Source organism: Podarcis raffonei, chromosome 13 (assembly GCF_027172205.1).
Source record: "Podarcis raffonei isolate rPodRaf1 chromosome 13, rPodRaf1.pri, whole genome shotgun sequence".
NCBI lineage: Eukaryota > Metazoa > Chordata > Lepidosauria > Squamata > Lacertidae > Podarcis > Podarcis raffonei.
Window position 1 is genome coordinate 20761373 of NC_070614.1, and position 142193 is coordinate 20903565.

At 46.6% G+C, this 142193-nt stretch overlaps 3 protein-coding genes across 6 annotated transcripts; 2 read left to right on the plus strand and 1 right to left on the minus strand.

Annotated features, from left to right (window-relative positions):
* Nucleotides 1-20558: 20558 nt before the first annotated feature.
* On the minus strand, nucleotides 20559-48536 carry KAT7 (lysine acetyltransferase 7). Of its 3 annotated transcripts, none has more exons than XM_053363169.1 (15): nucleotides 48000-48536; nucleotides 44357-44504; nucleotides 43415-43591; nucleotides 42343-42582; nucleotides 42143-42225; nucleotides 40865-40954; nucleotides 39322-39420; nucleotides 37823-37951; nucleotides 31636-31827; nucleotides 31354-31443; nucleotides 29087-29227; nucleotides 26358-26451; nucleotides 25125-25271; nucleotides 23888-23994; nucleotides 20559-21986 (listed from the first exon to the last, which is right to left on the minus strand). In XM_053363169.1, exons 1-15 carry the CDS (start codon nucleotides 48012-48014, stop codon nucleotides 21885-21887), a joined length of 1854 nt encoding a protein of 617 aa, XP_053219144.1. In that variant the 5' UTR covers nucleotides 48015-48536; the 3' UTR covers nucleotides 20559-21884. The 3 variants fall into 3 exon arrangements, with proteins under 3 accessions (XP_053219144.1, XP_053219146.1, XP_053219147.1); XM_053363171.1 differs by having other exon boundaries at nucleotides 37841-37951; nucleotides 48000-48521; XM_053363172.1 differs by lacking the exons at nucleotides 20559-21986; nucleotides 23888-23994; nucleotides 25125-25271; nucleotides 26358-26451 and adding an exon at nucleotides 26458-26558 and having other exon boundaries at nucleotides 48000-48531.
* An 8051-nt stretch (nucleotides 48537-56587) lies between these two features.
* On the plus strand, nucleotides 56588-97579 carry FAM117A (family with sequence similarity 117 member A). 2 transcript variants are annotated; one of them, XM_053363173.1, is made up of 8 exons: nucleotides 56588-56820; nucleotides 78274-78446; nucleotides 88072-88161; nucleotides 89791-89904; nucleotides 91997-92131; nucleotides 93143-93371; nucleotides 95020-95140; nucleotides 95842-97579. In XM_053363173.1, exons 1-8 carry the CDS (start codon nucleotides 56715-56717, stop codon nucleotides 96182-96184), a joined length of 1311 nt encoding a protein of 436 aa, XP_053219148.1. In that variant the 5' UTR covers nucleotides 56588-56714; the 3' UTR covers nucleotides 96185-97579. The 2 variants fall into 2 exon arrangements, with proteins under 2 accessions (XP_053219148.1, XP_053219149.1); XM_053363174.1 differs by lacking the exon at nucleotides 56588-56820 and adding an exon at nucleotides 62918-62984.
* A 1466-nt stretch (nucleotides 97580-99045) lies between these two features.
* On the plus strand, nucleotides 99046-117752 carry SLC35B1 (solute carrier family 35 member B1). The gene is made up of 9 exons (XM_053363175.1): nucleotides 99046-99310; nucleotides 100909-101012; nucleotides 102265-102395; nucleotides 103941-103971; nucleotides 105867-106027; nucleotides 108780-108906; nucleotides 112957-113063; nucleotides 114603-114756; nucleotides 117347-117752. The coding sequence occupies exons 1-9, from the start codon at nucleotides 99084-99086 to the stop codon at nucleotides 117397-117399; spliced, it is 1095 nt and encodes a 364-aa protein (XP_053219150.1). The 5' UTR covers nucleotides 99046-99083; the 3' UTR covers nucleotides 117400-117752.
* The last annotated feature ends 24441 nt before the right edge of the window (nucleotides 117753-142193 follow it).

Here is a 142193-nt window from a genome sequence, read left to right on the forward strand (position 1 = left end):
AAAATTATATAAATCCTTATATTATCTATCTACCATGTTATCAATCAATAAATTTGTGGCTGTTTATTCAAAACCTGCCAAGGAGTCCAGTTCATTTTGTTGTCTTTTTAAATACTTTTAATACTTTGTAAAAAGTTCCCACTCTTCTTTGAAGTCACAGTTGTCCTAATCTCGCAGTTTGTATGTCAGTTTAGCCAATTCTGCATAGTTCATCAATTTCTCTTGCCATTGTTCCTTTGTCGGGGTTTCCTCATTCTTCCATCCTTGTGCTTTCAAGACTCTTGCCGCTGTTGTAGCATACATAAATAAATTCTTTGTTTTCCTTGGCAGGTCTTGTCCTACAATCCCTAACAGAAATGCTTCTGGGTTTTTTTTTACAAATGTCATTTTAAACATTTTCTTCAATTCATTATATATCATTTCCCAAAATTTTTTAATTTCTCTACATTCCCACCACATATGATAAAAGGTCCCTTCCTTTTCTTTACATTTCCAACATATGTTTGACCCAGTTTTGTACATTTTGATGGGGAGTGGGGGGGAAAGGGGGGGAAATAATGAATATGATATGTTTTGAGATATTGTTGTGTTGAAATTGTTAATAAAAAACTTTATGAAAAAAGAAGTTCAGAAGGACGGATGGTTTGGGGTGGTGCAATTTCTTCCATGCATCCTGTCGCCACCCCAGATTTTGCACAGCTGTTGGTCAAAGTAGTCCCTTACATTTGGATGGAGGGCAAACACTGTTTCCCTGTTGTTTTCTATTCCACATACAAACACACACACACACACACAGAGAGAGAGAGAGAGAGAGAGAGAGAGAGAGAGAGAGAGAGAGAGAGCCACAACCAGTTCACAGCTTTTGCAGGGAGGGTCTTTCCATACTTTTTTTTTAAAATAACATTTTATTGATTTTCCAAAAATAACAAAAAAATAAATAAATCATAACCAAATTTTTAAACCACAGTTTTTTTGGTCAATTTCCCTCCACTCCCCTCTCTTGGTTCCATTGTAATATGCTTGTTCATGCACGTCCATAAAACCTTATATCCTTAATGATCCAAATTTTAAAACCTTCTCCATTTTATTACAAGTGACTTTTAAAAGTTATACTAATGTAAAAAAATCTATACCCAAAGCTTTTTAAAAATATGCATTAAACATTTCCCCTTTTTTGTAATAATTTTTCCTGGATAATTCAATAATTTATTGTGCCAATCTTCTTCTTTATCTTCTTCCTTCTTTACATACAAAAAGTGGTCATATTGATTCATTGCCTGCCAAATCCACAGTAAAACAAAAACCTCTGTTAAGATCAGCTCAACGGCTTCGCCAAATAAGTGAGTGAGCTTTTCAAGTTCTCCAGAACTCCCCATCGGACAGGGTGCTAAAAATAACAGGATGTGGGGGGGGGAGAAAAAAAATTGGGCAATTGTGCAAACTCCCCAGATCTATCTATAGAACCATAGAATTGTAGAGTTGGAAGGGACCTTGAGGGTCATCTAGCCCAACCCCATGCAATGCAGGAATCTTTTGACCATCAAAGAGTCTCATACTTAACTGAATTGGTGGTTTGAGCCCAACCAGCGACAGCCCTGGACAAGATTCCTGTGTTGCAAGGAGTTGGCCTAGATGCCCTCAGGGTTCCTTCCGACTCTACCGATTCTATGATCTTTAATAATGCTTTCCAGCAGTGTTCCCAGAACAGGTGTTAAGCTAATGTACCTGTAGTTCCCCTTCTGGACCTCTTATTTAGGAACTGGTGTTACCTGGTCCACTTTCCAGCCTTCATGTCTGAAGGCTGATTCTGTGGGACAAGTTACATACAGTGGTACCTCGGGTTACATACGCTTCAGGTTACAGACACTTCAGGTTACAGACTCCGCTAACCCAGAAATATTACCTCGGGTTAAGAACTGAACTTTGCTTCAGGATGAGAACAGAAATCGTGCTCCGGCAGCCCGGCGGCAGCAGGAGGCCCCATTAGCTAAAGTGGTGCTTCGGGTTAAGAACAGTTTCAGGTTAAGTACAGACCTCCGGAAGGAATTAAGTACTTAACTCGAGGTACCACTGTATTTTTTCCAAGAAGACCAGCAATTTCACATTTGAGTTCTTTAAGAACTCTCTGGTGGGTGCTATCCAGACCTGGCAATTTGTCCTTGTTTTTATGTTCCCTACCCTTGGGTTCCCCTCCGGGTGGGAATGTTAGTCTGGGAACAAAGAATGGCAAGCATTTCCAAAATGTGCATAACACACTTGAATCTAGATAGATAGATAGATGATAGATAGATAGATAGATAGATAGATAGATAGATAGACAGATTCTTAGTACTTGACAGGAGTGGAACTGGGATTCAGGAGTCCCTAGCTTGCGCTGTCCAAGGCTATTTCACTTCATCCATCACAACAATACACACATTAAAAAAGGATCTTTGATGTTCAGGAGAAATGAAAGAAAACCATAAAGCGTTTCTGACAGGTGGGTATTGACATGCCGGTGCCACTAGGGGGCAGAGCACAAAGGGGACAAAGGTGTTGTGTCCTCCTATCTGCAAACAGAAACAGGCAAGTGGGGCTTGCAACAAGGAGGAATGCTCCTGTTCAGGTTTCCAGACTGTTCATTCCCATCACCAGCACTCCTCTGTTCCTCCAGCACCACAAGAGTCAGGCTTCATCTGCACTCTGCATTTAAAGCAATAATACCATACCACTGTAAATAGTTGTGGCTTCCCCCAAAAATCTAGGGCAACCCAATCAGATGGGGAGGGTAGAAATAATAAAATTAATGTTGTTGCTGCTGCTGCTGCTGCTGGTGCTGAGAGTTAAGAGGAGACCGCTATATCATTCGCAGAGCTACGGCTCCCGGGGGACTCTGAGAATTATAGCTCTGTGAGGGCCTCCTTGCAACTCTCTGCCCCCTTAGCAAACTACGGGATTCTTTGGGAGGAAGCTTTGGCTGTTTAAAGTGGTATGATTCTGCTCTAAATGTACAGTGCAGATGGGGCCTCAGTCATGCTTGCGGAGCATACTCTGTCCTCATAGAGTTAGGATTGTTTTTTTTATAAAATACCATATTTTTTGCTCTATAAGACGCACCAGACCACAAGACGCACCTAGTTTTTAGAGGAGGAAAACAAGACAAAAAATATTCTGAATCTCAGAAGCCAGAACAGCAAGAGGGATCGCTGCGCAGTGAAAGCAGCAAGCCAATTCTGGCTTCTGGGATAGCTGTGCAGCCTACATTCGCTCCATAAGACGTACACACATTTCCCCTTACTTTTTAGGAGGGGAAAAGTGAGTCTTATAGAGCAATAAATACGGTATATTTTGTACTTCTGTAAACCTCGCAGTTGCCCCAAGCCCTGCTGTTACACCTTGTGTGTGAGAAAATGAGATCTGCCTCTTCCTAGCTGTCTCTTTCACACACACACACACACACACACACACACACACACACACACACACTTGCATTTCTTAGACGACAATTCAAGGCCATTTAAAATCCCCTAAAATAGCAAAGCGGGCCATTTATAACGAAGTAGCAATCAATACATTGCACAAACGCACACACTTTGCCAAGCAGTGAGAAGCTCAAAGGATGCTGATCTGAGTTCCTTTCGGATGGGAGAGCACTGGAGACGGCGGGTGCCTTTGAAATATTTGCTTTATTTACCGCAGAGGGAGAAGTGGAGGCATTTGTACAATGCAGGCAGAAGATCCTCACTCCAGGAGCAAGCAGGGCGATGTAGCCCGTCTTCCAGAGCCTTCTAAATTCCCGGACAAGATCAGAAGCAGAACTGAGAGTTCAGATTTTAGGGATTAGTGCCTGTACAGTAACCGTTTTGCGGAGATTAAGGGCAACTCCGAATGACCAGCTTATGGAGCGTTCATCCTGATTTGCTTGCACACAGTTCTCAAAGAAATTGCATCATGCCTGTTCTTTATTGAGAAAACATGTTTGCAGGGAGGCTATAAGATACTGAGCATTCATCCTGATCTGTTTGCGCAGAGGCAATATGTCTTTGCACTCCTCAGTCATTACCCCACACTTTTCAGTTCATCTCCCCACTTTCCTAACCACAAATAGGCTGGTGCAGATGGGGGGGTGTAACTGGATTTGTTGTGCCAGAACAACTAACACTTACCCCCATATATGCCCATTCAACCACTTCGATCTGTGGAACCACAGGTGCCACAAAATGCTTATTCCACACTTGTAAGCAATCCATCTTTTAGTGTGGCAGCAGCTAGACTTTGGAACTCCCTGCCACTTGACACCAGGCAGCCGCCTTCACCGTAACCTTTTCAGCTCCTGCTTAAAACATTTTTCCTTAGACAAGCCTATGCAGATATGCAGAAGTTACATAGCTGTGTTTCTTTTTAGCCACTGTTGGTTTTAATCACCTTCAGAATATTTTCAAATACTTGTTTTTAACTGTTCCTTTTAAAAAAGTATTTTTTATTGTACAATACAGTCACTGCAAAGAAAAGAACAGACCCTCCAGGTGCCCCCTTTGTTCCAGGGACAGTACTGGATTTACAGAAGCCATCCTCGTTTCTGATCTGAGCCTGCTTTTCCTTAAAGGTAAAGGGACCCCTGACCGTTAGGTCCAGTCATGGCTCTGGGGTTGCGCCGCTCATCTCGCTTTACTGGCCAAGGGAGCCGGCATTTGTCCACAGACAGCTTCTGGGTCATGTGGCCAGCAGGACTAAGCCGATTCTGATGAACCAGAGCAGTGCACAGAAATGCCGTTTACGTTCCTGCCAGAGTGATACCTATTTATCTACTTGCACTTTGACTGCTTTTGAACTGCTAGGTTGGCAGGAGCAGGGACCGAGTAAAGGGAGCTCACCCTGTCACGGGGAATCTCACCGCCGACCTTCTAATCGTCAAGCCCTAGGCTCTGTGGTTTAGACCACAGCGCCACCCGCATCCCTGCTTTTCCTTAGGATGTTTTTATTTAACTGTTCTTACCTTACAGTTTTATTTTATACATTTTATATATATTTTCTAAAGCCTTCTGAGGTTTTTCTTGCAATCAAGTAGTATATGCATTTCACTAAATAAATAAAAGAAATCACACAGACCTAAATATCTGGTATGCGATTGGAACCCCTCCTGCAAAACAAAGTTTTCGAGGCAAGACAACCAGAAAGCACTAGATGGCGCCATTGGCAAATGCTTTCGTTGAGACAGAATGTTTTTTTTAACAACAACAATAACAAAAAACCAGGTGCATCCTAACAACTGCTTTGAATGTGCCTAATTTAGCTGCCGCAGTGCAAACAGATCGATGCTCTGCTGATTTTGAGCAATGCCATGTCTGGGGCTGTGAGCAAGCGATGCCTTTTGGAAATGCACTGATATACGAAAGGTAGCAAAAGAAACATGACGATCCCTTGGGTCAGCTGTTTCTATTTCCCCAAAGACTCCCGCCCCCCCCCAGTAAACATAACCTTCAGTAAACATAACCCTCAAACCAAGGGCTGCTGTGGCCCAGTATACCTGAAGGAGCGTCTCCACCCCCATCGTTCAGCCCACACACTGAGGTCCAGCTCCGAGGGCCTTCTGGTGGTTCCCTCGCTGCAAGAAGCCAAGTTACAGGGAACCAGGCAGAGGGCCTTCTCAGTAGTGGCACCCACCCTGTGGATGGCCCTCCCATTAGATATCAAAGAAATAAACAACTATCTGACTTTTAGAAGACATCTGAAGACAGCCCTGATTAGGGAAGTTTTTAATGTTTGATGTTTTATCATGTTATTAATATTCTGTTGGGAGCTGCCCAGAGTGACTGGGGAAACCCAGCCAGACGAGTGGCATATACAGTAAATAATAAATTATTATTATTATTATTATTAGACCATGTACAAGCAAACCTCAGTTGTTGCTTTTGCTGTCGCAGAGTATTCCGAGTTCTTTCCTTGATGCTTATTCGTTCATCTCTGTACCCTGGGACTCTATTCTGTGCCCCACACAAGAAGGGACTGTGTGCTCAGATACCTGACTGGCCTCAAAACAGAATTCAGCCTGAGTTTCAGAAGACCAAAACAACAACAGTGTTAAACGGGGTAAATGCCTGCCCCCAGGAAAACGAGTATCCACAGTGCACTCGAGGACATATCTAAGTGGAAAAAAATCAAGGAGGTAAGTGACAAGTCAACCAGATGATCATCGCTTTAACCAGCGTCCCACAGTCTCAAAAAGGCAGCTGAGACGTGCAGCTTCCATTTCTGCATCTCAATTGTAGTCCATGAACGGCTTCCAGTTGGCAAAAAAAAAAAAGTCCATTGATTTTGCTTTGCCTTTGGCCAATTTTTATGCTGAACGTCAGTTTTTCCTCCCAGAGCAAAATGATTTAATAGTCTGTGAAGCCATAACTCAAAAGTCCATTTGTCTACTGGTTTCCAACGTTTTGCAATTTCCAGGCATGCTGCTAATAACAAAAAAGGGTATTAATGCTTTATATACCAGGTCTTCATTTCCTCCCTTCTCTTTTCTCACTAGGAAAAAACAAAAAACAAAACAGGGTGCAGCTGGTTAAGTTTTACTCCGAGTCGACCCATCGAAATCAATGTACCTCCTAGTGGTTCAGCAATAAAGTTGCTGGCACATTTGCAAAGCTAAGGAGGGTCCGGTATGGTTTCAAATTGGATGGGGCACCATGTGCTGAGATTTCCTGCATTGCAGAGGGTTGGACCATATGGTGCTCAGGGTCCCTTCCAATTCTATGATTCTATGACTTGGCAGCCCATTGGCTTGCTCCAACTGGCTCTTCTTGCATTCTGGAACTGGGTTGTCTCACATTCACGCTACCTGCACATTTGAGCCGCTTCCTGGCTTCCTTCCTGTCCTCTGAAGCAGAGAACCAGTCTGTTCTGGGCTGAAGCCACACCATACAAGGATCTCTCCATAGCAGCATCCCAAGCAGACACATTCCAAAGGAGTGATGCATCATTTTGACCCAGAAGCTGTGATTTCATTTCTAAAAAGAGATGCTGAAACCCACCGGCTCCATTAAACCCCGAAAGCTCTGCATAAATACAATGCGGTTCTTAGTAAAAACAAGATCTCTTTCGGCAGCGTGTGGACCACAGAGGCAGGTTTATTAGGGCAAACGGGACCCTGCCCTACCAACGTCTGTCGGTCCTCATTCTTGCCTTACCTGCCTGCCTTCTTCCTGGAGAGATGCCACCTGCCCTACTCAGCTAGAAAGAACAATATTGTGCTCCTCCTGGAGTAGCTTGTCCACCTTTGGCTCCCCGTCCCAGACTCAGCTCTCACCTGTGGCTCCTAGCATGCGACAGCAGCCACACCGTGGGAAACGGCTTTGGCTGGCTGGCTAAACCAGGAGAGGGTAGCCAATGGGTCTCCAACCCTCAATGAGAGGGATTTCTCCTGCATGCAAGGACAGGCTCCAGCAGATTGAGCCGACAAGACCAATAGAGCCAGTGTGGTGTAGTGGTTAAGAGCGGTAGACTCGTAATCTGGTGAACCGGGTTCGCTTCCCTGCTCCTCCACATGCAGCTGCTGGGTGACCTTGGGCTAGTCACACTTCTTTGAAGTCTCTCAGCCCCACTCACCTCACAGAGTGTTTGTTGTGGGGGAGGAAGGGAAAGGAGAATGTTAGCCGCTTTGAGACTCCTTCGGGTAGCGATAAAGCGGGATATCAAATCCAAACTCCTCCTCTTCTTCTTCTTCAATAGTGGGTCCAGTGGTCAAGAAGGCAGTTTCTGCGCATGCTGCAGAAGGAAGTGAGGTGCAAGTGGGGCTCGTCCACCTGGGAAGGGAGCCCATCTAGGAAAGGAAAAGCTCTGATCCTCAACCTCCTCTGCCTTGTGGGATATCTTCGGGAGGAGAAACGGCTCAGGAGTAAACCCTACACAAATCTAGAGTGGAGTCCCTAAGACAGTTGGATGGCGCCTTGTACGCTTCCTTCTGGCAACTCCTGCAGCCCAACTGGTCCCAAACGTCTTGCTCTGCTTTCCTTTGGACCACATCAGTGAGGCCGAGAGGGAGGTCTTGTCATCTGAGAAGCCCAGGGCTGCCATACACACTTGCCCAGGTTTGTGCACCAGGGATGTCACCCTGGTGCTCCTAACACAGTGGTTTGACTTTACCGCTCATTGTCTCTCAAGACCAGGGGTCAGCAAACTTTTTCAGCAGGGGGCCGGTCCACTGTCCCTCAGACCTTGTGGGGGGCCAAATTATATTGGGGGGGGGGAATGAACGAATTTCTATGCCCCACAAAAAACCCAGAGATGCATTTAAAATAAAAGCACACATTCTACTCATGTAAAAACATGCTGATTCCCAGACCGTCTGTGGGCCAGATTTAGTAGGCGATTGGGCCAGATCCGGCCCCCGGGCCCTAGTTTGCCTATCCATGCTCAAGACAGATGGATCCCAACAACTGCAAGTTAAATTATTGACCAGTCTAAGGATGTTCAGCATCTTGAAAAGTAGAGACATCACCTTGCCAACAAAGGTACGTATAGTTAAAGCTATGGTTTTCCCAGTAGTGATGTATGGAAGTGAGAGCTGGACCATAAAGAAGGCTGATCGCTGAAGAATTTGAATTATGGTGCTGGAGGAGACTCTGGAGAGTCCCATGGACTGCAAGAAGATCAAACCTCTCCATTCTTAAGGAAATCAGCCCTGAGTGCTCACTGGAAGGACAGATCCTGAAGCTGAGGCTTCAATACTTTGGCAACCTCATGAGAAGAGAAGACTCCCTGGAAAAGACCCTGATGCTGGGAAAGATGGAGGGCACAAGGAGAAGGGGACAACAGAGAACGAGATGGCTGGACAGTGTTCTCGAAACTACCAGCATGAGTTTGACCAAACCGCAGGAGGCAGTGGAAGACAGGAGTGCCTGGCGTGCTCTGGTCCATGGGGTCACGAAGAGTCGGACACGACTAAACAACTAAACAACAACAAAGAAAGGATGTTCACAATGCAGCATGCAGGCTTTGGCGTTATACAGAACTCTTCTTTCCGGCCAAGATCTGTGTAACCTGGTCACATCGGAGTCATTGATGGAGACCACCTGTGTAATGCAGGGTTGGGCAAACTTTTGTCAATCTCTTAGGGATATGTGCTGGTGGTGGATGGGATTGAACCCAGCGGTGGGTTAGGCCAGAACTAAAAGGGACCAAGGCCATTTCTCACCCTCTTTCTGCCACTTCTCTTTCTCTCCGGCCCCCTTCTCTCTCTCTCTTTCCCTGCCCAGTTCCCTTTTCTTGATGCCAAGCAAAGCGTGGGAAGAGGAACAGAACACACTTGCCAGAGGTCTGACTGAGAACATAAAGAGTGCTTTAGAAATTAGTCCACCAGCCGCTTGAAACTAGTCCAAGAGCCACAGGCCGCCCACCTCCTGGTCTAATGGCAGGCAGCTGCTGTAAAATCCTAGAAGTGCAGCGATGGGGTCTCAAGGGTCATCTAGACCAACCCCCTGCAAGGCAGGAATTGCAGCTAATCACTTGGCCGTTTCCTGAGTCCTGCCACCTGCCACCACTTCAGATCCGGTTATCAGGCAGCTTCATATGCTCGGCTTGGATCAGGATCCTAGAATCACAGAACTGTAGAGTTGGAAGGCTCATCTCGTCCAGGCTGGAATCTCAGCTAAAGAATCCCTGACAACCGGTGACCCAACCTTTGCTTAAAAATCTCCAGGGAAGGAGAGTCCATCACCTTACAAGGGCTTCGAAGAGCTCTTACGTGTCAACCTCCTTCTTAAATTGTGGTGCCCAGAATTGGACACTGTATTCCTTTTTTTATATATAATAATTTTTATTACTTTTTCATTTTTATCATAATCACAGTTTCAATACACAATACAATACAATAATTTCAAGCATTGTTCTAGCAGAGCATTGACCTCCCCCTGCCCCTCTTTCTGACTTCCATACATAATTACTTATTTCACGGACACAGCTGGAGTAAAAGGTAAAGGCAAAGGACCCCCAGACAGTTAAGTCCAGTCAAAGGCGACTATGAGGTTGAGGTGCTCATCTCGCTTTCAGGCCGAGGGAGTCGGCATTTGTCCACAGACAGCTTTCTGGGTCATGTGGCCAGCATGACTAAACCGCTTCTGCCGCAACGGGACACCTTGACGGAAGCCAGAGCGCACGGAAACACAGTTTGCCTTCCCGCTGCAGCAATACCTATTTATCTACTTGCGCTGGTATGCTTTCAAACTGCTAGGTTGGCAGGAGCTCACCACATCGTGGGGATTTGAACCGCTGACCTTCCCAATCGGCAAGCCCAAGAGGCTCAGTGGTTTAAACCACAGCAGCCACAATCACTGTCTGGGTGGAAATCGCTGAAGTGTCCTGGAAAGTCCTGACGTACGGCAACCCATGTCAGAAGTGTAGATTTTGGTGAATTTCTTTAAGAACAGCTCAAAAGCTTCAAAGGCTTAAGAACGTTTGTGTCTGGATTTTCACTTCTTGAAATATGGCAAACCTACCCCTGGATTCAACGGGGCTCTGCCTTGCTCTTGTTTGGGGGGTTAGGGCTTGGGGATTCCACACCAGAGCTTGAGTTCAGTCGGGGGGGGGGATAGAGGTCTGGGAGGTCTGGGAAGGGGGAAGTCTTCTGGACAGGGTTAAATAACTAACCAGAAGATGGGGAAAGGGGGTGGGCTCAGAGCAGGGGACACTGACAAGACTGGGAGGAGCAAAGAAGAGAGCAGGAGACATAAATTGATGCACTTGTAGCTTCTGCAATGAGAGAGAGAGAGAGAGAGAGAGAGAGAGAGAGAGAGAGAGAGAGAGAGAGAGAGGAGACTGTGGGAGAAGCAGCAGCTTTCTCCCTCTTTTAAAACTCCCTTGCTTTTCTGATTACTGGCAAAAGACAGTGTCGAAGGAGGGATCATCGGCCAGGCAAGATGGGCACTCTCAAACTACTCTTGGCTCTGATCTTCCTATCTTTGCAGATGTTTCGTTTCGAAGGGGAAGCAGTGGTTGTGCCAGCATCGCAAGAAGAGGAGGCCTCTTTGAGAGACCTAGCCCCCAAGGTAACTTTGGGTTACTCCTGGATTTGGGCACGGGAGGTATTTCGTGAGAGCACGGGCTTAACTGTGTCAACTTTTCTCTTTTCTTTTTTGCCTTGTATCGCTTTGTTCCTTTACGATCGAAATTCTTTCGATAAAACATTAATGCCAGCTCAGGGTCAAGTCCTACTGAAATCAGTGGGGCTCCCTTTCTCAAGCGAGTGGGGTTCGGATCGCAGCCCCGGGGTTTGTGGTTTTAAAGACTGAGAGACTGAAGGAATGAAAGTAGCAGTGAATTTTTTGATGGGTGTATTTTACTGCAAATGTGGGGAACCAGAACATCAGGACTGCTAACATTCTCCCCTCCCCCCAACCACCCCAGGATGATTTTTAAGTATTTAAATAGATTAATACATTAATCGATTCACTGGACAAATCAACACTCTGTGCAATAAATTCTACACCTGCTAATATGCAAAAAAAGAGAGAGAGATACAAGGTCAAATAATGATATATTTATGCTCCACTGTCTAGCATAATAGCTGGCAAGGTGACTTACCAAAATTTCAAATTATTATTTTCGGGCAGCCAGGAGTGTGTAAATTATAAATAGGATGCTTTGCACAGTCAGTTATGACAAGATAGACCTTTGTGCATGTGCTTTAAACCACTGGTGATGTTTCGTGTTGTTGTTGTTTAATTGTAAGCTGCAGTGAAAGTCCTCTGAGCGAAACTGGGGATAGACAGTGGGACCTCGGGTTACAGATGCTTCAGGTTACAGACTCTGCTAACCCAGAAATAGTACCTCGGGTTAAGAACTTTGCTTCAGGATAAGAACAGAAATCGTGCTCCGGCAGTACGGCAGCAGCGGGAGGCCCCATTCGCTAAAGTGGTGCTTCAGGTTAAGAACAGTTTCAGGTTAAGAACGGACCTCCGGAACGAATTAAGTTCTTAACCCGAGGTATCACTGTATGACTGTTTGAAAGAAATCGGTCGCTGTGTTTCACTTTGGCTGTGGTGTGCAAGGAGCTCTCCTGTTGACAGTCATGTAGGAAATAATCTTACATGCTAGGCAGCTGTGAAACACAAAAGAGGTCAACCAAGAGGTTGCCTTAAACCGTTGTCATCAATACAGAAGGTGGGACACTTTTGAGTTACAAAGAACGCCTGATCAGATGGATCAGGTGTGCTGTGGTGTTCGGAAGGTTACATACTTTGAACCCGGAACCAGTACCTAACCATGCCTGGCACAAAACACAAGGCACAGAGGTACTGTGTACATTCCCACATTGATAAACATTGCATTTTCATGCCCCAGGCTCTTTTGTACAAAATCCTCCTGACTCAGGGCTGGAGAACCTGTTATGCGCCATTTGCACCACCCGTTAGAAACACTCCTGCACCACTTTAACAGCCATGGATCAGCATCCTGGGAACTGCAGTTTGTTCCGGGTGCAGGCCTCACAGAGCTACAACTCCCAGCACCCCTCAAGAGTTCCCAGGATTTGCCTTGCCTTCTAAACATAGCTGTCAACTTACAGGTTTGAAAATAAGGGACCAGCAGCCTTGAAAATAAGGGATCAGCAGCCAAAATAAGGGATCAACAATTACCGGTACTTTGATAAAATACATATTTTGTTGCGTGCAAATGGCTTTAGATACCTATTAGGTTCATAAATTACCATATAGCATATATTCAACACAAAAAAAGCAACAATTTGTTGTTGACAAAGGACAGCTGGACATAGAAAGGGCCCCATTACCTTCAGTAGCTTATTTAAGGGACATCATCAATAAGGGACAGCAGCAGGACATGGCGCTGGGATAAGGGACTGTCCCGCCAAATAAGGGACGCTTAACACCTATGCTTCTAAAGTGGTCCAAGAGTGTGTGCGTCCAAATGCAGCTGGACTCCCAGCTCTTACCAGCTCCAGCCAGCACAGCCAATGGTCAGATATAATAGGAGCTGACGTCCAGCCGTATCTCACGGGAGGCACAAATTTAGCATCCATGTCCCACGGGGTCCTGTTTCTCAGATATGTACTTGCCCTAGCTTAGACAGCTAGAAGAGGCTGTGAGCACACAATTGTTCTGGCTTCCACTTGGCAGTGGCAACCCTGGATATCTTGTGTGTGTTACCAGAATGGCTAGATGCCTGTGCTTCCAGCTTTGCTGTGCCTTGAGCAGCAGCTCCACCTACAGAGATCAGCTTCCCTGGATCAGGTATGATGGCACGTTCGTGCCTTGAGGTCTAGCAACTTGCTTCTTGAAAACATGGAGAACCTGCGTCTGCTGTGCGGATTCCAAGAAATAATCAGGAGGTGTGATCCTGGCCTCATTCCTTGGGGTGCTTCTCGAGAATGAGTTCTTGCTTGCCTTTCAAGCCACTCCTCAGTCAAAAAACCCTCTGGCCTTTTCCAGGATGACCGTCTGCAGAGGAGAGCCTTCCAGGACTTTGCTGACTTGGTGAAGAGGGGAAAACTCCAGCAGTTCTACGGCTTGATGGGGAAACGGGCCAGAGGTGAGTAAGGAGTCCTTGCCTCAAGCCCAGAGGGCAACCTTGACCCTCCAGGTCTTGCTATGTGTCCCTCTGGATTCTCTTCCACCCCACCCCTTCTACCCAGGCCATACCCCTCACGAGACCTGCCCTGCACCCTCTTTGAGCGAAGACTCTCCAAGTGTCCCTGTTTTTCAGGGACAGTCCCAGATTTGCAGAAGCCGTCGCGGTTTCTGATTTGATCCCGGAAGGTGGAAGTCCCTGTTTTCATCAGAGAAATGTTGGAGGGTATGGAGCGTTGTTTACAGTGGTACTTCAGAAGTTGAACGGAATCCATTCCAGAAGTGCGTCCGACTTCCAAAACGTTCAGAAATCAAGGTGTGGCTTCCAATTGGCTGCAGGAAGCTCCTGCAGCCAATCGGAAGCCGCGGAAGCCATGTCGGACGTTCAGGTTCCAAAGAATGTTCACAAACCGGAACACTCACTTCTGGGTTTGCAGCGTTCGGGAGCCAAAATGTTAGTCTCACAAGGTGTTCTGGATCCAAGGTACGACTGTATTATTATTATTATTATTATTATTATTATTATTATTATTATTTCATTGCTGTTTGCTTGTTTCTTTACTTGCTTGCTTTTCTGTTATATCTCGCCGTCGACACATACTACTTTACAGTAATACTTACAAATAATAAGAAAAAGCTAGCGTGGATATAAAACATAAACATATGATAGTAATAATAACATATTTACATTCTTCCAATATTATTTAAATCCTCTGTATCTTGAGTTAAACTTCCCTTTCACTCTTTCCATGGTTTCCTATCTGCTATCCTTTTAACTGTTTTTTTTTACTCTGCCAAATTATTTTCATTACCTTGCATAATCTCCCGTTGTAACATCCACTGCCGAGTATTTTTTTAACCTGTTATTATTTTCTTGCTATAATATTTTTCCATATAATCCGTATTGAGTGTTTCTATTATTGATTGATTGATTTGTATACCACCCTTTATCCATAGATCTGAGGGTGGTTCGCAACAGAAAAATACAATATTTGAAAAAAACAACCCAATACCTCAAGCTCGCCAAGATGGAGGGGTTTGTTTGTGTGTGGAAACTAGCCTAAAAATATAATATTTCCATTCATTGCCCTGCACACTTTTGCCTCTGGGCTCTAACCACTGCTGACCTGTGGCCCTCGGAAGGCGATGCAGCCCTTGGGTTGCAAAAGACACACACACACACACACACACACACACACACACACACACCGGTTTCATGCCTACACTGGTACCTTTAACAGCCAGCGGTTATAAATGAACCAAACCTTTCTTTTCTCGGCATCTCTGTGCTGGGAACAGCTGTGCCAAATGAATCCCTGTCTTTTCCTTCAGAAAGGGGTGGGAAGGTGGCAAGGCAACCTTTTCTTCATCTAAGATGAGCTCCATGATCTCGCTAGAGGCAGAATGCATTTTCCCCTCTCTGGAAAAGTGTTGCAGAGAGGTAGGAAGGAACATAGGTCCCTATTTTCCAGGGACAGTCCCACATTTACAGAAGCCGTCCCAGTTTCTGATTGGATCCTGGAAAGTCCTGCCTCAGACTCAGTGTGGTGTAGTGGTTAAGAGCGGTAGACTCATAATCTGGGGAACCAGGTTCGCGTCTCCGCTCCTCCACATGCAGCTGCTGGGTGACCTTGGGCCAGTCACACTTCTCTGAAGTCTCTCAGCCCCACTCACCTCACAGAGTGTTTGTTGTGAGGGAGGAAGGGAAAGGAGAATGTGAGCCGCTTTGAGACTCCTTCGGGTAGTGATAAAGCGGGATATCAAATCCAAACTCTTCTTCTCCATTCACTAAGCCCTGTCACCTCTCCTGCTTCTGACACCTCCTCTTCCCAGTCTTCTACACCAGGGGCGTAGGAAGGGTGGGTGTGGGGAGGTCTGCCCCAGGTGTCACCCTGAGGGGGAGTGTGACAAGATGGCGGGTGGCACTCACTGCAGGGCGTCTCCGGCACCCACAGGCTCCATGCTGTGCGCCCACTGCCTCCCCCCCAGCCGTAGGGCAGCTGAGGCCCTTTGGCGCACTCCGTCCCTATGGGCACCGTGCGCTCCTCCCTATGGGTGCCACGTCGCCCCTGGGTGCGCCACACCAGGTGCCTGAGAGGCTTCCTCTGCAGCTGCCTCCCTCCACTCCCCAGCCTCTAAGCCTTCTTCTCTTGGGGGTTCCCTAGATGGTTCCTCCAGCCACTCCTCTGCAGCCAACCAGTCCATGACATGCAGCCCTAACGGGAGATGATCAAATCTGAGAACTTCTGCATGCAAAGTCAGATGCTCAGCCACTTGTCCAGGACTCATTCTGCATGCCAAGGCGCTCTTCCACTCTGCTTTATATGTATTTTAGGTTTGTGACATGTAAAGTGGCCCTCTCCACTTTTTCTGATATCCATAATTTTGAGGAGAGATGTCCAGCTTTCACAGGAACAGTCAAGGTATAGTATATCCAGCAGAAGCACACCCAAAGGGGTGTCCCAAATACATTGCTAACCGTCTTCCTCCCCAAATGCATCTGAGAGCCCTCAGAAAGTGCCTAATCTCTTTGCCAACCTGTGCCCCTCTCTTTGCCACCCTAGGGCAACAAGGAGAGATGTTTAGAGGGCTGATGGGATGATGATGCTCCTCTTGAGGTGGGTTGAGACTGAGGGTCTCATTTCCCTACATTTCTTATCGTTTCCACCCCACCCAACCCCTTAATGCACATGCATATATATATATATATATATATATATATATATATATATATATACTGCCCTTTCCATTGATAATTTCCAGGGAGTTTGCAATAAGCAATAAAAAGACAATAGTAACAGAAATTTCTGCTATGTGACAAAGAAATTCAATAATCACAAGTGTTAATCTGCTCAAACAAATAACTTAATTTGTTTGCTTGTATTTGGGTTAGTAGTGATGTTATTGGGATGTGGGTTGCACTGTGGGTTAAACCACAGAGCCTAGGGCTTGCTGATCAGAAGGCCGGCAGTTCAAATCCCCGCGACGGGGTGAGCTCCCGTTGCTCGGTCCCTGCTCCTGCCAACCTAGCAGTTTGAAAGCATGTCAAAGTGCAAGTAGATAAATAGGTACCGCTCTGGTGGGAAGGTAGAACGGCGTTTCCGTGCGCTGCTCCGGTTCTCCAGAAGTAGCTTAGTCATGCTGGCCACATGACCCGGAAGCTGTACGCTGGCTCCCTCAGCCAGTAAAGCAAGATGAGCGCTGCAAGCCCAGAGTCGTCCACGACTGGACCTAATGGTCAGGGGTCCCTTTACCTTTACCTTTACCGGTGTTATTATCAGAGGCTGATTTAGGGGCGCGTGACTGATTCTCCTGCACTGGGCACCGTAACAATGACTTACAACGTCAGGAGAGAGGCAGGGGACGGGAGGTGCCAAAATTTGGTGTTGCACAGGACCCTGCTAAAATTTGAAAGCACAAGGTCTGCCACTGGTTATTATGCTCCTAGTGATTAGATTGAATTTGTCTAAATAGGTCAAGCATTGTTGTTGTTATGGAATTTTATTGAGAGCAACATCTTTGCCTCAGGCAAGACAAAAAATTACGTATTTTGTGTTTTATTTTTTTGCTGATCCCCAATTTCTTCTCTTCTCCCAGAGCCAACACAGGAACGGGCAAGCAGAGAGCTACTTCCACCCTGGGCATCTTAAGCGAGATCTAATACTTGGTACCATTTCCTCCGCTGCTCTACAGCCCCTGTGGATATTACGTCGCCTGTTTCTCGAGTAGCCAAGAATGGCAAACATTTTGCGTGTTTTACAGTTCCCATTATATCTCCTTCCGTTGTTAAGCACCAGCCTGGTAGCATAAATGTGTTTGCGAATCTGTGGGCTGTCTTCGCTTTCTCTGCACCACGTTCTTGTGAAATAAAGCCAAGATGGAGAGATGGCAGGTGTTTTTTTTTTTTTTAAAAAAAAAAGTCCATCGTAGAGTTTGTGGCTTTAAATGGGGTTGGCAGTGGCGACTGGCGTTCATTGGGACTGGTCAGGTGACGAGCGGGTCAAGCCAGAGCCAGTGACAGGTACAGTCAACTAATTCCAAGTCTTGTCTGCCGCCTGTTCCTTGCTGAGTTTTGCAAGGACTTGACTCAAAATTCAGAAGTTGGCAGATAATAGCCTTTGTCCCGCAGAACTAGTTGTCAGGTGGCAGATAGGTGGGAACAGATTGAGCTACTGGTAGGTGCTCCATTGTTTCCATTAGACCAGCCACCACTGGGGTTGAGAGTAGTAGTAATTATTATTATTATTATTACCCTGCCCATCTGACCAGGCTTCCACAGCCACTCTTGGCGGCTTCCAACAGGATATTAAAAACACGATAAAACATCAAACATTAAAAACTTCCTAAAACAGGGCTGCCTTCAGATGTCTTCTATTAGTCAGATACAGTGGTACCTCGGGTTACATATGCTTCAGGTTACATACGCTTCAGGTTACACACTCCGCTAACCCAGAAATAGTACCTCGGGTTAAAAACTTTGCTTCAGGATGAGAACAGAAATTGTGCTCCAGCGGCGCGGCAGCAGCAGGAGGCCCCATTAGCTAAAATGGTGCTTCAGGTTAAGAACAGTTTCAGGTTAAGAATGGACCTCCAGAATGAATTAAGTACTTAACCTGAGGTACCACTATATTCCCGGAACTTGGAAGAATGTGAGCGAAAACAGGAAAGAAACACATGCCAGAAACCGATACAAGCAAATGGCTTCACCTGCATAGTTTATAGGGGATCAGTTTTGTTTGTTGCAAAACGGGCGATGGCAGGGAAGTCTCCAAAAGTCCAAAGCTCAGATCGACACATTGCACAGACATTTCCCCCCAGGAATGATCGTGCTTGGAATACTAGAGCAGAGAACATGCTTTATTGAGAAGTAGATACACTGGTAGCATATTCTAACATATCCAGGAAACAGAGATTCACTTCTGTACAAGAATGGCCAACCTCCCCTCCCCACCTGAGAGGGCGCCACCTCACCATTTGCTAAAAACTAGAAGCTGAGGGTGCTGGATGACACTTGCCAGTAATGTGCACAGAAATCTAAACTTTGGCAGATTTAGGATGGCAATGAAAAGACAAAACCAAACACGAGAGCCAGCCACAGGAGTGCTTGCGGAAAGATCTGTGCTAGAGGGATCGGCTTTCAACTGGAATCCATTTTGTCCCAAGATGGGAGACAAGGAGAGGAGTTTCTTTTTTTGGGGGGGGGGGGGAGACAGAAGTTCAGCTAGAAACAAAGAGGTTGTGTTCCACACACGCAGACTAGAGGCCAAAGACATGGCGAAAGGATGGCTATTTATGCCCTCAGGGTGTTTTGCTTCAAGTTGGAAGGGTTTTGTTTTGTTTGCCAAACCTTACAATCGAAAACCAGACTTTCTGGAAATGGATCGTAACACATCCATCCGACTGACGGCAGTCTGAAAGACAGGTGAAAACACACTGCGCTCTCTGGCCAGGCATCCCCAAGGTCCAAAGGCTTGTGCCAAGGTAATTTCTAGGAAGGAAAGAAAATTATGTTCTAGGGATGACAAACAGTACTAAGATGCAACCCGGAGTGAGGTGGTGCAGGGGGGCAAATATGTGACTTGCACACACACACCCCCACACACACCCCAGTCTCCTTTGTGGCCTCTTTGGTTGCGCTGCATGTGACACACACACAGCCCAGCTTGGTCTGTGGCTCGTGACATGTGCCCTCGGACCCTGGGCTTTGTGCAAAAGCACCTCAGCGTTCAAGGGAGTGGGCTTTTGGCCCCCCCAAATGCTGGGGTGTCACCAGGGGACTCTGCCCTGCACAAAAGGTTGCCGGAAGAACCGCAGGGCAAATGCCACCAGACGATTCGCAATTCTGAAAGCACGCGAATGGCGTGTGAGGGGCACAGACCTTCAAAGAGCGAACCTGTCAAGAGGTTTCTGACTCTGTAAGGAAAGGGACCTCTCTGGCTGCAGCTTTTCAATGGGTTGTCCTCTCTGTGAATAGCAAGGTTAGGCAAAGTGTGCTCGGCGGAGGCTTCCCTTTGGTCTCTGAACACTTAAGGCAAATTTGTGAGCTTAATACCTAGAGCAGGGATGGGGAACCTGTGGCTCATCCCATCATCCCCTAAACTGGGGTTGATGGGAGCTGAAGTCCCCATCTCTGACTTCACAAGACATTTTAAAACAGCCAAGCACTCTCCCCCTTAACAGATAGCCCATCAGGTCCACCTACCGCACAAGCTTCCTGCCTTTCCCCTCCCAGTCCTTGGGAACAAGTGCCACACAGCTCAGGCAAGGATTTCCGTCCCAAGCCGGGGAGTGATGATCGCTTAAAAGATGGGAGGGCTCCCCTTGAAAAGGGGCACACCTATTATTTGTGACAAACTGGGGCTATGTGTGCTTGCACACACACTTTCCAGGCTCTTGGAACTATTTTCACAATTTTTCTAAGGGCGAATTTGTCTTGGGGCGAGGACCCGCATGCAGCCAGGTATGGCATCCCAGAAGTGTGGGAGAAACCCAGCCTTTCTTGGGGAACTCATGCTTCTGCGAGACCATCAAACAAAACCAGTAGAGGTCAGAAATGACTGGGGTAAGCTGCCTGGCCGTGGCGGCCTTTAGGGGCTCTCGTAATCTATGGGTGAAATAAGCACACGTTCTGGAAAATGGAAGCTGATTTTCCCCCTGGCAATCCTTTAAAAACAATGGCTGTTTGCCTCGGCCAGAATGGAGGTGGGAAAAGGTCCAGGATGGTCCCCGGCTGAGCACAGAGGGTTAAAGAGATGCAGGAGCGTGGACTGCAAAAGGAGCCAAAATGATCGGGGGGAACTAAACTACTACCGCATGAAGGCAAGCCAGGCGACTGCAGCTAACTCCTGCCTAGATCTGGCACTATCAGACCACCGCTGCAATTCAAAGTAGCGCCAAAGCTGGGTGGCAAAAGCTACTGTGCAGGAACAGGCTGGCAAAAAGAGCGGCGTCCAGCTGGCAGTGCTCTCTGAGCAGCCGCAGCGGTGTGGCTGAATGCACGCTCCTTGGCCTGTTAGGTGCGGGTTTCTTTCGGAGCGGGCGGAAGCTCAAAGGACAAAAAAGGCCGGAAGCGGTGAGGAGGCACCAGGACAAGGGGGATGGTAAGGGCTGCTGGTCCTGCCATTTCTCCTCCTGCAAAGGAACAGTTATAGCTGGCTCTTCAGAAGGGTTTGTGGTCAGAGCACTCAAAAGCAGCTGTGAGGAGGAGCAAGGAGTTCCATGTTAGGCGACACTGGGCAAGGGCACAACTACTGCAGGAATGAGGGAAGTGGTGCTTTTTTTCCGTTAGGCCGCTTTCCCCCACCGGGGACTCAGCTGTGTGGCCCACAGAGATAGCAGCAGGGCCTTAACGTTCAAACTTTTGGAGGGAAGGGAAGGGGAAGCAGCCAAAGGGCGTCCCCACATTCAGTCAGAGCCTCCCGGAGATTTCCTGGCCTGCTGGGAAGGAAGAAACAACTGCTGTTTGCACACGCTTGGTGGGCAATATCCAGTTAGCGCTCAGACTTGCAAACGGGTATGAGAAATGGTCTCGAAGGAGCCCAAGGGGGTGTCTGATCATTTCCACTTGCAGCGTGATGGGGAGGGGGATGGTCCTGCAAACCCACCTTTAGGCCGGATCCAAAGGTGCAGGAGAATAAGAGGGGGGTGGGAACGTCGGGTAGAATGGACTGGGCCAAAATTTCATATGACTGATGGGAGATAATTGATTTCGAACGCTCTCCTTTGTATAAAAAACCCCCCTGTGGTTAGAAAACTAGGACAGGAGATAGAGAGCCTGCTAGAATCTTTATCCCTGTCACTGCTGGTTTTCTACTGAAAGGGAATTCTTTGAATGGGGAATCGCGGTACTCCACACTTGCAATCTGAAACAGTACAGCCCTCCGTATCATGCAGTACCTTTACCACCTCACAGCAGGTGCCGACCAGGCCCTTCAAGGCTGCATGGAAGCAGGAGGCTGAAACAACTAAGAAATTACAAGTTACGACACCATCTTATGGACTAGGGCCTTGTGGTTCACGGAGCGGCAAGTTGCAACGGTGCGCTGGAAGATCTTACTGCCCCTTCCCGGGGCCACATTAACACTGTATCCGTTCTGATCTTTCCGACCTTGCCGTGCGGAGGAAGGACCTGGTTCAAAACGGTCCCGGGGAGAAGAGAAACATCCTGAAGGCATGTGAAAGAGGGGCGGGGAGGGTTGGTACCAACAGCAAGTCACAAATCTGCGATCCCAAAGGCAGTTCCTAATGCTGGAAAAGGAAAGGGGGCTATGGTGGTGGTGGTGGTGGTCGGCGGCGAGGAGGTGTCCACACTTCTCAGAGAGGTTGGTCAAATTAAGTGCCCTTAGGAGGGGTCCATTTCAAACAGCTGGGATCCATGCTTTTATTGCTGTTAGACCGCTTGGCCTCTTTGGCTATCCATTCGTCGATAAGATCCTGAAGGGAGAGGGGGAGAAAAAGGGAAGGCGCAGGTTAAAAGTCTGGGGGAAGCTGCTAACAAGGTAGAGCTACGTCAAGCATTGATAAGGATGCCCCTAAATTCAAGGAAACAAACACAGTAGTAGTTTTGTGCTGCAAAATGACCCAGCTTAATCAGCCAGGGCTTCCATACTAGGGAAACTCTCTTTCTATGTAACTGCCGTGTAGTAACTTCAGTTTCCATCCTGCAAACGTGGAACTCCATTTTTGAGAATCTGCTGGACCTTTCCTGCTTGTGTATTGCGTTTTCTGCAGGTCAAATCTCGTCACTGGGGGGTTTCAGGCTTAATGTTTTAGAGGGGATTGCAGGAGCCTGAAATATCTGGGTGTTTTAATGCTATGCTAGAGAGACTAGAGATGGAAGGAGAAGAAGATAGAGAAGACTTAACGAAGGAAGAAGGCTGATTTCGTTGATCTCTCCACATTCTGGTTATCGTCTTAACCCGATGTTTGCCGAGCCCCATCACGAATGTAGCAAGGAGGTGATTTTGCTTAGCAGACAGGATTTCTGTGTGCTAGCTAAGGAGCAATTAAACATTTGAGGCTGCAACCCTAGCCACAGTTACTGGGGAGTAAGCCTTGCACTGAACAAGTGAGGCTTACAAATACTAACTACGTCTACTCAGCAGTAGGTCCCACTGGAATTCAGGGAGCCTTACTCCTAAGTAGACAGGGTTAGGTTTGCAGCCTAAGCCCACAAAACTCGCCAGCTTGCCCAAAAAATATTAGTAGCCTCCTGGAGGGTGACAAAGGAGTGAAAGGGCCCCGTGTCTTCTCTAGTATCCTGCTTGGTGCAGAAAAAGGATGTAGTGTTGCACCTCCCATTCTGCAGGCTCATCACTCATCGACATGCAATTCCTTATCACCTGTGGCTACCAGGTGAGTTGACTCTAGTCTAAGGCACTTCAAGTGACACTGTAGACAAGAGACTGATGGGTGAAACAACCTGAACGTCTCCTGAAAGGTAAATGAGAGACGCAGTGCAGAGGGAGCATGCAACGGGAGCCACAAGAGGGTTCCCTTAATACAGTGTTTCTCAAATTTGGGTCCCCAGCTCTTGTTGGACTACAACTCCCATCATCCCTGACCACTTGTCCTGCTAGCTGGGGGATGATGGGAATTGTAGTCCAGCAATAGCTGGGGACCCAAGCTGGAGAAACACTGGCTCACTGGAACCTCATTCCTGCGGTCTGTCTGTACTTTGTTCTTTTAAACTGCCCTGGCTTTTCTACTCCATAAAAGCAGCTTTGTTGTGACCAACTGGGCGCATGTCTGACGTTGTCAAGAACCACGGCAGCTGGAACTGGAGCAGTAGCAACCATCATGAGTAGAAATACAGAGGCAGGAAAGGAAAGAGAGACTCTGTGGGTGGGGTGTCAAGAAACAGGGAAGCTACACACATCCACTTTTCCTGGTAGCCATCCCTAGCCTTAAACCAGGCATGTCCAAAGTCTGTTTCAGGGGCCTAATCCGGCCCGCTGGTCGGTTTAATCCGGCCCCTGTGGCAGTTTATTTCCTGGGGTAAAATCCTACAAAAACCTCAACAACTTAAACCCTAAAAAAGTCAACAACTTTAGTTGGCCCTATGGTGGGCCTCACGGCCCTTCACTTCATCAAATCTGGCCCTCTTGGAAAAAAGTTTGGACACCACTGTAAACATAGCAATTTCTCGCCACAGACTGGTTACATGCACAAAACAATCCTGCCATAGGTTTCTGCGCTAAGCTGGACTCTCTGCTTTTCGTTCACAGCAAATCTCGGGCGGAAGAGTCATGCTTTTCTTAGAAATCTCTTGAGAGAAACACAGCGACCCAAGAGAGGTAGATACCTCTCTCGCAGGTATTAGCCCCACAACTTACCTGCCTCTTTAAGACTAGGTGTTTGCCCTTCCAATACTTGAGCATCTGAAGCGCTTGCAGAGTGCTAACAATGTCAACAGGGTTGACGGCTGTCTCCTGGCTGATTTCTGAAACAGAGAAGAAAGTGTGTTTTACTGAGGGGCTTGGGGGCAAGGGGGATATATGGGACAAACCACCAAGAGAGCTCTCGCTGTCTCCTGCCAACTCCAGCTTTAAATGCAAGGAAGCATCAGGACTGAATGTCTTCCACGACTCCAGACAAGATCCCAGAGAATGATGGCTGAGAAAGGTAGGTAGGAAGCAGAAGAGCAAGGCTAGCAGAATCTCAGTATACAGGGGAATGTAAACAGGGGTTCAGCACCCCACATTGCTCCTTTGGCATTCGAGGAGCAAAGGTGGGAGAAATTACATTTCAGTTTGGGGGAAGAAAGACTAGAACAGGGGTCGGCAAGGCTTACCGGCCATGGGCCAGATCACTCCCACAGAGATCGCCTGTGGGCTGGACCGGCACAGTGCGGTGCTGGAAATTGCATCTGCACATGTCTGTGGTGCCAGAAATCTTTTCTGCGCATGCCCAGTCGCCGAAAATCGCTTCTGCGCAGAAGCGATTTTCGGCGTCTGGGCATACGCAGAAGCAACTTCCGGTATGAAGGAGCGTCTCCACCCCAATCGTTCTGCCCAGATGCTGAGGTCCAGCGCCGAGGGCCTTCTGGCGGTTCCCTCATTGCGAGAAGCAAAGCTACAGGGAACCAGGCAGAGGGCCTTCTCAGTAGTGGCGCCCGCCCTGTGGAACGCCCTCCCATCAGATATCAAAGCGATAAACAACTACCTGACATTCAGAAGACATCTTAAAGCAGCCCTGTTCAGGGAAGTTTTTAATGTGTGTCATTTTAGTGTATTTTTGGTCTCTGTGGAAGACGCCCAGAGTGGCTGGGGAAACCCAGCCAGATGGGCGGGGTACAAATAAATTATTATTATTATTATTATTATTATTATTATTATTATTATTATGTGTGTGTGTGTGTGTGCGCGCGCGCAGACGCAATTTCCTGCGCCGCTCAGCAAGTCCCTGCACCACACTGCGTGTGGGGAACTTGCTGAGCAGGCGGCTTGGTTCAGGAGTGGCTCGTGGGCCAGTAAAACTTCCGACCCCTGGACTAGAAGGGTTGTTGCTGTTGTCGTTTTAAAAAGGTGCTGTTTGCTACTGATGCACTGGGGAGGAACATCTAGAACCCACCTTTAATGGAGATCTCTTTGCCTTGAAAGTTATGCAGATAGCGGAGAAGAACTTCCTTCCAGTAACTACGGTAGCTAATAAGGCCCAGGTCTGAGAGGGGCCTTTCTGGGGAGCCAACCTTTTCTTCCACTTTGGAGAGTAAATAGCCTGTTGAAAGAGAACAAAGCAGACTGTCTGGAACCTGAATCAAGTGGTCAACCATCCCCTAGCTGCTGTCAAAAGCTCTTGGCTCCCTGTCAGGCAGTTTCGTTTTAAAGTCTTTTTTAAAAAGTTATTTTCTTTTAACATCACAAAAGCTTGTGCTACTGCAAAGATGAAGCACCTCTGAAACATGCAGAAGCGACCTTATTTTGGAGGTGGCCAAATTTTACTTCCAAGCTAACAGGCCCTCGACCAAAAGGGTTTGTTATGGAAAGATGGTGATTGCTAAGAAAGCAGCTACCACGTTTATTTACCTCTTAACAGCCCTGAGACCCTGATCATACAGCCACTAGGGTAATAACTTTTTTACAACCTCATGTTCCATTAAGATTAGTTAGATGAACTTTTACCTAAAAACAAAGGAATGAACTTTCATTTCCAAAACTCTTGAAAAAAGGTCCCCCCAAAATCAATAAATTGATTTTTGTATATGCAACTTTATAATGCATTATGTAATATGCATAGCATATATTATAATACAGTGGTACCTCAGGTTAAGAACTTAATTCGTTCTGGAGGTCTGTTCTTAACCTGAAACTGTTCTTAACCTGAAGCACCACTTTAGCTAATGGGGCCTCCTGCTGCTGCTGCGCCACATAATGTACATTATGCATTACTTCTTATTGCTTAGAATAAACCAAGGTTGCAGTTTGTTTTGTTTCTGCCGCAAGCACCGTAAAGTTTCCGCATCGCTTTGATTGCGCATTGATTACTTCTTGGTATCTGGAGTACGGATGGCTCCTGCTTCCAGTGATTCTCCAATACAGTTTCAGGAAGTTCCAGACAGCTGTAAAAGTCCTAAACAGTTCCATAAGGTTTTTAAAAGTGCTAATACTTATGAGTAGTAACATTACATATACAGCGATTCCAACTTTCATTTCGGGGTGACCTTTTTTTCACAATTGAGAAGAATGTTGCGTTAAAAAACCCCTCAACTGCTCTGTGTCACATTTGAGGCTATGAAACCATCTGATTTGTGGCAGTATGTAAGCATTGGATTAAGAACAAAATCATGTGTCCGTCCACACTTACTGAAGTCGATGAGCATTTTGCCGTAACCCTGCCTCATGTACTGAGGCATCGTCAGGATACAGGAAACGTTGTAGTTGAGGAATGAGTTCTTCTCCTGGAAGTAAACAGTATAGCCGCGAAGGGTCATGTTTGACAAGAACTGATCACATCGTGGCAAAAGTTCAAATGCATGGCTTTTGCAAGCTGATCAAAACAGAATGGCTGCAATGCAAAGAATCACAAAGCTAGTCCTGGACACCCAAGGAGCCTTGAGACCAGGGATGGGGAACCTCGGGACCAGGAGTTCAATGTGACCTTCAAGGCCTCTCTATGGGGTCTTCAAGACTCTTCCCAGGCCACACTCCTCACTGGTCCTGCTCTGCACCCTCTCTGAACGGTTTTGTTTGACTGGAATGCGTCCTTGAATGGTGACAATGTCTCTTGCTTGCCTAGATCAGGCATCCCCAAACTCGGCCCTCCAGCTATTTGGGGACTACAATTCCCATCATCCCTGACTACTGGTCCTGTTAGCTAGGGATGATGGGAGTTGTAGTCCGAAAACAGCTGGAGCGCTGAGTTTGGGGATGCCCGACCTAGATGGACAGGTGTGGGTGAAGAAAGCGGTCTTCTGTATGGTCTGGATGCAGTCTACTATACAAAAGCAACATCTTTGGCTCCACCCTCTTGTCCTACCTGCTAGGGAATGTGACCCACGGGCTGAAACAGATTCTCTACCCCGGCTTTGGGCCTGCATTTCTCAAACATCAATTCCCCTCAGGTCTTGGAAATGCCAGCGAAAGCTCTTTTGATATTAGCTCATTCAGAGACAACTTGAATTGGCCTTGTTTGGCTGTGGCGGCTGTTTCTCCCAAATGTCTGCCTGGGCGATGAGTAGATTCCAAACTATTTGTGAGGGGAAATGCCAAACTGGAAAAGGAAGTGAGTGATCGTAACATTCAACTTCATCCTTAATACCTGTAACAGGATGCACAAAAGACTACTGAGCTAGGTTCGAGGTGCTTCTACAAAGCCCTGTACAGCTTGGGACCAGGATACAGTGGTACCTCGGGTTAAGAACTTAATTCGTTCCAGAGGTCCATACTTAACTTGAAACTGTTCTTAACCTGAAGCACCACTTTAGCTAATGGGGCCTCCTGCTGCTGCCACACCGCGGGAGCACAATTTCTGTTCTCATCCTGAAGCAAAGTTCTTAACCTGAAGAACTATTTCTGGGTTAGCAGAGTCTGTAACCTGAAGCGTATGTAACCCGAAGCGTATGTAACCCGAGGTACCACTGTACCTAAAAGACTGTCTTACCCCTTCTTATGCCCAATCTATCACTGCACACTTTATGAGAGGGCATCCTGCAGATACCATCTTATTAGGAGGTCTGTTCCATAGGATATACAAATTGGGACTTTAGTGTGGTGGCCTCTACTCTTTCGAACTCCCTCCCCTTGAATTTTAGACAAGCATCGTCTCTATTGCTCAGGGTGCTGTGTTCAAAACCTGCACAAATTGAGAGTTGGGCAAAACAGTCCATTTCTCTTACAGATTTTGTTTGTTTAATCCTTTACTAAAACTGTACCAAAATGGTGATTTTACCAACCTATCATGTAAAAATGCACGAGGCAAAAACTTGAAAGTGCTGCACTTCTAATGGCAAACTATTAAAGTTTTTTGATTTAGCACTCCTAGTGGCCATGCTGCACGTGTCAGAGACCAAAGTATTAACAGAATCAATAGTTCTAACTGCCGTTTTGGAAAATGGCCTCTCACACTGCCAGAGAAAGTGAAATTCAAATTGTTCCTGTGCTCTATTTTGATCAGCATGACAAAGCACTATATCTGGGAATTCAGGTCAAATGTAAAGTAACCAACAGAGCCCACACCAGGCCTTCATTTATCCTCACATCACACCTAGACTTACAATATTCCTCTGTCAACAAACAGAGACTAAGATTGAGATGGAGTTTGGCTGCCTGGGCTAACAAGCCCTTACTGAGGAGCAGGCTAGAAGTCACCTTCTCTGTTTAAAAGAGTGGTGGCCAAACTTGGCCCTCCAGCTGTTTTTGGACTACAACTCCCATCATCCCTAGCTAACAGGACCAGTGGTCAGGGATGATGGGAACTGTGGTCCCAAAACAGCTGGAGGGCCAAGTTTGGCCACCACTGGTTTAAAAGATGAAGATTCAGTCCACAAACCTGATGTTGATCCAATTCTAAGCCAGCAAACCAATGAGCAGAACCACCACCCACCCAACAGTCTTTTCAAGAAATCTCAGCAGATTTATAGTCAGAACTGATCCCACTGTGGATCTAAGACGGGGTGTGTGTGTGGTGCTCCCTGCCACACAATGCAAGAGCACATTCAAAGCCCTGATTTCTGAGTAATATACCACCGAAACCCAACTCTTATGAATGTTACTGGAAGCAGGTGTTTGCACATGCAACTATAAGTGGGGTGGAGGAGCCTCATGAATACCAAGAATAACTGGCTCTGTTTGGCACCAGAAGTTTGCACTTGTAACAAAGCCTGAATAAGATTCCAGGAAGCAGCCTGGCTTTGATTTGTCTTTGGACTATAAGCTTGCTTTCCACTGTTAACTATATTTCACGAACCAACTCTTACAGATTCAGTGCCCAGCCTTTGAACCCCCTCTCCAGAGCAGGCCCGTCGTTCTGATTTAATGCCTAAGTCGTGGCCAGTGCCCTGGTTGTGGAGCAGAGCTCGAGAAGCTGCCACCGACCTTGGAGAAATAGCCTATCAGGTGACAGCCGGTGTTGTCGGCTTCCGTCATGACGTAGAAGAGGAAGGGCTCCACATCGTAATACAGGGTCTTGTGGTCCAAAAAGAGCTTTGCCAGAAGGCAGAGGTTCTGACAGTAGATCTGGAAGAATCAGAAGGCATGTCAAGGATGTGTTGGGAAGAGGTGGCCAATTCTAGGCACCACTCTCACTGCCCCCAAATCCTGAAAAATCTCTTTGGCCAAATCTACTTCTCTGAAGCTGTGAGTGGCCCCTCTCTGGTTTTCTGGCACTGGTCCCAGTATGCTTCCAAGCACAATTCAAAGTGTTGGTGCTGACCTTTGAAGCCCTAAGCAGCCTCTGACCTGCAGACCTGAAGAAGCATCTCCACCCCCATCATTCAGCCCAGACACTGAGGTGCAGCTCTGAGGGCCTTCTGCCGGTTCCCTCATTGTGAGAAGTGAGGTTGCAGTGAACCAGACAGAGGGGCTTCTCGGTAGTGGTGACTGCCCTGTGGAACGCCCTCCCATCAGATGTCAAGGAGTAACTATATAACCTTTAGAAGATAACTGAAGGCTGCCCTGTAAAGGGATGTTTGTAATGTTTGATGTTTGTGTTTTTAATATTCTGTTGGGAGTCATCCAGAGTGCCTGGGGCAACCTAGTCAATGGGTGGCATATAATTATTTAAAGAAACTGTGGTAGTCTGAGAGAACGTCTGCTTCAAGCATGCACAAGCATATACATTTAGTAAATAAAATAAATAAATAAATAAATAAATAAATAAATAAATAAATAAATAAATAAATAATAATAATAATAAATAATGCTGGAGTTCTGTGGACACTAGTAAGCCAGGCAAGACTACCTGTCTAATACCCTCAAAGGCAATGGAGTTAGACCAATATACCGTATTTTTTGCACCATAACACTCACTTTTTTCCTCCTAGAAAGGAAGGGGAAATGTCTGTGCGTGTTATGGAGCGAATGCCTGCGGGCGGCAGGGGGGATCTGCTGCAGTCGTGAGCAGAGGATCCATGGTTCCCCTTCCTTCCCTCCTCTGTGGTTACAAAGCATGGATCCACATGGATCCTCAGGATTTTTGACCTGGGCTACTCCAAACTCACTGTCAGATCACATGTCTGTGGCCACAGCATGAACCACAAAAATAATATATCCACTATTTCGTTTAGAATATTTTTTTTCTTGTTTTCCTCCTCTAAAAACTACGTGCGTGTTATGGTCTGGTGCGTGTTATAGAGCGAAAAATACGGTAATGACCGGTACCATATCCAGGTTTTGGAAGGTCTTAGGGCAAGACATCCTCTATAGGACACCCTCCTGCAGCAGGTCCCAGGGCTCTTGTCAATGGGCCCCTGCTAGGGTATGACCTCTTGCCAGATGCCCAGTAATGCCAACCCTTGGCACTGGTCCTAATGAGAGCCTTAGCATTTTTCAAAGAGAGCTGGGACAGGTTGGGGCAACAGACTTCAAGGGGAGCCAGCTGGGCAGCCTGCCTATCCTCCTCCTCCGAAACCAACTCCAGTTACCGTATTTTTCGCTCTATAGGACACACTTTTCCCCCTCCAAAAATGAAGGGGAAATGTTTGTGCGTCCTATGGAGCGAATGCAGGCTCCTTGGCTTCAGCGAAAGCAACGCAAAGCCTCCAAAGTGCAGAAGGAGCACTCCCTCCATGCTTCGGAGGCTACACGTTGCTTTCGCTGAAGCCTGGAGAGTGAGAGGGGTCGGTGCGCACCGACTCCTCTCACTCTCCAGGCTTCAGAGATAGCCGCCTGAAGCCTTTGGAGCACAGCAGTACCTCGCGCTGTGCTCCAAAGGCTTCGGGTTCCTTTCGCTGAAGCCGCGAAAGCAAGACTCTCCTGGCTTCAGCGAAAGGAACCCGAAGCCTTTGGAGCACAGCGCGAGGTCCCGCTGCACTCCAAAGGCTTCAGGTGGCTATCCCTGAAGCCTTTGGAGCACAGCGGGACCTTGTGCTGCGCTCCAAAGGCTTCGGGGTCAGCTGCGCAAAGCCTCCGCAGGCTTGAAAGGCTGTCCCTGAAGCCAGAACAGAGAGACGGAGCGCTGCGCAGCGTCTCGCTCTTCTAGCTTGGTGATGCCGGGGCTTTATGGGGAAACCCCGGGCTTCCCCCTTCAGCCCTGACACTGATTTGATTCAAAATATTTTTTACTTGTTTTCCTCCTCTAAAAACTAGGTGCGTCCTTTGCTCAGGTGCGCCCTATAGAGCGAAAAATACGGTAAGTATGTTACCTTGTTCTTTTTCCCATCGACTTCAAACACCGAAATGGAGCCTTTACGGTAAATTTCGTCGCCCGGAGGATGCTTCCAGACACATTTCGCCTACGGAGAGCATTGCACAAGCATTAGCACGGTCGCCTAGTGTGGCCAACGGCATCAGAAGCACAAAGAGGCGGAAGAGAGAATCGCGAGGGGAAGAACGAGATACTTACTAGGGGGCACAATAACATAGCAGCAGAAGCAGCTACACATTTTCTGCTCAGCCAATAAAAAGGCGGTGTGCCCAACGCTTACCATGTGCCTGCGTAGTATCGTCTGGCTCTTCATGTATTTGAGGCAGAACTCGCACATGTAGAGGCGCCCCAGTCGCGCATACTCCTCTGGGTAGGGAGAATGGTACCATGTGTCCAGCTCATAGCGGCCAAAAGCAATCGTCTTGATCATGTTGCTCCCTTCTGTGATCTGGCCCTGAAGTCGCAGCTTTTCCTATTGAGAGAAAAGGGGAATCAAAATTATTTTAAAAAAGAAACAGTTCACCATGCTATTTATTCGTACGATCTATGCTAGGCCCATGTGAAAAGAGAAAACATTCCCACCCACCCCAAAAACTCCTCTGCAATCAAAACAAACTCCAGTATCGGGAAGAACTGAGTTTTGTATAAGTGATAGCACAGATTAAGGAAATTTATGCAGAGTTGCTTATTTTGCAGTTTGTTTCACTAATCGCAGGGAGCGGCAGAGCTATAAAAAGCATCAAAGCCCCACTCCGATCTTTGGAAATGCAAATTGCCCCACCCACATTCAAGTCTCTCTTTATTTAGCCTTAAGGTCTACAAACTTGCTGCAAACAGAAAACTGAAACTGTTAGGAAACTGAACTCTGCAGCTTGTGAAATACTGTACGGAATTGGCCAACTACGGTCTGGATGCTTCCCAAGTTAACTGCGCTTTCAAATCCATGGAACTTAAAAGTCAAGACTAGCTGGATCCAATGATTTGAAAGGCATTCAAGTTCACACCCTGGCCATGTCTATTCAGCCCCAATGATTTCAATGGGAATTAACCCCAGTTTAGTGCACATAGGACGGCAAGCTAATTTAGGCTGGATCAAGCCCATGTGTGTAAATTCAATGTGAAGGTGTCTAGTAGAGGACAGCAGCCGCAGCCTCTGTCTCCTCTTCCTCACCATGGTGCCTTGAGAACAGCTGTGGAGGGAATTGTCTTCAGCCTGAGGGCAACATTCATAGAATGCTGGAAGGGACCCAAGGGTCATCTAGTCCAACCCCCTGTTAATCTCAGCTAAAGCATCCATGGCAGATGGCCATTCCCTTCTGAACAACCTTCTGGGATCACATGATCATGGGGGGATGAGACCAGAAGCAAATGCAGACAGAGCAAAACATGTCATTTTCACCTTTGTGCAGTAGTGAAGGTTTTTTCACATTCACCCCTCCCTCTATACAGACTTTTTAATGTTTGATTTGTTGTGTTTTAGTTTGTTGGGAGCCCCTCAGAGTGGCAGGGTAACCCAGTCTGGTGGGCGGCTTATATACCAAATAATCATTATCATCATTATCATCATCATCATCATCCTACAGCCAGGCAAACAACAAGTATCATCAGAGTCCCAGGACACACTCCAGCCCATCCCTGTGGTAAGGATTTAAAATGTTCTCACGGTATAAAATTTCCCAGTGTGTTTGGGGGTCTTATAGGAGTCTTTTGGCAAGTTAAAAAAATAACAATTCAAAGAGCTCTATTCAGTGTTCACTCAATGTCTTCACGCTTCTCTGTATTTGCAGGTTCTGTGTCCCATGTACAGAGGTACCTTGGTTTTAGAACAGCTTAGTTTATGAACAACTTGGAATAAGAGCGCTGCAAACCCGGAAGTAGATGTTTTGGTTTGTGAACTTTGCCTTGGAAGCAGAACATGTTCCGCTTCCTGTTGAGTGTCTTCTGTTTGTGAATTGAGTCCCCCGCTGCTAATCAGAGGCTTCCTGTTGAGTCTGTCAGCTGTTGAGTACCAAGCACCCACGCAACACAGAGGCGATATTTGGAGCTTTCGATTTTGCTATTATTATTTTTTTGCATTTTTGTTTGTGTGGCTTTTTCATTTTTTTTACTGCGACTTGTTCTTTGTTTTATGGGACTGACTTGTGACTTCGCTTCTGTGACTTGTTTTTGTGACTGTGTGGAACCCAGTTCAGCTACTGGTTGATTGTGTGACTGCAGAAATGGATAAAAGCCCCCCATCCAAACAGTGACTATCATCAGTGCACATAAGAAAAAAAAGTAATTTTAATTTATTTAATCTACTATACTGTTTTATTTATTTTATAGTACAGTACATTGATTATTGCTTTCATTTTATGGATCAATGGTCTCGTTAGATCAGGCATAGGCAAACTCGACTCTCCAGATGTTTTGGGACTACAACTCCCATCATCCCTAGCTAACAGGACCCAGTGGTCAGGGATGATGGGAATTGTAGTCTCAAAACATCTGGAGGGCCAAGTTTGCCTATGCCTGTGTTAGATAGTAAAGTTCATATTAAATTGCTGTTTTAGGGGTTGTTTTGCATTGTCTAGATCCATTTTCCATTATTTTCTATGAGAAAGCAGGCCTTGGTTGAGAACGCTTCGGTTTAAGAATGGACTTACGGAATGGATTAAGTTCGTAAACCCAGGTACCACCCACATTCCCCTGAATGGCATTCAATGGAGGCAGGATTCCTTGAGGATGCAGGAGGGCACAAGCGGGTGAAGGCGTGGTCAACAAGCAGCTATTGGGGCTCTGTGATTTCCCTCTGCCCTGGACCACACGGACTCTGTGCTTTACATCCTGGGCCGGGTTTTCAGAAGTCCTGAGAAAAATCTGGAGACACTGCCCGCTTGCCTTTCATTTCCGAAGCCTGTGTGTATTTTCTTCCTCTCTTGTTGTGAACAAGATGGGGGCACAGCAGCAGAGGTGAGCTGGCATATGTGTGGCTTTTAACGCTGCATTCCTGCTGAGGCTTGAGGACTGGGGTTGTGGGGAGGAAGTTGGTGGTAAATCATGGCTCCCTGGCATCACGGTGGCTAACCTGACCTGCTGTGCAGCTCTGATCAGTTAGCCGTTGGAGACGGGAAATCTGGAAGGCCAGTTAATAAGCTCCCCTCCCCAAGACCTGAACAATGCAGAAAGCCTGGAGGTCTCTGCAGCTTGCAGTCTTTTTCAGATTAACTCCCAACACAAATCTGAAGAAAGTGCTGTTCTCAAAGCCACCATGGCCACATGGAACAGGGGGCTCAGCACTTCCACGTGACTTAACAAAAGTACCAAAGCATTATTCTGGAAGTGGTGGTCCACTCTCAGCAGAACCCCAAGATAAGCCACGCTGGATTGCCAACCACGGTGTACTTGCCCCTTTTGATTTGCTGTGTATGCTTTGATCTATGTTTGCCAGAAGTCTCTCCCTAATCTTTTGGGGGAGAAGCATGGGCCTGAAGGGTCATATCACAAGGAAAGCATCAAATGAGCTTCAATCAAACATGAAAAAGGATCCATTCTCTTGCCCCAGGGCTTCTGGCACTCTCTAAGCTGGGAAACCAAAGAGATGCAGACTGCACCTCCGGCAACTGCTTTCGGAAGTCTGGCACCTCCTTACGCAGCGAAAGACAGCGAGGTGGAGGCCTGCGCTCAGTGTAACTGTCACCGCAGAAAGAAAGTGGCACTTCTTCCAAACGAGAACACTTACGAAGCTGTTTCATCTTCTCACACTTTTCAGCGCCGGTCCTCGGGGGCACGTCAACACAGCCATCCACATCCCAACAGAAGGGCCAAGAAATGCTGGCTCAGAAACAGTGAGGCTGGGCATATACGTCTGCATATCTTGGCTTCCAAAGATTATGGCACATGTAGTTCTGCAATTCTTTCCTCCAGGCTTTTTTTCTTTTCTATTTAAACCTTAAGCAGCTTGGTCTGCTCTGAGCAGAAAACGGGCAGGCCAAGAGAGCCTGCTTAACCCATGGCGCTCTCGTCGTCTTGCAGCTCAAAATTGCTGTACTCAAGCTGCTTTTTCACTCTGGGGAGGTGGGAAGGAGCCACCCCATCCTCTTCAAGTGGAAAAGAAGCTTGGGGAGGGAGGTTTTGAGCTGGGAAAGGACCAGGAGGGAAAGGGTGCATATTCCCACCTGAATGTCTGCTCAGCCACAGTCTCCCACCCCAGCCTGCTTTGAGTTTGAGAAAGAAGCAGAATGATGCAACTCCGCTTAAGACGTAGCTTAAGCCTCAAGCAACCTAAAACCTGCATCTCCAGATAGGCAGTGAGGTTTCAAAAGCATCGTCTTTTCTCTCTAGGCATTTTCTCTCTGGAGGTCCTTTGGCAGGACCAGTGCATCTACAGCGAAACTGCCATTCAGCTGACATAGCCCCGGTCCGACCGAATCCACGTTCTGCTGCCATCGGCAGGTTAAAAAAACTTGTTCTGCTGCCGGAGCTTTCCCACACAATTGATCGGTCCACTTTCCGCACGCTTCTTCGTTGTCATTTTTTAAAATGTGCCCTTTGTTAGCATTTTCTTAATTATTATTTGTTTAGAAAAAAGAAAACGGTTTGAGAGGTTGGTCTCATTGGGAAATATGCTTTGATTGTTTCATCACAAATCTAAAAAGGGGCCAATGCAAAACATTATGTGACGTTTGTCGGAGCTCTTACACTGCATTAGGCTCCCTCCAACTGCAACTGCAATGTCTTTAATAACTGCCCTTCATCCAAGACAGGGTTTCCCAAACTTGGGTGTCCAGCTGTTTTGAGACTACAACTCCCATCATCCCTAGCTAACAGGTCCAGTGGTCAGGGATGATGGGAGTCGTAGTCCAAAAAAAGCTCGAAACCCTGGTCAAAGACATAGAATTCACCTGCCCCCCTCCAACAAGGAGGGAAAACTAAATAGATATTTGATGCTGGTGGGGAGAGTGTAAAAACAAAAAACAAAATCAGCTGTGTACGAATCACTGTTTATGAGTGATCTAAATTGCAAATACAGTGGTACCTTGGTTTATGAACTTAATCCATTCCGGAAATCCATTCTTAAACCAAAACGTTCTTAAACCAAAGCGTGCTTTCCCATAGCAGCGGGGGACTCAATTTACGCTCAACAGGAAGCAGAACATGTCCTGCTTCCAAGGCAAAGTTTACAAACCAAAACACCTACTTCCGGGTTTGCAGCGTCCTTAATCCAAGTTGTTCATAAACTAAGCTGTTCTTAAACCAATGTACCACTGTAAAGAAAGATATGATAAAAAAGAAAAGCAAACCTTAACTGATCTAGTGAATGGTTTGCAGTGGAAACATCCGAGAAAGGGCCAAATTTTGGGGTGGAGAAAAGACACTAAGAAGATAAGAATAGGGGAGTGACCGTAGTTTACCTTGATCAAGGCCACAGCAGACAGAAGCGGTCCAGCTTCCAAGAAATGGCCTGCTGTACCTCTATATGTTTAAAAACGGTTTTATTTGTAAGTTGTCTTGAAGTGTTTCCTGAAGGGCAATAGATACACTCTAAAAATATAAGCAGATGCACAGCAGATGAGAAGCTGGCAATCTTCTTTCATCCTGCTATGTGAATGGTTCCACAGTGCTCCTTTATCTCCTTCTGCTGTTCTGCCATCAATACACTTAGCCTTCAGTTCACATTAATCTAAAAGCGTCAATGAACGGAGAGGCAAGGCATGTCCCGCACTTGGAAACACAGACCCTCTCCTCATTTCTTCAAGGTTAAGTCTGGTAACAATGGGAGAGGCACTTGCTTGCGGTCCCCATCCCCACAAACAAAAGTGGGGTCAAGAGCTCTGATTCCCAGGAAAAACAGCAACTGAAAGATTGGGACCAGTGGGCTGAGCCAAGCTCAGAATACTGAGCACATGTGTAGTAACAGTAACTCAGAAGACAAAAAATCCACATACAGCTCCTCAAATACCTTGTTCTCAGAACTGAGGAGTCAGAAACCCACAACCTAGACCTAGTTAAAGATCCATCATTGCTTTTCCAATCCTCCGCAGGCTCAGGAACCAAGAGAGACCACCAAGATTCTCTACACCACACAGCTCTGTCCATTCTGCTGATTCAGCTTCTACCCCCTGCCCAACTGTCCTCCCCTCGCAGCTGCCGTGATTGGTGAGGGCCTACTGCCAAATGCCTCCAGTAACAGTTGCCTCAGATTCTCCGTACCCTGTTTTCTCCCTCCATGCAATGCATATTGTTGAATTTCTGAGCCCTTCTGAGGAAGGAGACCATTTATTTATACACAACTGCTGACGCCCATCTCTAGACTCTGAAGATACGCCAAGATACTTCTTCTTTTTGCTCACTTCTCCCCACCCCTTGCTCAGATGTTTGATTCTGTCTAAACGGAGTCACAAGCGATTCACACTCAGCTTAGTACAAAAATAAGAGTACAAATGGTTTTACTTCAAGCCTAGAAGGTGGAAGGATGTGTATCTTACCCAGCCCAGTCCTCTTACCAGATCCTCAGAGGCTCTTGCTTGCGCTCGTCGGAATAACTCGAGGTCGTACTCACTGGTCAGATTCTCTAGAAGGGGCTCTCTGGTGTTGCCGTAGGTTTGCCGGTGCTCCTATAATAAACAGCAGAAATAATCTCTTAGAAATAGTTTGCCTGTCCTGGGGAAAGTGGATCCCCTCATCCTCCCCTCTCTGCCCTTTCTTGCTGGATAGTGAAATTATACTGGCTCCTGCTCTGAGGGAAGTAGAAGGCTGAGGGAGCCTGGAAAGCTTCATGCAGGATTGCTTATAAGGACAAGAAGAGTTGTGGGCTGTTGTGAGTGCAGAAGCAAGGAGTCAATATAGAGATGAAGCATATACAGTAGTACCTTGGTTGTCGAACTCAATCCGTTCCGGGAGTCTGTTCGACTCCCAAAACAGTTTGAAAACTAAGGCGCGGCTTCTGATTGGCTGCAGGAGCTTCCTGCACTCAAGCGGAAGCTGTGTCGGACGTTCAGCTTTGCAAACAGGAACACTTTCTTCCAGGTTTGCGGCGTTTGGGAGCCAATTTCTTTCAGAGCCAAGCCATTTGAGAACCAAGGTACCACTGTACTGTATCCAGTTCTAGGTACCACATTTTAAGAAGCCTGTGGATAAGGGGCAGCCCTCCTCTGTGTTGTTGGGACTACAGCTTCCATCATTCCCGACCACTGGCTCTGCTGGCAGAGGCTGATGGGAGTTGTAGTTCCGCAATGTCTGGAGGGCTACAGGCTCCCCGCTCAGTGGAGCGGCTGGACCGGGAGGCAACAGATATAGTACAAAACACAACTCCTACGAGGGGAGGTTGAAGGAACTATGTTTAACCTGGGGGGCAGGGAAGAATAGAGGGAAAATCTACGGAAGCTCTCTTCAATTGCTTGAAAGGCTGTTCAACAGAAGAGGGTGGAGGCTTGTTCTCTGCTGTCCAAAAGGGCAGGACTAAGTCCAGTGGATTTAGAGGATAAATGTTGATTGAACATTAAGAGAAATATCCTAATGGTAAGAGCAGTTTAGGAAGGTAACCAATTACCTAAAGAGGCAGTGGCCTCTCCCTTATTGGAGGCTGTCAATGCAGAAGCTGGGCAGGAATCGGATGGGGTTGCTCCAGCACTTAATTTTCTACATCGCACAGGGGGCTGGGCTGGGTGGGCTATAAGCCCCCCCCTTCCAACTATGGCCTCACGCAGGGCCAAAGGACACAAAGGCCTGCATGCAAGAAGGGATGGAAGGCAGCAAGGCTGGAATTCACAAACCGAATCGAAATAACTGGAGGAGTGTTTAGCTGATGGCTGTCTATTCTTCGTTTTGGTTCTATAGCACTATGACCTAGAATCTTGGGATCAGATGCAGTTAGAAATTAACTATTCCATGTATGCAGGGTGTGAAATACGCCATGACATTAAGGGTGGCCTGATTCTGCCAAACACACACTCCTCAGAGAGAGAGAGAGAGAAAGCTTCTGTACCATGTACTTTTCCTTCTGCTCCTTAGTCAGCCCAGCATTCCTCTTCTTCCTCATCTCCGCTACTTTCTCTTTGTACCTTAGCTGTCTTTCAGTTGGTGCCTACACAGGGGATGACAAACACAGGACATGCATAGGAAGAGACAACCTGCCCGGGAGCCTGAGCCCTCTGACCCCAAAGCAGGCCAACTATTGCTTAATCTGCAGCAACAGAGATGGGAAGCCTGGGTGGCCCCTCCAGCTGTTGCTGGACTACAACTCCCATCATTCCTGACCATCAAGCTGTGCTTGTTGGGGCTGACGGGAGCTGGAGTCCAGCAACAACCTGGAGGGCCACAGGTTCCCCAACTCTGGGCTATAGGCCACACCTTTCTGACACGGAATGTCGCATATGCAATATGGCACAAGCGTATACTTTGCTCCCGCTAGCTAAAGTGGCACCTCAGGTTAAGAACAGTTTCAGGTTAAGAACGGACCTCCAGAACAAATTAAGTTCTTAAACCCGAGGTACCACTGTATGCTTTTGCGGGAGTTAGACGCTCGTCTATTGCACATCCATGTCAAACAGTCCAGACCATCCCTTGCAAACCAACATGAGCCTGATCATTGGGCACTATTGCTGGATGGCAGAACAGGACTCTTGCCACACTGCATTGTATTATATGTGTTTCATCCTGGTATAGCAAGATGGTATCAAACCAGGAGCCTTGTATACTTGGGACTGTGCTTGAAAAATATCAGGGATTATTTACATGTCCCTCACTTGGCAACATACAAGATGACTGTGAGAACTGCCTTCAGTGAAGTGTATGGCATTTGAAAGGATACAAAACATATTACAGTGGTATCTCGGCTTACGAACTTAATTTGTTCTGGAGGTCCGTTCTTAACCTGAAACCATTCTTAACCTGAAGCACCACTTAGCTAATGGGGCCTCCTGCTGCCGCCGTGCCACCAGCGCACGATTTCTGTTCTCATCCTGAGGTAAAGTTCTTAACCCCAGGTACTACTTCCGGGTTAGCAGAGTCTGTAACCCGAAGTGTTTGTAACCTGAGGTACCACTGTATTATTATTTATTAAATTTGTATACTGCCCTATACCCATAGATCTTGGTGGGGTTTCACACATATCTATTGCTACTGCTGAAGGATGAACATACACAGAGTAAACTCAATCTAAAGAACCACATCCCGCGAACAAGGCACAAATCATGAATTCTTCTCAAGTTATCACAGGGCAAGTTATATTTAACTGTTTTAGAAACTAACGCATTTATTCTTTTCCTGGTAAAACTGAAGAATGGAAAGTTCCTCCACACAAGTTTTAGATTACTCAGAAAATGCGGTCAGCAAGTTAAGTAGACACAGGTTCAGACAGAATTTCCACACAAAATTGCTTTTGATTCTTGGTTTTTTTTTTAGTTTTTTAACTGTCCTCTGAAACTGAGATGTCAATGATCACTAGAAAAAAGATGGTCCTGTTGGGGTGTCAAAGCCAGTGCATACCTGTTAAAGGTGCAAAAGTAAAAAATGTAAGATGGGAGTACCTGATGTCTGGTAGCATGCCTGTTGTTATCATCTTGTCGGTGAGACAGCATTCTGTCCTCAACTTGTTTATCGCGGCTCTGCGCTCTCACCTTGAAATCCAGAGAGAGATCATATCAATCCTTCCCTTCTCACGCCATGCGAATTCTTGCTCAGATAATGTAAGAACAGTCCAACCAAAACCACAATATGAGGGAGTTAAGGTACTGTTGGCCCTGAGCCCAGGCATCTCTGAGGTTTGCATGCAGGAAAGGAACATCCAAGGAACCATAAGCCCTCAATTCACAATTGACCAAACAAGGTTTGATGTTTCAAAAGAGAAGTGGCAGGGCTCAAGCCCAACTTCAAGCTACGCAGCTCCATCAGGAATTTCTGCCCCAAATTACAGGTGGATTTTTAGATTTCATTGTTGTATTTTTGCATTGTCTTCTGCCCCGGAAACCATGGTGGCTGAAGATGTAGGATATAATTTTACAAAACAAAGAATAATTTAACTAATTCCTACACTCGCATTCAATATGAGAAAATCTGATCACCTCTCCCTGCCCCATTTTACCACCTCAAGTTCATTTCAGCAGTTACTACCAGAGTCCCTAGTAAATAATCTTAGTCATGTGCTTTGAATATCACACACAGAGACATTTGCTGCAAACAGCTGGTGTTCAACAGCATACTAATTTTTTTTAAAATGTTAACTTTCTTGGAAAAGCAAAACAAAAAGGAAATTTGTAAACTGAAATTTTGAATACCAACATATAGACTCACCCAAAGCCTACAAACGAAGGGTTCGATTCAAGTTTCAAATAACCATTTTAAAACTCAAATCATAGGCTTGCTGGATTTTTGGACAAGCCTGAGAACAGAAATTCCTACGTATGCTTCAAATAGCGTGCTTCCCGTGAGAATTTTGTCCCCGTGTTTGTTTCTGTGTCACAAATCACAACACTCAGAGGAGAGGAACTGCACCAGTCTTTGACAACCTGGTGCTCTTCAGATGGTTTTGACTACAGCTCTCATCAGATCCAGCCAGCACCGCTGATAGAAATGGTAATCCAAAACATCTGAAGGTCAGCAAGTTGGCAAAGGCTGTGCTGCACATTACATGGCCATGCTGTGTGTCCAAACACTGAGCACCGCTTCTCTCCTGCAAAGCAGCACTGAAAAGAGGAGAGACGGTGGGTGGGATGAACTGTGCTGTAATTCTCCCCTCTCCCCATGCCATTCCTCCTGACTGATCTCTTTCCACTGCCACAAACTCATTTTCCAAGAGAATAAATTACCTTGCATTCGTCCGCTGAAAGGTTATGATACAGTGGGCATCCAGATATGGAAAAATGCCGCTCGTGTTTTCCCGTCAGGTGTCCTGTGGAGAGCCAAAGGAACACGCCTTAGGGCTGGTAACAAGAAAGGGCACGTGGGGGATTTGGGCAAGAGGGGAGTCCGCTAAGGAAATCTCAGATCATGGAAGGTTCCACCGTACCTAATGAATTGCAGCCGGGTGTCGGGCATTTCATGTTGAAGTTGTAGCTCTCGTGGAATCGGCGGCGTTTGGGACGATGGGACAGGTCACTCCCCGAATCCTTCATGGACATATCCTTGGCGATACTCTCATCGTGAGACATGTTGGGGCTGGAGATGTCGATGTCGGACTCGGAAGACGGGGCGTTCCCAGTCGGCGTGCGGGGTGGCGACTCATCGTGGTCAGCGGCGTTTTTAGTGTCTGTGTAGAGTCACAACGTTACAAAAGTGAGCAGAGCCCAATAAACTGGGGGTGGGGTGGGTTTCCTCCCCAGAATCCCTTATAGGTCAAAATGCCAGGCCTAAAAAAGCAATACAGTGGTACCTCGGGTTACATACGCTTCAGGTTACAGACTCCGCTAACCCAGAAATATTACCTCAGGTTAAGAACTTTGCTTCAGGATGAGAACAGAAATCGTGCTCCAGTGGTGTGGCGGCAGCAAGAGGCCCCATTAGCTAAAATGGCACCTCAGGTTAAGAACAGTTTCAGGTTAAGAACGGACCTCCGGAACGAATTAAGTACTTAACCCGAGGTACCACTGTTCAGTGGACGCTCAGGTTGTGAATGTGGTCCCTGCAGGATGCATGTTCGCAATCCGCAGCGGCACTTCTGCGCATGCGCGACTGCCAAAACCCCGGAAGTAACCTGTTCCGGTACTTCCGGGTTTCGGCGGGTGCGTAACCCAAAAAAACGCATCCAGAAGCGGCTGTAACCCGAGGTATGACTGTACTGTACCAGGAAATGTATTGTTGCTTTCCTGACCAAAACTCCATCTTGAGATGGAGAAAGAAATCAGAGACGCAGATAAAAGGCGATTTCAACTGGGCATCATCTCAGCTGTGCTTTCAGTCTCTTTGGGATCAACACAGCAACTAGTATTTCGAAAGCAGCCTTGGCTAAGCTACTGCCCCTCAACCTAACCTAGAAGTCATCAAAGTTCTAAAGAAATCCGATGAAGAACATGGTATAAAGAAATTCAGCATGATCTGTGCCAGTTTTAGCCACTCTACATCCTGCCCAGCCATTTACAAACCTCTATCTGAAAAGTCAACCACTTGCTCCGTTTCAGATCCTGATGAGCGGGTCTGTCGAAGGGGATATTTCTTGGGAGTCACGGGTGTGGGTTGCTGCTGGCTACGGGTTACCCTCCGGGTGGAATAAACAGGCTCCTCTGCTCCAAACGATGGTGGGTTGCGAACCGGGCTGGAATCTAGTTTTAAGAGGATGGGGAGGTAAGGAAGTGGGGAAACACACACACAAGTGTTTCACTGGGAGAAACCATCTGCAACACTCACACTGCAAAAATATCTGCCCCCTGCATGGAAGGACACAGTGCAGACTGCCTTCCCAACATCAATATACGTTCTGAAGATTTAAGAATTTTAATATAGCCAGGATTTTCAAAAGCACAAGTTAAGGAGCAAAGAACAGCAAGGTAATAAATGAGCTTCTTTCTGATACTACTCCACGTCCAAGTTCAGATATTGAGTATATGAGAGCCAGTATAAGTTACGGATGTGAGCGAGCGGATCCTGGGTTCAAATCCCAACTCAGATCTGATCTCAGAGCCTCTCTCTGGAATATAGGAAAAATACTGGAATACCCAACATTTGCAATGCCTCTCCTTGCTGCTTCTTTGCATACACCAAACAAAAGTCTGGAAATCCTCCAGGGAGACAGAATCCTAATTATTGACCCATCAATATCCTCAACTTGATGCTCAAACTCGTTTTAAAGGCGTTATTATTTAGAGATCATTCTCTTACAGACTGACCTGTTGCAGGTCCACAAGGTGGCTAATGCAGAACATGCAATGACTTACAGGGCTTCAGAGGTGGGTGGGACTAAAGCTAGCATGTCTCCAATTAAGATTTTGGCTGTGCCTGCATATGGAGTGGGGTGGGGAGACACCAGCTTATTATACAGCTCATGCCATTTAGAATAAGGCTTAAGACCAAACATTCAAACGCTCTACCTTGGGAGCTCTGGCTGAGCCTGGCGGAAGAGCGAGTCACACGCGCAGACTGGCGTGGCGTCCCGTCACTTTCTGAACTGTCTGTATGCTCTGGGTCCGTGGAGAAATCGGAGTCTTCGGTTCCGTCAGAACTGCTGCCTGCGTTCCTCTGAAAGGCCAAAGACTCAGCCACATAAGCAACATGCATCATTTATCTGGGGTCTGCTCCTTGAGGAGCAGCACTAACTAAAATGTTTCAGAAAAATAGATATCGTAAACTTGAAAGTATTGCGCACTGTGCTTGCAGAAATACCAAGCCAAAACAGAAACCTCTTACAACCGATTGGAACAAAACGCTTAGGCTAAAGCACTGGTGAATCTCCACACACCCACAAGAATATTTCTCTCTGTGCTCTTGCTGTCCGGACCGTGCATACAGCTATATGTGAGTGCTCGTTTAGTATATGGGATTGCAATGGGACACAGTGACGGTACTGATCTCTGATTTCAGTCAAGAGGGATTGCATAGGTCAAACCAAACTCTCCAGAACTTTGTCTAGAAGGCAACAGGAAGAATCCCATCAGAAGAAATGAGCTCGGTTGTATGCTGGCCACAACTTCAAAACAGTCTTCAGCCTGAGGAGAATATTGTGCCTGTAACCCAAGTCTCACACTCATTCAGTCAACACAATAGGGGAGGATATGGTACACTGCATTAGCAAGCCTCAAGTGTGCAGGCAGTTCTTCTTCCTAGCATAAAGACAAGTGGTGGTAAAGGTTCACCTCCTTGATTTCTGTTGTTAAAAAGACACAGGACCAGACAAAAAGTGGCAACTCCACCCAGTTTGTGTATACCACAATCTTCACATCACAGGAATCAACACACTCTGAGCAAAAGACTGTTTTTGCAATTGCCACCAAACAGGGATGAGATCTCAAAACCCAGGGAACAAAAGCTATAGCTGAACAATTCATCCAGGGACACACAGCAATCCACTTAAAGTTATGCAGCAAGGATGGGAAACCTGTTGCTCTTCAGGTGGACTCCAATGCCCATCAGCCCTGGCCAGCACAGCCAACAGTTAGGCAGGATGGAATTTATACTCCAACAACATCTGGAGGGCCACAGGTTCCCAAACCTACTACACAGACTAGCTTTCCTCAAGTCTGAAACAAACATTGTATTTGTAGAAGCAGCTGCTGCTCCTTTTAAATAGCCAGCCTAAAGCCAATAACTTTTTTCCTTTTTTGCCAGCACAATGCATCTTTTACTACAAGCATGGAAACCTATTATCTACTCTGCAGGAAAGAGTAGCCGAGTTTGGCTCTTGAACTCACAGTCTGCTACTATTGGCATCAATTTTGAACCTGTCACAAAACAATTCTCTTTTTGTAGGATCACGACATTGCAACAGATGAAAGACCGTTCACCCATCAGCCACTTCCCACACATTCAAGAGTTGCTGCCTGGTTCGGGTAGGGCAGGCAGAAATATAACAGGTGACAGAAATGCAGTGATAGGGAAATCTGTTCTATTGCTGCCTGTAGGGGGTAGGTGGGAAAGGAAGGAAGATTGTACACAATCCAGGTACACAAGCATAAAGCACTCCACCTCACATACAGCTGGTGCAATATATTCAGCAGTCAGAGTAGGAGCAGACACCAGGTGTGTTGCATAGAGGGGGACTGCAGACCAGATGGCTCTACAAGAGACTCAAGCATGTGAGACAAGCCAGCACACGGCAGGGAAAGGCAAACATCTCAATTTGGCTTCCACTGAAGGACTGAACAAGCATAAAGAATAGCCCTCCTCTGACTCACGATTCTTTCAGGACCTTAAGTTTGACCATGAGAGCAAATTCCCCCATCATGCTTTCCGATTTCTATTGTAATTCCTCGCACTTATTTTTTTGTTTCTCCTCTGACTCTATTTCCCCACTTGTAACGATGTGTGTGACACAAGAGGGATACCAGGGAAGGGGAAGAAAATAATCTAGAGTTGCAGGGAATGAGGATTTCATTTATATAGCACTCCAAACAGATATGAAGCTGGGTCTTTGAATGCTGCAGGTGCCATCCCAATTCATTTCTGATTATGACTGGGGCAGTCAACCTTTTTTCTGTTGAGGGCCACATTTACCTGGGGGTAATATATTGTGGAGCTGCATGGTGGGTGTAGCTGGAGACAAATGTGGTCAGGACCAAAGCCTAAAGTAAGTTATCCTACCCCTTCTCTCTTTCTCTTTCTCTTTCTCTCTCTCTCCCCCCATGGCTTTCTTTCCCCCAATATTTGTTCCTCCTTTCCACTTGCATGAAATGAGGTTATTACTCGTTGCTTTAAGACAATCTGCACAAGTAACAAAACTGGTCTGCTAAATGTTATATTTTGTTGCTGTGAACCTTTAGCGAAACAGGCACTTTTAAATATACAGACTAATGAGATCACTGAACAACCTGGAAGGACCAGATGCTACAGCAACGCTGATTCTAAGCAGGTAGGAATCGGTTGAACCCCCATGGTGTATATGCATGTGTGTGTCTCATAAAAGAAATACATTTTAAAAAGCAATATGAAGATTGGAACTTTGAGCCTTCCAGGCTCCTTGTGAGCAACAACTGCATGTTTAACATGCTGTGGGCTAGAAATCTCCTCTTTTAAGCTAGATCTGTACACGGTAGCAAAACTTGGTTCTTGCCCAACTTAAAAGACTCGATGGTTCAAAACCAAGACTGCAGCCCAATTCAAGATACAGCTACTACGAAACATGTCCTATTATTAAACCTCTTGGTGAATTGTCATTCACATTGCAGCCTCCCTTCCTTTGTTGCAAGAGACTATGGAAAGTCCTCTAAAAATGTGTAAAATTCCTACTCTCCTGAAATAAAACTAATTCTATCTGTACTTAAAACTAGATAGTTGCAAAAAAACGCCTTGGGTTTGCAGCCAGAATGACCAATCCTTTTATACATGCAGACCGATTGTAAGAAGATTTACTTATAAGAAATCCCTATTGAATTCCATGGGATTTACACCCAAGTAGGCACAAAACTATAGCCATGGCTGCTACCCATCCCCATGGCCCAGTCCATCTTGCTTGCTGTGTTTTGAACCCTCTGTGCCATTTTCCCTCTCCTCCAATCATAACAGCGAGGAGGAGGACCTTTACGCGACCATGTCTCCCAATGGGAAACGGAGAAAGAAGAGAGGGGCGGGACCCCGTGGACGCCAATTCAGGCCAGAATGCCCGGCCAATCAGCAGCTACTTCAACACCCGCTCCCAAGGCACCTAGCCAAGTATGAAGTCGTTGGGAACAGGAGCGACGGGGGAGGAGGGGAAAAGAAAACCGCGCCAGTAGGAAGTGATAGGGAAAGCAGCCAATGGCATTTCAGCGCCGAAGCCAATGAGCAACGAGAGGAGGCGGGACACAACAATCACCGAAAGGGTGGAGGGAAACAAATAACCGTTGAGGGTGGGGGCTGCGCTTGACTGATGGCGAAGATGGCCATAGAAGTTGCGGCGGGAGGCAGCGGCGACCAATCAAGACGCGAGATGAAGCAGGGGCTTGAAGGCCTACGTTTTTAACTGGTTTTCGAGCCTGACGGTCTATGCAGCTAAAGGAGAGGAGACGGGAAGGGGGTTTGGCTCGGTATGCGCTCTCTCACCTTCCTACGCGACATCCTCGGCGGAGGAGGCGGCGGAGGCAGCGAGGGTGGCTGCGCCCCGGCCGCCGCGTTGGCTCCGGCTGTATCCGTGGTGACTGGCGTGTCTCCGGTTCTCCAGCGCTAGGCCGCGCCGCTTTGTTTTCCCTTTCCCTCCAGCTGCGACCTTTCAGCCGACTCCCTTCACTCTTCCGCCGGGACACACGACGGGGATACACACACCCCCGTCCTGCCTGTCACGTGACGCAGACAAACCTCACCTCACGCCGACGGCGCTCCGCCATCTTGGAGTCGGGATTGGCGCCTCTGAGAACCAGTCGCCGGTGAAGTGCCGCGGCCATCTTGGTTGTGGGCAGCTCTTCCACTCGCTTTAACGGGGGCGGCCATTTTTGAGGTGGGCACCGTTGGTGGTTTCCTGCACTCCGAGGTCGAGCGACCTCAAGTGCACTGCGGTTCGCACTCGCCCCGATGCTGGATCCGCCATCTTTGGTTAGGGGCCCAGCCTGCGTTCTTCGTGGTGGAAGAACCATCTTTACTTTGGGCAACGGAGGCGGTGCTTCCCCTACGTGTAAGGAAAAGGTGCACGATTATCTCTTTCAGTAACCCTTGGGATGTTGGAGAAGTTACAAAGGGCTGTATTACTGAATCTAAGGCTCCATCTCGTTGACTAATTAGGTCGATTAATCAGTTTAAAACTTCTACTAAAAAACTTCTGACTAATTGGGCAATGCATTTTTTAAAAAAAGAAGTTAATACAGTACATTGGGGGGTGGGGAGTGTCAGGTAGTGCAGTTTTCTGAAAAACCTTGCTTTTTACCTTGCAGTAAGAGAGAAGTCCTCTAATGGTATAGCAGCATGCATAATCTAAACTAAACAATACTGCTTTATTCATATGCCAGTTAATCAACTAAAACCCAAATCATATTAAATATGGCGCCTTGTATCATTTATAAAGAACAGGTTTGGCAGTCCCCTAACTGTATGCATGCTTATGCAGAAGGAAATACCGTTGTGTTCTGTGGGGCTTACATCTAAGAAGCCTGCATGCAAATCTTTTACTGTAATGTGAGTTGTAAGCCTTACTTGAGATTTGTAGCCTGTTCCTAAGCATGTTTGGTTGGAAGTATCCCCATTAAAGTGGGTTCTCCCACCACCAGGTAGCTATGCGTAGGTCAAGGCTTAATTCTGAGTCTTCATAAAATTGTAGGGTTAGAAGGAACCCTGGGGATCATCTAGTTCTAGTCCAAACCCCTGCAACGTAGGAATATGAAGCTGTCCCATACAGGGATCGAACCTGCAACCTCAATATTATCAGCACCACAATCTTAACTAGCTGTTTAGGATCAGACTACAGTTGCAAGCACACTTATCTTTAAGCATTCTTTCTCTCAGAGAATTCTAGGCACAGTAGTCAGAATTCTCTGCAAATCTTAACAAGCTACAGTGCCCAGAATTCCTTGTGCTGGGGGTCAGGAGATGCTTCTAATATAGTGTGTATGCTGTACGGCTTTATAATCTTTCTGTTCTTTGTCCTCACAGCTACCCTGCAGTTGAGGCTTGTTCCAGGTTCTTTACTTTCAGTTCCTAGTGCCTTATTCATTTCAGAGGTTCAGATGAAGTTCACAGAACCCTTATGCCCACAGAACATACGCTCTTGAGCCATCCCTACTGTTCCCTGAGATATTGTGCCTTTATTTGCCAATAGAATGTATGCCCCACAGCTTTGTTTCAGCTCAAGCAGAGACTCCCTGGGAATCTCTCTTGCAATTTCTCAGTAAGAAAGAATTAAAGAACTCCTGTGTGTATAAAACAAGCTTGGGGCCACCCTAGTCCCCACCATTCATGTCACTCATTTACCTTATGAGATACCCTTTTGGTGCATTTGGCTCAAAACTTCAAATAAGGGGGGGGGACCAACCAAACACACAACATTTCTACCCCCATCTTTTTAGCCCCAAATGGGTCCCTGAGGTGTTGTCCAGATTTTAAAATCTCATTTTTATTGCAGTTTAAAAAACACGATATATAAACAGCAAAAACAGTGCATGGGAGGGGCATAAACAACTAGGTCAGCTTAAAAAGAATTGGCACAGCAGGAGGTTTACTGATTAAAATCAAAGCAGAATAAAAAAAGTCTTTATGGCACTCCTCAGACAGTGGCATAGTAAGTCTGTTTGAGATGCTTTGTGGGTCTAGTCCATGTATCCCATATCCAGGTTTCTGAATACAGCTAGATTACAGTAACAGGTAATAAGGTTGGAATTTAGTAATAGTGTTGTAATTAAGTACGAGTAGAGTTTTGATATTGAAATCCAAGCTATCAGTATCTTGTCTTGGTGCTACTTATAAATAGCTTACTCATACACATGGGTGAGCTCCCCATTGTCTTAACTAGGCATACAACTTATCAGCAAGTTGAATTTATGCCTCTTAAAATCTGGAAACTTGTTAAAGCCAGATGCAGACATAAGCAGTTAAAAATGCAAATGCTAAATTTATGGTGGTTCAACCCTCAAAGGGAGCTAAATGCGCTCAGCTTGTTTGGTGTGAAAGTGTCAGCCAGCTGGGGGGTGGGATGCGAACGTCAGTGTTCTTGCACTTGGACCATCATTGATGCAATGAGGTTAAATGGCTCAGCTGCACTATAAACCTGAACTGTGCGAGTGGGTGGAGACAGGATATGGTGCAGAAAGGACGTGGGAAGGAGCAGGTCAGCAGTCTAACCATAAAACCAGGACAAGGAATGCATCTTCATCATTATAATATACTCCGGGGTGCCACAAAAAGCAAAGCAGCGGTTTTGGTCCTTAAGACGTAATCCAAAACACTGCTGGGGTAATACCTTTCTTAAGCCAACCAAAATGTCACAAGATAGTGTGGTAAGCTTTCGAGTTCTCCAGAACCCTTCATCAGGGCGACAAAAATGGAGGAAGCTAGTGATAAAGGTTGCAACTGGACTTTCAATTGAGGCTATGATATGGAGGCTTCAGGTTGTACCAAGGCCTACTAGGAGAGAGAGAAATAAAATGGCTAATTTCTCATTTCTGAAAATACGAAAGCCAAGTGCTGCCCTGGTCTATCTCCTTACCTAGGCAAAACTACAACGGTGTTCCGATAGGCAGAAGTTATCAATCTTCCTTTTATTTGAATTACAATGGGGGTTGTTCCAAAGGCATAAGAACCTAACATAAGAATCATTTGCAAGTGGGTAGCTCTGATGTCCAGATCTAGGACCTACATTTTAAGATGTGTAGCTCCTCTCAAGCACATGCGCACTACAGACATACTAGAACAAGGACTTGGGAGCCAGGTGCCCACCATATGTTGCTGGACTACAACTCCAGTCATCCCTGACATTGGCCATCTTGGCTCGGTCTCCTGGGAGTTGGAGTCCAACAATACCTGAAAGGTTAAAGGTTCCATATTCCAGTATTAGAACCTTGAATTGAGCTATAAGATGAAGAGGTCTGTAGCACTGAATTTTTGCCCCTACACAAAAGTACAATTCCCAGGATTTGAGGGTGGAGTGGTTTCCTCCATGGTAATTCAAACTGGAATTAACGTATAGGCATACACTGTCCCTTCTCTATCCCATTTTTCTTTCTTTTTTAAACAATTGTTGCAGGACCCACTTTAGGTGAAGTCATTTCTGGGACATTAATAAATTGTGTACACTGGTCTTTTGAATATTTACTTGGAAATAAATTGCACTAAGTTAAGTGGGACTTACTTCCACAGAAAAACAGAGACTTTGGGTTCCTTCAATGTTAAGACATTTGTTAGTTTTTTTAAGGTGCTACAAAATGAAAGTTAGTCTTGCAACAGATCTATTATGGCTGCCCCTCTGTTTTTATTTGGTCAGGACCAGAGACTGAAGTAGGTTTTTATTTTGTTTACTGACAAGCATTAATAGAGTCCAGGCTGGCGGCTTGTAACAGAAGAAAACTATAAAAATAAAATAAATGTAAATCCTGTAAAACATTGAAACAATTTAAAACCGGCTGGTTAGTCACACCTAAGTACATGTGCATAGCAGTCTCAAGGCTTTAGTGTTCAGCACACTTGTATGGAAACAAGGCCCATCCATTTCAAAGGAATTTATGTGCAAGTAAATCTGCTAGGTGTTGACTTCTCTGGCCCTGTAAGAATGGTTTAAATCCAAACTGATCCAAGAATTTGGACAAGTAGCGGGATTTAAGTTGAATAAGATGAAAACTAAGGTTCTAGAGAAAAATCTAACAGTGACTGAGAGAGAGAGGTTTCAGAAGGAGACAGGATTAACACTGGTTAAGAAAGTGAAATACCTAGGGGTTAATATGACCGCTAAGAATGTGAATTTATTTAAGGATAACTATGAAAAATGTTGGATGGAAGTGAAAAAGGATTTAGAAATATGGTCAAACCTGAAGCTATCATTGCTAGGCCGAATTGCTGTGATAAAAATGAATGTATTGCCAAGGATGCTGTTTTTGTTTCAAACATTGCAAATTTTGGATAAAATGGAGTGTTTCAAGAAGTGGCAGAGAGATATCTCTAGATTTGTCTGGCAGGACAAGAAGCCTCGAATAAAATTTAAGATATTAACTGATGCTAAAGAAAGAGGTGGATTTGCCCTGCCAGACTTAAAACTTTATCATGAATCAGCCGCTTTTTGCTGGCTGAGAGAATGGATGCTTCTTGAAAACACTGACGTGCTGGATCTAGAAGGTTTTAACAATGTATTTGGGTGGCATGCATATCTGTGGTATGACAAGGTCAAAGCACATAAAGCGTTTAAAAACCATATTGTCAGAAAAGCACTGTTCAATGTTTGGATAAGATATAAGGACTTGCTTGAAAATAAAACCCCAAGGTGGTTGTCACCAATGGAAGCGAAGGCTCAGAAAAAGCTCAATATGGAGGCCAAATGGCCGAAATATTGGGAAATTTTGGAACAAGAGGGAGACACATTAAAACTGCAGAGTTTCGAAAAATTAAAAAATAGAGTGCGAGATTGGCTTCATTATTACCAGATAATGGAGGCATATAATTTGGACAAAAAAATTGGCTTCCAGGTGGAAAAATCAAAATTGGAAACAGAACTGCTAGATCCTAAAATTAAGAACTTGTCAAGAATGTATAACTTGCTGTTGAAATGGAATACTCAGGATGAAACAGTGAAATCTGCTATGATTAAATGGGCACAAGATGTTAGACATAATATTATGATGTCTGACTGGGAACAGTTATGGACCACAGGTATGAAGTTCACGGCATGTAATGCCTTAAGAGAGAATATAATGAAAATGATCTACAGGTGGTACATGACACCAGTCAAGCTTGCAAAAATCTACCATTTGCCCGATAGTGAATGTTGGAAATGTAAAGAGACTGAGGTACATTCTTTCACCTTTGGTGGACATGCCCAAGGATTAAGACTTTCTGGGAGATGATCTATAATGAAATGAAAAAGGTATTTAAATATACCTTTCTGAAGAAACCAGAGGCCTTTCTCCTGGGCATGGTCGGCCAATTGGTGCCAAAGAAGGATAGAATTTTCTTTATGTATGCTACAACAGCAGCAAGAATACTTATTGCAAAGTACTGGAAGACACAAGATCTACCCAACCGGGAAGAATGGCAGATGAAGGTGATGGACTACATGGAACTGGCGGAAATGACTGGCAGAATCCGAGACCAGGGAGAAGAGTCGGTGGAGGAAGATTGGAAGAAATTTAAAGACTATTTACAGAAACATTGTAAAATTAATGAATGCTAGAAGGATGTTGGAATGATGTTATGTGGTTTTTAGCAGAAATGTTATAAGGATTAGGAAAAAACTGACTGTTAATTGGTGAAAGGAGGTAAAGTAAAGTTACATTATATTAAGATAAATTACAGGACAAAAATTTGAAAAGATGGAAAGGATTTGCTGAAACAGATAATCGAACTAGAATACAAAAAAGGGAGGTGTGAGGAGGTCAAGGAAATAAGCTAATGAAAGGTAAGTTATGGGAAGATTCGTTGTGGGTTTTTTTTAATGGATTTTATTCTTCTGGGTTTTTTTCTTTTTCTCGTGTTTTTTTCTTATTGTGATGTGTTGTATTGTTTTTGTTTAATATGGTGTTTTTCATTTTTTCTTTCTGTAACCTTTAAAACTTTAATAAATATTATTTTTTTTTAAAAAAAAAGAATGGTTTAAATCCAGTGCTGACCTGTGAATCACTTGGCAAGTCTTTCTTGTATACCGTCTGGCTCTTTACAAACTAGAGGGAGAGGCCTAGGATGTGGACATCTATCTTGAGGTTCTGTGCAAGGAAGTTGTCTTGCAGAAACAGGAGCACCTGCTGCTGCTTTATCCCTGCCTCTTATCTCCTTCAGGCTTCAGGGAGTCTGCTCTAGCTTCTTTAAGAGATAGGCACACCACATCAGCTACTTTGCAGACACTCCAGAGAAGACTAGTAAAGGTAAAAATGCCTTTCAAAATAATAAAGCATAAATAAATAAATAAGGAAGGAAGGAAGGCTCTTTACATGACTTATTGCACTCCCAGATTTTAGCACAGCTCCTTTAATTTGTTCCATTGTTTGCTTGGGGATGCAGTTGGAAAACTTCCCCTTGTTTAGGAATTTTGACTCCCTCCTCCTTGTTTACCTGTAATAGCAAAATGGTCAGAAAGGAGGTTTTGCCTCATTATGTTTAAGAATGCAGGGAGAGTTCAGACTTCCAAGTAAACTGAGGAGGAATAAAACGTTCCCCACCTTGACATTTAATTGCTAAACTTCAGAAGCGCTGAACCTCTGCTCCTTAACAGTCCAATATTGCACTCCATCTCATCTAAGTTGACTGCCAAGTGCACTATCTCTTGTACCAGTGCAAGCCAGTTCTTCTCCTAGTCTCCCATCTATTTGCTATTCCACTGTTCACTTCGTAAAGGTAAAGGGACCCCTGACCATTAGGTCCAGGCGTGGCTGACTCTGGGGTTGCAGCGCTCATCTCGCTTTATTGGCCAAGGGAGCCGGCGTACAGCTTCTGGGTCATGTGGCCAGCATGACCAAGCCGCTTCTGGTGAACCAGAGCAGCGCACGGAAACACAGTTTACCTTCCCGCCAGAGTGGTACCTATTTATCTACTTGCACTTTGATGTGCTTTCAAACTGCTAGGTTGGCAGGAGCAGGGACCGAGCAACGGGAGCTCACCCCGTCGCGGGGATTCGAACTGCCGACCTTCTGATCGGCAAGTCCTAGGCTCTGTGGTTTAACCCACAGCGCCACCCGCGTCCCTTCACTTCGTATACTTGGCACTAATTTTTGGCCTAGTTTCTATCAGTGTTCCTGCAACATCTGTGTTTCCTTGCAAGCTGTGTTTGCCATCTTGTCACATGCCTTGTAGGCCCAGAGAGAGAGAGAGATCATTGGTTACAGGTAGGGCTGTGTTGTCAGTGCCTCTGCATTTAGAGGCTGTTGGTGGGGACAGAGCATGCCAGCGATAGCATATGGGTTAGCGACGTGTGACAAATATCCATGTTCCTTCTTTGTACACGGAAATGAATGTTAAGGCTGCTTCTCATGGGGCTGCTAGTTCTGTGTTACCAGTCAATGCTCAAGTTCAGTGTTCTTATGAGCTCAAGACCTGAGAGTGGGGATGGAAAACCAGATGCCTTTACTACTCCCAAATTCAGCTGGATCCCAACTGTTGCTTGGGTGCCCTGGCTATTGAACTGAGTTTTATTCCTTAAGAGCTCTCCTCTCCCCAAATCCTGGAGCAAGCTTTATGGAGGGGGTGCGGCACTCTGAGCACAGAACATTTCTGCTGATTAAGACATGCCCCCACTGCTAATAACCACCGTGTTGCCAAACCACAGCTGTAGCCAGGATTTATGCTTGGGGGGGGCAGGACACCCCACCTGTCACCATCCTTTGCCTGGCTCTGAGCAGATTTGGAATGAAATGTCTCAACAACGGTTGTTTTAAATGTCTTTCTTTCGACCCCTTGTGCACTGAAAAATCTGTTAATGTGTACTTTTAGTTAAGTGTTTTAATTTACTTGCTTGATTTAGAGGGGCAGTCCCCCCCCCCCCCCGGCTACGCCCATGTGTTAAAACCCCATTTTCTGCTGGATATAAAAGGTGAATTTAGAAGGAACGCCAGCTGTTTCCTTTCGGGGGTTGGTTGGTTTTTTTTGGGGGGGGGAGAGATAGCGTGCTGCTTTGCTCAGTCGAATCGCAGCTTGCATTAAAAAAAACCAAACACTAACCCTGCATTTCTCTCGCTCCCGCCTCTACCTTTGGGGCAAGCACACAAAACCCCACCACAACTCGAGAAACCCCCAAGCCGAGCAACCTTGCATAGGAGCCTTACCAGCACAAGTCTATGGGGACCGTCTTAAGCAAACCTGCAGGAAGAGGAGGAAGAGGTCGCGCGCTGCGTGCAAGAAGCCCGAAGCCTCCCCATTGGCCCTCCGTTCTGTGCACGGCGAGCGGGCAGAGGGGGCGGTCCCGTGGGCGTGGTCTTTTTCCGGGGACCCCGCCCAACCCAACTCCGGTGGCCAATGACCGGCATCCGCCGTGCGGCGTCCCGCCCCAAGCGCGTTGAAAAGGGGACCCCGTGCCAGGGGCGTCCCGCGGGCGGCTCAGTCGCGGCGGCGGAGGCGGCGAGAGAGGGTCTGCAGGCGGCCGCTCGGGAAGCTGCTGGCGCGGCCACCTCGCCCGCGGAGCTTGGAAGGTGGCGGGGTTGGTCCATGGCGGCAGGCACCTCCTCGTGTTGCCGGGGCGGGCTGCAGCCGCTCAGGGCCACCGTCCCCTTCCAGCTGCAGCACCGTCGAGGCGGAGATGGGGGCCGGGCAGGTACCTGGGGGGGGGCGGGGGCGTCCGTTAAACGAGACCTGGCTAGGCCTAACTACATGGTGAGGGGGGGACAGGGTAGGTAGCCGCCTGAGGGGGCAGCAGGTTAGGGGCCGTAGGTGGGCAAGCAAGCAAGCAAACAGTGAGGAAGGGGAATAAAACCGGTAAGTTCGAGTGGGGGGGGGGTAGAAAGTGTTTGAGGGCTGTTGGGGAGCTGAGCAGCTGGGTGGGGTGCAGTAGAGAGGGGGAAGTAAGGTGGGGGAGCCATGTTGGAGTAAGGGCTGCATGAGGGCAAGTCATGGGTTCGGGGATGCGGGGGCTGAGAAAGCAATGGGTGCAAGTTGCTATTAAAAAAATAAAGTGCAAAGAAGGCGAGGGGGGGTTGAGGTAGTTTCTGAGGTAGTCGGGCAATTATTAAATTTGTATGCTGCCCTTCATCTGAGGGCGATTGGTCTGTGGAGTTGAAGGGGCGAAGGTTAAGTCGAGGGGGCGCAGGGTGTGAACAATGAGGGGATCCCCCTCCCCCCAGTTTACAGCTGACAATAAGCTTATTAAGCGTGATTGAGTTCAGGCAATCTGCAGGGACCCAAGTTGCTGGGTTGAACAGGCAGCAAAAACTCCAGGAGAGATTCTCCCATCAAGAAACTGTGAAGTAATGCATATTGGGATGAACCAACACATACACCCCTCATAAAATCCTGCCTACATATTATACTGCTGGTGGGTGGGTTAGCTGTGTCCACACCAGAAAGGGATCTTTGGGAGCCTGGTGGAAAGCTCCCCTGAAAAAGGCCTACTCTTTGAGTGTTGGAGAAAGCTAAAACAACACAACGTTGGAGATTAATAGGCTGCAAGTATCATTGTTGCCATATGATGTGGCCACGCTTTGGAATGCAGCCAGAGTTCTATTATTTTGAAGGGGAAAAAGGGACGTTGCACAGCTGAAAGAAGGCTCAGAAAAGAGCAGTTTAAAACGAAGTGGGTGTGGAGGAAGAAGGTGGGCAGTGCTGTTTTTGGGGGTGGGGGTGTTCCCTGGAGCTGCTTGCACCGCAGGCTGGAGCTCTGTGGCCCAAGTTAGGATACCTATATGGGAGAAGGTATGAAAATATGTATACAGTGGTGCCCCGCAAGACGAATGCCTCGCAAAACGAAAAACGCGCAAGACGAAAGGGTTTTTTGGTTTTTGCGTTGCTTCGCTAGACGATTTTCCCTATGGGCTTGCTTCACAAGACGAAAACGTCTTGCGAGTTTGTTCGCTTTTTTCTTAAAGCCGCTTGAAGAGGCGCAGTTGCGACGGACCGTGCTTCGCAAGACGAAAAACATCGCAAGGCGAAAAGACTCGCGGAACGAATTAATTTCGTCTTGCGAGGCACCACTGTATACAGTGAAGAAATGGGATAGGTCAAATTTTGGATGGGAGCATAGAAGAAAAAAAAGGGTCCGCTTCTAGAGGGGGAGCCATAGTAGCCTGCTGCAACAAAACAAGAGTTGTGGCATCTTTTTTTTAGAGGACTAATAATTGATGGAGGTGCTGCAGGTGGAACCAAGCAGGTTCAGGGCTCGGAGGGAATATTTAGTGGCTTTCCTGGGCTGTGAAAATGGAGGCTGCTTGAACAGGTGGGGATTTGTAAAAACATTTGCAAATGGTCCTGGAACAGAGGAAGCTATAGGGCAGGTCAAACAGTGGGTGTGGAAAAGTTAGGCCGAGATCAGTGAAGAGCAGTAGCAGCTGAGGGCTTCTGTGTTGTGAAATGGTGGGAGCAGCAAGCACCTGGGGAGGGATGTGGAAGTAATGGGGGCAGCAGTAGCAGGGTGTTCTATGTATTCGGTGTACTTGGCTGTGATAAATGGCTAAGGAACATGGTGGGAGCTTAATGTAGGTAGGACAGGAGAAGGATTTAGTCTGGGGAAATGGGGGGGGGGAGGACAGAACTTTGACAGAGATGGGGAGTAGTGGTGCCCCATTATAACACACTTTCCCCTCTCTCCTGCACTTTGATTTCATTGCTATGATATTCTACCACCTCCTTTCTCTTCAGGGTTTTCTTTTGGGGGGGCAGAGGCAACTGTATCTGGGTCATCTTGATTTAGCACCAGCCAGTTCGTGGCCAATCTTCCTTTGCAGACAAAATGGTTAGCCTATTCAGGTGATTCTGTACATAACAGCAAAAAGCAGGAGCTAAAGCTGTCGGCGCATTTGCATGATGGATCAATCAGAAGTTGGAAACAGAGATAAGGATGTGCCTGTGCCTGTGGCAGCCTCAGTCTCTTGCTGTTCCCCTCCTCTAAATTCTTCTCTAGGGCGTATAGACGCTGTGTGTTTGTGCTTTGGGAAGCTGGGCTTCTTTTATTCTGTGGGGAGCTTGGCTTGGCTTACTGATCTTCCTTTACTGCTGTTGTGGTTTGCTTGACTTAATGTTTTAAAGAATAGAAAGCCATGCCTGTTTAATCTTAGGGTGAGTACCTAGTGCCAGATCATATGTACCTGTTGCAGTTCATATGTACCTAACACCTTATGCAAGCTCCCATAAAGGAGACTGAACTGTGAAAATAAAGCATTAACAGTTGTTCGTTCAGATTGTATTCTTGCAGGAATATATGTGTTTTTCCAGGCCTATCCCAAAGAGTACGCCAGAACACTTCATAGTGCTGTGTTGTTTTTTATAAGTTGAGGAAACAGTGCATTTTGAGTGAAGTCTTTTCACCTCTGCACATTTTAGTCTTAGAATCTGTTGCTCAGCAAAGGAGTGAAGTTCTTTCAGGGAGCTCTGGTTTGATCTAGTAGCTGAGGCTCTGCAAGGCTGTATTAGCTGTCACATCAAACCATTGATCCAGCTGGATGCTTTTTTTTTAACTTTGCAGTTATCTCTAGCAGTAAGAAATGTCAGTGTTGCCTTAAAACAGGTTGCCTTTTGACCAGTTTGGTGGATGTGCATCTTATTGGAGAAACTGCTAAACTCTTTGTTTTATGATGTTGGGGGAATTAATAACATTAATAACATAGAAGCCTGTCTATTCTTGCTCCATGTGCAGCTTATGACAACTTATTAAACTCCCCCAGGCAGCACACAGCAAGTCAGGATGCTCTGAGGTTGGCAGCTGTCCCATCATTAGTTGACAAATGCATTATTTTCAGTTGCCAAAGACAGGACCACAATGAAATCAGTAGGGTGCAATGTTATGGCCAGACTCCATAAGAAATTGCCCAAATTTCTGGCCTAGCTGCTCTTCATAAAAGGTGTACCTTTATATCTAGTTTATTAGTGTATTGATGCCAATGTTTTCCTTTGAAAATATTGAAACCCATCCTAATAAGATGTTTGATTAGTAAAAAAAGGATTGCATTCTTCCATTTCCCCTTTTGAAACGAGCGTATCTTTGTTACTTTGTGAATCACCTAAAGGAGCTAATGGTGAGATCTGAAGGAATTGAATTCCAGTGTTAAGAAGTAAGGCTGTGTGTGCTGTGGGACAAGACTGAATAACTCCTTAGTGCCTTATTTTGAGCAGCTGACACACATCACAGCCATGATCTCTCTGTCCTAGCAAGGGGGTGTTCTGTAAAAACACCCTCTGTTCCCTAGTAATTCCTTTCAGACCCTGCATTACACACATAGAGAAACTCCTCCTAGAGAGAAAGTATTTCCCCCTCTGGTGGACAAAGGCATCCTGGGGACCCTCATGTAACAACATTCCTATCAGCAAAATGGCTGGAGTTCAGGGCATGTGTTTGCCAGCTCAAAGGGGAATACAGAAGTGTAGATTTCACTTGTGTTTTGTGTACATAATACAAGCTGAGTGTGTTTAAATAAGGAACCGAGAGCTCAGGGTCAGATGATGCTGGATGCCAGGAGATTTGAGTGTTTGCGCCCAGATCTGTAGAAACCCACAAAAGCGGGGGGGGGGGGGAGAGGTTACTGCTTGAGAAGCAAAAAGGATATGCAGTGGAGATATTGCATTCCTGCTTTGCTCTTTAAATTGCCCCCCTCCCATGCACATGCACGTTTCTGCAAGATCGTGGCAGATCCAAGTTTAAACATACGCCTGCTTCTGTTTTCTATTACCAGCGCAACAAATGGAAGACGGAGAATTGCTCCAGAGATCCACACAGATCCCACAAGGCATTAGCAGCGTTGTAAGATTTAGATCCCCTCAAGGCTCCTTATCAAAATTAGGAGGCTGGGAAATGCCATCTGTTTTCAGTGAGAGCTGATCCCTTAGATCCCATTTTCTCTTTCATTATCCAGTTCCGACTCTGGTACTAGTTAGGACCGAGGTGTGTTTTTTGTGTTCTGTTTTTTTAAAAAATACTACCCCTGTTACCAGAGGGCCTTGACAAATGACTCCCATTTGCAGAAAGTAGTTATTGCCGAGCCAGGGAAAGTACACGCAGTGCCTTAGAGGCATGCGAATTTATATTTCAGGCTGAGTGGGTAGAATGAAAGGAATACGAGATGGCAAGGCAGGTAATAGGCTTGCATGAAGAGGTGGTTGGGTTCTCCCCCCCCCCAAAAGAAGCTCTCAGCCTGCTTTGCATAGGATGTGTGTGCTCATGGCACCTGGGCAGAGGTGGTGGATGGAGCAGAATTAGTAATATCAAAAATCTTCCCTGTGGTGGTGAATACAGTGGGCACAGCCTGTGCTTTTTCTTTCTGTGCGGGGCGAAGGGAAGTGGGCGTGAGAAAAATCTCCTTGACATCTGCCACCAAGCTGCTCTGCCGCCACCCTGCCTTCCTCAGCCTTAGGGAGCCTGCGGTGGGTGGTTACAGAGAAAGCACATTCACCCTGCAGCCCCTTGTGTCACAGCCCCTGCGGAAATGATGAGCTAGCTCTGAGCTCAGCATTCTGCCTCCTTGGTTACACACGTGTTGGGTGACACAGTTGAGCCTTGCACACTATGTGAAAACGATGCTTCCGGCTTCTGTTCAAACTTTGGCAGCTAGCCCCCAATCCTGGTGCTCGCACAACCCTGGCAACAGGCCCAGAAGCACTAAAATCTTGTAAGGTTGTGGTGGTAGTGGTTATTCCCCCGGTTAGGTGGTTAGCAATCCTAAAGTTGTTGAGGGGCACAAGAATGGAAAGGAGGAAGAGGAAACCTCAGTCCTGTTTTCATTTGGAGACAGTTGGCAGTGGAATCATGGGAGGATTATCACCAGTGTTGCAACCAGTGTTTGCTTAAGGTGCCAAATGGCTCCTTAAACCAGGGTTACAGTCGCCAGAATGGAATGTCTAGTTGCAATTTTTGGCGTCAGGCGGCTCGAAAGTCATATTTTTCAATATGGCTCTTTGGCTCCTGCAATTAATTCTGATTGTGCAGACAAAATATAGCAGAATTCTTCTACAGGATGTGCTGCTAGTGTGTGAAAAAGGTCACGATCCAAGGATCCCTTGGCATGCGCCTCCAGATGGTGGAGACGTCGGGCACCATCCTGGCACCCGAGCATCTTCACTTGGCCTCAAGTGGCTGATCGGCAGGTGCAAAATGCACCTGGTAAATTTCGAATGCTGGATGCACATGAACAGAAAAGCGGCTACCAAGAGAAGGCAGGTAGCAGTGGGAGGACTATTGCTGGCTGGAGATAGATAGCAACCTTAGATTCCCCAGCCTTGCTCTGCTGCACCTGGAAAACAACACCACCAGCCCTGCCCATCAAGAGCAAGAAGCCAGCCACTCCCACAGCTTGAGCCTACTCATTTGGGAGCACAGCAGGCTGCTGTCAGTGGGGCAACCCCAAAGGGTAAGAGACTGTCCCTTTGGGTTGCTCCTTTGTGATGTGATTTGTTGTAGATGGACTTACTGAGACATTGGACCAGCTGGGAGTGGCTGCTAAGTGAGAGGTGGAATGCTCTGTAGCTCTGTGTGGCTGGTAGGTGCTTTGTGGTTTTGCTGTTTTATATTGTTGCGATTAACCTGTATTCGTAGGTTGAACCCTTGAACAAAAAAAGCAGCACGTAAATAATCCGTAGAATAACAAGTTGCCCCCAAGGAAGACAAGATCCACTATGGTTTGATAACAGTTCTTGCCACAGAACTGCATCACCCGGCTCGAGGTTTTTTTCGTATCACATGTTTGAACAGGCGCTAAAAGGTTTATCACGGAGGCGAGAGCGAAGTAAGGAAATTACAAATGTACATTTGTATCTGGCAATCAAAACCATACACAATAGGTAAGCATTGTCAGTTATGTCCTATTATCGCAGGGCAAACAACTCAACGTTATGTAAGCCCTGTTGAGTCACCTTTTTGTTTCGTTTTCTTACTTACCTCTTGATAAAACATTCACCCCATCTTCATTAATATCCTGCAAACACAACCACAACAGAGGGTAGTTACCATCTGCTAACCCATCAAGACACTGACTGGAATATATTGGAGCAAAAGTAGAAGGAGGCAAGTTATTCTCTCCTTTTTTTGAAAAAAAAGGCTTTCAGCCAAAGTTTTCATATTTTGTGTGTGTGTGTGTGTGTGTGTGTGTGTGTTTTACCACCTAGGAAATTCAGCTGTTCGCGCCTCTTTCCATCAACGGCTCATGCCACCTAGTTTTATTTAAGACATATGCACCGCTTTCTGCTATAAATAGTACAAAAGGCTGCTTGCAAATACCAAGGATAAAAATGGTGCCTGGTGCCTATGTGAAAGATTCCCTCCTTGGTACCTTCTCTTCAGCCTCTCTGGGCCAGGCGGTTCCCCTGTCCCTGTGCTTTGAGGGAGGTTGCTGCAGAGAACTTGAGAGCAGAATGCTCTGCAGTTACCAGATGCCCATCGCCAGATGACAAACGCTGCCAAAAGCCCTGAACCATAATAAAATCAGTGGAGTGCTACATTAGGGCCAGATTATAGAGGAGCAACTCCGGGGTTTGGCACAATTATGACCTGGCTGCAGCATCAAACGGTTAATATGCCCATCTCCCCTAATATGCAGAGACACTTTCTCTCCCCCCCCCAACCCCTTCAGTTGATCTTCCAATTCACTTTCAGCAGGAGTGTTGATTTCAGCATTGCATGGTGGTCTCTTACTCCACAATTAGGATGTTTATGAACGGTTTTTTAGCATTGCAGCAAGCTCAGTTGGTGGCTGAGGGCCAGACAACAAGTTTTTGATGGTTATATATGAGGTCTGGTGGCTGCCATTGCAGTCTCCTGATCCATACAGTTGCTGGGACTTGTCCCTTCAAGAGAAGAAGCATAGGTCCAGAGTGTGACCCACTGGCACCTCCACTGTGCGTCTGGCATCGCGGCTGCAGGATAGGGGCCAGTCGTAGGGTGTAGCCTTTGGGTGATTATAAAATGCATTTGGGGCTGGGGTGGAGGGGGCAGAAGAATCCCCTACTGCTGCTTGCCTAGGGCCTCCTTGGGTGCAAAGTAGGGAGCAGTGGTACAAAGTGCTGAAGGTGAGCAGGCCAAGAATGCTAGCACTCATGCAACAGAGCTGCACCCACAGTGCTGCCCTGCATGCAGTGTGTCTGCGCTCCCGAGTGGGAAGGTTTCATTGTCTCTATAAGCAGGCTTAACACACTGTGGTACTGGGATTGTGGGGCCCAATTGCATGTTTCTTGCAAACACAACAAAAGGCAGGCGGAGGTGCTCCCTCCATCTCACAGAAGGGTGAGGAGCAGGAAGAGTTAGAATGATGTATTGGAGGACAGATGCCCTTAACCTTTCTGTGCATACACCACTTTACTGCTAAGTCCCCCTCGGCTCCTTTGGGTGTCTGTGTTTGAAATTAGCCAGGAGCCAGGGGCATTTTGCACCTGACTGCCACTTGTGAAGATCTCTGTGCACCAGGATGACGCCTGACATCTCCACCATCTGGAGGTGCATGTCTGGAGATAACTGGGTCTGGACTGTTTTCACACACTAATAGCCCATCCTGTAGAATTCTTTCAGTTATATTTTATTTGCACAATCGGAATGAATTTCAGGAACCAGAATGCTTTTTCTGTGCAGCCTGAGCAGGAGCAGTGCACAACCTTACAGTTCAGTGTTGCAGCTTGTCTTCACTTACCCCACCCTACTGCCCTGCTCAGTTGTGAAGAATATTCTTACATTATGAATGGTCTGTGTCACCATTAAGGGGGGGGGACCCAGAAGAAATAGGATGATATATATTTGGACTGTCCCCAGATAAAGTTCTCAAGGTTCTTAACACAGCTCAAGGTTGTCATCTGAACTAGCAAGATGTTTAACTGAGAATCAATCACAGACAGTCCGTCATTTGAAAAATAAGACTTGAGTTGTTGTGCCCCCAAAATGGCAACTAGACATTCTGTTTTGGTAACTGCAAGCTCTGTTTAAGGAGCGATTTGGCCCCTAGCTTTTATATTGTATCTGAGTTTTTAATACTATGGAAGAAAAACTACGTTTCAGGGCAGGGTAATTTAAATTGAAGTAGTAGTGGGTGGTTATTTCCCCCTACGGATCTTCACTGACATGCTCTCATAAGGTGCACATGTGTCTAGCATCAGTGGGAGGAATCCAGATGTTGCTGAACTGCATCTCTCAGCACCCCAGGCCTTGCTGGTGGGGGCTGATGGGAGTTGGAGTCCAGCAGCATCTGGAGGACGAAGGACTCCCCACTCCTGGTGTAGCATGTCGTTCTGCTCCTGGCCTCTTCTTCAAGAGCAAAGTTACTCTTTCTTTACCCATTAGATATCTAAACATGAAACAGACGGGCAGGGTGTGGCAGTGGCAGCTGCCTGTTGCTGGTGCATTTGATTCCGAGAAGGCACTTAATTGTGGAGTGGATGCTAACGAAAGCCATGATTTCAGTCCTGGTCTCGTTCTCTTACCAAGCTGGAAAATGTGATGCTTGCTTCGGTCTAAGTTGAGTAAAACTGCCGTGTGAGCCACCAGCTAATTCCTCTCAGTTCTGTAAACTGGAAAAAAAAAATCTCCTGTCAACTTTTCCTGCGTTTGAGGTCCAAGTTGCTCGTTTCTATGCCTTTAGTACCCTCTCGTGTCTCGGGGGGGTGGGGGGAGCCAAGCAGTCTTGCCTGGCATCATCGCTGCACAGATGGCTTAAATCTGGCATTGTGACAGCCTTTAAATGCAGAGCTGAGATCCTGATGGGGCATTTGTGCCGGAACAGTAGAGATTAGTCACCGCTTAATGGAAACAGTTCTGTGGAAGCTGACATACAAACTGCTAACATAGGTTGTGCTTCTGAGCAGACAGGATCTTGCTAGTCTTGGTAGAGGAGGATGCACCCTGCAGGTAGTGTGCTTGAGAGTTATCCTTCTCTGCCCCACCCCAAGAACCTCACCCCAGGGGGATGCTGTTGGCATAGTTTATTCTCCCCATTAAAGGTGCTTATGTCTCGAGCTTCTCCGTCCAGTAGTAACTTGCCCCTGCTGCCTGGATATATGGGGTGTGGGTGGGCTGTGGCTCCTCAAGAAGACCTCTTCACATGTTCAGAAAGTAGGCATTCCAAAAGTGCATTGCCAACCTTAGTCCTCTTGACCTCCACTCTTAAGTGTAAGCCCTGGCTGGTGAATTTTACCAATTGCTTCCTTTAATGTACTGTTCTCTCTCTCTTTCTCTGCTGAAGCACTCAAGGCTTTGAAATAATGGACAGCAAGCTCAGAGGCATGTCACAAGAGGGGCATAAGGAAATCCAGGCACCAGCTTTTCCATAACATCACCATGTTTCTTGCTGGAGACTGGCTTCCAAACTCGTGCCTGTTAGCCGTGATGGGTATGGGTATCCCCGCCCCCCCCCGTGCCTTCAGTTGGAGGCAGCTGTGCTTCTGAATACCTGTTGCTAGAAACCTCAGGAAGGGAGAGTGCTCTTTTGCTAGAATCCTGCTTGCTGGTTGGCCACTATGAGAACGGGACGCCGGACTAAATGACTCATTCGCTAGATGCAGCAGGCTCTTCCTGTGTTCTTAAAAGCCCAGAGTGAATGGCAGCTGGTCCCCGCATTGATCTGACATTGTGGGTCCTGGCTATCTCATCCCTTTTGCTGATTTAGCCGGGTGCAATTGCAGTTTGGTGGAATCATTTCTAAGAGGGGGAGAATCCAAATGACTGTTGGACCCAGGCAAACCAATGGAGGGTGGTGGAAGAAGCACCACTGTTTTCTCCATGCTGCTTTTGGCTCCAGGAGAGCTGTTGGGGACGGTGTGGTCACCTAGGGTTTCCCCCTGTGTGCCCAGTGATCATTCTTGCTTGCCACAGTTTGGGCCATTCAGTGCCGCTATCTGGAGGAGAGAAGGCTGCTTCTGCCTCCTTCCCACCCTTCCAGTGCCAGAACTCTGGATTTCTGGGAGCAAAATGGAATCGGTGGGAGTAGTTTGGGCCAGAAGACTCGAGGCTTCTGCCCAGAGATTGTCTAGGCAGTTAAAACGGAGCAGCAGAATCTACCGGTCCCTGCTTGCTACCATCAGCTGATAAGAAAGTAGGTTATGGAAACTAGCAAAGCAGAGGCTTCGGAACAGACACGAGCGGTAGTTGGCAGTCATCCCCTTCTCAACCAGGGCAAAGGGAGCATTTCTCTCTGGCTTGCAGCACATTGTGGTGATATTTCACTTTTCAGGAACTTGCTGTTACAAAAAACCGAGGTGACTCATCCATCTGACGCTGGGGGTTTTCATTGGAACCTCTCCGCCAAATAGTTTCCTTGCAGCCTAGGTGCTGTGCACCAGTCCAAGAGCAGAGAGGGAAACCACTGTGAAACTTTTGCCTTTTTTTTTTTTTTTGGAAGCACCAGGCATGTTGGCTAGTTAGTGTGTGTGTGTGTGGTTGTGGTTGTGTAGGGGTGGGGGTTGCTGGTTAGTTGGTTGGTCAGTCGGGATGCTGCTTGCCAAATAGAGCAAACTGGGCGTATTCTTGGCCGGGTGGAAATGTTTGAATGCCGAAGGACAAAAATTCCACTTTGCGTCGTCGGTGTGGGTGGATGGAGCTGATGGAAGAGAGCTTTTATATTGCGAACAACTGCTGGCTCTTCTCCTGCCTAGCAAAGAATGGAAAATAAGAGTGTCTCTACTATGAGCTGGATGTTTTAGCTACTGGGCCTAGTGGAACTGTAAGCAGTAGGATACGTGCCTGGGTGGAGGGGAGAACCCAGAGCAGGCTTACCCAAACTTGGGTCTCCAGCTGTTTTCCAACCACAATCATCCCTGACCACTGGTCTTGCTAGGTAGGGGAGTTGCAGTCCAAAAACAGCTGGAGAGACAAGTTGGGGAAACACTGATCTAGAGTATCTTCCTACCCCCACCCCCCAAAAAAAACTGGTGGTCTCCTATTAGCCTTGACTATTGCCCACACTGTTGGGAGCCCAAAATGCCTGGAAGGCACCAAGGCTGGCATAGAATTGGCAGTATCAATTTTCCTGACTTTCAACAGTGTCCAGAGTCTGGGGCTGTTTACTACCGCTTCCTTGTTGCAGCCAGGCTGCTCACAGTAATAATAGGCTCCATCTGTGCTATATACATTGAAAGCAGTAGCACGCCGCTTTAAACAGCCATGGTTTGCCCCAAAGAATGCTGGGAATGGTAGTTTAAGGCTGCTGACGGATCCCCCCCCCCCTTTCCTCTCTGAGCTACAATTCTCAAGAGCGGTGGTTAACAATCAATCCCTCTTCCTAGGGAACTCTGGGAATTGTGGTTCTGCGAGGGGGAACAGGGGTCGCCTAACAACCCCCAACAACATCCTTAGAAGGCTACGACTCCCAGGATTCTTTGGGGGGAGGCCATGTCTTTTTAAGGGGTGTGGTGCTTCTTATATAAATGTATAGTGCAGGTGGGGGGGTCTAAATGTTTCCTTTGCTGCGGGTGTTAAAGATTTGTGGTGCTCATTTTGTGGTGGTTCTGGAAGAACTTCTCTACATGGGAAGTTTCCGTGGAATCTTAATACTTTGGGTCATTGCTAGGTTGCTGTTTTTCCTTGTGCTACTCTTGTCAGAAGGTTTTGCTTTTCAGAAGGTTTTGCACTGCGACTTGGGACTATTGCTGCCTGTGCCTCCCTGCAGAATGCAGTGCAAAATAATAATAATAATAATAATAATAATTAATTAATTAATTAATAATAGCAAAGTTCTTGGGTGCTATCAACAAAAGCTGCATAATTCTTCTGTTGTTTTTATCCTAATAACTCTTGGCCAGAAGAAACTCAAAAGTGGCTAACAGTTAAAACATACAGTTCTTTCGAACTACTGTAGAAAGATGACCTGGTCATACTTGGCAACTTGTGCTATATTTGGCAGCTCCCCTAAGGCTACTAATAATTGTGGTTGTACCTTGTATGTGTACTCTTGTCTTAGGTTGTGAACACTAGCTACACTATTTTATGACTTGTGGTTGTTGTAGTAATTTGCAGCTTTTATTTTGCACTCATGGTTTTGGTTTAAACAATCGCGCTATGAGAAAAGGGCAACCCGCAGTTGCGTATTGCAATAAATGGAAACCACAGTGGCAGCGCTTGTCAGATCATCCAAAGGTTGTAAGGCCTGCCTAGGCAGAAGCGTGGAGCAGTTTCTCAGCCATTCCAGCTGCTTTAGGCTGATGGGTCTTGCAAGGAGAAAGGTCTTCCAGGCTACAAAAATGTTGCTTCTGTTTAAGGTTTCATTTCGTATGCAACGTGCATTCATACCGGTGTATGCTTAGCTGCATGTATAAGTATGATGTAAGGATGCCTGAGCACATGGTAAACTTATGCAACCAGACCGCACATGAGACATTTGCTTTTTGCAGCAGCATGAAACACTGAAACATGAAACACTCAGACCACTGTCTGGAGAAGAGTGGTGCGTGCACACCCACACTCAGAGAACTCAGCTACCCATGCATTAATTCAAAGAGAATATTTTATTGCAGTGTTGTTGGTTGGACTACAACTCCCATCATCCCTAGCTAGCAGGACCCCAGCAGTCAGGGATGATTGGAGTTGTAGTCCAACAGCAGCTGGCGACCCAAGTTTGAGAAACAGTTTTATTATTAAATTTCTACCTCGCCCTTCCAGGAAATATGGGGAGTTCTTTCCAGCATTGGGGTCAAGCTGAGATGAGTAGCAGCAGCAGTTCAGATACCTGCTGTACCGCTAGTGAAAAAGAGTGCAGAAGTCGAGCGGAGAGGGGGATGTGGGACTCCCATTAGCTCCTGTGGCTCTGGTTGTATTGTACGCAACAGTGTTATATTCCATTGTGTGCATTGATCTATCCAGATGTTTTATTTCTGGCCCTCTGCATGATGCAGTCGTATGAGCTAGGAAGGGACTGTTGCATGCGTTCCTGAGAGCCAGTGCAGCTGAGCATTGGGGGGGGGGGCGCGAGGAAGGAGCAGAACCCCCCTTTTTGCCCCCTCTCCAAAATGCTGATTCCCTGCCTCCACCTTCGTTCAGTGTGTAAAACAAGACTAGGGAATTAAAAAGGAGCTGTCCCGGACGGAGGAGCCCCAGATGTGAGGCAGCTGCCAGACTGGTGGCCCGAGATAGTGCCGGTTCCATTTATCTCCGAGCTGTTCTGTTCTGGACGTCCCCCCCCACTCCCCAGATCGGAGATGCTCAGCTAGCGATGGGAGTCTAGAATATGCAGCCAGGTGTGGCTGGGCTGAACCCAGCCTAATGGACTAGGCTGATAATAGAGCTGTGCTGTAAACAGGACACCCCACCCTGCCTCTGCTTCTCTCGCATGCCATCTTTGTCTTGCAGCGAGCATTGTTTTGCTGCCTCTGGTGTATTTTTAGGCCGTGCTGCTTTGACAGGAGCTGAGAATTGCTCCCAGGCCAGCTGTTGGGACTGCAATCTTTCTTGACTCTGCGCGCTCTCTCTCTCTCTCTGTCTGTCTGTGCAGCCACTGATTTCACAGGTGCCTTCAGCGTGGCAGGGCCTATCAGGTGCGAGTTATATGGGGGGGGGCGTTTACCAGCTGACCACCCCAACCCTGGGATCATGAGTTTGTGCAGACTGCCTTTTCACCACTGAGCGGCCACAGCTCTAGGGTTAAAGGGCAGAGCTTTTGGGCTACTGAACCAGCCTCCCGAGCTGGCTTGCGACTGCTCTGAAACGGAGTGCGCATTGCATGCGCCTCAAATAGAGCCTGCCTGATGCTCAGTCAACAACCGGTGGAGGGGGTGCCTTAAATAGCTGCTAAACTGCTGTGAGTCAGGAGCTCTGAATCTGAGCTGCCAGAGATCTCTCCTTGGCAGCGTACCAGGAGGTCCCGGCTTTGGTTATTACGAGTGCATATTAATTTACGTGTAAATGAAAAAGCAAACAATCTCCAGCTTTGGGGCTTGGGTTGGCATTTCTCTTTTGCTTTAAACGCGGTAGCTGGGAGCGTGATAGCTGAGAGTGAGCTGGGAGCCAGGAAATCGTCACTTCAGAGCTCTCCGGCTCAAACCACAAATTTGCAGGTGGCTCTGTGCCACTTGGTCTGTGTCAGCGCTTCCTCCCCCCCAAAGTACATTGATAACGCAGGCGTGTGCTGTGGGAGGAGCTGTAGAGTTTGCTACGAGAACGTGCTGTGAAGTGGTTAGATATTCCATAAATCTGAAGTATTACAATGCGGTTCTTGGGGCCTTTGCAGGTCATGATAACAGTGTTTTCATTTCTTCTCCCTAATCAGGCTAGTACCAATTACTTGCAGATAGCCCAGTATTATTCTTCTGCTACTGCTGCTGCTGCTGCTGCTAAAGTGGGGAGGGTGAAAACTTTGATGCAAGGGGGTGGCTGCTGCACCCCTTTTTGCTTTACCAAAGAAACTGATTGGGTGAGAGAAGGAAGCATGCACTCTGTGCCGGCAAGCAGGGGTGTCTAGCCTTCGAAAAGCTAAATATGAAAAAGCAACCCCCAAGAAATGGGGAAGCTGGACAGAGCAGGGCAATAACATACGCTGGATGCAGTGTTCGAAACTCCCATTGTTCTAGGCCAGGGGTCAGCAAACTTTTTCAGCAGGGGGCCGGTCCACTGTCCCTCAGACCTTGTGGGGGGCAGGACTATATTTTGAGAAAAAGAATGAATTCCTATGCCCCACAAATAACCCAGAGATGCATTTTAAATAAAAGAATACATTCTGCTCATGTAAAAACACGCTGATTTGCGGACTGGATTTAGTAGGCGATAGAGCCGGATTCAGCCCCCGGGCCTTAGTTTGCCTACCCATGGTTCAGGCCAGGCATAGGCAAACTCCGGCCCTCCAGGTGTTTGGGACTACAATTCCCATCATCCCTAGCTAACAGGACCAGTGGTAAGGGATGATGGGAATTGTAATTCCAAACATCTGGAGGGCCAGAGTTTGCATACTATGCCTTGTTTAGGCACATTTTGCGACAGGGAATTTGGTTAGCATTTGGTTTCTGAGCTCTGAGCGCAGTACTGTGCCTACGAATTCAGATTAAAACTGCCGAGTATGGAAGGAAAGGAGGGCCCTTTTCTGCCTCTCCACTTCCAGCTACTCTTAAGACTGGAGAAGAGACCCTCTTAAGAATATTAGGGGTGTGTGCAGGGGAAGCACTAGGCCATGTGAAAAATGAGCATAATATTTTAGCTGCAGTTCATTCATTTTCAGCTTTCTATTCTTGTTATAAAAGAAAGTGTGCCTACACATTCCATTCCTGCACCCATAACCTAGGTTTAAAGTGCCATTTAGCTCCTAGCTTTCATATCTCAGTTTCTAACACTGCCTGGATAATGGGCAACTTCTGGGGTCTAAATGCGGCCCTCCATGCCTCTCTGTGTGGCCCCCAGGGCTCTTCCCCAGGCCACACACCGCTCCCACAGGCCACATTTTCCTTAAGTGTGTTTGTTTTGCATGGCTGGAATGTGTCCTTGAACTGTGACCATGAACCTTGCTTGCCTAGGAATAGGATGCAGAGGCAGGTCTCCGTGTGTGGAAATAATCTGTCTTCTGCCTGGACTGTTGTGACTCACTAATAACCCATCCTGTAGGATTCTATCAGTTACATTTATCTACACAATCGGAATGAACGTCTGGAACCAAAATGCTTTTTCTGTGCAGCCTGAGCAGGAGCAGTCGCCATTAACGAAAAGAGGTCGGAATAGGCCAATATATATGTGGACTGTTTCTGGATCAAGTGACTTTTCTTATTTGAATTCTCAAAGCTCTTAATCTAGCTCAAGTTGTCATCCGAACTAGCCAGATGTTTAACTGCGGGTCAATCACAGTCATTTGAAAAATGAAGACTTTAGAGCCATCTTGCCCCCAAATGGCAACTAGACATTCCATTTTGGCGACTGCAACCTTGGTTTAAGGAGCCATTTGGCCCCTAGCTTATATATCTGAGTTTCTAACACTGGTGGAGAGAGCGCAGTTGCACTCAGGTCCTCCTTGCAGGTTTTCCATAGGCATCTACTTGGCCCCTGTGATGCTGGACTAGATTGGCCTATGGCCTGATCTCTTCTGTTTTTAAGGGGCCTGACTCTGCACAAGGCAAAGCTTCCTACGGGTCATAGAATCATAGAATCATAGTTGGAAGAGACCACAAGGGCCATCGAGTCCAACCCCCTGCCAAGCAGGAAACACCATCAGAGCACTCCTGACATATGGTTGTCAAGCCTCTGCTTAAAGACCTCCAAAGAAGGAGACTCCACCACACTCCTTGGCAGCAAATTCCACTGTCGAACAGCTCTTACTGTCAGGAAGTTCTTCCTAATGTTTAGGTGGAATCTTCTTTCTTGTAGTTTGGAACCATTGCTCCGTGTCCGCTTCTCTGGAGCAGCAGAAAACAACCTTTCTCCCTCCTCTCTGTGACATCCTTTTATATATTTGAACATGGCTATCATATCACCCCTTAACCACCTCCTCTCCAGGCTAAACATGCCCAGCTCCCTCAGCCGTTCCTCATAAGGCATCGTTTCTAGGCCTTTGACTATTTTGGTTGCCCTCCTCTGGACACGTTCCAGTTTGTCAGTGTCCTTCTTGAACTGTGGTGCCCAGAACTGGACACAGTACTCCAGGTGAGGTCTGACCAGAGCAGAATACAGTGGCACTATTACTTGCCTTGATCTAGATGCTATACTCCTATTGATGCAGCCCAGAATTGCATTGGCTTTTTTAGCTGCCGCGTCACACTGCTGGCTCATGTCAAGTTTGTGGTCAACCAAGACTCCTAGATCCTTTTCACATGTACTGCTCTCAAGCCAGATGTCACCCATCTTGTATTTGTGCCTCTCATTTTTTTTGCCCAAGTGCAATACTTTACATTTCTCCCTGTTAAAATTCATCTTGTTTGTTTTGGCCCAGTTCTCTAATCTGTCAAGGTCGTTTTGAAGTGTGATCCTGTCCTCTGGGGTGTTAGCCACCCCTCCCAGTTTGGTGTCATCTGCAAATTTGATCAGGATGCCCTTGAGTCCATCATCCAAGTCGTTGATAAAGATGTTGAATAAGACCGGGCCCAAGACAGAACCCTGTGGCACCCCACTAGTCACTCTTCTCCAGGATGAAGAGGAACCATTGATGAGCACCCTTTGGGTTCGGTCAGTCAGCCAGTTACAAATCCACTGAGTGGTAGCATAGTCAAGACCGCATTTTACCAGCTTCTTTACAAGAACAAGGGTCTTGAGTCTCCATTATGATTAAACTGCATGCGACACTGTTCAGGGCACAGCTTGCTTTATATCCATCCGTCAAGGTTCTTGAGGTGGCGAATGTCATATATCTGCTGCTCAGGACCCATGTGGTTAACAGCACTTGTGAGCGCTGTACAGTGTGCTTCCTTTGCCAATGAGTGAGCTGGCTCTCGCGCATCTGAAATCAAAAGTGCAGAGGCTCTTGAGGTTTCAGTAATAAAACCTGCTATGATTAACACTTAAGATCAGGCACCGTGGCCTGCCTAAGCCTACCTAGTGGCTTTTGATAAAGTTGGATCATTGCTCAGGGTTGTTTCCAAGAAGGGTATCTCTCCTGTTCCTACCAGGAGATGCCAGGGATTAAGACCTTTTGCCTTCAAAGTATGTGCTTTTACAACTGAGCTGTGGTCTCGTTCCTCCCCTGCCAACAAGCTATGGCTTGGCAAAGCTGAGATCTTGGGTCCCCGAACTGAGGCTTAGCCTATCAACTTCCAGAAATGCTGGGGACCAGGGACTGGGCATGCTGGGAAGCAGGAATGTTCAGAGAGCACAGCTGTTCCTAAATATGGCTGCAGCCGTCGGCATCAGAAATAAGTGCATAAAATAGACTTGCCCCGGCACAGCCAAGGAAATAGTAATCATCATTTTACTAAGAAAATAGTTGCAGATCCTTGTAATAATTTGGGGAGGCCTACACCAGGCCCAGCCTACATGCGTACAGTCTAAAAATAAGAGGAGGGGATGCATTCCTGTACAGAAGCAATTGGGAAGCGAATGTATTAAGATGCAATTAGATGTTTGTCCCAAGGGCTAGGTGTTACACCATCTCATCTCGTATTTCATCTCTAAGCCTGTGAGGAAGGTTCAGCTGAGAGAATTGCCCAAGGCCACTGAGCAAGCCAGTGGATTGGGGGGGGGCGTGTTTCTCACGCTAAATTGGATACAGGTGCAGTTTGTTCAGAAGGCTCTTAGATTGCCTCTGTTGCAAAGGAGGTGTGAGTCCCCCTTTCCCTTTGGAAAAACCCGGGGAAGTTGCAGCCAGTCCTTTTCACACATAGAATCAGAGTTGGAAGGGACCCACGAGGGTCATCTAGTCCAATATTTATGCCCAACGTGCGACTCGAACCCATAACCCTAAGACTAAGAGTTTCACGTTCTACCGACTGAGCTATTAAATAATAATAATAATAATAATAATAATAATAATGTTTATACCCTGCCCATCTGGCTGGGTTTCCCCAGCCACTCTGGGCGGCTTCCAACAGAATATTAAAATACAATAGTCTATTAAACATTAAAAGCTTCCCTAAACAGGGCTGCTGTCTTCTTAAAGTCTGGTAGTTGTTGTTCTCTTTGACATCTGCTGGGAGGGCGTTCCACAGGGCAGGTGCCACTACTGAGAAGGCCCTCTGCCTGGTTCCCTGTAACCTCACTTCTCGCAGCGAGGGAACTGCCAGAAGGTCCTAGGCATTGGACCTCAGTGTCCAGGCAGAACGATGGGGATGGAGACGCCCCTTCAGGTATACTGGGCCAAGGCCGTTTAGGGCTTTAAAGGTCAGCACCAACACTTTGAATTGTGCTCGGAAACAGTCGATGCTGCCTGTCTGTCTTAAAGGGGAAGGGCAGTAGTAGTGCTTTGTTTACAGGTGCACCCTTCCCAACTGACTTGTACAGGAAGAGGGTTTAGCAGGACTTAAAGAAACGCTTGGAAACTTGTTGCTAGCTCCTGCGTCTAGAAAGCTGACCTGTTGCATTGGCCCTCCAAGGTAGACAAGTGACCTCTTCTTGGCTTTGTCCCTGTTCGCCTGTCACAGTAAACCGTAGCTAGGAATATGCTGTGAACACACAGAGGGGTCCTGTTTTGTTTCTCCCCTAACATGTGTACAGGAGTTGCAAGCCGCACTTCTAGGCTTAGCTTTATGTCTGATCGTGGTGTTTTACTCCAAACAAACCACAGCGCAGAGCCAAGGTTTATTCTCATGGCTTGTTTGAGCTAAACAAATGGTCCATCGTAAAGATAAAGCCAGATATCCTGGCTGGTCGCTGCTGTACATGGTAAGGAGAGTTGCGTTCACAGTAAACCATTAACCATGCGTGGCAGCCTTTGCGTCCTGGAATTCCCAAGGCCAGCAATAATGAAATACAGTCGAACAAATTTTAAATTGGTTACAGTAAATAAGCAATGAAACGGCGCAACAAGTAACAGGAGGTCGATAGCAATAAAAGGAAAAAAGAATTGAGTTGCTGGCGAGCAAAAGCAGAGTTTTGACTGAGCATCTTACAAGCAAATCAAGAGGATCAGAGGAGTAAAAAGAGTGACTCAGATTTGCATGAAATTTGTGCATGCTGGTGTGTGCGCGCTGTGTATAGAAATACAGTACATTTCACTCTAATACAACTCACTATAGTGGGGAAGCTTGGCCAGCTGACCAGGGTGCCTATTCGGTCTGCTGTCGAGGTGCTGACGGTTGTTTGGCAACATCAGGACCCCTCCTGCTCTCCCTTCTTAGGGTTCATGAAACTGGGCTTGGACCAGATAGCCTTTTGAGCCTGTAAACCTGTCTTCCATAAAAAGTAGGCTGCACTGACCATCTTCCAAATGAGCTTTCATTGGGGAAGAGTTCCCAAGCCTGGGGACCGCTGCAGAGAAGGCCTTAATTGCACGTGCCCACCCACCACATCTTGGATGGCGAGGGTTCACAGAGAAGGGCGTCAAATGCCATCCAAGTGGGAGGAGGCAGCCTTAAGGAGAGGCTGGCCCCAAAGTGGGGGCTTTAAAGGTCAAAATTAGCACTTTGGATTGTGCTTGGGAACCGGGAGCCAACGGAGACGGCACAACACCAGAGAGCTCCATAGTCCAAAAAACAAAATCCAAGCTTTGGTAAATACTCCCCCGTCTGTGGAATGCTCTCCCCAGGGAAGTTCGCCTGGAGCCTTCATTATACACCTTTAGGCGCCAGGCAAAAACGTTCCTCTTTAACCAGGCACTTGGTTGATCTGATTTACATCCTATGCCCTTTTAAAATGGGGGGGGGGTAATTGGGTTGTTGTTTTTACTTTTATTAGGTATTTTGTGTTTTTATATCTTGATTTTATTATGTGAACCACCCTGAGACCTCCTGGTATAGGGCGGTATATAAATTCTAATAATAATAAAAAATTAATAATACTACTACTATAGGTGCTGAATTTTGAACAAGCTGGAGTATCGAAATGGGGAATCTATTTTTTAAAAAAATACTATTTATTAAATTTTCCACTTTAACAATCCAATCAAACCATATTAAATATTCCAAATTACACATACTATTCAATAATCAAACAGTCCAAATATTATGCCAAATTATAAAAATTTTTGGAGGTATCTTCCCATGTTCTGATCATCTCATACCTCTACTGCTTTCATAATTTCCGCGATAGTTCCCATAAATCATTCCGATGTTGATCCTCATTACTTTTCATAGCCTCTGAGTTTATCAAACAAGCGAGATCAAACAAAATATATTCTGTGTGGAATTTACGTCCAGAGTTCCCTCCAAATGGGGAACCTAAGGCACCTCTGGCAATGAACAGATAAAGTGTCCAAATTATATGAACGGCATATGCCAAAACAAGACGCAGCCCCATCCATTTGCAAAATTTTCGGGAGATTTGGCAGGGTGCGGAGGGAATCTGCTAATAATTGTTCCTTCCCTTTGGGGTTTTTGGATTTAGTTCTTGTTGCTTATTCAGAAGCACACTCATCAGAAAGGTTAGGAAGATCATACGGCCGGCCCACGCATTATACATTTAAAGGATTTGGCTGCCTGGGAATTGTACTTTGCCCCCTCACTGAGCTACACTTCCCTACACTACAGATAAGCTGCTGCAGGTAGAAGAGATTTTGGAGTGATGCTTCGAATTCTTAACTTGTTTCTCTTCCTTCCTCTCCAGCCAGTGTCCCATGTGCTGCGGCCGGGCCGGTCGAGAAGGCCTGCCGGAACAGGCCCCCCCGGGTGAGGCGCACCTCCTCCCTAGACACCGTCCTTGGATCATACCTCTTGGGCCAGTGGCCTCGGGATGCGGAAGGAGCTGCCGTAGCGCACATGAGTGACAAATCCACCCAGGTACTGGAGCTACCTTTATGCAGGGACAGTGGGGGATCATGGAGGGATGATGGGGCAGATCATGAAGGTGGCAGGAGATGTTGCCTGGTTGGGCTGGTGTTCCCAGAGGTCAGGCTGGGATCAGCAGCGATGTGTTTACACGAGCCCTCTCAACTTAACCGCTTCGTAAGAAAAGCTTTTGCCAGATCAGGTCAGAGGTTCACCTTGTCCTGCACGGAGCTGAGTGATGCATTGAGAAATTATCTGAAATGATTATGGTGTTCACATCACTATACCGGTTTCAGACAATCTGAGCTGGCGATAAACCGTGCCAGTTCAAATGGCCTGCAGACAGCAAAGTCGCAGGCAGGCAGGCAAAAGGAACCTAAGGTGGGAAGGAAGAAGCAGCCAAGATACATTCCAGAGTTGAACATTGTGGTGTTCAGCTGTTGGTATATCGCAATGTTGAAAACCAGATATCTCTCAGTCCTACTCACCCCAGCACTGTCTCCTGCCTTATTGCAAACTTCCAATTTGTTGCCAAGTCCTGTACAGTTCTGTCTGCAGTATGGCAATCTTGGTGCCCAGCCCCAATAAACACCATGCAAAGTCTTGGGGGAACTTTCCCCCTCCATCTCCCAGGAGTGGCCCTTGGCTACAGGCAAGAGATGCCTGGAGCAGGGCTGGGCGATAACAGTTTTTCAGCATCGCGGTATATCACCAGCCAAACATCGCGGTCGGGCGATATACCACGATGTTGAAAAACAAGCTGCATTGGCCTCCGCTTGCGAGGCGCGGTTGAAATTGCCGCAGCTCTCACCGTGGGAACTGAGGCAGCTTCGCCCCTTGCCTAGCGGACTGGGACAAGGCAGTTTGTTTGTGCAGCTCAGCTGGGGCGTGGGAGGGCTCCCGAGCCCCCACTGAGCCATCCCTGGTGCTCTTCCCGTTTGTGTGAGAGCCAGCACTGGGCTGGCGGATCCTTTAACTGCTCGGCTGAGGTTAGCTCACTCCTCAGCTGAGCAGTTAAAAGATGCATAGGGAGGAACAAGCTGTATCGGCGCCTCACCAATGCAGATTTCCCCCCTCCCTCTGCACAGTATGATATATAGCTGGTGAAACTGCCACCGCTTCTGAGTCCCTCTGCTAGCAGCACTTGCTGGAGGAAGTCGCTAGCAGAGGGACTCTGAGGCGGTGTCAGTTTCACCAGCAATATACCGCTGAGTGAAGTCAACATCGCGGTCTGCTCCTCATCCCGGTCCTGGGCAATATATTGATATATCGCCCAGGCCTAGCCTGGAGGGGCTGTTTTGCAGTTGTGTTGCACAACCACGGGGTTTGGCTTCTGTGGCGATGCAGGTGATCTGAAGAACCTCTGCTTTCATCTTACTTGCAGCCCACACGGTTGTCAAGCAGACAGTGCTTGATGGGAAGCGAGAGGCGGTTGCTAAGGAGGCATCAGTTGCTGGATGACGGGCAGCGAGCGCTGCAGTCCAGCTGCATCTGGAGTGCCGCAGGTTCCCCATCCTTGCTGCACTCCACAAAAGCATTTAATATGTCTGTTAGTCCTTAAAGGGTGCTACCGGACCATTTGGTTGGAGAAGCAGGCAAAAGACAGGTGTGCCCTTCCCAGGCATTCAACCCAGTAGCTGAACTTAACCTCTTTGTGCTAATTATCAGGTTATGGGTTCAATCCCCATATGGGACAGCTGACTATTCCTGTATTGGCAGGGGGTTGGTCTAGATCAGGTTTCCTCAACCTCGGCCCTCCAGATGTTTTGAGACTACAATTCCCATCATCCCTGACCACTGGTCCTGCTAGCTAGGGATCATGGGAGTTGTAGGAAAAAACCTCTGGAGGGCTGAGATTGAGGAAGCCTGGACTAGATCCTCAGGGTCCCTTCCAACGCTACAACCCATATTCTGTCTCCAGAATATGGTGGTGGCTGTACATTGTAAGGAAGAGTAGTAAGCATTAAGGAACTTTAGAGTGGGGCCTGAAGTCAGAAATGGACGTACTTAAAAATAAAACTCTGTGTGCTGCTTGTGTCTTTTGCACCAAACATCAATACCCCCAGCCTGGACAAAGCAACCCATGAGCAGAAATGGATTTGCTGGGCTTGGAGTGAGGGCTGCCTCCAACAGCCTGTTTCTGTACAGTGGTACCTCGGGTTAAGAACTTAATTCATTCTGGAAGTCCGTTCTTAACCTGAAGCTGTTCTTAACCTGAAGCACCACTTTAGCTAATGGGGCCTCCTGCTGCCACCACGCCGCCAGAGCACAATTTCTGTTCTCATCCTGAAGCAAAGTTCTTAACCCGAGGTACTATTTCTGGGTTAGTGGAGTCTGTAACCTGAAGCGTATGTAACCCGAGGTACCGCTGTACTGACAACCCTTAGTGCTGCCCCACAGGGAACCGTCTTTTGTTCAGCAACAGCATTGCCCAGCCGCCTTTCCCTTTGGCTGAAGCTAAAGCAAGGCTATGCACCTGGGGAGGGGAATATCCCGGTCACAGTTTTGCAACCAGATGTGCAAGGGTTTAAGCTGGACTTTTAAAATTTAACTTAGATTGTGCAAAAAAAAATTCTGCTGGAAAACATTGAACCGGGTAAACTAGAAGTCTAAATGCCTTTCCCTGCAAAATGCATGCATGCCCAGGCTGGGTGAGAGTGCTCTCCTAAGCCTCAAGCCCTGCTCTTTGTGTCTGGCTTTCTAGGGAAGGCCTTCCCTGTTGTGCTTCTGCTGGTTAGAGGCAACGCTTGACTTTTCCTTGACTTTTGTTGCAGAGGCAGCTGTCCTCCTGGAAAGGGGCTCAGTGCTCCGAGGCTCTTTCAGCTCGGCTCGCCGCCCTGGGCCAAAACCCTTATATAACATTTCTCAGGGCTGTGTGCCATGCGCTGATTTTGAGATCGAGGGCTCTTGCGATGGAAGAGAGGCTTGCTCAGCGCGAGGCGTGTGTGCTCCCGGATGGAGCGGGGAGCCTCCAGCCGTCGAGGAAGCCTTGGCAACCCATAAATATTTCTGCAGAGCAACAAATGGTCCTTCTGAGACAAAAGGACAGCCTCGGCCCCTTTCAGCTGGAGATGAATCTAGCCTTTTTAATTGGAGTGCCTAGATAGAGAGAGCGTGTTACAAAACCAGCCTCGCAAGCAGTGACCAAATAGGTACATTAGCTTGAGTGGCTCCCTGCAGGGTTCAACGTTTCATCCATTAAGAGAGGTACTCGGAGTAGCAACAGCTTTGAAAGGAGGCAGAACCATAAAAAACAACAACAACCCACCATTAGGCAAAGTTAACAGCATGGTGGGAGCTGGAAAAGCAGCCCAGCGAAGCTATAAAAGTACAACATAACTGGGCCCCGAGGTATTAAATCCTGGAAAAACCAACCTGTTAATTGGGAGCCTGAAGCTGCAAAGCAGTGGCTGGGCAGGTTTCCCTGGGGATAGAATTCCAAAATGGCAGTACCATCACCAAGCATGCTGTCCCTCCTGGCCAGACTTTGGGCTGGTTTTCGGCGCAACGGTAAATGTGTACCTGCGCCATACCTCTTCAAACCATGCGTGGAGTCTCGCGTTGCTGAATAGGCTTCTATAAAAATGAAACTCCTTCGCATGGGGAACTTGAAAACCCTTTCTTCCTGACATGCTAGACTTCCAAGTGCAGGGAGTTGGGAGTGCCTGCAGGAGTACTGATGTGTACGTGAAGCGGTGGAGTCTTCCTGCAATTTGACCGCTTCTGCAAGAACCAGGCCTTGGGTCTCCTACGATGTTGGAACCTACAGTCCTATGGCATCTGCTGATCCGGGTGACCAAAGAAGTACATGGGAAGCTTCCTTATATTGAGTTGGACCTGTAGTCCATCTAGTATTGCCAACACTGACTGGCAGCAGCCTGCAAAGCTTTTCTGATGTGGGTCTTTCCCAAGCTTAGGTAGAGGAGATGAGGATGGAACCTGGGACCTTCTGCATGAAAAGTAGCTGCTCTAGTCCTGACCTATGACCCTTACAGAAGAGGTTGGATCAGAGCTATGCAAGTCCACCTCTGCAAGGCAGGTCTAGGGTAGCCCTTGCACAGTGACGGTAATGTTGGTTTAGCCAAGACGCGCAGCCAGTCTGGACAACCACAAAGGCTTCCTTACTGAACCTGCCCCAGACCAAGGTACTTGGGGGTTGCCCCATTTTCATCCTTGCAACAACCCTTTTAGATAAGCTCGGTTGAGAGCCTGGGCCAGCTGAGGACTTGAACCCGAGTCTCCCTAGTCCAAGGCTGGCACGTTCTTTGTGCAGCCTGCCGTTCTGGTGCTGCTCCCACTTCGCCGCCTCTCCCCCATGGGGAAAGTGTGGGGATCTTGGGGTAAACTGCGCAAGCTCAGGTCGCAGGTGAAGCGAGTGCCTGAAATCCTTTTTTTCTCTTGTGTGCAAGAGCTGGTTTAACGTTTCAACAGAGCCTCCCAAACCTCCTGCCTTTCTGTGGGTGCTGTGGCTGGCTTTCTGCTGTGAAGACAAAGGATTTATTTATATTTATAGCCTTGGGGATGAGACTTGAGAGGCACGCCCTTCCCTGCAGATTATCTGACCTTGTGGTTTCAGACCTTGTGGTTGTCTTCTCAAAGCACTTTCCTCCCCTTCTCTCCTGCTCGGCGGAAGCTGTTTGGCCACCACTAGAATAACGTGTTTGGAAACTTCCTGCCTCATGGCAGAAGGCTGGGCCTGCAGGGGCAGGGTGCTCAAAGCCAGGCCTCCCCCTTGGCAGCAGCACCAAGAGCTTGCAGCTTGTGTGTGTGGGGGGGTGTTCTCTCCTGCCCCACATTCCCTCTCCACCCCCTAGCCAGTGCACACTTTATTATTTTTATTTGATTATTATTTATTTCTTAATAAATGTTACAGAAAATTAAAATCAAGTAAACTAATACAGTGGCACCTCGGGTTACATATGTTTCAGGTTACATACGCTTCAGGTTACAGACTCCGCTAACCCAGAAATAGTACCTCGGGTTAAGAACTTTGCTTCAGGATGAGAACAGAAATTGTGCTCTGGCGGCGCGGCAGCAGCAGGAGGCCCCATTAGCTAAAGTGGTGCGTCAGTTTAAGAACAGTTTCAGGTTAAGAACCGACCTCCGGAACAAATTAAGTACTTAACCCGAGGTACCACTGTACTAATACAAAATTAAACTAAAGAAAATACATGTGCCCCCCTACGCTGCAAATAATAATAATAATACAATAACAATAATATTTTACTATTTATACCCCACTGGGCGGCTTCCAACAAAATATTAAAATACAGTCATGCATCAAACATTAAAAGCTTCCCTAAACAGGGCTGCCTTCAGGTGTCTTCTAAAAGTCTGCTAGTTGTTGTTCTCTTTGACATGTGGTGGGAGGGCGTTCCACAGGGCGGGTGCCACTACCGAGAAGGCCCTCTGCCTGGTTCTCTGTAACATAAACGCTACATACCCCCATGACTTCGCTCCACCACAACTCAACTTCCTTTAGCTCAAATTTAAATACTGTCATTGCATTCTTTGGACAATACATCTCTTATGGCCACTTCTAATTATTGTTCTCACTGATACTTTACATACTTAATCCATGCATATCAACATATTCTTTTTAGAGCAATCTTTTGTTCCATATACTCCTCCAAGCTCTTGTGTACACTTTAGGAATGGAGGCAGCCTACAGCTTTCCTTGAGCGCAAATGAGCATGAAATCTGCCAGCCGATGTGCATTTCAGCAACAAAGCAAAATAAAACAAAGCTTTCTGGGCTCTCCGCTGCAACATGATGTGGGATTTCCAGGCAGGGCAGCTCAGCCGTTCTTGCAGCCGGGGCAGGAGGCTTGCACCGGGGTGCAGCAGTTTCACCTGCAAATAGTTTTTTGAGACATTGCTGCCGCACGGGGCGGGGGGTGTTAGCCTCCCCCACACCGGTGGCATGGGTGGAATTTCCCCCTCGTGACCGGCGCTCCATAACTTGAAAGATAAGGGTTTATCTCGAGGTTTTAAAAATACCTCGAGTGGCAGTTGCTATTTGCTCCTGCTCCCGAAAAGCTTTGCTGAAGGGTTGGGCGGCAACTCTTGGCTCCGCATCAACACTTGTGGGCACATTTTTTTCCTGGCATGAAGTGGGGGCCAGGGGGGAGTCATTGGCATTCTACAGTTCCACAAAATGTCTGGGTCCTGCCCCTTGCAACTCCTCTCCTGCCACTTGCAAGGCCTGTACCAGTCAGGATTTGCAGCGGTTCGAACTAACTTTCCAGCCTAGGGCATCCTTTGCTGCTGCAGGGTTATTCAACAGGGCTGTTTAAACAAAAAAACATAAGAAATGGCTGCCAGATTTCCTGTTTTACAACAGCCTTTCTAGGGAGGCCGGTCTTGCTGATAGAAAAGCCCCTTCTGCTGCCTTGGCAGCTGGACCAACCGGAGAAACAGAGCTGTCCCCAGACCATGGTCTTGAGTGCAGAGCTCTAGGGTGATTGGTCCTTAATAGCTTTCTCTGCACTGGTATTGCTCAGTTGCTGCTGTTCTTGGAGTATGCCCCACAAGATGGAAGCGTAACGTGTCCCAGCAGCCCAGCCACCTGGGTTGTAGGACAGGGTGGCTTGTCCTGTAAATCGGGGGCGGGGGGCGGGGCTTGAATGCTGGGGGTCTGGCAAGCCACTTGTCTGCAAGCGCTTGCCCGAACTTAGTCAATTCTGCCACCGCCACTTCCTTTGCTTCTGTGCAGCCCCACCTTGAGGGCTGTTGATATCATAGGCCAGCAGTCCTTGCATGGCAAACCCCTTGAATAGCAGGAAACAGACAAGTGCAATGCTCACCATTAAGGATCGCCTCTCGCCATACAAACCGACCCAGACCCTTCGCTTGTCACCTGAGGCCCTTCTCTATGCCCCCCCATCCGAGAGAGGTTCGGAGGGTGGCAACAAGAGAACGGGCCTTTTCTGTGGTGGCTCCCCATCTATGGAATGTTCTCCCCAGAGAGGCTCACCTGGCACCATCATTACATGTCTTTAGGAGCCAGTCAAAAACATTCCTCTTTACCCAGGCCTATGGCTATTAAATACCGTATTTTTTGCTCCACAACACTCACTTTTTTCCTCCTAGAAAGTAAGGGGAAATGTCTGTGCATGTTATGGAGCGAATGCCTACAGATGGCGGGGGGATCTGCTGCAGTCGTGAGCAGAGGATCCATGGTTCCCCTTCCTTCCCTCCTCCGTGGCTCGCTTTGAAACAGCAAAGCAGGAGAAGAGCCGCTGACTGGGGAGGAGAGAGGGACAGAAAGCCTGCTTGCTTTAAAGGAGCAAAGCAGGAGAGGAGAGGAGCCGCTTACACGAGTGTAAGCGGCTCCTGTCCGGTTGGCTCCTTTAAAGCAAGCAGGCTCTCTGTCCCTCTCTCCTCCCCACTCAGCTGGCTAAATAGCAGCAAAGTTTTTCAGCGAGCCGGGGAGGAGGGAGAGAAAAAGAGCCTGCTTTCTTTAAAGGAGCAAAGTGGGAGAGGAGAGGAGCCTTCTCCTCTTATACCCCTCTTCTGCATTATTAGCAGCATCCTTCTCCACACACCCCACGCGTGCTCCTTGTCCCTTGAGTGCTTTTCCTTCCCTCCCCACTTAAAACGTGGTTACAAAGCACGGATCCACATGGATCCTCAGGATTTTTGCATTGGGCTACCCCAAACTCACCGTCAGATCACATGTCTGTGGCCACAGCATGAATCACAAAAATCATACATCCACTGTTTAATTTAGAATATTTTTTTCTTGTTTTCCTCCTCTAAAAACTATGTGCGTGTTATGGTCGGGAGCGAAAAATACGGTAGTCTATGTATGGCCTATGAAAGTGTGGGACTTATGATGATGACTATTTTATTATTAGGCTTTATATCAGTATGCTTTTTATTATGTTTTCATTACCGATGTTCTGTGATGTGATTTTAATGTTGTACCACCGCCCTGGGATCTTTTGATAAATTTATATAAATTTAATAAATAATAATAAATTTCCAGGCAGGTCACGGAGATTGAATGAGAGCTGCTGGGTGTCATAAAATGAATATAAGGCTTTTCCTTAGTCTTTGAATAATGTTCTGCCTATAGTAACTTAATTTCATTGTCACCTTTACTTGGAATCTATTAGGATTTTGCTTGTAGCATTTGGCTTATTTTTCTTAAGAGTTTGTTTTGTGTACATGCAGTGTTAAATTGCCCTGAGACTTTGTGACGTGATGGGCTACGGTTCCTAAATAAAGACCCAAGCATGGAAGCCTATAGGTTTGCTGGAAATGTTATTGCAGGGCTATGTGGGAAGTAGGGCTGGGCGATATCTGGCTTTCAACATTGTGATATATCACCAGCTAAACATCACAAAATACAGGTATTATTATTATTTATTGAATTCATATACTGTCTTATACCCGGAGGTCTCAAGGATATATCACGATGTCTGAAATAAGGATGGTGCCATGGAGAAGTGTTGGTTGCCTTTGCAGTTTTTCTCACGTTGTGATTTTTGCCGGCACCTGGTCTTGTGATTCTCTGCCCCCCCTGTATAAGGCAGGGGAGAGCTGAGCCACCAGAGTTAAGAGGTTGCAGGAATCGAGAGATGCCTTGGCGGGCTTCAGTTTTTCACACTTGGTGATTTTTGCATAGTACACACCCATCATGATTTGCAATACATTGCCAGGTCAAAAATTGTGAAACTGATAATCACGATATGGACTCCAAACCGGTTTTTGATTATATATCACCCAGCCCTAAAGGTAAGGGGACCCCTGACCATTAGGTCCAGTCGTGGCCGACTCTGAGGTTGTGGCACTCATCTCGCTTTATTGGCCAAGGGAGCCGGCGTACAGCTTCCGGGTCACGTGGCGAGCATGACTAAGCCGCTTCTGGCGAACCAGAGCAGCGCACGGAAACGCCATTTACCTTCCCGCTAGAGCGGTACCTATTTATCTACTTGCACTTTGACGTGCTTTCGAACTGCTAGGTTGGCAGCAGCAGGGACCGAGCAACGGGAGCTCACCCCGTCGCGGGGATTCGAACTGCCGACCTTCTGATCGGAAAGTCCTAGGCTCTGTGGTTTATATTCTCCCTCAAAAAGAAGTGGTATGGAGCTCCACTTGGACTTCACTGGCTGAAATGTGGATGAACACTCTTCTTGAGTTAAGGTTTTCCTCCTCTGGGAACACTTCTGGGATAATTTTCCTGAAAGCAACTTGTGTGGAACACAAGCTCTTTGTGAATTTTGGCTATCGTACTCTGCAAGGAAGACGTGAAGGCATAGAAAGTCGTTCGCAAATCTTTCTTGAAAGTTTTAGTTGGGCTTTTTCCATCCAGGCCTGTGCAATCCATGACATTTTATACCAACGCCGTTGTGTAGGAAAACGCCGGCCAAGCATTCTGCCCTGGATTCCAAATGCACTGAGAGCAGCAGCCAGAGTTTCCTAGGTAGCATGGCAATGTGGTTGTACTCTTAGTTCTTGTAGGAAAGTGATCTTTTTTCCATTTTCCAAAGTCCCACAAATTAACCCTTTGGCATGACGCTTCCTCCCTCCAATGGCGTGTTTTCAGAATGACTCTTGCAAAGTAGACTGCCGTGTTGGAACTCGCTTGGACTGGCTGTGCTCTGCTGAACGCTTTGCTCCCTTCTTTGCAGACTCCTGTGTCCTGGCACGAAGCAGAGGTGGGGAAAGCCGCTGCCCATAAGCGCTCGGCCTCGTGGAGTAGCGTGGATCACCGCAGAGAGGTGAGAGAGCTGCTTAGCAAGCCAAACAAAAAAGATGCTTCCCGCACAGCACAGTGCACAAAGGAAACTCAGCCACTGGCCTGCATTGAGCATCCCAGAAACCCAGAATTAGAGTCCTTCACAGATAATACAAATCGGCAGGTAGTTTTGTCAAATAAGGAACCTTCCCCACTAGGCTTTCCCAAGCTTTTGGTCTCCAGCTGCTGTTGGACTACAACTCCCATCATTCCTAGCTAGCAGGTCCAGCGGTCAGGGATGATGGGAATTGTAGTCCAAAAGCAGCTGGAGGCCCAAGTTTGGGAAACCATGGTTTACAGTAATAAACCAGTTGTTGCTGCTGTTGCTGAGTGCTGCTTGCGATCCCCATAAGCAGTGGCAGGGAGGAGGCACCACACTCAGCAAAAGCAGTAGCGGCTGCTGCGCATTGGTAGGGCATGAAGGCAGGGGACCCAACAGTAGGGGGAGCCAGAGCCAGCTGATTCTGCCTTTATTACCGTCCTCCTTGTTGAGTTCTATACGGAGGTGTAAGCTGACACCCTCTGTAATGATTGTAAGTAAGAAGGCAGGGAGTAGGGGCTGGCTGAGGACAGGCTGAGATGGGTGGGGCAGCGCCCCATTTGCCTTAAGAGGCAAGACTCTGCAGACAACGTCAGGCTAGTGGTCCATTAACTCAGCGTTGCTTACAGTGCCTAGCAGAAGCCTTGGAACTAGCTCAAAATAAAAAAGGAGATTATTATTTATTTTTTAAACAAGGTTTCATGCACCCAATGGATTTCACATAAGTATCTTTGAGGGCAAAATATAATAAACCTGGCAGTGTCTCTTCTCCAGTGAGGGAAATTAGAGGCCACCTAGAGAATAAGCTATGTTCCCAACTCCTTCTGTAGGTTCTCTCAAACAGTTCAAAGTGCTTGTTTCTTCCCGTGCAAAAGCTATATGGTAAAACACATTGGATGCATCGAGTTTCTCATATATACATACTTACATACACACATATATATACATATATATGTGTGTTTTTTCCCATGAATAGTGGTTATTAGGTGTTGCCTCTTCCTTTCGAAAGGATGCTCTTTGTGTTTGTGTGGGTGTTTTAAAAAAACTCACAGCAGAAACAGCCCCACAGATTTCAGAGGGAGCCCCCTGCAGAGCGAACAAGAGGCCTCCATTGCCCACAGGAAGCAGAGCAGCTGTTGTTGCTGCTGCTTCCCTGGCTTGTGTTTGCAAAAAACCAGGCCTAGCTGTGTGACTTCCAGTTGCTTAAAAGACAACACCTCAAAAAGGTGACACCTCCTTCCAGGAAAGACTGGTCCTATCAGAACGATCTGATAATTGGGCAGCAAGTTATCCCAGATGGCTGAGTTCCTTAGAGCATGGTGCTGAGAATGCCAAGGTCACAGGTTCGATTCCTGCATGGTGGGACAACTGCTTATTTTCCTACATTGAAGGGGTTTGAGCGAAAGGACCCTCGGGGTCCCTTCCAACTCTACGAATCCATGGCTGTAAGCCGGCACTGGAAGGGCGCCTTGCAGAAGTTGCCCCCTGTGCTTGTCATGCGTTGCGCGTGGGCAGAAGAAATTGTGAGGTCCTTTTCCCCTTCTAAATGCAGGTTGCCTTCTCATTCCCCAGATTGCCAAACTGAAGCAGCAGCTCCAGAGAACGAAACTCGGTGCCCGGAATAGCAAAGAGAGAGACCAGATCTCCCCCGTCCAGGGGGATCATAGTGTCTTCTCGCCAGCCAAGGTATGCACCGCATCCCTCTCCTTTGTTTGCCCCCATCCGGCCAGAGGAAAACAGGGTCCAGCTGTCGATGGACTGTTGGCAAGAGACAAGCTCGAGGCTATTTTTGGGAATGATTTTAACGTATTCAATTCTGCTGCTGCATTTGCAGGACGGGGGAGGGCAAAACCGTTCTCTTCAGCCCCACCCAAAACAATGCGAGGAATTTGGGGCACACACACACTTCCTACTGGCCTGTGCTGGCTGTTGTGTATGCGGAGGTCAAGAGCCTTGTTCCAAGCTCAAGTGATCGTGCTTGAGCTGCCCTTTGAACTAGGCATTCAAGGTTCATTTCTCAGGATCCAGGTCTCTCGGCATCCCTTGGACCAAAAAAAGGAGAGGGTTCAGTGTTTGAGAGACATGTGATTAGAAGGGTATTAGGAGGCAAGACTTAGGAGAGACCTTTGAGAGCGTATTGCCAGATGGGTCAGGAACTGGTTGCATGGACCAGTGCTCTCAGTCTGCATCATACCAGACCCGAGTGGTGGAACTGGCCCATTAGGTATGCACCGGTGCCCTTCCAGATGTTGTTGCCCCTGCCCACATGGCCCAGTCAATGCCTAGGCATCACGATGACCATGTACATACGCAATAGACAATCTTTATAGAATTCCTTCAAACCATAACAAGTACAGTGGTGCCTCGCAAGATGAAATTAATTCGTTCCGCAAGTTTTTTCTTCTTGCGAGTTTTTCGTCTTGCGAAGCACGGTTTCCCATAGGAATGCATTGAAAATCAATCAATGCGTTCCTATGGAAACCGCCTTCAGACCAGGTCCGGGGACAGTCTGTCCCCCGACCTCTTCTGAAGGCTGGGGGGGGGGCAAGGACTTCTCCGCTGTCCCGGGGCGATCTGAAAATGCTGGCGGGGGGCAGCGAACGCTGCGCTGCCGCCCGCCAGCATTTTAAAAGCCCCCGGACAGCGGAGAAGCCGCCCGCCAGCATTTTCAGATCGCCCAGGACAGCGGAGAAGTCTCCGCTGTCCGGGGGCTTTTAAAATGCTGGCGGGCGGCAGCGCAGCCTTCGCTGCCGCCCGCCAGCATTTTCAGATCGCCCGGGACAGCGGAGAAGTCTCCGCTGTCCCGGGAAGGCAGGCGGGGGGAGCAAAGACTTTTGCCCCCCGCCGGCCTTCAGAAGAGGTCCAGGACCTCTTCTGAAGGCCGGCGGTGGGCCAAAGTCTTTGCTCCCCCCCGCCTGCCTTCAAAAGCCATCGGGATAGCGGAGAAACGCGCTGCGCTTCTCCGCTATCCCGGGAAGGCAGGCGGGGGGGAGCAAAGACTTTTGCCCCCCGCCGGCCTTCAGAAGAGGTCCAGGACCTCTTCTGAAGGCCGGCGGAGATTTCCCTATGGGCTTTCTTCTTGCGAAGCAAGCCCATAGGGAAATTCGTTTTGCGAAGCACCTCCAAAACGGAAAACTCTTTCATCTTGCGAGTTTTTTGTTTTGCGAGGCATTCGTCTTGCGGGGCACCACTGTACAAAATGAAATCTGTAGTCTCAAAGTCTCTGAAAATCTTTAACTGAAGCGAGGTACCAGACTTTGTACGATGGAAGACAAGCTGTGAAGCTTTGTGTATTCAGCAAATATGATGTCCAACACTGAACAGTGATTCCGGATATTGACTACTGTTTCGTAGAATTCTTCGTCAGCGTGGTCCCCAACCCCTGACCTCTCAATATCCCTTGGGCAAACAAAGAGGAGAGCATTCGAAGCTCAGTATTAGGGAAGGACATGATTGGCTGTAGAGCAGTGGGTCTCAAACTTTCAGAATAAAAATGTGCTCGTGCCACAATCAATTTCTTTAGTGATAAGAAATACATTGGAAAATTAAAAGAAACAGCTAGCTGTGCTTGATTTTGGAAAGAAACCTATCCATATTCTGCAAATTAAGAATTTTTTTATACTGTACTATACTGAAATGTTTAAATGTTGCTTTGATTTTCCTTGAATCTTCCCATTCTCGCCACACCCTTAAAGAACCATTGCTGTAGAGAATACTTTCCTTGCAAAAAAGGTGTTGGTGGCTTGTTTTACCACATTGCTGGATGTCCTTGTTGCAGGTTTACCCGCCTGCACCCTTTCCAGCCCAGACTGTTGCACCGACCAGCCCCTGTTTGCACAACAGCCTTGACGGTCTCAATCAAGAACTGGAAGAAGTGTTTGTAAAAGAGCAAGGAGATGAGGAGCTCCTCAGGGTGAGTTACGGCTGGTTCCCAAAACTCTGCTGGGCAGAACACACCTTTGTGGCCCCTTTTGCCATCTTTTGCACCACTAGTTGAATACAAAGCTCCCATTCATGACATACCCTGAGCTGTACACTGAAATTCTCTGTACTGAAATTTCCAAACACTCATCTAGAAACAGTTATGGCTGTTTTAAAGTACAGATAGGGTGAACCTACAGCATCAGCAGCTAGCCACAGCCAGCCCCTTGTTCTCAATGAGGGCCACTGACTTTCTATGGTGATTTTATTTTTATTTTTAAAAGAAATCTCCAAATGCTTGAGGAATCCTACGGTTGTAACCTCATCTCCCGTGACTTAGAAACAGACCACACCTAAAGGTTCATAACACACTTTAAGCACATGTTTGATTTGGTTCTCTTGAACTCTGGGGCTGCATTGCATCCTTCCCTCGCTCCATAGCTGGCCTTTGAGTCACAGCAGATGTGCAACGTCTCCTCTGGAGGGCAAACTACAGCTGTCTATAGCGAAATGCCTGCACTGCTGCAGGAGAGGGTCTTGGGGGTTTTTTCCCTCCCAATAAATTCGTTGATCTTGCAGTAAAGGTAAAGTAAAGGGACCCCTGACCATTAGGTCCAGCCGTGACCGACTCTGGGGTTGCGGCGCTCATCTCGCTTTACTGGCTGTGGGAGCTTCCAGGTCATGCAGCCAGCATGACTAAGCCGCTTCTGACGAACCAGAGCAATGCACTGAAACGCCGTTTACCTTCCCGCCGGAGCGGTACCTATTTATCTACTTGCACTTTGATGTGCTTTCGAACAGCTAGGTTGGCAGGAACAGGGACCGAGCAACAGGAGCTCACCCCGTCGCAGGGATTCCAACCGCCAACCTTCTCATCGGCAAGTCCTAGGCTCTGTCCTAGGCGCCACCCGTGTCCCTCTTGCAGTAGCTGCCCTGAAATAAGAGCTGGGGTAAAAAGGCCCTAAGTGAACCAGTATTAATTTATGAAGTGTCTTCCTTCTAGATCCTGGATGTCCCCGATGGCCACAGAGCCCCAGCCCCACTGCCGAGAAGCACCAGAGAAGCCTTACTGCTGCGGGTGGAGCACAGCAGTAGCAGCTGCAGCAGCCTCTCTCTCTCTCCGTCCCCTTCAGCTGCCTTTGGGCGGTCCCCACACACGCCTGCCCAAGCAGCAACAGAGGAACTTTCCCCCAGTGTGCTGGATAAGCCGCCAGTGGAAGCTAAGGGAAAAGGTAAGCCAGAAGGGGGCTAGTAAGAGGCATGTTGGGAGCCTTAGAAAGTTGCACATTTTTAAAAGAGGTTTTTCCAGGCCTTGTTTGCCCCCCACCCTCTTGACCCCCACCCTCCACAGTACGAGAACTCAGCCTGGAAGCTGGAGGGGACAGCATAGGGTGCTCCCCAGGCATCACTATTTATCAAACAGTCATCCTGATTTGTTTGCAGGGAGGTCAGACGGCGTTGGTTATTGAATGAGCCTTCGCTCTGATTGGTTTGTGTAGATGACGTTGCATCAAAGCAAGTCTCCCCACAATTTTCCAGACGCTTAACTGCAAAAAGTCCGATCTTTTGGGGAAGTGGGTTTTTGTTGTTGCTGTTTTTGGCGCAAGGCCCTCCCAATCCTGAAGGAGCGTCTCCACCCCCATCGTTCAGCCCAGACACAGGTCCAGCTCCGAGGGTTTTCTGGCAGTTCCCTCCCTGCAAGATGTGAGGTTACAGGGAACCAGGCAGAGGTAGTGGCCCCTGCCCTGCGGAACGCCCTCCCGACAGATGTCAAGGAAATAAACAACTATCTGACTTTTAGAAGACACCTAAAGGCAGCCCTATTTAGGGAAGTTTTTAATGTTTGATGTTTTATTGTGTTTTTAATATTCTGTTGGGAGCCGCCCAGAGTGGCTGGGGAAACCCAGCCAGATGGGTGGGGTATAAATAATAATAATAATAATAATAATAATAATAATAATAATAATATAATTATTATTAATTGGCTTCAGTTGCACAACCTAAATTTACTGGTATGTGATTGAATCCTGCCAGAAAACTGATAGCACATCAATGCCCATAGACTCGCCTTGGAATTGTGGGGGAGGGTAACCAAAAGCAAGCAATGGAGCATGAACCTCATTTTACTGACTTGCCCTACATCGCTAACTCAAAGCAATTAGACCCTAAAATAAAGAGATCCAGCCTGCTCTTCCTTTTCCATGGATCATCAGTGTCCACAAACCAGTTGAAGGGAAGAGTACGAATATTAGGGATCGCAAACAGTGTGATGTGCCTATACAAGGTCACAGTCTAATTGGTTTGAACTTCTTTCCAAATCTGACCCTGCTCATTCAGGATTTCACATCTTTTATCCCTAAATAATTGCCGTTCTAATTATTTGGGCATTTAGAATCCTCCTGACTGTAACGTGTATCAAACCAATTTTCTCAAGTCTTATATGAAGATAAATGGTGAAAATCCCACCATACGTCCGCCATATGATTTCTCCTTTACATATGGACCTGGCTGCTAGTTTTGTAACCTTTTCTTTTTTTATGGCAGCAAGGGCAGGGAAAAGCCCACTGTATTATGTGATGCTTTGTGGAGCCCAGTGAAGGGGGAAAGGATGGAGGGAGGACTTGTAAATATTGGAGGCGTTTCTGGGAGTGCCCCCTGAATGTGTAAGAAGGAAAACCAGGAATGTGTGGTGAAGGGAGAAGTTGGAAACAGGAAGCTGAGTGTACAGAAGACGCAACAAGAATAGCTTTAAAATCAATGACCTGGATGGGACATTATGCAAACGATTCTTCCAGATTTAGATGCATTACAGCATTACTGGTTCTGCATTTGTCTCTGTCACATTTAAGCCTTTCTCTTTTTCTTTCCCACTTCCGCCAGAAAACGGCAGCACTTCTCCAGTCCTTGCTTTTGCCCTGTCTCCTCGTCCCAACCACACCTATGTGTTCAAGCGGGAACCTCCGGAGGGTTGTGAGAAAATCCGGGCTTTTGAGGAAGCTGCGTAAGTGAGAAGGGTACTTGCCTCTAGGGACACAGCAGGCCAAGATACTGTAGCCTTATACAATGCAGTCCACCTCCTCCAAGATCAGCCCTGGGAAACTTCTGGCCAAATTAGGGGGTCCAAATTTAGCCCCTGAGGCTGCTTCCCCCAAAATACACACCCATGCACCTGATGTCATATGTGTGGGACAAATGAAATAAAGTGTACCCCTGATTGGCACTAACCGCAAGCCCTACTTGCCAAGAACAATCAGCTGACTGGCCGTGACAGCAAACTCTGCCCAAAGTTGAGCTTTCTATAAGAGCCTGTTGGCTGAAAGGTTAAACAGCAAATGGTGCAGGGAGGAATGCTTTTCCTAGTGTCATGGTGATGTCAAGTGATTGATTTGTGAGTGGCCCACAGGGGTTGGGGGAACATCATGATCCAACCTATCAACCAGCCCTCAGCATTCCTAACCATCAGTCACGACGGCTGGGGCTGATGGGAGTTGGATCCTGCAGATGTTGTTGGACCACAGATTCCCCGCCCATGTCCCCAAGTGCAAAATGAGGAACGTCAAAGATTCTCTTCCTTCACACACTCCTCCTTGCTGTTCCCACTGCAAAGGATCTTTACAACCACCAGTCGAAACTCTCAGCCAGTTGATGGCATCAATCCTTGCATTCCTCATCTCTTTCTCCTTGTGGTTTCTTCCTCTCCAGGCCTCCAAGCCCTGATCAGACTTTCCTGCCCTCCTGTCCCGATAAGAACAAAGTTCACTTCAACCCAACTGGCTCTGCCTTTTGCCGATTCAGTCTGGTGAAGCCTTTTATTCCCAGTGTGGACTTCCTGTTCAGAGACTTCTCTTCCTCTCCCAGCCCCATGCCACCGGGCACGTTCTCCTCCTGCCAGCCCACTCACACGGTCCCAATCCTCAGTTTGCGGAAAGACTCGAGGGGAGACAACTTCGGCGAGAACCCAAAATCTCCTCCGCTGGGCTTGGAGACTTGGAAGCGGCACCAGGCTGAAGACACCGTCCTCTTCCACAGCTCCCTGGTTGTCTAAAGCTCAGAGGGGCAGACCCAAAATGAATCCGTGGTCCCTCCATGGCCTGTGGAGAAGAGTGCCTTGGAATGCAGAGAACAGAGCACTTCTAGGACACAAGTCCTCCAGCAACTGCCTTAAAAAAATGCAGACTGCCACTGGACTTTTCTGCAGCCGCAGTAGTTTTTTCCCTTTTGACTCCTGGTACTTAAAAGCACTTCAATTCCCTACAAGTTCATGTCACTGTCCGGCTATTGCGATGTCCAAAGAGCCCCTCATCCTCTCTGATGGAATATACACACTATAAGCTACCGGGTTTTTCCTCCTCTTGTTTGCTTGCTGGGTGAGGCAAGAGCTCATGTATGTTTTTTTTTTGTTTGTTTTTTTTTGTTTTGAATTATCCCAAGGATGTGTCTCAGGCTTTTCACAGACTAGGGAGGATGAAAGGGTTTACATGTATCCAGAGGAACTGGTGTACGCTGCTCTAGCAGATGGCTGCTGGGCAAGAGTTGTGCTGGGCAATCTGTTTCCAGGGAATGAGACATCTAGAGATTATTTTGCATCCTGCCCTGCACTCTATGAGACTAGCATTACTGGAACACAGCTAAATGCTTGAAAGAAGCATTTTCTCTTCCAATCATGCTGTAACAGTTAGAAGTTGAATTGACAGAAATTCAACTTGTGTGCCTTTTTTGAGGTCTTACTCCCTTCCCTTATGGAGTAAGAATAAGGGAATGTTCTCTCTTTTCCCCCTCTCCCCCCCCCCCCAATACACTCCCCAGACATCTTTTCCAGTGGACCTCTTGAGGAGATTTCTTGCAACAGTTCTGGCAAAGGAAACTGATGCTGAAGCCAGAACAATGTCTAAAGTTCCCTGGTGGAATGCAGCTCTTAGCATATCAAATCCACTTCCTTCCTTTTTTTTAATTGTAATGATTTGGCCAGTCCAGTTAGGTCTGACACTACTACAATTCTGGCTGATGAGTCAGGGGGATCTGCTCAGCTTTAACCCTACTTTTTAATGCACAGAACACTCCAAAGATCCTATGGTTCACTTAAACTTAACATTTTAGGCCACCCGCATTCTCTCCCCCCCCCCCCACAGCACAACTGTGAAAGGCCTTAAACCTGGTGATGCCTTGATTGCAAAGTATTAGAAATGAAAGCAACTCGTCTTTTTGCTAAGCCTCTGGATTGCATTGAAAAGGTTTTCTTGAACCTGAGATGGAAACTATATTTTCTATTTGAAAACAGTATTTTTGCAGCTACTTTTGAAGTTTTGTAAATTTTAATGTATGTATCACAAAAGCTTAAGGAAGAATGTTAGCCTTGGAGGATCACTGCCTTGTCTTGGAGAGGCTTTTGCAGATTTTGGTGTTTAAACCAATTAAAAAAATAAAATTGTTCGGTATCTGAGGTATCTGTACTGTGCCTTGTCTGAGTAGAGATTGGTCAGTGGGATTGGATGAAGTGTTGGACACACACACTTGCAGCTCTGTAAAAGGAATAAGAAATCTACAGATGGGTGGCATATTCTTGGGTTGGTATTTGCTTGTTATCCCATCAGTTGAACCTATTAACTAATCTCTAGTGAAAGAGTTTGGCTTAAACTGGGAATAATATACTTTAGGAGGCTGTGGATTTCAGTTAATACAGGCTTTAAGTATACATCTCCTTTCCTGATGTCAAGACCATCCTAATGAGCTCAGAGACGGGTAACAATGCATGTTAAACTTAGAGGAGCGGAAGAGCCAAAACATTTTTTTAGGAGGCTGTGGACTTTGGCTGATGGGAGGTTTGTGACTGCCACATCATTCTTCCCATGTCACGTCAAGGCCATCCTCATGAGTTCAGAGACGAGTAACAGTAGTAGATGGCAACAATGGCTGCATAGCATGCTGAACTTGGAGAAGCAGAAGAAAGACATTTGGGAGCCAGGTAACATCTATAAAGACCAGGTGTTCAACTGAGACAGCATATAAGCTTCAAAGGGAGTCACCATGACTACTGAAGTTTTTGTTTGGCTTTTTTAATGATCAAGGGACATATCAGTTTTCTTAATTAAGCAAACAGGCCGCTCTGGGTTGTAAACGGCAGGATTTAATCGGGGCAACCTTCCCTAAAAGGGATTTAATTTGCTAGGTTTCTTGAGCCATTTACCATTAGAAAATCAAAGCAGAGGTTAGGAAGGCGCATGTCAGCTCCCAGCTCAACCAAAAGGCCACGAGGACGGGGGGGGGGGCGTAATTTTAGGTTAAGATGAAGGCTAGCAAGTAAGAAAAACCAGCTTGTGTGTCTTTTGAGCATAAAATTGAAGGCACGTTCATACCAGAGGGGACTGGAAGTGGCATACCGCCATGACTCTGCACTTGATACCTGTGGAGGCGCTGCTTCGTTTATTCCTCCTTAATTATAATTATTTTGGGTGGGTGGGAGAAGGAAGGCGGTAAATAAGCGCAGTAAGTAATTTACTGCAGCAGCAAACGCGTGTCCTTTAGGAAGCCCTGACACGTGTATCCCAAATCCTCACGTTACCGTGCCGCCGAGCCGCTGCCCCCCGCGGCTCCGCCTCTCCCGGAACCAGCAATAAGGCTCCGACACGAGGCAAAAGCCCTTCCCCGCGGGCCCCGCCTCCCGACGAGCCACATTTGGCGACGTCTAAACCTGCCGCCCGCTTCCTTCTAGGCCCCGCCGAGGTGCTGCCTTCCGCGGCGCCTGAAGAGGCGCGAAACAAGCGCGAACAAAACAACGCGGGCGCTCCGGAGCAGCGGGAGAGAAGACCCCCTCAAGCGGACCCGCGCGCGGCTCGACCGACCCCCGTTCAAACGGCGTCGTCCTCCTCCTCGTCAGGCGCCGCGGAGGGCAGCCCCCGGCCGGGAGTCGGCGGGGGTCCTTCCGGGCCGCCGTCGCAGCCGCCTCTATGAGGCCCTCTTTCCCCCCGCCAGCGGCACCGCTGAGGGATGTTTGCGTGGAGCTGCCGGCGCTGAGGCTGCCGGCGCCGGGAACGGTTCCAGGGCCTGTCATGGGGGTGAGCGGCGGGCCCGGAGGCGGCGGCGGCGCCCTGTTCCCTGAGCGGTTTCGTCTGCCGCTCTGCTGCCTGGGCGTCTTCGTCTGCTACTTCTGGTACGGCGTCCTGCAGGAGACAATGTAAGTTGCCCCGAAGCCGCGCACGACACGCGCCTCTGGCTTTGAGGGGTTGCTTGGTGGCGACCTCAAAGCCGCCTCCTCCTCCTCCCATATGCACACGTCTTCTTCCTACCTTCGCAACGTACCCCCAGTCTCTCTCCACTGACTTGGGGGGGCGGGGAGCAGTGCCGGATTTATGTATAAGCTAAACAAGCTATGGGACGTGGGTGCCGCTGTGGTCTAAACCACAGAGCCTAGGACTTGCCGATCAGAAGGTCGGCGGTTCAAATCCCCGTGACGGGGTGAGCTCCCGTTGCTCGGTCCCTGCTCCTGCCAACCTAGCAGTTTGAAAGCACGCCAGTGCAAGTAGATAGATAGGTACCGCTCCGGTGGGAAGGTAAACAGCGTTTCCGTGCGCTGCTCTGGTTTGCCAGAAGCGACTTAGTCCTGCTGGCCACATGACCCGGAAGCTGTACGCCGGCTCCCTTGGCCAATAAAGTGAGATGAGCGCTGCAACCCCAGAGTCGGCCACGACTGGACCTAATGGTCAGGGGTCCTTTACCTATCTTCAGGTAGGGCTGGGAACATTCCCTGTCTGAAACCCTGGAGAGCCACTGTCACTCTATGCAGATGGTACTGAGCAAGATTAAGCCAGTGGTCTGACTTGGTATAAGGCAGCTTTCCCTTCTGTTTGGTGGATTTACTTCTTACGTCTCTTCCATTTCTTACACTCGCTGTTTGAGGAGGAGGTTTTGCATGGGTTGGATATTTATACAGGCGCCTCCCCACTTGTGCACGATCAGCACAAGTGTTCCTGCAGACACACGTGTCATTTTCAGTGCTGCAAGGGGGCAGAACAGGGAGGGGAATCCCCACTTAGAACAGAACCCCTCTGTGTAGGGATTCCCCTGTAGAGTGGTACCTCGGGTTACAGATGCTTCAGTTTACAAACTCCGCTAACCCGGAAATAGTACCTCGGGTTAAGAACTTTGCTTCAGGATGAGAACAGAAATCACGCGACGGCGGTAGTGGGAGGCCCCATTAGCTAAAGTGGTATCTCAGGTTAAGAACAGTTTCAGGTTAAGAATGGACCTCCAGAACGAATTAAGTTCTTAACCCGAGGTACCACTGAATTTTACTTGTTATGAGCTGTTTGAGAGTATGTGTTTCCTCTCCCTATGCCTCCCTGCCTGGCTTCGATCTTGTGTCTCCCCTACCTCCTCCACAGTTAAAGCACTTTCAAGAGTTGGGCTGCCCTCCCTATTCCTTGTAGTCTGTTTCCAAAGCAGCTGTTGTCTCGTGGCCCTGCAAGAAACCACACAAATCTGAAAAGAGCTACAGTTTGTGTGTTCTCCTGACGGCGACACAAGTGCAATCCAGCAATTGCATTCCTGTGCTTTGTTGCCCTCAGTTACCCATGACTGCACGGGGGGAAAGATCCTGATGCCATTTGGCTCACTGAAAAGAAGTAAATGTACCTTGGCCTATCTCAGATGTTCCATGCACCGTAAAACTAGCGCATGCCTACCCTTTGCTACTGACACGTGCACATAAGTTGAGTCATTTGATATCTTTTCCTTTGCAACTGACACTACCCTTTCAATTTGGTTTTCCTGCAGTACAAGAGGCAAATATGGGGAAGGAGCAAAGCAGGAAAAGTTCAGATATGCTCTGTCTTTGGTCTTCATCCAGTGTGTGATCAATGCTATTTTCGCCAAACTGTGTAAGTACTTTTTTATTTATTACAACCTTTTTATTCCACCTTTCCTCCAAGGAGCTCAAGATTGTATGTGTGGTTCTCCCCCTATCCATTTTCTCTTCACAAGAACTCTGAGGTATGCCAGGTTCAAAGACTGTGACTGGCCTGATTTCTCCCATTGAGCTTCTATGACTGAGTGGGGGTTTGAACCCTAGCTTCTTGGGTCCTAACCCAATATGCTAACTACCACTGTATTTCCAAAGAAATACAGTGCTCTGTAGAAATGTGGCTGCTCTGAGCCCTTTGCCTATCCCTTACTTGTGAAAGTTTTTTGCAAAACTCATCGGGGTGTGCCCTTTGCAGGAAGGAGTTGCTTTGGCCTGATTCTTATTAACACCTGCAGCCAGAGATTTTAAATCCAGATAGGAAATTCAGTTCCCGTTTTGATACCTCTGCATCACCCTCATCAGCTTTCTCTGAGGAAGGGAGGAGCAGGTGAATGAGAATTCCTGTTGCTTGTGTGCTTTCCTTTCTCTCCCGCCACCTGCCTTTTGGTTTTGAAAACTCAAAATAGGGTAGAGGCAAAAAAGACATCTCTGTTCCTTTTTTTCTTTTTCTCCCCATTCAAAAATGGCTTCAGAAAGGTAGCAGAAGGTTGTACACTCTTTCAAGTGCATCCATTTCCTCAGCACCACTACCATTGCAGGTGGAAGGGAGAGTTAGCAACTGAACTTAGCCCCCTTTATCTTCCTTCCTCCCCTCCTTAAAAAATATTGGCCTGCTGGATACTCCACAGAGATTTCCTGGATGGGGGAAACTGCTTAGGGGAGGGTGATTTGATCAGGGAAAAAATGGCTGAGGGGGAAAGGATTATGTGCCCTCTGTTGCCTACCATCCCAGCTGCTGGTGCAATCAGTTTTACAGGGTTCTGATGCTGCTCTCTCTTTTTTAAGTGTATTGTGAGAAAATTGCATGTGTAATGTCTTGTTTGGCTGTAAGAAACAATACAAAAGACTTTTAGGGTTCTGGTTTCCTCCCCCCTTGAAACAAGTGTTAGAATGCTGCTGATTTGCACCAATGTATACCTGTGTGGTCCTCCTAGACGTGGCTTTGCCTCTATTCCATGTTCAGGTTTTAGAGTTAAGAGGCCTGAGCACCTTAACCATTTCACCTTCTGCATATGAAAGCCAGGGCCATGCAGCTCTGCCGTTGGTTGGCCTGCTCTTGCTTTGTTGCAAACATGCCTGTTTCTTTCACCTTTTTCTCCCCCAATCAGTGATCCAGTTTTTTGACAGCGTCAAGGTGGATCGGACACAGAACTGGCTATACGCAGCTTGCTCTCTCTCCTACCTGGGTGCCATGGTCTCCAGCAACTCTGCCCTGCAATTTGTCAACTACCCAACTCAGGTGAAGAAGGGGAGGTTGCTAGTGGGAGCAAGGGGGTTAGCAAGAGATGAAGAGGGTCTGGGAAATGGGATGTCTCCTGCTTTCTGGTGCACAGCTTGGCAACCTTTTCACTGCTGCATGCATGATACCTTAAGCCCAGGGAATAACAAAGAGAATATATTGAAAGCAGGATACTAGCTGCATAAATGTGGCAGACGTGATGTTCTTCATTGATGGTTCTGAAATAATGGTCCTTAAATGAGACAGGAGTAATAAGAGGCTCTCAACAGTGTGTGACCCTCCAAGGGGGGATATCAACAGTAGAACAAACCGTTTTGCCTGCCTTTTTGGTAACTACCTTAGAAGAGTTTGGTGCTTAGAATCTGCCAAACAAGGCTTGCTCCAGGATTTGGGGACACCCATATTAAAAGGAAAGCAGCCAGACCAGCATACAGTGGTACCTTGGGTTACATACGCTTCAGGTTACAGATGCTTCAGGTTACAGACTCCGCTAACCCAGAAATAGTACCTCAGGTTAAGAACTTTGCTTCAGGATGAGAACAGAAATCGCACGGCAGCAGCAGGAGGCCCCATTCGCTAAAGTGGTGCTTCAGGTTAAGAACAGTTTCAGGTTAAGAACGGACCTCCAGAACGAATTAAGTACTTAACCCGAGGTAGCACTGTACACCCCACTTCAACATTCACCCAGATCCCCCTCGTCTCTCTGCTACATACACAGGCCCCTGCACACTTTCTCTTGCAGAGGTTTATGGGGTCTTTCATTGTCTGCTCCTCTTCCAGTAAAGTTGGAAGTCGCATAAGCTGCTTATGCTGCTTAAAGCTTTTCTGCAACCCAGAGCAAAGTGACAGTATCCTCTGTTCCCTGAGTCTCCTGCAGTGTGCTGACACAGACAGAAGACTGTGTGAGAAGTGCCTGGACACATGGCACAAAGGCGAGAGTGATGGCCCAGTTGTTTCAGCAAGCCCTCCCTGGGCTTGCGAATCTAGGCATTTTGCTTAACCCACAGCCCTTTGCACCGGCCATGATTCCAAAGCAGGGGCCATGGCCTTTCTGGGATTGCTGAAAGGGATGAGCAAGATTGGAGATGTGTGCAGGAGACAAAACACTGCAGGTGGGGGAGGAGCAGGGATTCCAAGAAAGCCGTGGCTTCAGGAATGTAGAAGCCAAGCAGGAATGGCCAGTAACACCACCAGGAAGATTTGGCAGGCGATGTAAAAGAGGGAGGGGTGTGATTTTGTAATAGTAGAGAGGGAAGAATGAGTTAGCGAAGAAGGAAAGAAGGGAGAGAGTGTTAAGTAGAGATAGAACACAGAGCGTGAGAGCTTTTAAAATTAAGGATTAGAAGCTTAAAGAGGGTGCCAAATGTGATGAGTTTGCAAAAGGAAAGAACAGAGATTCTTCGTTTCTGTTCATTGAGTATCTTCTGCACCTCAAGCATCAGTTTTTCTCTGGGGTGGAGTTGACTCAGGCACTGGTTGATGCTGCTAAAGGTGAGGTTATGGAATGTTAGGTCTAAATAAATTTCTCCCTTTTCTCCCATGTAGGTGCTGGGGAAGTCCTGTAAACCTATTCCAGGTAAGTAGCCCCTGTGCTGGTAAGCAGAACCATGTTTTGTGCTTTGCAGAGCAACTACGCGGATGAGTTGAGCATATCGACAAAATCTGCATGCCTGCTGCTTGGTTTTGCTACGTTTGCTTCCCAGATTCAGACCCCAAAAGTCAGAGTTAAGGACTGGAATGGCAAGGAGGGGAGGGAAGGCTCTTGAGACTTTGCTGCCTGCCGTCTCTTTAATGAGCCCAGAATGGCATGTTTATCCTCAAACAGTCCTGAGTGGTAGGCTAGGCAGAGAGGTAATAATGGCTTGCCCAAGTGCAGCCAGTGACTGTCCGACCTGAGTGGAAATCTGAACCTAGATTTCTCCCATGTCGAAAGCAACCCCTCCAGTGCTTCACTTTCAGGTATTGATGCATTCTGTCCCATCCACCAGAAGGATTGGGTAGGTAGAGCAACACTTTTCAAACGATGCAGCTGAATGAAAATGGAAAGTGTGCTAAATGTTAAATAACCACAAGTCAAATTAAAAGTGACCCTTAATGCCACTCGCCAAAAGCTCAAACCTGAGCAGCAAAGGGGGTTAGAGTGTGGTTTAAAGGCTCCAGATACACCTCTGAAAGTAAAGAGTGGGCTGGAAGCCTCACATAATACAGGCTGTTCTAAGCTGCTTGGAGGGAGAGGTGGCTCAAGATGATAACTAATGAAACGCAGCACCTAATACAGTGCAGGTGCTTTTCTTTTTTAAAAAAAAATAAATTATTAAATATTTTCATGAACTACAAAGAACATGCAACGTCTCTCACCTTTTTTTCTTTACAAAAACATTGCATACAGTCAAACCTCAGTTGTCGAACGTAATCCGTTCCAGAAGCCCGTTCGGCTTCTGAAACGTTCCGACAACCAAATCGCAGCTTCCGTCTGGTTGTAGGAGCTTCCTGCACTCAAGCGGAAACCGCGTCGGACGTTTGGCTTCCGAAAAGCGTTTGAAAACTGGAGCATTTACATCCGGGTTTTCGGGAGTCGAGGTTTGACTGTACTAATAGAGGTTCTGCTACTACAGACACCCATGGAGCCCTTAAGTAGGAACTGGCTTATCTGCATATCTTTTAGAAATGCTGTGATTCTCACATGGAGTGGTGCACCGCAATGGTGCAGCAGGAGAGGATGGCAAGTATTGTTGGAAAATTCCAGGACAATCAAAGAAACATTTAATTAGACCGAATATAAATGAGATTACCAGGCATAGGCAGGCTCACGCCAGAGGGTCATTTATAATTATATTTTGGGGTTGATTCATGTTCTTATGCAGCTGCATTGTTTTATCCTTTCTGGATGCCCCAGGATCATATTATAAACTAGTTGTGTTCTATGTTATGAATCAGGCACTGCTAGGAGTTCCTTTTTGTTTTCCAACGTATTTCTTACCAATAAATAGCTTGGTGTGGCGTGAGCAAAATTTATTCTGGAAGTGTGGCCCAGGGGGGAAAGTTTGAGAACCATTGTGCTAACAGGGTTGGAGAATTCATTTAGGGTCCTCCTCACGGATTGATTCCTGGGAGGGAAGGGAGCCTGTAAAAGCCAACTGGGCAATGCCAACCCACATTTTGTAGCCCTGTGGGATCCCTCCAGATGCAGATCTGCAAGCATCTTTTGTTCGTTTGACCGGGGCCTTTTCCAAGGCCATATTCTCACAGGACCAGGCAGAGACTTAGCAGGTTTGGAGCGTCACTTGGACTCAGTGTGACAGTTCCTGTTCTTGAGACTGGCCTGGGTCTCCTGCTCTTTGGGAAGCAACATTGCCGCAGCACGGAAGCTGATGTCGCAGAGTCTGCAAAGGTCAACAGATGGTTATATTTCCTAACAGAGCCACCCTGGGAGTCACCTTGCCCACGGTTCCTTCCTTTCTCTCTTTCTAGTCATGCTCCTGGGGGTGACGGTGCTAAGGAAGAAGTACCCCTTGTCCAAATACCTGTGTGTCTTGCTGATCGTCACAGGCGTGGCCCTGTTCATGTACAAACCAAAAAAGGGAGGAGACGTCGGGGATGACCACCTCTTTGGGTATGGAGAACTCCTGCTGGTAAGCCCCTGAGCATTAATAAGTCTGTGGCAGCAGTGGCAGGGTGCTCAATTGGTGCTGGATACAGCAGGAGCATTAATGCCTGGGAGCATTAAACCACCCTTGTAGACTAAGTCCACACAAGTTACCAGCCTGCCACTTCCTTCCTTTATTAGCCTACTGGGGGGCTGGCAAAGGAGAGATGGAGAACTCCATTTTGCAGCAGCCTGCTGCGTTTCTGTGCTAGATGTCCAAGAAGGGGGGCTTCTGTCCTCTGGCGACCCACTCAGTATCTCTGCTGGGCACAGAGGAGGTAATGAGTTCTCAGTCCCTCTGTGGCCAGTCCACTCACTCACTTGCATGCAGTTTCTTGCTCCCTGGAGCTCCCAGCACATAAGCGGCACACAAAACACTAAAAAACCATTCTATGTTCTAAATCTTATATTAATAATCCAAAAATTGAGAGAGCTATGTACAAGATCTACTACAGAAGCCACAAAGAGAAAACTCATTCAAATTGTGTCCAAAAGGAAGATTCAGTCTTTAAAGGTTCCTTTAGCTAGGCTCCTGTAGATATCAACAAAGGTAAGTTGGATCAAACGGGAGTGTCGGCTTAGTAAATGAATAAATGCTTAAGTCAAGAAAGAACTTAGCATATGAAGTTGGATGTATGTAAATACACCAAAATCTTGAGGGAGAATTTCCTGAAATTAAATATTATAGCTTAATCTAAGAAGAAATGTAACATATGGACTTGAATGTTTATAAATATATCAAAACCGTGAGAGAGAATTTACTGAAGAAGCCCGAGACTCTTCATGGGCGAAACAGGTGACAAACGCCGGCACCCTGCCTAACTCTTGTGCGTAACATCACCGACACTTCGTTTGATCCAACTTACCTTTGTTGATGTCTACAGGAGCTGGTCTTCTATGAGAATTGGCAGCATAGGTTCATTTCTTCAGCCCTGGAGCTCCCAGGCACGTGCTTAAATACAAGGCTGGCGTAGTCAGCCATGCTGAACTGGGTGACGGCTAATTTATTAGCACACTTGGGGGGCTGACTGCAACAGGGAGTTTTCTCTGCCACGGGGCAGGGAACCTGTGGCCCTCCAGATGTTGGACTGAAGCTTTTGGTTCAGCTCCACCTCACTGTCCAGGAGCCTGGATAGCTCCGTTGGTTATAGAGTGTGGTGCTGATAATGCCAAGGTTGCGGGTTCGATCCCCGCATTAGACAGCTGCATAGTCCTGCATTGCAGGGGGTTGGACTAGATGATCCTTCCAACTAGACAATTCTATCATTCTATGACTCTTGAGAGGCTTCTTCGTGTTAAGGCCTTCGATACCTCAACGCCGAATGGGACGCTCTAGTCGATCACTTCTTGTGTGAGTCATTTTCTGTGGGTTCTGATCGTGCTCACATTTCACCTATAAAACAGCCCTTTCTCCTCTATTGGAGGAAGGGGGAATCCTGTCTGGATTGGCTCTGCCTACCTCTCCACTGGCAGGAAGTAAAAAAACTTTGAGAGATTACTGGGGCTGGGACAGCCTCTCTCTCCGGTTCAGCTTCCTGCAGGTTGTTCTAGCCAGCTGCTCTAGGCACGGCAAAATAGAAAAGGTGGGAACGCCATCTTGGAAGGGGTTTTTCCTTTGTTCTTCCTTTGTCTGTTCTTGGTTCCTTTTTCTGCTCCCTTCCGTTGCTGCTCCTGGATGGAGTGGCCAGTGCTCTTTGGGCCCTCCTCTTCTGTCACAGCCTTTCCAGTCTGCGCATGTCGCTGTCTACAGTCATTGGGAAATCGCATGGGGAGCATGCCTGGACGGTACAGAAGAGCCCCCCCTTTGGGCCTACAGCAACATGTGGGTGGTGGCAGGGGCTGGGGTTGGCAGGGTCGAGGCAAACACGGCACATTCCCACTATCCTGGTGCATGGCATTGTGATGAAGCTGCAACAACCGAAGGAAGCTGCTGTGGTGCAAGGGGTTTACCTTGGAGAAGGGGTGCATTCTTAAAGTGCGTTCAGATTTTAAAGCAGGGTGCCTAACCTTTCTCGGCTGGAGGACCAATCTGCTCCTTGCCACCCCTCCAGGAGCTGCATGGCACAGGGCGGGTGTCGCCAACTATATAGGCCACACTCATGCGCACATGTGTATACTCAATAAATAACGGGTGCAGAAAGATGGCTCCTCCTTCTTTTGTTCATTGACTGCTTGGCAGTTGGTAGCCCCATAGAGTGAAAATTGGGATGGGGGGAGATTTAAATTCATAACCTGACTTGGTGGTGGGCTTCCCTCCCTGTGCCCTAATCCATACACTTATGTGGAAGTGGAGACCACCTTACCACTTTGTAGAGTAGCTGTTGTCATCAGTGAACACAAATCTACTTTTTGTTTGAGGCTTTTAGGGAGGTCAGAGGGAGATGCAGGTAAGGCAGGTATGGAAGGCAGGAAGGAGGCAGAAATAAGTGTCTGGGAAGCTGTGTGTGTGACTTGAAGATTCTTAAATCTTCATTAGTAACTGCCTAGATGTGTTAGCTTTCCCACTCTAAAGGCTGGATATTGGCCTCTCCTTAAAGCTGCAGTTCACTGTTCTTGGAAAACACCACCCATTTCTGCGCTGCAGAACCAGATTTGGCATATCCGTGTTTGAGGGTTGTGTTTGTGGGGGAATGTGTGTGTTGCTAATCCCCTTGCTAAGCAGGTTTTGTTCAGCCCAGCATGCCGTACTCAGCAGGTATACATGTGTGTCTGATTTCTCCTTCTCTCACCCACCCTAGTTGCTATCCTTGACCTTGGATGGACTGACCGGAGTGTCTCAGGACCACATGAGAGCTCATTACCAGACTGGTTCCAATCACATGATGCTGAATGTCAATCTGTGGTCTACTTTGTTCCTTGGAGCCGGTAAGCACTTTCTTGTGGCACAGGGAGCGGGGGAAGAAGCAGGATGGCCTGGCTTGACCCTGGTAGCCGTGATCTGCACCGTCATGGAAGCAACCAAAGGCTAAGTGCTTGTGGCTGTGCATGTGGCTGTACCTGCAAAAGGGGGTGAAGGTCTAAGCCCGGTTAGTACACGAGCCTTGGATACATCAGAATCCTTGTAGCATGTAAGGCACGGGGGTGTGCATTTTCTTTACCCATTGATGGATATGGTCTGTCCCACTTCCTGCTCATACACAGTGTGCCTGGGTCCAGTAAATTCACCTGCAGGATCCTGTTTCCACGCCTAAATTGCTATTTGTTGAATTAGGGCGAACCTTTCCTTGGTTGGCAGCTAGACTGCCCAGCAAGCCAGTTTAAATAAACTGGATAGCTCATTCAGTAGAGCATGAGGCTGTTAATCTCAGGGTTGTGGGTTCAAGCCCTGCGTTGAGCGAAAGATTCCTGCATTGCAGGGCGTTGGACAATATGACCCTCGTGGTCCTTTCCAATTCTGAATATGTTGACGGCTGCCTTCCATGGCTTGCGACTGCTGTGCAGTTCTCCACATGGCCATGGAGTGGTGCTGATGTCACCTGTAGGACTCCCCTTCCCAAAAGACCATTCCTGTGCGCAACTCACTTTTGCCTGGGGTCCCACTGCAGCTTGGCAGCAACAGCCTATTTCCGCCGTTTGGCGTCTCCCTCGTTCCAGCAACCTGGGTGGTTTCCACATTGTGCTAGGCTTCCAAGAGTTAAACCTTTGCAGTTTGGCTCCCCCCCCCCATGCAATTGTTAGACCTCTCTGCTGAGGCTGCCTTAGGAGAAACAGCTGATAATTAATGAAAAGGAGCAGTCCCTTGCAGCCAAAGTAATTTGGAGAATGATTGTTCCCCTGTATATTATTTTAAAACAAGGCAGTGTGTTAAAATGAATTCCGTAGAAGCTGCAAAGGAAGCCGGTTGGCCTGTCGTCTTCAAACGAATTATTAAGTATTAAACTGCGCAGTTTCCTTCTCCAGGTGAGTCAAGCCGTGGCCCACAGTGACAGGCAAAAAAAACCAAAATACAGAAAACACCAGGCTTGCAGGGTTTGTTAGCCAATCTAACCTGTGAGGAAGGGTCTTCCTGACTGGAAGAGGAAGGGTGATCAGCCTGAATATGAGGTTCAGCCAGCAATTTATTTTTGCTTTATTTCTTTTTTCTCAAATGCCAATCTTTGACAGCACACCAGACCATTCCTCCTAGTGGCACATCCTTAACTGCATCATCTCTTGGTGGCCTACAGCAGAAGTGGCGAAGCTGTCACCCTCCTTGTGCTCCTGGACTACAGCCCCCATCACCCTTGACCATTGGCCATGCTGGGTGAGGCTGATGGGAGTTGTAGTCCAATATAATGGGGAAGGCCACAAAGTTTCCCACTCCTGGCCTAGAAGCTGGTCCCTGGAGGATGGTGACACTACCCTGCGATTGGGACCGTTCCTGACTCTGAGATTTTAGGAGGGGGAGGCTCCAGCTGGTGGGCAGTGTTTGCAAAAACTGCCTTTTGACTCTGCTACACCTTTACCTGCCCCACGCTTGATGTCACGCATAGGTGTGCCTGGCTCTCAGGGACTGGCAGGTTCTGGTGAGTGTGCCACGGGGGAAGCGGGGCCGGAGTCTGACTTGGGAGAGGGGGCAGTGGCTTGTAGGAATCTGTACCAGCCAGGAGGCAAGAGGCAGGGAAAGCTTCAGAGCTGGAGGGTGGAGCCACAGGATAAGTCAGAAGAGGAGGCAGGTTGGGAAAGTGAAGGGGCAAGGGCTTCCCTACCTTCTTCTGCAACACTGTCTCCCAGAACCAAGAGGGGGTTGAAAAGGGAGGAGCAGAGGACGTTTCCACGCAGGCATGGTCTCTGGCTGTGTGCACGCAGTCCGTCGGGAGAAGGTACATAAACCGGCAGAGGGGAATTGATCCCGTGTTGCTGCAACTGCTCCATAGAGCGTGGACCTGGGAATAGCTGCCTAGACGCTAGATTGGTGTGCATAGGTATCCAGAGTGGCGGTGTTATCTTTGACAATAAAGACTTAACTATCTGCTATGTAGAACCATTGAATTGTAGAGTTGGAAGAGACCCCGCGGATCATCTAGTCCAACCCCTTGCAATGCAGCTGTCCCTTATGAGGATTGAACCAGCAACCTTGGCATTATTGGCACCATGCTCTAACCCATTGTGCTGTCCAGCTTTCCTTTGGCTGGGAAGCGCCTGTGACATTGGCCAAGACGGCCTTGCGAACCAAGTGGGGAGGCCCGGTGGGCCTAATTTGAATGCTTTACATGCTGCCTTTGGCCTCCCTGGAAAAATGGAGGTTTCTGCTCCATTCATTTTCTCTCTCCTGAAGGTGGCTGGAGGCTTTTGCATGTGATGGCGGATGAGAAAACGTGGAGCAGCTAGGCAGGCACGTCGAATTCAAAAATAGCTCCTTGAGCAAGGAGCAGGAGGGACTGGCTTTTTCCTCTTCCAGACGCAGCTTGCAGCGTTGCAGACTTACCTGTGAGCTAGGCAGGACCCGTTACCTTGTGGAACAGGATACGGCCAAGGATGCAGAATGCTGGTCGAAAGTGGGTGGAAATACTTGGAGCCTGAATTGCCTGCAGACAAGGCTGCCATAGTTAAAAGTAGTTGTGAGGGAGTCTCCAGCCATTTTGGCACAGGAAGAAGGACCGGGTGGGACTGAAGTGGAAAGGAATCACTTTGCAGTGTGTCTTTCAGGGGGTGGGAGAGGATTCAGTGCTTTGATTTCATCCCAATCCTTGCAGCTTATTTATATATTTTACATAATTTACATGCTGTTTATCTGTATGCGTAACCTCTTAAGCAGTGCACACACACACACACACAAACCCTGTGTATTTTGGCGGGTGTTCCTTTTGGAAGACGTGACAGCAGCCACTGAGTGAAAAATCAGGGCTCCAGTTTCCGTGTTTTCAAGGAAGCCAGCATGCTCCCTTCCTAAATGACAAAAAGTTCCTTTTTTTTGTAGTCTGGTCACCATACCAAATAAAAAAGAGGAGGGCATTTTTCTCAGGGCGAGTTAGGAGGAGATTCCACCATAATGTGTTTCCAGGTATTATGAACAGGAGCAGCACCTCTGCTAATGTCCATATCACCAAAAAGCTTGGGAACAATGGGATATGTTTGTTCAAGAAGAGCCTGCTCCCCTCTTCTTCCACAGCACACTTCTCTCATTTTCATTGAGGAGCTGTAGAGTGTTAGGCTTTGTGAAGTGTAAGCAACTGTTCTGGTTAGACGTAGCCTTATCCTGCAAGCTCTTTCAGGGCCGCCTGCCTGTTTTTCCCCCCTGCCTGAGTGAAGGGAAGATTGAGCTGTAAGCATAAATAAATGTTTTGCCTAGGAAAGTTTAAAGACACTTAGAGGCTGAAGTTGGGGGGAAAAGGAGAGAGCTGAATTCTAAACAAACATGTGAGAGAACACCCAAACTACCAATAGAATCAGAATGCTTTTATATGGTCTATATTTCATCTTTTATGATCACACAAACACACACAAATTACTTTGATTCATTCTGATAAACTGCTGCTATTGGCGACTTAGATTTTTCTCTATATCGCTTGTCTGTTTCTGGTCTGTGCCAGGATGGAAGACTTATCTGCGAACCCTGCATACACTGCCTCAAGTTTAATTACGGAAGAAAGATGGGAAGAAATATTTAGAAAAACAATATGCACAGATGCGTGTGAACACAGCTGCAGTTACCTTTCTGGCGTATTCCTAATGCACACCTAAAACACACAAAGACAGCAGTTTCTTCCAGGTCCAGATTTCTCCCCAGCCAGTATTTTATGGTTTTGAACCACCAAAATTCGGTGGTTGAATATTGTCAACTGGCCAGTCCCAGTCAAGTGAGACCGTTGAGCCCTGTAGATTGCCGGCCTGATCCATCACAGCAGTTGGAGCCAGATAACTTTGAACATCTGCTGATTAAAGCAGACAGAGGAAAGCATGTTCTATTTTTCTAAACACCCCCTCCCTTTGCAGGTATCTTGTTTACAGGAGAGCTTTGGGAATTCTTGAGTTTCACTGAGCGTTACCCCAGCATCATCTACAACATCCTCCTCTTTGGCCTGACAAGTGCCCTGGGCCAGGTGAGCGGCGTGCGTTTGCTATTCTGTGCCATGCATTTCTTCATTTTAACCAGCCCAGGGTGTGTGTATTAACCCTTGCTCTGTTCTCAAGGCATTTGGCGAAAGGTAGGATAAAGTCTGCTGCTTGAAGTACATGGATTTCCGGATAGGTTGTTCATGGGACTATTTCCAGAGTGAGAGGCCCTTCCCAGGGTGCGCTTCACCACCATAGAGCAAGCTCTAGGTTATTCTGATAGGATTTCCCACTGCTCATGAAAAAGATCTTTCTGTACATCATGGGTAGGCAAGGGTCTTTGCCTTCATCATGTGAATCAGGAGGGGATGATCTGTGTATCTTCTCCCATTGGTCCTGTGCACTACAGATGCCTTTTAACTCCTGCAGATGATTCCCAAAGACTGCAGCTCAGGCCATTTTGTCGGGTGTTCTTGGGGCTCTGCCTCTTCATCCTGTCCCTGCAGTCTGACTTTGACGCTTTGCTGGCAAGGAAAAGACGTTCTGCGTGTGCTCGGAGGGGCCATTCTCTTGCATGTTCTGCAGCTGGGCTTTCTGTCATCTTCGCCCCTTTCACCTACATCCCTTTTGCTCTGACGTGCAAATCAACAAGAGAGTGCCTTTTGCCTTTCTGCTCCCATGCTGGGTTCAGAAGCCACCCATTTGGCTCCTTGCAACGTGTGGCAATCGCGTCCCTGCTTTTCCTCTTTGCTTGGACCTCTCTGCTTCAGCAGCAAGGCTGCTGCCACGTTCCCTAAGAGGAAGCGGAGGACACAGCCTCTGAAAAAGGAAACTCTGCCCAAATCTTTTTTGGCCTAGGTGGGTGAAAAGCAGCACTATCTCTTCCCAGTACTCCAAGGGGAAAGGGCCATGTAACCCACTGTTGCGTCTGGTCACGTGCAAACTCGACAGCGCAGGGGCACGTCCCGCAGCAAAACCACCTGGGAGGATGCAAAATCTGTGTTGCTGTTGTTTGTTCCCTCGTTGATGGCATTTTACCATTGTACTGTGGAGAGTGTATTAACTTACGGTCTGTGTGTGTGGTTTGGGAGCTGCACGGCCAGGGAAAAAACAATTCTGTCCAGGGTTGTAAAGACTGCAGAGAGAATAATTGGGTGCACTCTTCCCACCTTAGATCAAATCTATTCTGTCAGGTGCCATAAGAAAGATAAGAGATAGCCTAGGATAGTACGCATCCCGGAAATGATCTCTTTCAGCTTCTGCCTTCTGGAAGAAGGTACAGGGTTATAAAGACTAGGACTAGCTGCCTGAGAAACAGTTTCTACCCAAATGCAATTCTGGTTTTAAATGCAGTATAAGGAGTCTCTATAGGAGTATATTGTATTTTTAAATGGGGTTTCAGAGTTTTTAGCGGTTTTTGAATGTCTTATGTAGATTTTTCAGTTTCATTGTTTTGTATGGGACAATGACAATAAAGATACCGTATCGTCCGGGAAAGGTGCAGCAAAGGGCAATGACAATAAAGATATTGTATCATATCGTATCGTATCCAGCCTGACTGCACATCTGCCCCTGTCTCATTGCAGAGTTTCATCTTCATGACTGTGGTATACTTTGGGCCCCTGACCTGCTCCATCGTCACCACCACCCGCAAATTCTTCACCATCTTGGCTTCGGTCATCCTGTTTGCCAATCCGATCACCGGCCTGCAGTGGGTGGGCACCATCCTAGTATTCCTTGGTAAGTTTCGGCTCCGTTTGTTTCTGGGGGAGTTTTGACTCTGTTTCCAGCAGCTCCGTCGGGAGAGCACAGGACTTTTAATCTCAGGGTCGTGGGTTCAAGTCCTACCTTGGAGAAGCGATTCCTGTATTGCAGGAGGTTGGAAGGGATGACCCTTGCGCTCCTTTCCAACTCTACAATTCCTAGCAAAACTGCCCAAGCGGTCCTGCCAACCCAACAGCAAAGTCTGGTGCTTTAAGTGGCATTTTCTGTTGGGAGGGGCAGCCTGGCTAGTCCCTCCCCGTGAGGGTCTGTACGCAGGATGGAGATATCCTTCTCTCCTGCCCATTCATTGGGGAGGTGGGGGGGCAGGGAATGGTTTTATTATTAATTTTTTAAAAATCTATTTACAGATTCCCAGGGTGGCATCCAATTTAGAATAACAAAAGGCAATAAAAAATTTCCATATAAAGCATTAAATACACGGGAGCAGTAGCCATAAAATCAATAAAATCCATGCAGAGCTGTAAAGACAATAGTAAAACCCATTATAAAATACGCTGGAAGGCCTGGGCAAATTAAGAGGCGGGTGGGAATATTTGCCTGGCGCTGTGTAATGTCAAGCTTCTCCAGGAATTGCATTCTTCTGACTACAAAGCGCCACAACCAGCACCCAACCTGCACCTTCCGTGCGCACCAGAGGTAGGGTAGGTCATCTGATGAGCAAATGATCTGGGCCGATTCCCCAGGGGAAAATTTTTTGGGGTTTTAGTTTTTGGTTATGTCGCCCAGAAAGCAGAAAAGTTTTTAGGTGAGTTTTTCAGGGGGGGACAGGGGATTATTTACTTATTTACTTTGTTCAGAAAGCATTTTTAAGACAGGACCATCTAACTGGGTCTTGTCCGCAGCTGTTTTATTTAATTGCCACGATGCTCTGTAAAATCAAGGATTGCTGGGGAGAGTCTGCTGCTGGGCGGAGGAACCGCCACAATGTAAGCCCTGCTGCACTCTCACCAGCCAGGGCAAAAAGTCGGGAGGGAGCAAGTTTGTGCATTCCCCACCTCCCCTCGCTTACTAGCAATGGGAGGGAAAGTGGCCAGAGGCCAGAGGGCGTTGGATCCAAACGCAACCATGATGCCCCCAGAACACCCTGTTACCCTTTCTACATAGAGGACAGGTCTGCAACAGCAACAGTGATGCTTCATAGCCCCTCTGCAGAGGCTGCTTTCCACGCACGTCACACTCCAACCACAGGGAATGAGGTTCGCAGCATCCTGCAGGCCCTCGGCCGCTCCCCAAGGGAGCACTAGATTGTTCCCTTTCCCAGATTTTGGTTCCTAATAACAAGCCACGTGAATACATATTGGTATAGAAAAGGAGGCTATCATAGAATGAATAATGAAAATACAGTGGTACCTCCGGTTAAGTACTTAATTCATTCTGGAGGTCCGTTCTTAACCTGAAACTATTCTTAACCTGAAGCATCACTTTAGCTAATGGGGCCTCCCACTGCTGCCATGCCGCCGGAGCATGATTTCTGTTCTCATGCTGAAGCAAAGTTCTTAACCTGGAGCACTATTTCTGGGTTAGCGGAGTCTGTAACCTGAAGCGTATGTAACCTGAAGCGCATGTAACCCGAGTTACCACTGTAGGACCTTCTGTCCTATAGACTACTGTGGTCAGAGAGAAGGTCTCAGCTCCTGTTTGTGCTAGTCGTGTGAACCACGTGTGTATATATTCATAATGTATAAGCATAAATGTGCATTTTTGTGCTTGGAGAAAGAGAGAGTGTGTCATTCCATAAAATAGTTGGAGGCTGCATGCTATTTATTTATTTATTTATTTATTTATTTGATTAATTGATTGATAGACCACCCTTCATCATAAGATCTCAGGGCAGTTCACAGAATAAAATACAGGATAAAAGCACGAAAATGAATAAAACAAAACAGCAAAACATTACCCCCCACCCCTTTGCACAGACACATTCAAAAGACTGTAGAATACTAATCAGCCAAAGGCCTGGTTGAAGAGGAGCATTTTCTCCTGGTGCCATATATATATGTGTGTGTGTGTGTGTGTGTGTGTGTGTGTGTGTGTGTGTATTTATACTATGGATTGCAAATGGCCCCACCCACAAAGAAGGCGAAGGTGTATGCATGCTTGGACAGGGGTGGGGACGCAGAGATATACGGACTTGCATTCAATTTCTTAAAAACTGCAGAGGAGACGACAAAAAAAATCAAATGGAAATGAAATGACTGCATGTGTGAACTTGTGCAGGGGGAAATGAGAGGAGGAAGGAGATTAACGGTTACTGGGTTGGTCAGCTCAAGCAGCCTGCACACAACGCGAGTCACATTTTCACCATCCCTACAAAAGCAGGGAGCTTTCCTGTTTGAGGCTGCCTCAAACAGGAAGCGTCAAAGGTGTCAGTTTTGCCTTCTGAGAGCCAGCATGGCTCTTGGGCAGTAATTGGCCAGCAGGGGCGAAGGCAGAAGCACTTCTCTCTCCCATTCATTGTAAATAAAATCTCGCACACCCACAGGAATGACCTATCTGCTGTCAGAATAGCCTCTTAAAGCCGTATTCCCCTCTTGTTTCTCTGCAGGACTTGGACTGGATGCCAGATACGGGAAAGCGTCCAAGAAAACCTCACATTAAGACAGCAGAGGGTCCTTCTCTTGGAAACCTCAACCTGAACAAACTGTTAACTTATTGTCTTACTCCCCGGCACTTATCGGATATGGACTCGTGCTTTGGGGGAGAGGGGGTTTTATGGGAGTGTGGGCAGGGCATTAGTTTGGTGCAGCTCCAAGAAACTTGGAATATTTTTTTAAAAGAGAAATCAAAGGTTTTGTTTTAATTGAAATCAACAACGTGAAGGTTTCCACGTGTACTGCCTCCTCCCCTCTGTGCCAGGAATCGAAGCTGAGGTTGGCAGGCGGCAAAAAAGAGAAGCAATTGACGAAAGGAGAGGAGCCCTTCATAATAAATAAAAGGAGGAGAGATTGAGAGAGATTTGTGTTCTCGCTTTTTTTGTCACCTTGTGGTCCTTCACTCTTGGAGGCTTTGGGCGGGAGTCACATGGACTTCCTCCAGTTCATATGTGGGGAACCTTTGGCCCTCTAGATGTTGCTTGCTGAATGTCATGGGCTGATTGGATGCAGAGGAACTAGCTTGGGAAACCTCCAAGGGAAGAAGGCTCATAGCCTGGGGAGCGGTGGTGGGATGACCATGAGGGAGAAGACTGGGGAGAGGAGCTGTCGGAAGCTTGAAGAGGTAACAGGGTTTGGTGAGCAGGGAGCATCTGTGGCAGAGCGAAGTCAGGAATCAGAGCTGAAGCAGCCGAGGAGGGAAGCCAAGAGGGAGAGATGAATCAGGCCGGTGAAGAGTCACAGGTGTCTCTCTCCTGCTGCAACAATCTCCCCTTCCCCCATGGTTTCCCAGAACCAGAAGGGGCATGAAAAGGGCAGAGAAGAGGTTGGCTTCATGCAGGCGCAGTCTCCAGTTGCTTGGACAAAGCCCTGGAGAAGAGGGGACTTAGATGGCTGTGAGCGGGTGGGGACTTTCCGTTTCAGCAACTGATTTCCATGGAGGAAGACCACCAGGAATGAATTGCTCTGCTCAGTAGGCTTCACACACTGCTCGGTCTGTAGCGATCGTGGTTTGTTTTTTTCTAATAAAGCGTTAACTCCAATTTTGAACTGTGTGATTACTGAACGGCACGCTCTGTGACACTGAACTACAACTCCCATCAGCCCTAGAAAACATGGCCAGTAGCCAGGGATGTTGGGAGTTGTAGTCTAGCAGCAGCCGGAGGGCCAAAGGTTCCTTACAGGTTCTGTAGCAGCTAACTGAAAACACACTGTGTACACATTGTAGCGTAAGTGTTTGTGGGTTAACATTACTTCACTGAAAGTGGGTTAACATTACTTCACTGAAAGTAAATTCACTGAAAAGCCAATTGACAGAGCCGTCTTATATATGTTGACTCAGAAATAAGTCCCAGTGTGTTTACTGGGGCTTAAAGGTAAAGGGACCCCTGACCATTAGGTCCAGTCGTGGCCGACTGGGGTTGTGGCGCTCATCTCGCTTTACTGGCCAAGGGAGCCGGCGTACAGCTTCAGGGTCATGTGGCCAGCATGACTAAGCTGCTTCTGGCGAACCAGAGCAGCGCACGGAAATGCCGTTTACCTTCCCGCCAGAGCGGTACCTATTTATCTACTTGCACTTTGACATGTTTTCGAACTGCTAGGTTGGCAGGAGCAGGGACCAAGCAACAGGAGCTCACCCCGTCGCGGGGATTCGAACCGCCGACCTTCTGATCGGCAAGCCCTAGGCTCTGTGGTTTAACTCACAGTGTCACCCGCGTCCCACTTACTGGGGCTTACTCCCTAGCTAAACATGCATGGGGCTGCAACCATAGCTTGAAGACGGATTTGAATGCTGGGGCTGGGGCTGCAAGCCAACCTTTGCTATGCACTCACTAAACTCTGAGCAAGTTGCTGCCTTCCTAATCTCTAAAAATGGGAGTTAGCAGTCTCTGATCAAGAAATCCTAACTAGGTATTAAGGTATGCAATTAAGGCATCATTTGTCATCCTGTCTCTTCCTCCCCCTTCCCAATTTTTGTAGATATGCTGAATTTAATCTGTTTTCTCTTTTTTTTTTTATAATGATTTTTTATTACAGATTTTTATGACAACACAAACATATAACAAATACATAAACAAACAAAGAACAAAAACAAAACAAAAAACATGTACCATTTCGTATCTTAGTTTCTTATACCTTTCTTCCCCGACTTCCTCATGCCTCCCTTTTCTGTATTCCAAGTTCTTATCAATTACTCAGCAAATCTTCCCTTATTTTAATTAAGATTTAAGCTAATCTTCCTTATTCTCCTTGTCTTAACCATTGCTAATAGTAACCATTTACTTTCCAGTCCAACATCATTCTAGCTTTCATTAATTTTGTAATATTTCTTTAAATAGTCCTTGAACTTTTTCCATTCTTCTTGCGCTGCTTCTCTTCCCTGGTTTCGGATTCTGCTCGTCATTTCTGCCAAGCCCATGTAGTCTATCACCTTCATCTGCCATTCTTCCAGTGTGGGTAAATCTTGCGTCTTCCAGTACTTCGCAATGAGTATTCTAGCTGCTGTTGTAGCATACATAAAGAAAGTTATATCTGTCTTTAACACCCCCTGGCCGACAATACCCAAGAGAAAGGCCTCTGGTTTCTTGGGGAAAGTATATTTAAATACCTTTTTCAGTTCATTATAGATCATTTCCCAGAATGCCTTAATCCTCGGGCACGTCCACCAGAGGTGAAAGAATGTACCTTCCTTTTCCTTACATTTCCAACATTTATTGTCAGGCAAATGGTAAATCTTTGCAAGCTTGACTGGGGTTATGTACCACCTATAGATCATTTTCATAATATTTTCTCTTAAGGCATTACATGCCGTAAATTTCATCCCGGTGGTCCACAACTTTTCCCAATCAGCAAACAAAATATTATGACCAATGTCCTGAGCCCATTTAATCATAGCTGATTTAACCGTTTCATCTTGTGTATTCCATTTCAGCAGAAGATTATACATTTTTGACAAATTCTTGGTACTGGGTTCTAACAGTTCTGTCTCCAATTTTGATTTTTCCACCTGGAAGCCAATTTTACTGTCCAATTTGAACACTTCATTTATTTGATGGTAATGCAACCAATCTCTCACCTTCCCTTTTAATTTCTCAAAACTCTGCAATCTCAGTTTGTCCCCTTCCTTTTCCAGAATTTCCCAGTATCTTGGCCACTTCGACTCCATGTTTAACTTTTTAACTGCCTTTGCTTCCATTGGCGATAGCCACCTTGGAGTTTTATTTTCCAGCAAGTCTTTGTATCTGATCCAGACATTTAATAATGCTTTTCTGACAATATGGTTTTTGAAACTTTTGTGTGCTTTAACCTTGTCATACCACAAATATGCATGCCACCCAAAAATGTTATTAAAACCTTCCAAATCCAAAATGTCTGTGTTTTCAAGAAGCAGCCATTCTTTCAGCCAGCAGAAAGCTGCCGCTTCATAATACAGTTTAATGTCTGGCAGGGCAAACCCCCCTCTTTCCTTTGAGTCCGTTAATATCTTAAATTTAATTCTGGGCTTTTTGCCCTGCCAGACAAATTTAGATATATCTTTTTGCCACTTCTTGAAACAGTCCATTTTATCCATTATTTGCAATGCTTGAAACAAAAACAACATTCTTGGCAATACATTCATTTTTATAACTGCAGTTCGACCTAACAAGGAAAGCTTTAAGTTTGACCAAATCTCCAAATCTTTTTTCACTTCTGTCCAAGTTTTTTCATAATTATCTTTAAATAGATTCACATTCTTAGCTGTCATATTTATACCCAAATATTTCACTTTTTTAACCACAGTCAACCCTGTCTCATTCTGAAACCTTTCTTTTTCAACCTGTGTTAAGTTTTTCTCCAATACCTTTGTCTTTAACTTATTCAATTTAAATCCTGCCAATTGACCAAACTCTTGGATTATTTCCAAAACTCTTTTCGTACTAGCTTCTGGCTCTTGCAATGTAAGTACTAGGTCATCTGCAAATGCTCTCAATTTGTATTGTTTAGCTCCGACCTGAATCCCTTTAACCAACTGGTCCCTCCTAATCATATTAAGCAAAACCTCAAGGACCGATATAAAAAGTAATGGGGAGATAGGGCACCCCTGTCGTGTCCCTTTTTCAATCTTGAACTCTTCTGTAACTACATTATTTACAATTAATTTTGCTTTCTGTTCAGAATATATTGCACCTATACCATTCTCAAACCCTTGGCCTACCCCCATCCCCCGGAGGTTCTTCAACATAAAACTCCAAGAAATGTTGTCAAAGGCTTTCTCGGCGTCCACAAATATCAAAACAGCCTTAGTGTTTATATTCACTTCCAGCTTTTCCAAAATGTCAATTATATTCCTTACATTATCCGACAAATGCCTTTTCGGGAGAAAGCCTGCTTGGTCCCCATGAATCTCCTCCATCAAAACTCTTTTCAGTCTCTTTGCTAAAATGTCAGCAAAGATTTTGTAATCCACATTCAATAACGAGATGGGTCGGTAGTTTTTAAGTTGGGTCTTTTCAGTCTCTGTCTTTGGTATAAGTGTAATGTAGGCCTCTCTCCACGTGTCGGGTGCCCTTTTCCCCTCCATAATCTCATTACAGACTTCCTTCAAAGGTTGTATCAACCCTTCCTTCAAAACTTTGTAGTATTTGGAAGTCAGTCCATCCGGTCCTGGGGATTTGCCCAATGTCATACCTTGAATGGCATCTTCTATTTCTTGTGCTGATATCTCCTGGTTCAAAATCGTCTTACTTTCCTGCGAGACCTTTTTCAGCCCATTTTCCTCGAGGAATTGTTGTATATCCATTTCCTTCTGCGGCCCTTGTGTGTAAAGTTGTCTAAAGTAGTTCTGAAAACAGTTCCTAATTTCCGCTGGGTTACTTATGTTCTTTCCTTCCACTTCTATATTTGTTACCGTGTTAAGTTTTTGTCTCTTCTTTATTTGCCAAGCCAATAACTTGCCACATTTATCAGCAGATTCAAAAGTCTTTTGTCTCATTTGCTTAATTTTCCACTCTAATTCTTGATTCGTCAGTTCCATATATTGTGTTTGATAAAGTTTGATTTCTCTTAAAATCTCTTGTGATTTTGGCTTCGATCTTAGTTTCTTTTCCCCTTCTTTTATCTTTTCCAGAATTTTTTCCTTCCTCTCATTTTGTTTTCTTTTCTTTAATGTATTTTGTTGTATCAGAAACCCTCTCATCACGGCTTTACTTGCGTCCCATACTATTCTTTTTTCTACTTTAGTCCTTAGGTTAATTTCAAAATAGTCTTTCAGAGTTTTTTGGGCCTTCTTGCAAATCTCCTCATCTCTAAGTAAGATGTCATTCATTCTCCATCTGAAGGAGCCAGTTGTTGTTTGTCTCATCACCATCTTTACTGCATTGTGGTCGGAGAAAGTTTTTGGGCAGATTTCCACTCTCTTTATGTTCTGCGCCATACTGCTAGTGACCCAAATTTGGTCAATCCGTGTCCATGTCATTTTGGCTTCAGAAAAGAAGGTTCCCTCTCTTTCTAGTGGGTGTTTTGTTCTCCAAATGTCAATCAAGCCCATATTGTCAGTCATTTCAAAAAAGGTCTTTGGTAGTCTTCCATCTTTTGTTACTACCTGTCTTTGTGCTTTGTCCATATTTGTTGAAACTACTCCATTCATGTCTCCCATCATGATTAGATTATAGTCCATATAGTCCATCAAAGTCTCATGCAACTTCTTAAAAAATTCAGCTTTCCCTTCATTTGGTGCATAGATTCCCACTATCAGGTACTTTTCTCCTTGAAATTGGATTTCAATTGCCAAATATCTTCCTTGGTCGTCTTTAAAGATTTGTTTCGGTTGCAGCTTTTCCTTTGCATAAATCACTACTCCTCTCTTTTTTACTCTGTCTGAAGATATAAATTCTTGTCCCAGTCTTTTATTTATTAATAATTTTCTATGTGCTCTTGTCACATGGGTCTCTTGTAAACAAATCAAGTCCAATTGGTCTTTCTTTAAAGCATGAAATATATTTTTCCTTTTTCTGGGAATGTTCAAACCGTTACAATTCCAGGTTAGAAGTTGCAGAGCCATGATGGGGTTATTTACTCTTTCCTCCTACAGCTCCCAATTTTTGTTCCTCGTTTGTCGGTGGTTCCGTATCCGTATCTAATGAAGGATGCCCTTGCCCTGGAAACGTCTCTTTCTGTAGGTCTTCTTCGTGTTCTCCTAAGAACTTGTCTTTATCACTCACTGTCTTTATTCTTCTTTTCTTCCCCTTGTATTTAAAAGACAAGCCTTGGGGAAACTCCCACCTGAATTGTATGTAGTTCCTTTTCAGCAATATCACCAGGTCCTTGTAGTGTCCTCTTGCGTCCAAGATACTTTTGGGGATGTCTTTAAAGATCTCAATGTGAAAATCTTCAATTCGAAGGGTTGTTTGGTAATGCAGGTTCAATATTTTGTCCCGTTCCTCCTTTGATCTTAGGGTTATTAAACAGTCTCTGGGTCTGTTCTTCCTCTGCCTTGCTCCCAGTCTAAATGCACTTTCTATCTTAAATTCTTCTTTGTCCAGCTCCTGCTTCCAAAAGTCAGAGAATTCTTTTGTCAGGTAATCCACCAGGTTGTCTCCTTCCTTTTCCGGCACAAGTCTGATCCTTAGGTTCCTCTCCTTGCGTTGCATATCCTGCATAGAAAGTGCCAGTTCATACTCATCTAGTTTCTTGAACACTGGTGGAAACTTTCCCTCAGCAGCAGTTGCAATTTCTTTAGCTTCCTCAGCTATCTTTCTTGTTGTAGATGATTCTTCCAATAATTTCCCAATTGCTTCTGCATTTGAGTTCACTTTGTTCCCAAGGTCAGTTATACTTTTTGTGTTTGAATCAATCTTCCCAGAGATTTCTTCAATTTTCTTATTTGTTTCCGCAACTTGTACTTTAGTTTCTGCACCTTACTTTTTTAGTTCCTCTAAAGAGTCATTTATCTTCTCCAATACCTTAGCAAAGGTTTCTTCTGAAGACATTATTTTCACTTTTGCCTTTGGGACAACTGTAGTTCCAGGGGCTCCTGATACAGAAGCCCTTCTTTGCATGGAAAAATCAACTTTGTATTGTCTGCCAGATCTCAAGGTTGTTTCTTGTAAATCCTCTTTCTTGTGAATTTTCTCTTTGCGTGGCGATACCCGCCCCCTCCCACAGATGGAGTAAATAAAGACACTGGACACAAGAATTTAGGTTAATGGGCGAAAATGGCCACAACTTTATTGATTACAGGTAAGAGCGGTATTGGCTTTAGGCATTGGCCCTAACAGACTATCCGGACTAACCGGGAAGGGTTAAACACCAACAGGGGGAGCCCCCCGTGATGCACATCCGTAGGCGCTCCCCAAGGGGTTACCGCTCGGGAGCGTGCTTTAGGCCCTAGCCTCCGTAGGTTTCGGACGAGGTGACGCCCCTCGGAGTCCTTTAACAGACCACCCTTCAAGATTTGGGGGAGGTGATGGCATTCCTCCCCCCCGACTTCATTTGCATGACAATGCCCCCTGCCAATGCCTAACTGCCAAAACCAAGGAGTTGTGACGTTTTGCTACGAGGTAGGCGAAAAAACCAAGTGGCTTCAAAATACAGCCAATTAGCCAAATGGAAAAACTCCTACCAGGCCCCTTGCGGCGACCAGCCGAAGCCCATAGCAAAGTCAGAAAGCAAACCTAGAGGGTGGGTGGGTGGGAAACCGCAGCAGCTGTAAGAGAGAAAAGGGGCGAGCCAGGGCTGCCCCGACCCTAAATGCTCCCTGGTGGGCCCGCCCCCAGCGCCAGCCGATTGGCTGACGCTGTGGGCGATGAATATTAATGCTAAGGGAATCCCTGCGACCCGCGGGGCTGGCCCCAGCCCCGCGAGAAGTAGATGGGGGCATGCGACCGCAACCCCACCCCCTCTTTAGGTCGGGAGTGGCTTTACCATCTGCCATAACAAAGTCTTTTGCTCAAGGTCATTCCCACACTCTTGAGCTGTCAGACAAAGATTCTCAAATTTTAAACTCCACTTGTTGCTGAAACAATTTATAAGTCCTCTAGAGGGCGTAAAGTCAATTCTTTACCTCCAAGTTAATCCCACACTCTCCAGACAATAAACAAAAGTCCTCCTAGTCCTTTTCAATTGTTCTTTTCTCTTTCTAAAGGATCCAAATCAGCAATGTACTGCAGATAACTTTACTATGCAACAAAGTAAGTATTTCAAGTTGAGAGTAGCCAAAGTCAGTTTAAGATACTTTTTTACCTTCTTGTAGCAGCAGTCCTTAGCCGGTTCCTTTTCTCCGGCAATCCGATCCCCAGGTATGGGAGCAGCGGTGAATAGCTCAATTTCTTTTAAAATGGCAGGAAACACTTTAAAATCTTCTTCCCCCCCCCTCCTGCCTTCGGGGAGGGAGTTCTTTGCTTGGTGGTGGATTTATTAGTTCCCACAACTCTCCTTTCAAACAGTTACAGCTTGAATGCCTTTCGCTTTGATCTTGCTACAGAACGGAAAGCAGACTTCCTATTTGGTGCTTGTCCGTTTCGGTGCCCAATTTCTTTAATTTTAGTGTCCAATTATATCTTAGAGGTCAATCCTACTCACGGATAGTTGTTCTTTTTAGTCCAAATTCACCGGAAGAAATCAGCGCTCTCCGCTAATGGCGACGCGGCTTCGCTTCACAGGCTGGGTGAAAACGACTCTCAGCACCGCTCCACACACCCTCCGCTGATCCGCAGCCTTTAAAAAGGCTATTTCACAGCGTCGGGGGGGCGCAAAGGTGCCCGCCGAGTCTCCAGTTCACAGGCTACGCGCCTGTGATTTTTGGGGGTCCCCGCTCCGCCGTAGCTGGCAGGACCCGAACCCACGAAGCAGATCTCTCCCGGAGCTCCGGGAGAAATCCGCCATTAAGCGCTGGCGCTAACCGGAAGTCGAATTTAATCTGTTTTCTCAAGCTTGTTGCTAACATTGTAAAACCTGTGTTCTGGAGGTACTACTTCAGAATGCAGGTATATATGACCTGAATTTTCCTTCTGTGCAAAATTATAAAATAAATCCACATAGGGGACAATGTTAACACAGGAACCCTTCTCACGCCCATCTATGTAGATTTCTGTGTGGAGAGAACTGGTTAAATGTGTCTACACTCAGAAGCTGTAAGGCCCAAAGTCTTTCACCTCTGCAAGAAACGGTCATATTTGTGTTTTATAGAAGCTGGGATCTTGTTGCTTAGCAGAAGAAGGCTGGAGAAAGGGAAATAGACAGCAAAGGCTGGAATGCCAGCAGAGGAGGACTTAATAGAGAACAGGAGCCAAAGAGATATTTCATTCTGCACCTGTATGTTTTTTCATTCATAACTACTGTCGAGCAAAATATGTGATGGGTTTTCTGAATGAAAGATGAGACCACCAAAACTCTGCACCATTTACCGAATTCTGGTTCTGGTCTGTCATCACACACACACACACACAGAGAGAGAGAGAGAGAGAGAGCTGCTGCTTTTGGGGAAGTTGAAGTTGTATGGGGTTGTGATTTTTTGCAGTCTAATCGCAGAATGGTCATATTTCCAGGCCTCATGTGTGCAGAGGGGAAACTGGAGAGAACAGCGCCAAGATGAGTCATAGACTCTCAAATAATGAAGTAAGTCGAAAGAAGGCCTTTCACTTTGATCCTTCGTGATTATGAGCGCTTAACTCGCGCCAGTTTGGACCTTTCCAAAGCTGCAGCTTCATTTTCTTTGTGTATCCCTCCCTGGCTGCAAGATCATACAGGGACTTGGCTGCACGCAGCTACAGCCTGCCAGGGCTGGCAGCCATTTCTGCCTCGCGCAATGCTCATCCAGTGCTTGAGCCTGTTCTGCATAAAAATAACACAGCAACTGCGTTCGTAAGAGAAAGCAAATGGGAAGGAAGGTGACTTAGGATCGACTGTTTCTGCACACAGCGTCACAACTCCCAGAAGGTTGATCTCTGCTGCTGAAGATCTCTTCTCCCAAACGCCGCTGAGCCCTAGCCAATGGACACGTGCATTGCAATGTTTTTAAAAGGACCCTCCATTGTCATTAAGCGCCAGCCCTGAGAGCTGCACCAGGCCAGGCCGTTTCCTGAGCGCACAGTAACAGGGAGGGAGTGTTAGCAGAAGGATGCCTTCAAAACCAGAGTGCCAGAGTCTCTGTGGAGCAAACTTTACACATGAAAGCGTGTCTCCACCAGCTGTCGCCACCAGCTTCCATCTGCTCTGTGCCTTTGGCCTCTCGCCCTTCCAGATGGGACCTTGATCTCCCATCCTCGGTGGCTGCTGCAAACTTGCTCTTCCCCCTCCGCTCGTCTTTTCTGATTTCGCGCCAGTCTTCGGCTGACTTCTATGTTAATCTCTTCTGATGTCCTCAGTCGCTGCTCCAGGAACACTTTTTGCTCCCCTTGCTCCAAAGGGTGGGGGGCTGTTGTATTTTTAAGGACAAGGAAAAGGAAAAGTTAAGGAGTTGCTGTAGTCAACCTGTTCCTGTTTTCTTAAAGGTCAGCCAACTTGGGGCAAAGGGAAGATCTTTTTCACAGTCAAGGAAAGATGGTGTCTTCATCTTCCTTCCTTTAATGAGCTCTGCAAAATTTTGGAATGGTTTCCTGTTAGAGCAGGCATTGAAGCGAGGGACCCAATCTGTAGATGTGTGCTTTCAACAAGCCAGGCATGGAAGAGAGAGAGAGAGAGAGAGAGAGAGAGAGAGAGAGAGAGAGAGGCAGGCTATTGACGCAGGCTGTTTCAACCGGTGCCCTGTTCCCACTGGGCAATTCCAGTCGTCCTACTCCTTAATTAAGAGTGAGAGGCTTGTTTGGAAGGCGCTTGCTTTCAGCTCGAGAGCCTTTTAGTCCGCAGCCCCCGAGAGACATTGATTTGTTAAATGGGACCGCCTGCTCAGCCTTTCTGAAAGTCTGCTCCAGCCTAAGAACAAGCCTGTGAAGTAGATTCAGCCGAGAAGGCCAGATCCCAGCTGATCAGAGAGCGGCTTTGGAGTTGTCTTGATGGCTAAGTCAGAGAGATGGGCGTGGAGTCTGGCTGTTCTTATCCCTGGTGAGAAACGAGCCCTTTGTCCGTGCTGACTCCTTGTTGTTAATCCAGGGCTGAGCCATTGCATTCAGAACAGGGGCTGGGATTGAGTCTTAGCTCAGTAGCTTTTAAAAATATTGTTAACAAAAGTTGGGTGCCTCCCCGTCTCTCTGCCATGCGATAGCAAGATCCCAGGGGGTTCCAGGCACTCACCTAGGGTCTGTGGTCCTTTGGAGAACTGAGACACAGTGGAGACTGTTGTAGCTTTAAGAAATATAGTTTATTCACCTGTTTACATGTTCAGTCTGCCTGGGGGGAGTCTGTATCTTACAGCAGGACCATTTCAATAGGAGGAGCTGTGCAGCCCTAAAGTTCAAGGCATCTCTTCCAGCCAGCCTTCAGCCAGCCTGCCCAAGATGGATCCCAGTATTTCTTCTTCCTTCTTCCTCCCAGAACACCTTGCTAAAAACCTCTCTTTTCCTGTCACCTCACATCCAGTTTCTCTGGCAACCTTCCAAACCTCCAGTCTCTGTTCACACAAGGAGGAAGTACAGTTCTCTTGCATTGCCAATGCCTGTTTATTGTTTCTTAATGGCTCTAGTTTGGCCAGGTCGGTTTTTTTGCATAGGCTAGCCCAGGAATCCCTCTGCAGCTGGTATTTCTCCCTTCATATCCCACATAATCAAAATCCTACCATTTATTAATTTCTAGGGTTTAGGCAGGGTCCCCCTCCCAAATCTATAACAATATACACATTTTCTTATTGGAAGATGAAACAGTACATCAAATCCATCACCTTTGGGATTAAACAGACCCATGCTCTCAGCAAATCAAAGGCAAAAATTACCCCCCCACACACATCTTGCAGGACCACTTGTCACATCTCCCACAAGCCCTCTTATTAGAATGTCCAGGCTCTCCCTTCCTCAAAGTGACGATCCACAGCTCTCAAAGTTAAGGAATTTTCTATAAGCACTGACCTCAAGCTCAGCTCAGTCAAACTGCCAAGTTTCCAGCACAACTAGACTGAAATGAAACACTGCACAAATTTGCCTGGACAAATTAATCAATCTGGAATTGAAATTCTGAAAATTGCAAACTGCAGTTCTGAAAGAGAACTTCTAAAATACTCTTTTCGGAGTAATTATATGTACTTTGATGACGATTGTTTTAAATGTTATTGTGACAGGCAGACTTAAATTTGGCCCCTGTATGTACTATAAAATTAAAGCAGTATCACACCAATTTAAAGAGTCATGGCTCCCCCCCCCCAATAATCCTGGGAAATGTAGTTGATTAAGGGTACTGAGCATTTTTAGGGGATTTCTATTCCACACACCTGGGACACGGGTGGCGCTGTGGGTTAAACCACAGAGCCTAGGACTTGCCAATCAGAAGGTCGGCGGTTCGAATCCCCATGACGGGGTGAGCTCCCATTGTTCGGTCCCTGCTCCTGCCAACCTAGCAGTTTGAAAGCACGTCAAAGTGCAAGTAGATAAATAGGTACCGCTCCGGCGGGAAGGTAAATGGTGTTTCCGTGCGCTGCTCTGGCTCGCCAGAAGCGGCTTAGTCATGCTGGCCACATGACCCGGAAGCTGTATGTCGGCTCCCTCGGCCAATAAAGCAAGATGAGCGCCGCAACCCCAGAGTCAGTCACGACTGGACCTAATGGTCAGGGGTCCCTTTACTTTTACCTTTATTCCACACACAGAGCTGCAATTTCCAGAGTTCCCTGGAAACCATGCTGGAAATCGTGGCTCTGTGAGGGGTAATAATAATAATAATAATATACGCTACAACAGCAGCAAGAGTACTATTAGCGAAGTATTGGAAGACACAAGAACTACCCACACTGGAAGAATGGCAGACTAAGGTAATAGACTATATGGGACTAGCTGAGATGACCGGCAGAATCCGTGACCAAGGGAAAGAGACGGTGGAAGAGGATTGGAAGAAGTTTAAAATCTATCTTAAGAACTTTTGTAAAATTAATGAATGCTAAAATGTTTTGGGTGACGTAAAATAGAATTGCAGCGATTAGCAATTGGACATGAGAAATAAGATTTAAAGAAAGTATTATATTGATATTAGGGGATGCTGAAAAGATTGTCAACAGGGATGCAGAAAGGGGAGGTATGGGGAAGTCGCTGAAAGAAGGTTTATGAAATGAAAGGTCAAGAAATTATACGTGTTTGTATGTTTGTCTGTCTTGTATGGTGTTGTATTGTCTTGTATTATGTGTGGAAAAAACTAATAAAATTTTTTATAAATAATAATAATAATAATAATAATAATAATAATAATATAACCTTTATTGTCACTACACCACCTGTGTGCGGTGAAATTAAACGAGCCCCCCCCATACACTCAGTCTTGTTGGCGCTCTGTGTGCTTGTCAGAAGTCAATTACACCACTATTTTTTTCCATTCAGCAGCCCAACAGCCCATGGATAAAAACTGATATAGGGTTTTCCTAACAACTCTCAGCACAGTTAACAAACTACAGCTCCCAGGATTTTTAGGGGGAAAGCCATGACTCTTTAAAGTGGTATAATGCTGCTTTGAACATATACAGTGGTACCTTGGTTCTCAAACTTAATCCGTTCCAGAAGTCTGTTCCAAAACCAAAGCGTTCCAAAACCAACGCACACTTTCCCATAGAAAGTAAGGCAAAATGAATTAAAATTAATAAAAATTAATTTTTATTCTTACCTGCACTGATGATAGTTATTGTTTGGATGGGGGGCTTTTATCCATTTCCACATCACACAATCAATCAATCAATCAATCAATCAGTAGCTGAACTGGGCTCCACAAAGTCACACACACAAAATTAATCGAAAAAGCCTCAAAAACACAAAATAAATAGCAAAAACAAAAGCACCAAACTTAATCCATTCAGGAAGTCCATTTGACTTCCAAAATGTTCAAAAACCAAGACACAGCCTCTGATTGGTGCAAGTGCCCTGGAAACAGTCACCGACAGCCGCATCAAATGTTCAACTTCCCAAAAACATTTGAAAACCGGAACACTTACTTCCGGGTTTTCAGAGCTTATGAACCAAAGCATTTGAGAACCAAGGTACCATTGTACTACAGATGGAGCCTTAGTTTTGTTGATCTTCTCCACCACCAGCAGTAATTTCCTTACATTTAATTCAGTCACAACATTGCAGCAGATTGTTTGTTCTCTAAGAACAGAGGAGCGAACAAAACCAGTAAAAACATCAACCGCCACTTATGGAATGAAGGCATCATTACAACCAAGCTGATGTCAAAATAGCCTTGAGCTGTGACCCACAAAATTTTCATCGCTACACTCATGCGACTGCTGCAAATAGTTAGGGCGATTGTAACAGCTCCCGGCCAGGAAATGGGTGCCACAAACTTGACACGCTTCCAAGGTAAATGGTATCCGGAACAACCTGTTCTCGGTCATTGCAGCAAGGAAGCTTGCTGTTGCTCTGAAGCAGGTGGGAATGGTCGCTCTCTTAATGCCTTGATACCAACTGATGGGAGAAACTGTTCCTGGAATACTGTGCTTGGCTCTGGTCTCTGCACCTCAGAAAGGAATGTGTCCATAGGGCTTTTTTTCAGCCAGAACTCAGTTCCGGCACCTCTCAGGTGGGCGCCATTGCCATTCTAAGAGAACAAGGTTCAGGGTGAGTGCCGGCACCTCTTTCTCTTGAAAAATAGCACCGAACTCTGTACTGAGAATCCTCCAGAAAAACAATCTCTCAAAGGACCTGTTGGTGGCATTTTACCATTGTACTGTGGACTTAGGGTCTCTGTGTGTGGTTTGGGAGCTGTACAGCCAGGGAGAAAACAAGGCTGTCCAGGGTTGTAAAGACTGCAGAGAGAATAATTGGGTGCACTCTTCCCACCTTAGATCAAATCTATGCTGCTAGGTGCCATAAGAAAGTTGCAGAGATAGCGCAGGATAGTGCGCACCCCGGAAATTATCTCTTTCAGTTTCTGCCTTCTGGAAGAAGGTACAGGGTTATAAAGACTAGGACTAGCTGCCTGAGGAACAGTTTCTACCCAAATGCAATTCTGGTTTTAAATGCAGTATAAGGAGTCTCTATAGGAGTATATTGTATTTTAAAATGGGGTTTCAGAGTTTTTAGGGGTTTTTGAATGTCTTACGTAGATTTTTCAATTTCATTGTTCTGCATGGGACAATGACAATAAAGATATTGTATCGTATCGTATTGTATCGTCAGGGAAAGGTGTAGCAAAGGGCAGCCAAAATGATCACGGGGCTGAAAGAACGTCCCTGTTGAGTCTCTTTGGTGCAGAATAAAGAAAGTGGATGGGAAGGTTGTGTTTTTCCCTCCCTTCCTCTCATCATAGTGGAAACCCAGCTCACCTGAATCATCGAAGATTCAGGACAGGCAAAAGGAAGTACGCAGAATCATAGCAATGGAAGGGACCCAATGGGTCATCTAGCCCAACCCCCTTGCAATTCTTCAATATTTTGAACTGCAAATAGTTAAAACTACAGGATTAACTGCCACACTGTTGTGGTTGTGGCTCTTTCGAAAGGGGTTCGTGCTGGATAAATCTTCTGATGGGTACTAGCTCATGATAGCTCTAGGAGCAAGGGTAATGGGTGACACAAGTGAGGAGGGGGCTATTGCCCTGTGTTGCTTTGGGGCTTCCCAGAGACATCTGACTGGCCACTGTGATAACAGGATCCTGGCAGAGACAGGCCTTTGGTCTGATCCAGCCGGGCTCTGCCTGTGTTGTTGGTTAGGAACACAGGAAGATTGACTATATGGAAATGGCTGAGATGACTGGCAGAATCCGAGACCAGGGAGAAGAGTTGGTGGAAGAAGATTGGAGGAAATTTAAAATTTATTTACAGAAGTATTGTAAAATGTATGAATGCTGGTGACATTGAAATAAAATGAAGGGGTTCTAGTAATAAGAGATAAAAATTTGAAATCTGGGAGGTAAAATATATAAGGACAAAGTAGTAGGTTATGAATTTGCTGAACTAATTGTTAAAAAGGGATATAAAAAAGGGAGGCGTGAGGAAGTCAGGAAAATAAGTTAATTGAAGATAAATAACTAGAAAAGAGTGATTTGTGTTTTTTCCTATTTTATTTCTTGTGTGTTGACTGTTCTTTTTTTCCCTCTTGTTAAATGTTTGTATTTTATGTATTGTGAAAGTTTGTATTGTTGTGTTTTATATTGTTTTTCTGTGTTTTTATTGTCCTATTTTTCTATTGTTAAGCTTAATAAAAATATTATTTATTTAAAAAAAAGGAACACAGGAAGGTGCTTTATACAGAATCAAGCCATCGGTCCATCTACCTCAGTATTATATACCCCAGGGTTGGGGGGGATCCTCCACTCCACAGGCCAGATTTTGCCCATCAGGCCTCCCCATTTGGCCTGCGAGGCTCTTTCCCCCAAACTACGCCCGCTGCCTAGACATAGAGTCATAGAGGGGCTCTGAGGATCATCTCATCCAACCCCCTGCAATGCAGGAATACGCAGCTGTCCCTTATGGGGATCGAACCTGCAACCTTGGCGTTGTCAGCACCACGCTCTAAGCAATTGAGCTATCCAACATGTGGCTCATGCAGCCAATCCTTGCAAAAAGCACTGGCAGCAGCTCCTGGGTTTCAGGCAGAGGCATACCTGGAGGTGACAGGGATCGAATGTGGGACCTTCTTCACGGAAAGTAGATGCTCCCCCACTGAGCTAAGTCTGTTCCCCAGTTTTGAGTTCTGGCTCCAGTAAAGCCCATTGCCTAGTGACCTGAGACCATTTCTCAATGGCTGGGTTGCCGCTCAGGCAGAATATCGCCCCTTTTCTGTATTTACGCCCTCATTCCCTGCCAGTTTAGCCTTGGTCTTAACTAAAACAGTTGCTTTTGCTCAGAAGCTGCCCTTGCCTGCTGTGTGTGTGTGTTTGCTTTTTTTTATTTTATTTTGTTTCTAAAAATGTACTTCTAGCAGGAAACCCTCTGAGGAGCCTTGTCAGTTCTCGGCCGTTGCAGAGATATGAGTGGGCTATTCACACGGATACCGAACCAAACAGCAGATTATGATGCTTCTGCCTCCGCAGGTCCTCTAGGAAGGAGTTGCTTGATAGATCAGCTAGGAAAGGTGAAGCTTTATCTCTTAGCCAGCCAAGATGTGGCATCCGTGGGGGGAAGAACTTGGCAGACCATCTCTTCTCTCTTTCATCTCTTCCTGTCTCGGCTGGTCCCCAATGCAACTCCATTTTCAGCATTTTCTTAATAAATAAAATTGGACTGAGGAAGAATGAGCACTAAACCAGAGGGGGCTGGCATGACCTCACATGTAATATTAAAAGCTTGAGTGGGAGGGAATCTACTTTCCTAGCCAGTGCAGGACGAAGGCATAGCTATCAACTGTCCCTATTCTGAGCGGGACATCCCAGAATTACAGAAGTCATCCTGGCTTCTGATTGGATGCTGGAATGTCCCGTTTTTGGGTCCACTGCTCTTTTGTCTTGCGCCAGAGAACTGAGCTCAGGGCCAAAAATCGAGCTTCAGGCAGCTGGTGGTTTTTTTGGAACCCTCTGCAAGGAGCTGGAGAGAACCCTGCCACATAAACCTGTTGCCTTACCAGTCTCTATGCAGCCTGAATTTGGTAGTTACAATTTGAGAGTAACGTGCCTGACGGAACTTACAGCACAGTAGACTGGGAATGTGAAAAGGGAAATCTTTGTTTCATCTGCTGGCAGAAGAAATTCCATAACCCTCGCCAGAAGAAAACAACACAAAACTGAAACTGCTTGGGAAACAAGTTAATCCCTCCCACCAAACTGTGGTCTAACTTTTACTTCTGTCACAGAGGTGGTGTCCATATGATGAGTTTTCCATCTCCTTGAGGGGGGAAAGCTGTAGCTCGGTGGTAGAACATCAGCTTCACAGGCAGGAGGTCACAGGTTCAAACCCACCCCCCTGGCATCTCCAGGTATGGTTGGGAATATTCCTCATCTGAAGTCCTGGAGAGCTGCTGTTCATCAGTGCAAACCAGAGGTTTCCAACATGGTGCCTTGCAGATGTTTTGGACCACAACTCCCATGAGCCCCAGTCAGCAGAGGGCAATGGTGGAGGAGGATGTCCATAATATTGGCTTCTCCTAATGTAGACTATACTGTACTGTGCTAGATAGCCCAAATGCATGCCAGTTTTTTGGGGGGGAAACCATTGACAAAAGTGACTAGAGTTTTGTGCCAAGTATGGCCAGCACTGGATACGGCCCATTTTTTTATCATTACTATATTACTACACATTTATCTCACTTTTCCTCCAAGCGGCTTAAGGTGACATACACAGCACATTGCAGCCTTCATCGCCACAGTCCTCCTCTATCCCAAGTACTGGGGGAAATGAACAGAGTGCACTTGTAAGTCATATTTAGATTTCCTTTTTTTTTAAAAAAAAAATCTTCTTTACCCTGTCGCTGTGGATTCATGCCGTACCCTCCCTGCATTGCCATAGCTTTTAGGGCTTACTTTGTTTGTTCTTTTCATCTTGCCCATGGCAGCTCAAGCAGCAATTCAATAAGGCAGCCTTTCTGCAGACATGAGACTCTCTTGCAGGGGCATGCTTTACTTCCTTTATAATTGCATGCGCAAGAGAGAAAGTACCATTGAGCCACCCAGGATGCAGGACCAGCTTAGAATGCATCCCTCGCCACTAACGTAGGTGAAGTTCTGCCCTGCCAACTGTTGTGTGGTCATTCCTGGGCATCTTCTGCGCACAAGGCCTTTTCATAAACACGCTGGTCCCACAACACTGCTTGTATTTTCCTCCTTTCCTGGCGCCGGCAAACCGACAGCTGTCTCCGCGAACGAGATGCCCACTTTGCTTCCTTCCTCTGTCCTCCCATTAAGGCCTACTTTTTGCTTCGCCTTTCCTTTGCTACCGTTGTTTGTTTGCCATCGCTTCTTGCCACTTGTCACACTAGATAGATCACCCTCTTCTTCTGCTGTGCCCTTTGGCCAATTATCCTTCTCTGCCTACCTGCAGATTGGTGGCAGGGGGCGGGGGCTTGGAGAAAAGGCAGCAATAAAAAGCCCTTCACTTCCCTTCATCAAGACGGTTCTCACTTCTCCTTTTGCAAAAGCAGATTGCGGAGATAAAGCCGAAGATTAATTTCTCTTCTGCTGGGGGCTGGGGGCGTCAGGAGTGGGTGGGTGGGCGGCGTGGGGGGGGGGTAGAAGCAGATCTAAATAACCCAGAGAAGCTTTTGACAATTCCCACCCCCAGCCTTCTCCCCCCCTCCACCCCCCTCCAGTGCTCGCCAGCTAGGTGGATGCTAGCTGAATTAGTGGCGTCTTTGAGAAAGGGGGAAATAATTTCACACACCATTAGGGCTGTTGGGAAGCAGCAGGATCAGTTTTTAATGAATACAGGATCAAAAGCATCTTCAAGGCAGGCAGCCGCTGAAAACAAGAGACAGGCCTCGCCGGGGAGGAGGAGGAGAGGACGGAGATGCTCCTAATAAGAAACAAAGAACGGACTCAAAGGCACTAGGGAGCCGGTGCCTCACAACTGAGCATTTTAAAGTATAATTACCTCCTCTCTAAGAAATTAACTTTGATATTCCTCCCCCCTCCCTCCCCCCAAACAGGTGTATAAATAAGAGCATCACACAGACGGCATGCAATTAAAATCCCCAGATCGTATTTAAAGGTGATAAGAAACCAACAAACCAAAGAGCTCGGCGGTTGACTTAACAAGACCAAGTTCCCCTCCTCGCGAGCGATGTGAAAGCTTGAAACTTTCGAATCTCTGCATCTGCAGCGCTGGGCATGGTGAAGATGTTGCCTACCAGACTAGCCGCAGATGGAAATGCACAACACACTTGCTTGGCAATCTCACTGCCCTTTCCTGTCAATGTGTGTGAAACATCCATGCCTTGGCAACGTTAAGCCACCGGCTTGCTGCAATCCAATCCTTGGCCTTTCTCTGGTGGGTTTAGAATAGCACCTGAGACCAGATGCAGCTCAGGATCAAGCCGAAGGAAAAGGAGAAAAGGGCACAACTAGAGGGTCATTTTGAGTTTACTGTATTTAACATATTTTATGTGTGTGTGTTTTTAAAGGCCCTGTGCCACTCCCAGCTAGCATTCACTAGCCAAAAGGACCAAGGCAAGGTATCGGTTCCTCAGGGATCTCACCCAGTTATTCAAGCCCTACAGACAAAAACTGATGGCACAAACGTGGATAAGCAGAACCCTGTGTCCATTTTAATTGTTTCCTGTCTACTTCTATGGCATTGCTATATTTTAGATCCCTATAAGTAGCTCTGAGACTTTTATAAAAACAAAATAATAATAAATGTAACGAATAATAAAAATTGGTTCTCAGCAGTGATAAGAGCAGCATAGCAAATCTTGGAATTTCAAAAGGCAAATTGTCTAGATAGTTGCTGTTTAAAAGATCAGTGTAGGAAAGGAAGATTAGGGGGAAGGGGACAATGACCTGGAGCTGGCTTAGATCATAGAATTACAGAGTTGGAAGAGACCCCAAGGGAACATCATGTATAGTCCAACCAATAAGCAACTGTTCCATATGGGGATCGAATCTGCAACCTTGGTGTTACCAGCACCACGCTCTAAGCAACTGAGCTATCCAGGCTTAATTGTCACTGGTGTGGTAAACCTGAAATGGTACAGTCCAGATATAGGCTTACTGCCTGAGCGAGGGCCAAATTAAACATAATATTGGGAAATCTCTTATTGGATCTCCCACAGCCTGTTTGAAACAGGAATGAGGGACTTGTTGCCTCTCAGATGTTTGGTGAATTCCAACTCCCATCAGCCCCAGCCAGGCGAGCCAATGGTCAGGGATGATGGGAGGTGTAGTCCAGCAAAATATGGAAGGCCACATGCTTCCCAGCGATAGTTTAGAAAATGAAAACAGCTGTGTGAGGGGAAGGATCAGGGCTGCAACATTGGTTAACCTCCCTGCTGCATGCATGACATATACCTATTGTCAACCATTGCTTGGTGCTGCCATTTTCCATAAAGAATGAAAGCTTCCCGTGGCAGCTTTTACTAAAATAATAATAATAATCCAGGCAATCTATTCACGTTTTTCCGGACATCAAGCTCAGTTTGGCCGCAGCAGACCTAACTAGAAGTTGCATGATGAATGTGCGTAATACAATGGAAACCTACACATGTCTACTCAGAAGTAATTCACTGGAACTCATACCCAATGTAAATGAGTATAAGATTGCATATGCTCCAACATTTCTCTGATGAAAATAGGGAGATCCTAAATAATAATAATAATAATAATAATAATAATAATAATAATAATAGTTATTATTTATACCCCACCCATCTGATTGGGTTGCCCCAGTCACTCCGGGTGGCTTCCAACATATATAAAAACATAAAGCATTAAAAAACTCCTGTGTACAGGGCTGCCTTCAGATGTCTTCTAAAGGTTTTATAGTTACTTATCTCCTTGACTTGGGGGTTGCATAACTCCATACCCACCAACTTTTCTCCAAGTAAAATAAGGACATCCCAAGGGAAAGTGGGACATTCCAGGATCAAATCAGAAACTGGGATGGCTTTTGTAAATCCGGGACTGTCCCTGGAATATAGGGACACTTGGAGGGTCTGGGATTGCAGCCAGTGTCTCAGAAGATTATTGTTTTAACCGAAAAGCAGCTGAGGGAGAGTAGGATCAGGGTCGAAGCAACAGCAGGTTGACAAATTATGGGCTGAAATCAGCCAGAGAGGTTCCCTCATCTGTTCTTCTGTTTGTGATTCCAACTTCCTGCAGCTGCTTTTTATTAAAATAAAATAAAATTATATGCACCTCCCATGTAACATAATGTTTGGCTCCGACATAACTAGGTACATATGGAAACAGGAAAAAGCAAGAGCTAATCATTGATGGGGTTCACCAGATGATCATCTGCGCAGCATGGGAAGCAATAAGCATGGCGAGAGCCTCTGGGCACATGCAGAGTGGCTTACAATGCAACTCTCTTTTTAGAAATTAAGCACTTAGGGGTGGGAAAAGTGGGGGGAAAGTAATACATTTTTAAAAATGAAAGTCCTCTGAATGTAGCTCAGCACTTCCTTTGAACACACATAAAAACATTCCTTTTTAGATTACCTTCAGAAAAAATCAGTTGCAAAGATTTCCCAGTGGCATAAGGAGAGGTGAATCAAATTGAGCTCCCATTGTCTGCTTTGACTGTTGCATAGATAAAAGTCCTATTAAGTCCCTCCAGTGAACAGTGGCAGGGTTTTGTTTGGAATAGTTTTTTGTTTGTTTTGCTAAGACAAAGATTAGCAAATAAGAAGAAATAATTAAATAACCGGTTTTTGTACTGTCTCGATCGTCAGGAGCTTATATGAGTTTTTAATTAGTGCTGCATTTTCAATAAGTCTTTCTGTACGTGTTACCGATTCTTTCCTGGATAACGGGGAGATAATTACGCGAATCCTGTTTGGGTTTTCTTTTTATATGTTTTTTCTTCTTCATCTCTCACTAAAGGAACGGCTGATATATTTAATCATGATGTAGAAATGCTGGCAGCTTTCTCGCAGCCCAACCTCCCTCTAATTACATTTCTAGGTTTTTAGTAAATTGAAAGGCAAAAACGGAGGAACAAAATAATTAAAAACCGAAGAGGAAGTGAATTTTATTTTATTTTTTTAAAAAAAGCAGATGCTGTTAAAAATCCGCACACGCAACTGCTTTCAAGGACATCGGTTTAGAAACTTGGGGATACAAAAGGCTGTCGAAATGCCACCACCAAAGACATGTCAACGCTCATAAGGTCTGCCGCGGCTTCTCAAAGAGTGGGCGAAATATCCCTAGCCTGTCTCAAAGTGTTCAGATGATCATTAAGAATGTCACGGTAGTGCACTGGACGATTTCTGTGGCTCCCCCGGCGTCAAAACTCATATGGCAGTGATGGGTCGTGAGGTTAAGTTGCAAATAGAGTGGTACCTTGGTTCTCAAACTTAATCCGTTCTGGAAGTCCGTTCCAAAACCAAAGCGTTCCAAAACCAAGGTGCGCTTTCCCATAGAAAGTAATGCAAAATGGATTAATCCATTCCAGACTTTTGAAAGTCTAAAACAGCAATTGAACATGAATTTTACTGTGTAACGAGACCATTGATCCATAAAATGAAAGAAGTAACCAATGTACTGCAGTCGCACAATCAATTAATCCGTTGCTGAATTGGGTTTCACACAGTCACAAAAACAAAATGAAAAAGAGCCGCAAAAACAAAAACGCAAAATAAATAGCAAAAACAGACAGACCTCAGTGTAACACTCAAAACGGAACACGTTCGGCTTCTGAAAAAAGTTCGCAAATTGGAACACTTACTTCCTGGTTTGCAGTGTTTGGGTTCCAAGTTGTTTGAGTACCAGGGTGTTTGAGAACCAAGGTACCACTTGTACAGAATGTGAATGTACCTTTTTTCACCTTTGGTGGACATGCCCAAAGATTAAGACCTTCTGGGAGATGATTTATATTGAAATGAAAAAGGTATTTAAATATACCTTCCAGAAGAAACCAGAGGCCTTTCTCTTGGGCATGGTCGGCCAGTTGGTGTTAAAGGAGGCTAGAATTTACTTTTTTTTTTTTTAATATAATTTTTATTAAAGAATTTTTTATAACCACAAAAACATAACAATACAATACAATAAACACAACAAACAAACAAACAAAAACAAAAACAAGTACAATTTCAGATCTTATTTTCTTATACCTTTCTTCTCCGACTTCCTCATGCCTCCCTTTTTCTGTATTCCAATTTCTAATCAATTATTCAGCAAATCTTCCCTTATTTTAATTTAGTTTAATCTTCCTTATTCTCCTTATCTTATCCATTACTAATAGTAACCAATTATTTTCTAGTCCAACATCTTTCTAACTTTCATTAATTTTGTAGTATTTCTTTAAATAGTCCTTAAATTTTTTCCATTCTTCTTCCGCTGCTTCTCTTCCCTGGTTTCGGATTCTGCTCGTCATTTCTGCCAGACCCATGTAGTCAATCACCTTCAGCTGCCATTCTTCCAGAGTGGGTAGATCTTGTGTCTTCCAGTACTTTGCAGTGAGTATTCTTGCTGCTGTTGTAGCATACATAAAGAAAGTTATATCCGTCTTTAACACCCCTTGGCCGACAATACCCAAGAGAAAGGCCTCTGGTTTCTTAGGGAAGGTATATTTAAATACCTTTTTCAGTTCATTATAGATCTTTTCCCAGAATGCCTTAATCTTCGGGCACGTCCACCAGAGGTGAAAGAATGTGCCTTCCTTTTCCTTACATTTCCAACATTTATTGTCAGGCAAATGGTAAATCTTTGCAAGCTTGACTGGGGTTATGTACCACCTATAGATCATCTTCATAATATTTTCTCTTAAGGCATTACATGCCGTAAATTTCATCCCGGTGGTCCACAACTTCTCCCAGTCAGCAAACATAATGTTATGACCAATGTCCTGAGCCCATTTAATCATACTTGATTTAACCGTTTCATCCTGTGTATTCCATTTCAGCAGCAAATTATACATTTTTGACAAATTTCTAGTGCTGGATTCTAACAGTTCAGTCTCCAATTTTGATTTTTCCACCTGGAAGCCAATTTTACTGTCCATTTTAAACACTTCATTTATTTGATGATAGTGCAGCCAATCTCTCACTTTCCCTTTTAGTTTCTCAAAACTCTGCAATCTCAGTCTGTCCCCTTCCTTTTCCAGAATTTCCCAATATCTTGGCCATTTAGACTCCATATTTAACTTTTTAACTGCCTTAGCTTCCATTGGCGATA

Coding starts and splice junctions, on each gene's coding strand:
- KAT7 (XM_053363169.1), bottom strand. Junction 42,583..43,414: donor GGTTGACTTTTCAGATAGAG/GTTTGTAAATGG, acceptor GACTCTACACAG/ACACTAAAAACGCCGCTGAC. Junction 31,828..37,822: donor TGGTAAGAGGACTGGGCTGG/GTAAGATACACA, acceptor TTCTCTCAATAG/GAAAAGCTGCGACTTCAGGG.
- FAM117A (XM_053363173.1), top strand. CDS start 56,715: ATGGCGGCAGGCACCTCCTCGTGTTGCCGGGGCGGGCTGCAGCCGCTC. Junction 78,447..88,071: donor TGAGTGACAAATCCACCCAG/GTACTGGAGCTA, acceptor CCTTCTTTGCAG/ACTCCTGTGTCCTGGCACGA. Junction 92,132..93,142: donor GAGATGAGGAGCTCCTCAGG/GTGAGTTACGGC, acceptor TCTTCCTTCTAG/ATCCTGGATGTCCCCGATGG.
- SLC35B1 (XM_053363175.1), top strand. CDS start 99,084: ATGAGGCCCTCTTTCCCCCCGCCAGCGGCACCGCTGAGGGATGTTTGC. Junction 102,396..103,940: donor TTGTCAACTACCCAACTCAG/GTGAAGAAGGGG, acceptor TCTCCCATGTAG/GTGCTGGGGAAGTCCTGTAA. Junction 114,757..117,346: donor CACCATCCTAGTATTCCTTG/GTAAGTTTCGGC, acceptor GTTTCTCTGCAG/GACTTGGACTGGATGCCAGA.